At 35.2% G+C, this 144179-nt stretch overlaps 1 long non-coding RNA gene across 2 annotated transcripts; it reads right to left on the reverse strand.

The window, feature by feature from the left end:
• Positions 1 to 14344: 14344 nt before the first annotated feature.
• On the reverse strand, positions 14345 to 115904 carry LOC150056848 (uncharacterized). Of its 2 annotated transcripts, XR_016536997.1 has the most exons (5): positions 115775 to 115904; positions 107176 to 107305; positions 72967 to 73174; positions 17980 to 18076; positions 14345 to 14429 (listed from the first exon to the last, which is right to left on the reverse strand). It is a non-coding gene; the product is annotated as an uncharacterized LOC150056848 (long non-coding RNA). The 2 variants fall into 2 exon arrangements; XR_016536998.1 differs by lacking the exons at positions 14345 to 14429; positions 17980 to 18076 and adding an exon at positions 49975 to 50059.
• Positions 115905 to 144179: the final 28275 nt, after the last annotated feature.

Consider the following 144179-nt stretch of genomic DNA (forward strand, 5'->3'; position numbering starts at 1 on the left):
CCTAAATGAAGTACACACACTTGCTTTCACCTCCTGCTTCTTTTAGCAAGTGGGAAACCTAATAACAGTCCGTGTATTTACATTTACCCTTTGGGCATGCCCCACAGTGAACTGGGAAAAGAAACGTGCTTTGCTGATAACTCAGATAAAACATAAAGAAAAACAGAAGGTGAAGAATGACTGCAAACACTTTTCCCCCCAAGAAATGCCAGTTGGCTGCTATAAGTACAGGTTAACTCCTCAGTCTCGTGGAAAGATAAACACACAGGCTTCGAATGAATCTATTTGTTTGGGGTAGCAATGATTTTTGACATTCAGAAAACTTGCAATGCATACAGAAACATAAAGAGCTTCTCCTTGTACTTCTCACTGGTGATAAAATGTTCCATAAATAAACATTTCACTTTGATTCCTCCTCAGTAATATTATCTTCACTGCTGTGATAGCTTTTCTGGTACTTAGGGCAACCTGTCCTAACCTCTGTTGGAAGAAAATGAAAAATAATCCCTATATGCAAGATAAGGCAAATCTTACAGTGGTGTTTGCAAACATCAAATAGCAGTGGGCTAAAGAAGTGAGATATAAAGGTATCAATTAATTTTGTTGTAACTGTATGCAACTGTGAACGACTGCTTAATTAAAGAGGCAAACAGAAATCTCTCACAATAATACCTCACATTACTTGCACTTATGTGGCTGTCAATTAGCTGGAGTGGATAAACACAATTGGAAGCCTGCCATGTGGACTTCTGGTTAAAAGAGAGAGAGAGAGAGAGAGAGAGAGAGAGAGAGAGAGAGAGAGAGAGAGAGAGAGAGAGAGAGAGAGAGAGAGAGAGAGGAAGGAAAAAAAAGAACATGGAAAGATATAACCAGCAGGTAGGTGAATAGAGAGAGGAGAAGCCAGAAATAAATACGGGCCATTCTCTATGGGATAAATATCCATTTCAATAACAAAATGAAAGTAGATGTTTTACACGGGAAAAGACTGAACTCCCTCCATCATGGGAACAAAGAAAATGAAGCTTTTATACACAAATACACATCAAAAGGGGAAGGAGCTGAAGCATCTGTGCTGCTTGTGAAGACAAGCTTAGCACTGGTGTTTTATTTCTATATAAAAGCCAAGTGAATCCCTAAGCTACTTGTCTCCCAAGATAATAATATTCTACTTCAAGGTCTGTCCCTACAGTTTCATTCTGTCCACAATTCTTTAGTCTTTCAAAAAAAAGAGAGAAAAAATCGTTGGCAAGGTGGTGAGAAAGAGAAGCTTAAAACTTTTGAGAAGAGAAATGTCAAGGTTCCTTCTAGAAAGAAAAAAAAGAGAGAGAGAGAAAGAGATGGATGGTACAAGTTGGAAATTTCCAGTTGTCAGCTCTGCTTGCCAGTGATTTATTTTGCTAATTGAAGGAAAAGGACTATGGAGTTATGAGATTGAAAATTGAACAGGCAACATTTGAATTATGATGAAATTATTGCCCGCCACTAAAAGCCTCCTTCAACTTTTGTCATCAGAGAGGGCAGTGAAACCCCAGCTGCTTTTATCTGGGTGCTCTTGAAGAAAGTTTAAATGATTTCTTGAGAAGCAGACAACACATTTTCTACATTGCCAGAGAACAATCACCACAACATTGTGAACACACAAAGGCCTGCCGTTCCTTGAAGGCTGAGATTCCTTCTTAATCTTCATTTCCCTGGCATCTAATATAGTGCTTGATACTCCTTAACAATAAACTTTACTGAAAAATATGATTTTTAAAAATCTCTTGTCCCGTGCTACGAGTTCTTAAGACTATAAAATTTAAGTTTTGGAATGGAAACTTAAAATTTTCAACTGGAAGAGAGCCAGCATCTCTTAACATTTTTGGTCGCTGCTACATCACTGCTTTTCCTGAAGCATTAATCTACAGGAGAGAACAGTTGAAAAGTCAAGGGTACTCAATGTAGTACGTGTGTCTATATCCCAATTACCCACATGACTATACACTTTTCTCAACTGATAGCTAATATATATATATATTGCCAGTTCTGAGGCTTGAACTCAGGGCATGAGCACTGTCCCTGGGCTTTCTTAAGGCTAGAGCTCTACCACTGGAGCCACAATACCATTTCTGGCTTTTTCTATGTATGTGGTACCAAGAAATTGAACCCGGGTCTTCATGCATACTAGGTAAATACTCTACCACTAGGCCAAACTCCCAGCTCAGCTAACATATATTTTAAGACAAATATGAAGGAATCTCTCAGCCGAGCACCAGTGGCTCATGCCTATAATCCTAGCTACTCAGGAGGCTAAGCTCTGAGGATTATGGTCCAAAGCCAGACAGAAAACCAGAAGTGGTGCTGTGGCTCTAGTGATGGAGTGTAAGCCTTGAGCTAAAAAGCACAGGAACAGAGCCCAGGCGCAGAGTTCAAGCCTCACTACTGACAAAAAATAAAAACAGAAATCTCTCCAAGTAATATCTAAAATTAATGTCATTATGTATCTGTGTCAATATTCTATCAATATTGTTTTTTGTGTGTTTTTGCCAGTCCTGGTGCTTGAACTCAGGGCCTGGACATAGTCCTTGAACTTTCTCAAGGGTAGTACTATACTACTTGGGCTACAGTTCCACTTGTCTGTATATGTAGAACCCAGGAATCTAACCCTGGGCTCATGCATGGTAGGCAAGGACTATACCACTAGGCCTCATTCTTGAGCCCTATTACCTGTCTTTTTAAGTAAAGTTTTGTTGGAACATAGCTGACTAATTCATGCATGTGTTATGTATGGGTGATCTTGTACTACAAGGGAAGAGTTTTGTGTAGGCATATCAAAACCTGTAAAACCTGATGGAATTAACTATCAGACCTTTTGCAGAAAAAACATCTATGAGCTATGAAAATGTGGTTTCATTGGTAATTTCTTGCATAAAAAGTAACACAAGTTAGTTTGGTTTTATTCGCATTTCCATAATTGAAGTAGCAACTACCCTCCTGTTGGGAGGTTACTTGGTAAAGCTCTGAGTGAGGCCCTGGTGGCTCATGTCTGCAATTCTAGCCACTCAGGAGGATGAGATATAAGGATTGTGGTTTGAAGCCCTCCTGGGAAGGAAAGTCCATGAGACTCCTCTCTCCTACTAAAATCACACACACACACACACACACACACACACACACACACACACACACACTCACACAGCTGGAAGTGAGCTGTGTGTGGCTCAAGTAGTTGAGTATCAATCTTGAGCAGAAAAACTAAAGGACAATGCCTAGGCCCTGAGTTCAAATCCTGATACCAGCCCCCACCATCCCTCTCAAAAAAAATTGTTGATTGAGATGACTGCTAAAGTTTCTTCCAGCTATAAAGTTATATGATGTTGTTGAGGTTATTTTGTGCAAAGTTAGTAATAAACCAGGATGTTATCAAATGATATACTAATACTTAAATAAAAATACTATAGCAGTCTGGCTTATTTCTTCGGAGAGTGGGAGGCATCTTGTTTAAGCTAGCAAGAACTTACGCAGAGTGCCAAAATATGTCCCCTCTCAGGCTTATAGAGGCTGCTTCTCTCTCACTTATGTCCCTGTGACTCCAATTGATCCTTAAATATACTGTTAAGCACATATTTTAAGCATGACAAGATGATCAATAAATCTCATAAATATTGATGTCTTGGGAAGGAAATGCATCTTCTGCTTGAGATCAGTCAGCATGTGGAGTGTAGCTCTCACCCAGTCATTCTTCATAAGTCCTATAGAAAGTCATTGTCACATTATTTTTGCTTTCTTGCTATGTCATTATAGAGTGTGTCAAGGATGCCTGTCAGGCACTTGTACCAACAATGTTTTGAAACCATGATATCATTTTGACACTAATTTCCATTTTTCCATTATTCCATAAGAAGCCCCTCACATATCCTGTTTTATGGCAAGCATTTTATGAAAAGCTCAGACATCAACTGTGAACATTGCCTCTATGAAAAAAAATACAGATAAAAAGACAGGTAGATTGTTAATTGATGTGATAAAGACTAATTTTTGTCTACCATGGTAATGTGATCTACAGAGTTTAAACTGATAACTCTGTCCCTAATGATACCCCCATTTTTCAATTCCTTAATAGCCACACGCCTTGTGGAAGGAAATCCTTGGCCTTACCAAGCACTTTCATTTGCAGGGATAACTTCAGTGTGAGTGAGATAAAACAGTGAGAGCCAGCTATTTTTCTGAGTACTTTATACTGTCACCATCCCATGCAAGTCTGTCACACTTATAGTAAGTGGTTTTAGTAAAACCCCCTTCAGTTTATTGATGCCTCTTCCATTCTTCATTGTACGTTTGAACCTGGCTCCAATGAAATACACCATATATATATATATATATATATATAATATAAAATGTCCTATACTCTGTAGGAAACTCAAGAGAAAGACAGCCATGCATGTCCTTGGAAATTGGAAAGGTTACAGGCTTTCCTGCTTTTTGAGAAAGTATTTTCCACCTTAACTCACTGTAACTAGACAGGTGACAAAATACAATAAATCATAGTTTGGGGAAAAATAAGCCAAACAGCAAAGATGTAGCATAACGATGAATTTCTGTCCTAACAGAATATCCTATTGTATAATAAATAAGCTGAATAAGCATTTCAGTCTTGAGAATTAGTGCTGAGTTAGAACATATATATTTTTGGAGATATTAACTTTAAAATTTAGGCTTTTTTTGAAGCTTAAACAGGATATCATAATAATGTTCATGGTTTCTAGAGCAAGCTATTTTTTCAGTTGGAAATTATCTCCGTTACCAGTTTTGTGATGTATGAGTTACTTTACCTATCCACGTCTTCTTATCACTTTCAAAAACTAAAATTAATTTCTTATCTTAGGATGCCATGAAAATAGTGTTACACTATGACTATTTGTTTAAAACCATACTTGGCACTAAATGCTTATTCAATAAATATTTATTACAATGAAGAAAAAAATTCCAACAGAAGCTATCTGTGTAAAAGGATCTCATAGGGGCTCTACAAGACAAAAAATTTAAAGCAATCATATTAAACGTAATTAAAGATCTAAAGGAAGATGTGGAGAAAGTAAAAAGGTCAATATATGTACACACTGGAAATATCAATAAAGTTAGGAAGACACAAACCATTATGGTTGAGTATAAAATAACTTTCATAGGCTTATGTGCTTAATGCTTGTTGGTGCTATTTTGGAAGGTGCTGGAAACTTTCAAAAGGGAAACCTTAGATGGAAAAAGCAGGTCACTGTCCTATACCTAGGCCGTAGTCTTTTCTTTGCTCCTAACTTCCTGTCTACAATGAGATGAATGGGACTTCTCCTCTTTCATATACTTCTGCTAAGATGATGTCTGTCCACCACATGTTGCCAAGAAACAATTAGCTAAACCCTCAAATGTCATGAACCTGGATATCTGTTTCTACATTAGGGTTTTTACATTATAGTTATGCAAAATAACTACCCAAACCTTCCTAGAATCAAAGATCTGTGATTTAGAGGAAGTACAGACATCTTTTATGGTCTTCTTCGAGGTCATGTGGTAGAAGATGATCAGAGAGTCTTTCATGTCATTGTTCTTGCAAATGTTAAGGTACCATCTTTGAGGTAGTATGCATGTCCTAAATCTTGTCATTATATGTCCAGTAGAATTGAAAAGAAAGTCTCTGACAGATATTTGTATATTGTTGTTCATAACAGCATTCTTCACAACAATGAAAACACAGACACAACCCAAGCATCTGTAAATGATAATGGATAAACAAAACGAGGTATGTGCATATGATGAAATACTGCTCAGCCTTAAGAAGGAAGGAATTTTTGAGATGTCATCTCTATATGACCTTAGAGGATATCATACTTAATGAAATAAGCTATCCACAAGGAGACACTGTATGATTTCATTTATACAAAGCACTCAGAATGATATTTTCCAAAAAGCTATGATCCAGTAAGTAGATAAAGTGTTGCTCTTTTACAAAATGAAGAGTTTTGGAACTAGATGGTTGTACAAGATGAATGAATTGGAGGACTTTGAACTCTACACTTAGAAATGGTTATGGTATTAAATTCTATGTTAAGTACATTTTGCCAAAGTCTTACAGATGAAAAAAAAAACCCTTCAGGTTTTGCAGTATTTCTTTCTAATGTTTCTTCAAATATTTAGCCTAAACACCTAGCCTAAAGACCTGGGTTGTTGGAAATACGGGAAATAGCATGATTTGTATAATGAAAGAGGGTGAGGGAAGTAGAAATGTGTTTGTATATAGAAGACTGCTAGGCAAATAGCAGATGGAAATGTGTGACTAAAGAAAAGTGAGTGAGAAACTCAGTGTACAGAACATCATTGTCAGAGACATGAGAAAAATCCCTTTAGACATCAAGAAAATAATCAAATGAAACAAAAAGAAAACACTTTCCCACACACACACACACATATATATATATATATATATATATATATAATCAGAAAAGCTCATTTTACCACTTGAGTGCAGAGAATTTGCCATGTAAATATACATACTTGATTTCCTTTCCAAATAGTAAATATCAAACACCACGTAGAGCAAATACAGGTATTTTTTTCCCTTGGATATTCTTTGACTTAGTTAATGATGAAGTTAAGAAAGATAATGAACCTCCATCTTCTATTTCTTCAGGCAAGTGAGTGTGATAATATTTGGGCCATTACAAATATTGAACAGAATTCAGTACTTATTATTCCCAAAGCATGCAAAGATAAAGTTCTATTTTAAATATTGATTGATTCAGCCCAATTCATCTGCTGGCTCTGAATTATCACTGCCTCCTCAGTCAGGAAATCAAGTTTCCTGAACCAGAACTGTGCAAAGGAGGAAAATCTCCATCTTGCAAGGACACAGGCAGCTTCTGCCAATGCAGGTCAATCAAGGTATAATGGGCTCTAATTAGCACTCCACAAGCTGTAAAATCCTTTACCTGCAGCTGAATGGCAGTTAAAAAGGTGTGAAATGTTTTCTTCCCTTTGAAAACTTCAGAGTTAAGTATTTTCTTCCTAATCTCTGTTTTATATTTTTAGGTCCATGAGATCAGCAGAAGAAGAGAATAGATGGTTAAGATTTTTAAAAGTTTATTATTTTTTCATAATCTTAAGCTACTTGTTTGGATACTGTCACTCGGTGTTTAGATCTGTTAAATGGGATAGAAACACAAAAGACCTATCTTGCAGAAGCAATTTAGAGAATAATTATGTAATAATTATTTAATGTCTTTGAACTTGAAGAAAATGATTTAAATGTTGTGTTTTAATCATGAGCCTAAACCCAGGAAGAAATATCAGAAAAAGTAAAGGTAGAGTGGAATAAAGAATTATATATATATATGAGAGAGAATGATATATATATTCTTGATATATGTATTTTTGCATTTCTGACAGCCCAAATTTCTGAAAATTGAGGTTTAAGACAAAACTTGTCCAGCCTCCTTCTCTGTTCTCTGATTGGAACTAGAAAGCAGAAAGTTTACCAGACTTGAAAAGGAAGATTATCACTCAGATCACATTCATTGTTCCTTACTCATTAACATTATGAAATGAACATATAAGCAGGTATAAGTGTAATTGTGCATGAAAAATTACTTACCAAAAAACCCCAAACTATTTACTAATCATATTTTCTTTTTGTGTCTCTTTTCACTTCCTTTTTATGTTATATAATTATAATTACAATCCTAGGAAATTTGAGTCATTTTGTGTTTCTTTGGTGTCTATTTCAACAGGAAAACATTATCTATTTAAAATTATCATCAATAAACATGTGAATGAGATGGGTGCAGTGGCTCACACCTGTAATCCTAGCTACTCAGGAGGCTGAGATCTGAGGGTTGGGGTTCAAACCCAGACCTGGCACTAAAGACCATGAGATTCTTATCTCCAGTCAATCACTTGAAAAGCAAAAGTTGTGTTGAGACTCAAGGGGTAGGGATGTAGCCTTACACTGAAGAGCTCAGGGACAATGCCCAGGTCCAGAGTTCAAGCCCAACAACTGACAAAAAAAAGAATAAAAAACATCTGAATGCAATGTCCACCAAATGCTTTCTTTACTAGATCCTTTCTGGAGCTGAATAACAGAAGCAGTGTATTGACTTTTTTATTACATAAGTAAAATTAAGAAAATAAGGGAATACAGGAAAAGAAGTTCAGATGTGCTGTATTGAAAATAATAGATATACTCACAGAGGAAATTTATACTGTCCAGATGAAGGGAATAGAAGAGAAATTTATACAATTGTGCTTATGTTACTTATCCCCTGGAAATGATTTTACCTGAGTGCTGACTTCTAAAGCATTTATGAAACTCAAAGGACTGAAGAAAAATAAGAGACTGAAAACCCAATAGCTAAGAGGTACTAAAACATGAATGAAACAGGTCACTGGATAGATTTTAATTTGTGGGGATGATGACACTGGCAACCTTGTCTTCAAGTATCAGTTTCTTTGTGCTAATATGTCATACACATATTTTCTAATACCTGGACCTAACTTTAGGCCAAGAATCAAATATTTTATTGACCATGTTAAATTGGATATGCTGCAGACAGCTCAGATTCATTATGTGAAACTGAATGAATTAAATTACTTATCTTTGTCTTTTTTTTTCCAGGAAAGTATATCCATTTTTGTTTTTACTTTTAAAACTATGCTGTGTCCACAGTCTTCTTTTCCTTTGCTCATTTTGTGTGTCCCATACCATTTTCCTAGTTCAATTCTATATTAAAATTACTGGGATACTTTAAAAATTTCTACTTTGATACAGTGGGTTAAAAAATCCATTCAAAATTTATCACCATTTGTATCTTTAGAATGGGACTCCTTTGGAAACAAGGTATTTGTAGTCATAATTAGTTAAGAATCTTAAGGTGAACTCATCCTGGATTTACTATCCAATAAGTAGTGTCTTTATAAGGCAAAGTTAAGTTCTTGGAAAGATACAGGCAGAGACTTTTTTTTCCTGCAGCAATGCCGGGAGTGTAAGAGGGTTAGAATCTTCCCCTTGGATCATTTAATTGGGTCACAGGTACATGAACACAGCCTTTTGGACTTCATATTTGTGAGGGAACAAATGAATAATTTTGTTGTTTTAGGACATAAAGTCTGTGGTAACTTGTTAGAGCAGCTTTAAAAACGAATACATCCTGAGAATTTCGGGGGAGGGGAGATGTTGTATTTATGTTTTTGTATCTCCAATAGGTAAAAACATCTACTGTATAACACACTATAAGTAAACGTGTGCAGGATATATGAATTAAGTCTGATCAACAGGTCTTCACTTCTGGTACCAAAAATCTTATCTCTCCAACTGCTCTGCATCTCCATATTGGATGTTATAGTGTCTAGAATCTAGGAATCTACAGAGATAGATGAATGCTGATTAAAACCTGCTGCTATAATTATTACTTAAGCTTTATGGAATATTATAGAAAATAACATATTTCCTAAAAGGGATTTGCCTGAAGCCATAAAAAGAATAAAATTCAAATGTCAGTACAAAATACTGGCTAAATTTGTCTGAGGCAAAAGAGATACCCTTAAATGTTTGAAATTAAGTTGCCTTTGAAAAATTCTATGGATTCATAACTATGTCTTACCACAGTCTTTTGTAGATAGATTTCTTGGTTAGTAATTTTGGGATTTTTGTCAAGCAGATGGCAGATGTATTCCAGAATATCATTTTTTTCTGACTTGGTTAAAAAAATTTAAAAACAGAGCAGTGCCATTCTGGTCTTAGGTACACAGGTATGTAAATGAAAATAGGTCCCTTTTTTGGAACAAAATAGTTCTTTGATCTTAAATGCTACTTTACAGGACATGGTTCAATCAGTTGGTCTTTATGATCCATCTACTAATTAATACCAACTCATTTTGAAGCAATAATATCACAAAGCAAAATAATAAAAGAGTCTTCTTTCCCTTCACAAAGTCTGACTTGTGCTGGCACAGACACATGCTAAATATTATAATAAGGTACTTCACTCTATGCACATCAGTTAGAATTAGGAAAGAAGCTGAACTCCCAGGGTTATTAAGAGCTCTTTATCACTAGCTCCATCAGTCATTGTCCAATCTCACAAATGGAATAACAAAACCTTTGATGGCATTAGCACTCACTCTGAAGAGCTATATGTTATCTGTCTTAATATTCCAACTTTGAAGATTTCTTAGATGACACACTTGAAGATTGTCTTCCAGGTAGAGTTTATGCAAAAGCCCTCTAGCATTTTCTAACAAAAGATTGCATTGTCTATACAATATTATTGTATATGAAAAGGCTGAAAATCACGAAGTAGACATTTTAAAAATGTTTTCTATAAGATGCAGACAATGAACCAGCTATCTTCAGATGCTTAGTAAGTTCCATAAAATGATCTATTTACCTATAAGATTACAAAATGCAACCTTGCCCTATGCCAAAGACAAGTTTTCTGGAGCCAGGACTATGTATGATTTAAAAAATAAAATGAAATACAGTTTTGGATACAAAGAAACCTTTAGAACTGCTGATCTTCTTTTGAAAATAGTATCTATCAGCTATCAATAATTTGTAAAAAGATATTTACTTTAATATACTCAAACTGTTTTGCTCCTAAAAGATATAAACCTAAAAAGTTGTTTTAAGGCTTGGAGGTATTATGAAACAATAACATTTTTCATATATTTTTATTGTAATCAATAGAGGGGTTACAGTTATATTTGCTAGATAGAAGGTGCATTACTTCACAGACATTAATGTTTTTTGTCCCTATTTTCCTCCCCCCACCCCTTCCCCTCATCTGGTTTTCCCCAAAGTGAGATATTATAACAATATGAGAATAACCAAGGGGCAGGAAAAGACATGAGAAAAAATGTAGTACATTAAGAACAACAATCACACATTATATAGCTCTTCACTTTATGTGTACCTGGCTAATGAAATAAGCCAGTCTTATTGTATGGTATGATGATATTTTACATATGCCCACATTCATTGGTGGAACCAGTGAATGCTTCTTTCCCTTGAACATCTGTATTTGGCATGTCAGAGAAATGTTTCTATGCTCGCAAAATAAATAATCTAAAAAAAATAGGGTAAAGATAAAAGAGAATGTGAACTCTGAATTTATTCCATTTTGAAGAACCTGCTAAAGACTGTTCTTCTAATTAATTGGGTTTATGTGAAAACTGCAATCCGGACCATCTCTTTCAGTGGTTGGTTCACGTCCTTGAGTGAGTCTTACTTCTTCCATATCTGATGACTTCTTACACCCTCATAATGGGCTTTACAATTTCACAGGAATGATCACTTTTCTTGGTATATTGCCTCAGAATCAAAATGCATTTACAATTTCATCTGCTATCTTTGCTGTCCTTATGGTAAGGGGTATATCAAAGGGCAAATTATGGATGATTTAGATGACTTCCATCATTTCTCACACAGTAATGCATACATATGAGCCAATATTGTCAGGTAAATTCTGGTTTTGTGCCATCATAGAACAAGGGACAGAAGACAGTTGCAATTAGACAAAGGACAACATTTCTGGATCCCTTGGTGCAAATGATCAAAGGAAGTTCTAAAAAGCTTAGAGCACACTTTAGGTAGAGATTCATGAGCCAGGATTTTATTCCTGATCAAGTAAACCATAATAGGGGAAGGCTCATACAGGATCATTAGACTAAATACAGGCTAGTTTGAAGTGCAATTTCTTAGTAGGTTAAATAGACAAGATAATCAAACATTAAAATGCATAACTCTGTGGTCCCAAATTTCATATTCCCTCTGTTATATCATATAGATTCTTGACTATTTATTTCATGCATATTTTGGTGATTTCAGCAGCTTTTATGGTTTTAACGGTCATGTATACCCAGTCATATGTCTATGACCCTGACCCTTTTTTTTGAGTCTCAAATTGCACATTCCAGAAGTAAAAGCCAAGTAAACATAACTTTGAGAATTAAAACTAATCCATTTATATTTAAAATCTTTGCCTAGAATGATATATATAAACCAGAATAATTTCTGCATGGCAAAGGGCATAGCTAGCAAGATAAATAGAAAGCTCATGAAATCAGAGAACAGCCTTACTAGCAACACATCACACAATGGACACATATCTAAAGTATAGTTAGAGTTTAAAAATTAACCTCCCCAAAGACACACAACCCAATTAATTACTTGGCTACAAACCTAAAGAGAACAGGTATCAATGTGTGAGAAGTAATGTACCTACTATACGTCAAATGTAACTGTAACTACTCTATACATTACAATAAAAAATAAATAAGAGATTTCTCAGAGAAAGAAATAAGAATGGCCAATAGACACATAAAGAGACATTCAACATCTCTGGCACTAAGAGAGATGTGCATCAAGAAAACATTGACATCCTATCTCACCCCAGTTAGAATGGCCATTATAAAGAAAACTAACAGTAACAGATGCTGGCAGGGATGTGGCCAAAAGAGAATGCTACTATACTGTTGGTGGTAATTTAAATTTATTCAACCACTCTCAAAACAGTATGGAGGTTCCTCAAAAGACTAAATATAGAGTTATTTTTATGACCGAGCAATACCACTCCTGGGCATTCAATCAAATGACCAAAAACCAGGCCTTATCAAAGTCACCAGCACAACCATGTTCATTGAAGTATTATTTACCGTACACAAGATTTTGCAATCAACCAAGATGACCCACAGTAGAAGAATGGATTCTAAAACTGTGGTATATATACACAATGTAATTCTATGTTTCCATCAGAAAGAATAACATTGCCCCATTTGTAAGAAAATGGATAGACTTGTACATTTTATACTAAGTGAAATAAGTCAGAACCAAAGAAATATAGGTTGCCAGGGTTTCTCTCTTATTTGATGATTAGATGTGCCTATAAATCTACAAGTAAACCTAATAGACAGTAAAAGAAATAACATTACATTTGGACATGATTAATTAAACCAGGTTCTAAACACTCACACCTGCCTACGTAACTGTAATTCCTCTGTACATGGTCTTTATAATACTTTTAAAAGTTTTTAGCATTTAGAAAACTAAACTCTTCACTCCATCACTATGAAATATATGCTTTCTTTTAATGCCACTCATTTGGTTGCCTGGTTCAGAAACATGGGAATCATTATGAATTCTTTCTTCTGTGGCACCCCAAATATCTTATCATTTCATCTATTAAATACATCTTGAACTTGTATGTTTCTAGTGTTAACATCATCATTGCTATGACAAAAATGGAATAAAAATGTTTCTGAGAAGAAACAGTGACAACCATTGAGAGTCATTGGCTTAGTATATGATAATGAGTTGAGAGAGGGAATAATGGACAGTGTATGTATTTAAATATTGGATGTATCTATCTATCCATCTATCCCTCTACCTTCCTGCCTACCTACATACCAACCTATGTAATTACCTATCTGTGTCTATGTATCTATATATGTATCTATGTATCTATATCTATCTATCTTCATCATCATCATCATCATCATCATCATCATCATCATCATCATTGTAATCATCAATCTTCTACCTAAACATCCATCCATTCAATCATCTGTCATCAATTTATATATTGAGACAGGGTCTCATTTTGCAGTCCAGCTTGGCTAGAAGTCATAATTCATAGCCTTAGTCTCCCAAGTGCAGGGATTAACAGGTGTGCCACCAGACCTTATAAGTTGATATTTTTAAAAGAACATCCTAATTTGGGGACCCTGAATTTCATTTTCTTGTTATAATTTTCATAAACACCATTATAATTCAGCCCTACAATTATGCTCTCTCTTTAATTACTGACCTAGTAAAAGGAAAACAAATAAAATCTCCCTTGATTCCCTTTTACACTACTGAGATAGATACTCTGTGATTTCATAAGGAATTCAGTTTATGCTAAATAGAAACAAAAGGACAATGATTAGAGGAAATGCAAACATCATTATCACCATTACTTTTCCAAATTATAGGGTTTTATCCCACAATTATTAAATTTAGGACTCAAAATACCGGTATAGCTTGCTCTCTTTCCCAGCAGTAACCCATCTGCCCTTGGGAAACACAGCCTCATTTTTCACCAAACTAAGATCAGTCTGCTAGGCTAGTTGTATGACTTAATTCCTTCCCTTCCCTTCTCTTCCTTTCCCTTCCCATTCCTTTCCTTCCTTCCCTTCCCTTCCCTTCTGTTTCCAATTTAAGACAAAACTTAAAAAAATCAGGGAGAGTATTTGAGAGTTTATTCAGCCTTTTCCAATTCCTGATTCATAATGCCTGAGTCTTTTGTAGGTAATTAGCAGGAAGATTTCCATAACTGTTGCCAAAATGATACTGCTGTTCACATTCCAAAAGAAATTCTGTTATTTGCACACATTGCGTTGTGTGGAGCTTCATCAATGCCTACCTGCTATGAAATGGGAATATAAAACATCTTTAATGTTGTGATAGCCTTAATTAAACAAAAAAGAAAATACACTGATAAGATATCTGCACCTAGAACCTGATGATTGGTAGTTGGATTAATTCCCACTCTGCAGTCCTATGTATGTTTTGGTAGAAGGCAAACTGAATCACTAAATTGTTCTCATAGATTTATAAAAATATGAGTTCTCAAATCTAAAATATTGGGGTAGCTCATACCATTTTTGGATTATCCTCTCCTCTGAAATCTGAGATTGTACATAATGTCTTCAGCAGCTGAAAGCACCAATTACAACCTACATCTGTTGTTACATCCCAGACGCTTTCCATGGACTTCCTTTCATCTTCTTATTTGAGTAGCTCTCCGTTTGAACATATTCTTGTTTCTAATTCTTTTATGTCAGGACACTCATTTATTTATCGGATCTATTTCTCTAACAGGACTTCTTTAGTTTCAGTTAGGTGTGGTTTTTGCCTTGGCCCTGGGCCACTCCCCTGTTTCCATATGCAATCCTCCTGTCAACCTACACTAACCTCATTAAATGTTCTTAAGGCAAATTCCTTTGAAATCTCCAGTACACTCAAATGTAGTTTCAGGTAAGAGTTTATTTTTGTATATACAAACTGTGATGGTAAAGGAAGATCTCTAGAGGAATTAATGTTAGGTTTGATGTCTAAACCCCGTTGGCTGAACTACTAATAGTACATTAAAGAAAATCAGCATTGCAGAACAGTTATAAGTACAACATTCATCAGGTATATAAAGTTGGAGTTCAAATCCATATTCTACTGAATATTAGTGATAGGGCGAAGGACAATCTCCTCAACTGTAACTCTTCTGTAATGTAGAGCTAGCAAAAATACAGCCTAGCTCAGAGGGAAGTTGTTTAAAATGTCCTGGCAGTTAATAAATCTAAAGTATTTTAAAATAATTAAATATTACTGAATACTTGAGGCATGTAATTTGTAAAACCATTGTGTTTATATTTACTTCTTTTGAAAACCAATTTTTTGGTGCCATTGCTTTGCAAACTTCAGAACCTCCATCTGAGATTTCTTTTTTCCAAAACAGAATTTTTTTTGACTTGTCTTTAGTGAATCTTTAATTGAAGCATATACTTAATTCTTTTAGTTGATGTGAAAATATTTTCAGCCTTTTCTCAAACTTAAAGAAATTTTCACCTGGAATAGGTTTCATTTTGGAACTATGCTTTTAATCTTATTAAAATAACTTCTCAGTCTTCTGATGATACTGATATTGAGATGTTTCTGCTATAAAAGTCCATACATACTTGTTTTGTTTTCTTTTAAAGGTGCCTTTGTTTTCAGTGTTATATAGTACCAATGTGATGTACCTGGATGCATATTTCTTTAAATTCACCATGGGTTTTGTTCAGCTTATTGGGAGGATTCTTTGAAGTCTAGAATAAGTAATTTGAAGTCTAGAACATAGACTTACTCTGTGTAAGTCCAGAAGCCCTCTCAGACTCTACCAATCAGATTCACTTAAGCCAAATTTATATTTTGTATTTTTCTACCTCCCTAAAATTATGATAGCTTCAGACTCCCATCCCCACGAAGCTTAAAAGTTTGGAGACTTCAGTCTCAATGTCCTCATTAGCACTTTCCTACTAGTGATATCTTCCCTTTATCTTTTAGGGGAGAAAACTCTTTTTGGCTTTGCTTCCCCACCTAAACACCCCAGGCTAAAGTCTGCTGTGGTCAGGTTAAAGTCTCTTATCAGAGCACCACCCTGGGAAATCATTGGATTTGAGGTTTTTACCCCTATGTAAGAGATGGTGAAACATCACAATTCCTGCTTCTGTCTAGGTACATGGCCTACAAGAGGAGAGGGAGGTGAGTGAGAATGATGATGGAGGTGGTAGCAGTGGAGGCTGTGAGGGAGAGACAGGGAGGAAGCTATGTCCATTGCATTTCTGCTGTCACATATTTAGGACCTGGTGAAGGCATTATAATTTCATTATTCCTTCAACAATCAAAGGAAGTTATAACAATCAGTTATCTAATTCTCTGTTTCTGTGTGTGTGTGTGTGTGTGTGTATGTGTCTGCTTGTCTGTCTGTCTTTCTTTCTCTGCCTAAGAAGGAGAATATGGATTACCCAAGATGTAGAATTGCTAAATTATCAAAATATATAACTCATTAATCATACCAAGTACTACTGGCAACAATCTAACATCACCAGATGCTTCATTCTATTTTTATTTTTTTTAATTTGGATTTCTTCAGAATCTAGCTCATTATAAGCATTTAACGAATCCCTGTTTACTAATGTTCTTTCACTGATTTATACACTTAGTAGAAATTAAATTATGTAACTTTCTTTTTTTTTTTTTTTTTTTGCCAGTCCTGGGCTTGAGCTCAGGGCCTGAGCACTGTCCTTGGACTTTCTCAAGGCTAGAGCTCTACCACTTGAGCTTCAGCACCACTTCCGGCTTTTTTCTATGTATGTGGTACCGAGGAATCGAACCCCGGTCTTCGTGCATGCTAGGCAAGCACTTTAACCACTAGGCCAAACTCCCGGCCCAAAAATTATGTAACTTTCAAGGAAGTATAACACCTGTTTTCAAAAGGTGACTGAACGATATCTTATCAAGACATCTAAAGGCTTAAACTGACAAAATATAGGCACCTCCTTCTAGTAAAATTTCAAATAACAACAATTGGAATCCACTAAGATAATCCTACAGACCATCCCAATGCAATTAAGGAAAATAAAATGCTAATTATTTCTATACTATCTCTTCTTTGAGATTTTTCCCTTGGATAGTACTATTAGCATATACTTTCTTTGCATATTTGATAGAACTTTTTCAGTAGCCCTCATTTAGGGCCAATTTAGTCACATAAACATTTCTTCTTCTTTTACTGTGTGTCCTTATCCCTCACTAGCTTGGATCTTGGCTTACTGTCTTTGTGGTCTGACTCTTTCCTGTAGCTTATAGAGGAATGATGTTTCTAATTCTACATCCTAGCATTTTGATCCACAACAAATCTTATATTTTCAAAACCTCACATTTAACTTGATACTGTGTTTTCTGTATCCATTTGAGGACTAAGACCTTGTCACAAAGACATTTTGTGTTTAGCTAAATTTGAAAATCTGCAAATCAAAGAAATGTCTTTGCAAACTTAATACACTGCAACCACATACTGATTAAGACATTTCATGCCATGGACTTGCCAATATGAAGACTGCATTCTGGATATTTAAGAAGTTATTGACTTCTGAGCTTATGTTACCACATTAAGATGAAAATAGAACTTGGCATCTGTTACTCTTTCTTGCTCAGCTTTCTTTAAATCCTGTGGTAGCTGCGGGACTGTTAAATTCAGACTTTTCTTCTCCCAGGCTATTACAGGATAAGTCAATCAAATTTTCTTTCCCAGGAATCTGAATCTCTAATGAAGTTACAGATGATAAAATTTATTCCATTATCAGTTTGTAAAAGATGCTCTCCTTAAGTGCTTCCGTGGAATTCCCAAAACTGCTTGCCTAATTCCTTTTAATACTCACTTTTATTTGTTCAACTTTTCTTTTGAGTATACAAACTACCCAGTAGCTTTTCAATAAAATCCTCTTCTTGCTGTTTCTGATAGCCAAAGGATTCCAACTAAAACGAAAAGAAAAGGTTTTCATTAATTTTTATCATGGTCAGATTTTCTTCAAATGCCAGAGCTGTGTTTCATTTCCCAATGCCACTAAGGATCGTGAATAACGTCACGTTCAGAACCAGTCAATACAGATATTGACAAGAGAGGTTTTGTAGTTATCTCAGGAGTCAAGAAGTTTCAGGATCATTTCTCCTCATTGTCTATATAATTTATACATAGGCCATGATCACATAGTCTCTTTGGGAATCTTTCCTATGGATAATGTTGCATACCTAATCATAAAATCATGCATGCAATGAAGGATTTATCAATATGGGTCTTAAGGCTTGCTTAAGAAAAAACTATACTTCTACAATATGCTAAATTATACTGTGTAAGATCTGCAAGCATTAACACAATAAAAGTAATCATAATGGAATAGAGCAGCAAAAGTAATTACTTCTAAATTTTAGAATTTTGAATTTCCGAAGAACTGTTTAAACCTTTTGATTTAGCAGTTCATCTTTTTGGAAATATAACCTTAGTTTCTAATTCCAAGTATGAATGGTCACTAGTCTGAGTTTGTAAGCAATCCATCTCCTTAGTAATATAGAGGGTATTGTCATTCAATAGAATGTTATACAGGCTACTCAAATGTCCATATTCTGGCAAAGAAGCCAATACAATAGCTTTAATTTACCAAGTTAATGTATTTCTCTCTCTCCTTCCTCCCTTCCTTCTTTCTTTCGTTTTTGGTACTGATACTGGTACTTTAACTCAAAGACTGGACTATCCATTTTATGTTTTCTTCAAGACTTGCCCTATACAGCATGACTTTCAGTGATTTATGGGAGATAAGATTCTCATAGAGTTTCTTTTTTATTTTTACATGGGCTGAATAGGTAGGATTTATGGCATTAGCCACTAGTGCCTGGCTTTCAGTTTATCTCAACCCTATCACTTTCAGTAAGAGTCTCAGGTCCTTTAGTGCCTGGGCTGGCTTTGAACCTTAATCCTCAGACCTCAGCCTCCTGAGTAGCTAGAATTATAGGCTTTGAGCCATCACTCCCTACTTGTAACTGATCTTTTTCATAAACTTTCTTTAAAAAAAATTGTACATAAGCGGCCAGGAAGTTGGCCTAGTAGTAGAGTGCTTGCCTAGCATGCAGGAAGACCCGGATTCGATTCTTCGGTACCACATACATAGAAAAAGGCAAAATTGGTGCTATAGCTCAAGTAGTAGAGCTCTATTCTTGAGAAAGGCCAAGGACAGTACTCAGGACTTGAGTTCAAGCCCTAGGCCTGGCCAAAAAAGGCATGGTGGCAAAGACTTGTAAGTCCAGAACTAAGGAGCCTGAGGCAGGAAGGTAAGTTAAGAAACCAGTCTGGGCTACACAGGGGCTCTGTCATGAAAAAAAAAAACAACTACAACAAAAACTTCAATGAATCTGCGAGCTGTGGCTCACAACTGTAATCCTAGCTACTCAGGAGGCTGTGATCTGAGGATCAAGGTTCAAAGCCAGCACAGGCACAAAAGGACCTGAGACTTATCTCCAATTAACCTCTAGAAAATAGGAAGTGGGGCTTGGCTCAAGGGGTAGAGTGGTAGCCTTGTGCTGAATAGCTCAGGGACAGCACAAAGGCAGAGTTCAAGCCTTATGACCCACAAAACAAAAACAAACACAAAACCCCCAAAAAACTTCAATGAGACATTTAATAGTGACAGTAATTGTTCAAGTTTTTTTTTTTTTTTAACCAGTCCTAGGCTTGAGCTCAGGGCCTGAGCACTGTCCTTGGACTTTCTCATGGCTAGAGCTCTACCACTTGAGCCTCAGCACTACTTTTGGGTTTTTTCTATGTATATGGTACCGAGGAATTGAACTCAGGTCTTTGTGCATGCTAGGTAAGCACTCTGCCACTAGTCCAAACTCCTGGCCCCTTCAAATTTTATTCTAAACAAACCATCTGAATCAATGTGAAAATTTCTGTGAAGTGTCACATGTTTACAATGGAATTCATTAGAAAATCTTAGAATTCATTTCTTTTCCCCCAAAGAGTTTACTTTGGAAACATCACATTTTTATCATTTCCAAAGAGTGTCTTTTGTTGCCATTGAACTCATATCCATATGTAGGCATTGGTTAATATCAGTTCAATGACTTTAATTTTAATAAGTAAAATGTGTCAGAGTGTACATGCCAGGACACTCAGCATAAGACTTTCTAGAGAATAATCATCCTTGGTCAAGAGCCATGTTAATTTTCTGAAAGGCTTTTAGGAGTAAGATTTTCTGATTTAGAAATTACTTCAAAAGGACTTAACGTGCTCCCAGGTTTGTTTGAAACTTCATTTGCAGTGATCAGAGCTGTTTGCCAGCTATCCCATGATTTCTGATAATGGTTCCTGCATTAATTTCTGCTGTTGCTGAATCTATGGAGATAAAGTTCATCAAAGCTTGTCAGTCTTATCACTCTAAGATGGTAAGAATGTTAGATGCAGAATACATAGGATGCTGTAACCATGGAAGCTGAATAACCTTTCCCGGCTTACCTGGTATCCATAACTATTATATGTACTTAGAAAGTATGTGGCACCTCCTGGAAGGTAATTAGGTTTTAGTTAAATCCCCACTCAGTAAAGTTTGGGTTTGTTTGTGTTAATCATCTTGCTTGTTTCAGTTTTGTCCTGAAAAGATCAAGAATAACAGGTGAAAAGGGAGTGTTTCAAAGTTTCTTGGCTCATTTTCTACTCTTTTTTTTTTCCCCACACAGAGACACCAATAAAAAAAGGATGCCCTTACATTTTGTAACCTTTGCCCTCCCTCTCTCCCCCCCTTCTTTCCTTCCTTCCTTTGTTCCTTCCTTCCTCCCCACCTCTTTCATTCTGTCAGTCATGGGGCTTGAACTTGGCCTGGGCGCTGTCCTTGAGCTCTTCAGCTTAATGCTAGTGCTTGGTAGAGCCACAGCGCCACTTCTCGTTTTCCGGTGGTTAATTAGAGATTTGTCTCACCACATGAGAGGCACCAGTGCCTGGCTTTGTAACCTTCTTTTCTCCATGGGCCTTATATTTTTTGCCTAGTAGCCTGAGAGTTTCTGGGGGAGGGACATGGAGAAAAGAGTTAAAGTTTATCATATTCCTAATAGTTTCATACTATGGTGAAGATGTCTATGGTATATCATATTCCTAAAATTATGGTCTGATTCTTTTCTTTCTGGTCTTCATTAGAATTTAATTCCCATATGTTAATTGAAGATTTCTAAATGTAAGCAAAAGCTATACAGACTGCTTCTTTGGGCTCCCAATAGTGAAATTTGCTTACCAAATTCCTTCTTGGATCATCTTTCATCATTTCAATTGTTTGTAGAACAATACTTGGACAATAACATTTGCACTCAGCACCTTGCTTTGCTACCAAACAACACCTCATTTTATAGCCCCTTATGTTAGTTAGGTCATCGACACCCTTATGTCTCTCTGGCTTATCAAGTTGACATACAATGAAATAAACTTTAAATCTTGAAGTTTAAATGTAAAATAGAAGTTTGCAATAAATTTAAAGAAATAGAACTTAATGTATCTTAATAGCTCCTATTGAATCTATACCTTCAATTGTTAATAAGCCACATCACTGAAGAAATTATTTCAATGATTGATTATATATCACCTAACTCAATTTTAATTTAAGATCCATAAATAATAATCTCTTTAAAATATATGCATAACAGCCTCTCAAGTAGTCATGTATTTCTTTTAAATCAGAAGAAATGAATTATCAAAAAACGTTCCTATAATTTTAATCACATATATCTTATTAAGTTAAATATACCAATTATAGGAAATACTGAGGTATTTTATATCCTTCAGTAGAAATTTTGTTAATTGATCTCCACTTAACTAATTCCCAAGTAACAATTTTAATTCTGGCTAATTTAAAGGAAAAGGCAATTTTTGGAAGAATATCAAATGGGAACCTGAATAGCCAGGCTCTGAAAATGCACAGAGAAAAGGAAGCATGGAAAGTTGAGAATGAATCGACCAAGTATAGTTCATGTATGCTCGACATTTATGGGCCTTTGTTGCACAGCACTATGGGTATCTTATATACTCAAACTTTAACTATGGCATTTTTTAATGTGAGTGACTTCTCCATTTTCTTCAATCCTATTGTCATTCTTTAAAAAACAAATCAATATCCTGAGAATGACAGAATTCTCTGCTACTGTATCCCTTTTACTCTGGCTCCCAATAGACTAAGAGGTAATAGAGCTTTCCTTTAGGCTTTCACAGGGAAAGGTGAAAGTAGAGACTTTGCCTTGCGTAGATTGCAGAGCAATGTTGATCAATTGTCTTTATAAAGATTTGATATCAGCCTATAAAGTAAGAGTAGATGACCATGCATAATTGCACTTAGATCATTCTTGCTCTCCTCAAACTATGCATTTCCATTTAATTTAGTTTTTAAAATAACAAATAGAGTTTTTTTTTAGCGTTTCCTATTTGTTCTCTATAAAGAAAATAAAGAACATTACTACATGTTTAGCAAAGAGGATATCTAGGGTAGTTAAGTGTTTGTAAATCCATTTTAAGGATACTTTAAAGATGATATGAGGGATTTTTCTTTTTTCTTTTTTTTTTTTTTTTTTTTGCCAGTCCTGGGCTTGAGCTCCGGGCCTGAGCACTGCCCTTGGACTTTCTCAAAGCTAGAGCTCTACCACTTGAGCCTCAGCACTACTTCCGGATTTTTTCTATGTATGTGGTACTGAGGAATTGAACCCGGGTCTTCGTGCATGCTACACAAGTACTCTACCACTAGGCCAAACTCCCCGTCCCTTTTTTTTTTTTAATGAGGGATTTTTCTTTGTTCACTGTTATTAAGAAACTCACACAGCAGTTCACTAAATTCATCTAGAAAAATGGAATTTTAAAAACTTTGAGCCAGGCATGACTGGCTCATTTATAATCCTACCCATTCTTCAGAGTAGAGATCTGAGGATGTCAGTTTGCAGCCAGTCTGGGTAGAAATGTCAGTGAGACTTCTATTTCCAGTAAACTACTCAGAAGAAAGCAGTAGTGCTATGGATGAAGTGGTAGTGTACTAGGTTTGAACAAAGAGCCTCAGGGCCATGCCAAATCCCTGAATTCAAGCCCCAGGAACTGAAACAAAGCCAAAACTTACTTGAGCAATGTGCCAGTGGCTCATGCCTGTCTGTAATCCTTGATACTCAGGAGGCTGAGGTCTGAGGATGTAAGTTTGAAGCCAGCCTGGGCAGGAAAGTTCACAAGACCATTTTACTGGCAAAAAAATAAATAAATAAAAGATCAGCCCAAAGTGGAGCTGTGGCTCAAGTGGTAGAGCACTAGCCTTGAGCATAACAGTGAAGGCACAACACTGAGTCTCCTAGCTCAAGTCCCTAGGATAGGCATTAAAAAAAATAAGCGAACAAAAACAACTTACATGAGAGCACTAGAGAAGGCACCAAATAATAAGTGTACAGCACTTAGAAATAATCCTACAGAGCGACAACCTAAAGCCATGTGCTTTATGGTTTTTTTGGGGGGTCATGGTGTTTGAACTCTGGGTCTGGGCACTAACCATATGCTTTTTTTAAAGAAGTTTTTTATTAAGACCGACTTTTTTACATAATATTTCAAATGTCAATTTGAAATATTCAAGAATGGAATCTCTATATGTAATCACTGGCACATAAATTTAAGAACAAAGTAAGAGAATAACCAAGGAACAACAAAAGAGATGAGATCTGGTATATTGTATATATGTTTATTTGAAATAGGAAAGGGAAGTGGGGAAGAAGATGAGGGGAGGGGGTAGGAGGCGGGAAAAGGGGACAAAAACATGAGAAGGTACCAATGTGTGTGAAGTGAAGCACCCTCTATTTGGCGAATATAACTGTAACCCTTCTATTAATTACAATAAAAATTTAAAAAAAAAGAACCTCACACACTTTCCTACTCTGGATTGGGTTCAAATAGTGATCCTCAAATCTCAGCCTCTTGAGTAGTCTGGGGTATAGGCAGGCATGAGCCACTAGCACCTAACTTTTTCTTCACTGCTTAATATTGAAGCATTTATAAACTATTTTTGAGGGGTATTGCGTGTTACTATATTTTGAAATAATATTTGGGATATGTAATACCATATTAAGATGGAATGTGTTAGGATATAAAATAAGGGGTTGGGAGTTTGGCCTAGTGGTAGTGATTGCCTAGCATGCAGGAAGCCCTGCATTTGATTCCTTGGTTACCATATATACAGCAAAACTGGAAGTGGTTCTATGGTTCAAGTGGTAGAGTGCTAGCCTTGAGAAAGCTTAAGGACAGTGCCCAGGCCCTGGTTAAAAAAAAGATATAAGATAAATATTTGCTTTTTCAAAAAAAATTAAGAACAGTGTTAAAATTAAGCTGAGACTTTGTATGTCATAGATACATACAGATCTATATATCAATATGTCAATAGAATATATGTCCCATAATAGATTTATATGTCTATGTAGTTATATAGACAAGTTCATGTCAATAACCTCGAGTACCCGAGTATTGAGTTATCACTCTTTTATTGTTTAGATCTAATACCCACATATTAAGGAGACCAGCAGCCTTTTGTTCCTTGGATCTTGGCTTCTCTCATTCAACAAGGTTGATTCTAGTTTCATCTACTTCCCAGCAAATGCCATTATTTTATCTTGTCTGGTGGCTAAGTAGAACTCCATTGTGTGTGTGTGTGTGTGTGTATGTGTGTGTAAGTATCTATGTATGTATATATCACATTTTTTAATCCATTCACCTGTAGTGGGGCATTCCATCACTTCCCTACTGTGAATAGTGCAGCAATGAACATGGCTGTAAAGGTGTCCTTATCATATCCTGGGTTATGATGTTCAGGGTAAATGCCTAGGAATGGTATGACTGGTTCATGTAGAAGGTTTATTTTTAGTTTTTTTCCGGAACCTCCAATCTGCCTTTCAGAGTGGTACTAGTTTACATTCCCACCAGCAGTGCAGTAGGGTTCCTATTTCTCCACATCCCTGCCAGCATTTGTTGTTGTGTGAATTCAGAATATCGGCCATTCCGGCCAGGGTAAGGTGGTATCTTAGGGTTGTTTTTATTTACATTTCATTTATGACTATTGATAATAAACAGTTTCTCATATGTTTCTTTACCATTTTTACCTCTACCTCTGATAAGTCTCTGTTTAGTTCCCTTGCCCATTTAGCAATTCGTTTGTTGGGTTTGGGGAGGATTAGTATCTTGAGTTCCCTGTAGATATTGGATATTATGCATTTGTCTGATGTATTATTAGTAAATATCTTTTCCCCAATTTGTTGGCTGTCTTTATACTTTAGTAGCTATATCTTTGTCTGTACAAAACCTTTTTATTTTTAGGTAGTACTGTTTGTTGAGTTTCTCTTGAATCTGTTGTGACCCTGGGACTCTGCTCAAGAAGTTTTTGCCTGTGCCTATGAGTTCTAGTGTTTCTCCTACTCTGTCGTGTAGCAGTTTCAGAGTTTCAGGTCTGATATTAAGGTATCTGATCCATTTTGAGTTAGTGTTTGTGCAGGGCAACAGACTGGGATCAATTTTTATTTTTCTGCATGTGCCTGACTAGTTTTTCCTGCACCATTAATTAAAAAGGGTGTGTCTATTCCACTGTATATCTCTGGCCCCTTTGTCAAATATAAGTTGGCTATACGTATGTGGTTTTATTTCTGGATCTTCTATTCTGTTCCATTGATCTTCTGGTCTATTTTTGTGCAATACTATGCTAGTTTTGTTATTATGGTTCTATAATAGAGTTTGAATTCTCGTGTTGTAATACCACCTGCATTGCTCTTTTTGCCAAGAATTGCTTTGGCTATTCTAGGTCTTTTGTTGTTCCATATAAAACTTTGGATTATACCCTCTATTTCAGTAAAGAATGTCCTTGGGATTTTAATGGGGATTACATTGAAATTGTATATGAATATTGGCAGTATGGCCATTTTCACTATGTTGATTCTCCCTATCCATGAGCATGGGATGTCTTTCCATTTCCTGGTATCCTCTTTGATTTTTTTCTTTAGGATTTTATAGTTTTTATTAAATATTTTCTTTGCATCCTTGGTTAGATTAATTAATAAATATTTTATTCTTTTGGGGGCTATTGCAAATGATATCATTTTCCTCATTTTGCCTTCTGTTTGTGTATCATTGGCCTACAGAAAGGCTATTGACTTTTGAAGGTTGACTTTGTATCCTTCTACTTTTCCAAAGTGGTTTATTATTTCTAAGAGTTTGGGAGTGGAATTTATTGGATCAGTCAGGTATAGGATCATGTCATCTAGGAATAGGGATAGTTTAATTTCTTCTTTCCCTATGTGGATCCCTTTGATGTCCTTCTCTTGTCTTATTGCTCTGGCTAAATATTCCAGCACTATATTGAAGAGAAGAAGAAAGGGTGGGCATCCCTGCCTTGTTCCTGATTTTGAGGTAAATATTTCTAGTCTTTCTCCATTAAGTTTGATACTAGCTGTAGGTCTGTCATATATGGCTTTAATTGTTTTAAAGAATGTACCTCCTATCCTGTTTACTCTAGTGATTTCAACATGAATGGATGCTGTATTTTGTCAAATGCCTTCTCAGCATCCAGAGAAATTATCCTATGATTCTTAACTTTAGATCTATTAATATGATATATTATATTAATTGATTTGCGAACATGAAAACATCCTTGTGTCTGTGGGAGGAAGCCTTCTTGACCCTTGATCACAGTGTATAATTTTTTTGTCACTGAATTCTGTTGACTAGTATTTTACTGAGGAGATTTGCATCTGTGATCACCATTGAGATTGATCTGTATTTCTTTTTGGTTGAGTCCTTCCCTGGTTTGGGAATGAGTGTGATATTGGCTTCCTAGAATGAGTTTGGGATGGCTCCCTCTACTTCTATTTCTTGGAAGAGTTTCAGGAGTGTAGATATTTTAGAAGTCTTATAGAATTCTGCAGTGAAACCATCTGAGCCTGGGCTCTTCTTCGTTGGCTTGAATGAGTTGCTTCCACTATCTCATATGAAATTGTTTCTTCAGTTGACTTATCTCTTCTAGGTTCAATGTGATCAACTTATGTTTATTTAAAAAAATCATCCATTTCTACTAAATTTTCCTGTTTCTTTGAATATAAGCCCTAGAAGTGCTTATTCATGATGGTCTGAATTTTTTGATTGTCGGTTGTGATTGTTCCCGTGAGATCTCTAATCTTGTTTATTTAAGTCTCTCCTCTCCTCAGAGGTTTCTTTGCTTATCTTTTATATGGCTGATCTGTCTTTTAGTGGGAGTGGTGTATTGAATTCTTCCATTATGACTGTGTTTGAGTGTATCTTGTCCTGTAGCTCTATGAGAGTTTGCTTGACATACTTAGGTATAAATGTTTATAACTAATATTCTTGTTATGAATTGTCCCCTTTACTAATATGTAGTGGACATCTTTATCTTTATGTATTGATTTTACCGAGATTTGTCATAGATTATTACTACTCCTGGTTTTTTGAACAGTCTGTTGGAATGAAAAATTGTTCTCCATCCCTTCACTTGGAGTTTATTTCTGTCTTTGGCAGTGAGGTGGGTTTTTTGGAGACAGAAAATTGAGGGATCTTGTTTTCAAATCCAATCTGCTGTTCTTTTGATTGAATTGTTAAGTCCATTCACATTTAGGGTAATTATGGAGAAGTGGTTAATGTCCTTTGCCATTATTCATTTTTCCTTCTGTGTTAGCCATATGCATGTTTAACTAAGATGTTAATAATCTATATTAGAATCTTTTTTTTTCCAGAGGCGGGGACCAAACTCAGGGCCTTGCACTTGCCAGGCAAGGGCTCTTCCACTGAGCTAAATCCCCAATCCCTATATTAGAATCTTTTTAACATGTTGTACTGTAAAAAAAAAATGGATACACACATCTAGACTGTAACTCCTACCTGTTAGCAAAAATCAACACAGGCAAGACAGTGTATTAGAGATGTGAACTGTTCTTATTCTATGAATGAGATGTTTTCTTGAAATACAGAGGAAAATGGATGTTAAAGATAGAAAAGGGAGATGATCTCGGAGGCACAGGAAGCATAAAACCGTAGAGAAACCAAGGAAAGGAAGCAAGGAATTTCATGCATCTCTCTGGCACTCTTTAAGATGGAGAAGAAAGATGAATATGTAATTATAAGATAAAAGATACTATTTTAAAAGACTGCACATACAAACAATAGATGTAGAAAAACAAGAAGAATTAAAAACTAAACAACATATTTAATAAAATAACTTCCCCAAGCCTTGAGAAATGTCATCATTCAAATGACAGAGACTTACAGACAATCAAACAGGTAAAAGTGGGGGAAGAAACAGCCCTAAACATACTACAATTAAAACATACATTTCTATACAGAACAAAAAAAGAATATTGAAAGATGTAGAGAAGGGGGAGGTCAATCCTAAGTAATAAGCCCATTGGAATAACAAAGGTCCTAATCTGAGTTCTGAAAGATAGTACTTGTCAGCATACATGGTGTACTTACAAGGCTACTTTCCATAATAATAAAACTGTGGAATGTATAGAAAATAGATTTAAGTGAACTATCTTCCTGTTAAGTCACAAAGAAAGAAATCACATGTATTCTTTTATAAGTGGGATCCAAAATAAAAGTGTAGGGGATTAGAACAGGGACTACTAGGAAAAAAGAAGAGAAAAACAGAACTAAGGAGGATGGGTAAGTGTGACATGGGTAACTGTGATGTGAATAAATACGATAAAATTATCTTCTATACATGCCTGATATATAATGAAAACCATTATTTTACACAATTCATATACATGAAGAACAGCTATCTCCTACTCATGCAATAATTATACCTGGAATACATAATTAATAATTGTTAGGCATACTTGTCCTACTTTGCTAATAGCATTAGAAGTTGTCTTTTTTAATCACTACAACTCTGTATTCATTAACGATTTGTGTCTGTTTTCCTCTCCTACACATATTCCTAGGTACTAAGGACCTCCAATCTTTATGAAGCCAGACTGTCCTTAAAAGAAAAAGACATGAGAAAGGGTATCAATGTATGTGAATTAATGCACCTCCTATCTGGCAAATATAATGTAACCCTTCTATTAATTACAATAATAATATATGAAAAAAGTGAAAAGAATGGAAGAAAGACAGCCTCTTCAACAAGTGGTGCTGGAAGAACTGGTTAAGCACTCTCAGAAAACTAAAGTTGGATCCTTCTTTGTCACATTGCCCCAGGATTAACTTCAAATGGATCAAAGACCTCAAGGTAAAAGCAGACACTCTGAAAAGTTTACAAGAAGGAATAGGAGATACACTAGACCTCCTGGGCACAGGTCAAAACTTTATTAATAAGGACCAAGAATCACAACAAATCAGAGAAAGGCTGGATAAGTGGGACTGCATTAAACTGCAGAGCTTCTATAAGGCAAAGGACATAGCTAGTAAATTAATTAGGAAGCCTACAGAGTGGGAGAAGATCTTCACCAACCATACAACGGACAAAGGCCTCATATCTAAAATATATCAACAGCTCAAAAAATTAAATCAATCCAAAACTAATCTCCAAAGTAACAACCATCCCATTAAAAGATGGGCCAAAGACTTAAAGAGAGTCTTCTCTGAAGAAGAAACAAAAATGGCCTATAGACACATGAAGAAACACTCAACATCTCTGGTCATAAAAGAAATGCAAATCAAAACAACTCTAAGATTCCACCTCTAGTTAGAATGGCCAGGATCAAGAAAACGAATAACAACAGATGCTGGAGGGGATGTGGCCAGGAGGGATCACTACTACACTGTTGATGGGAGTGCAAACTCGTTCAACCACTATGGAAAGCAGTATGGCAGTTCCTCAAAAGACTAAACATAGAGCTCCCCTATGACCCAGCAATTCCACTACTTGGCATTTTCCCAATCGTCCAGAAACAAGGGTATACTAAATTCACTTGCACAGTGATGTTCATTGCATCACTATTTACCATAGCAAAGATATGGAACCAACCCAGATGCCCCTCAGTTGATGAGTGGATCAAAAATATGTGGTATTTATACACAATGAAATTGTGTGCTGCCAACAGAAAGAACATCTTCCGATTTGTAAGGAAAAAGAAAGGCTTAGAAAAAATCATATTAAGTGAAGTAAGCCAGACTCAAAGGAACTTAGGCTGAATGGTTTCCCTCATTTGTCATAATCAGTAGAAACCTTGGACTCTCCTAGCAAAGATTTACAATAGAACAAAACCTAGTAAATAAGGCCATATAGTATGACGCTAAATGTAAGGACCTCCAGGATATAGAAACAAAAGCCATATAATGAGTGATTGTTCTCCTTAATGTACTATGTTAGCTCTCATCTCATCTGTCCCTTGACTATCCCATATTTTTACAGTATTTCACCTTGTTGTCTGATATATTGCATATATGCTTATTTGAAACTGCATAGGAAATGGGGGAAAATAAGATGAAGGATGTGGTTGGGGGGAGGGAAATTGGGACCAAGACATGAGAAAGGGTATCAATGTTTGTAAAGTAATGCACCTTCTATAATGAATATAGTGAATATAATGTAACCCTTCTGTTAATTACAATAAAAAATATTTGGAAAAAAAGTCAAAAGAAACGTGACATTTATCTTTCTGTTTCTGATTTATTTCACTTAACAAAATAGGTTGTAGTTGTACCCATGTTTTTCAAATGACAGGGTTGCACTTAAACATATATTTAAAAATGGACAAAAGAAATAGAGAGTTGTAACTTGAGTGATGGTTTAGATAGTATTTTCATAGCACTAAATAGTATGTAATAATCATTGTGTGAATTAGAGGACAGAATTATACATTTGTATGGTCTAAATTCATCCATGATTTTTGAAAAGGTAAAGATCAAAAATAATTTCATATTTTGCACAATCCACAATTGTGTGCTCCAATTTCTAAGAATAATCATAAAAATACATAATGTCCAATCAAATTATAAAATACAGTTATTTGAAAATTTAACCAGAACAAAGGAGAAAAACAGTTTGGATGGAAAAATAAAGCATACCTATTTATGTGGAGTACATATAATATAAGCTTTCCAATGGAATATAAGAATAATATGGAATCTCCATTTTAAGCCAGATGGTTTGGTACACGCAAATAATCTCTGCCAAGTGGGAGGCAGTAATATGATTGTAGTCTGTGTCAGGACTGGGAAAAATAAAGCACAAAAGATATGGAGGTACAGCTCAAGTGAGAGAGTACTTATCTAATAACTATCAAGTCCTAATATCAAATCTCAGCAACACACACACACACACACACACACACACACACACACACACACACACACACACTGCATATGGCTTTTAAAAAATTAGAGCTCAAATTTTTTTGAAGGGACATGGTATCCTTAATTTGTGGCTATTTGATCAAAACAGTACAAGAGCGAGGACTCAATATTTGCGTACCCAATGCTACGGACATGGTATTGGAAATATAAACACAACTACATAGACATAAAATTCTATGACTCTATAGATATAATGTTTTAGTACATAAATTAATATGTATCTATGACATACAAACCCTCAGCCTAATTTGAATTGTGTTCTAAAATCTAAATGCCAGTGATAGTATATAGAGATTCCCTTCTTGAATACTTGCTTGTTAAATGTCATTTGAAATAATACGTAAAAATCAATGTTAATAAATTCTTTAATAAAAAATTTTGCCAGTCCTGGGGCTTGAACTCATGGTCTGGGCACTATCCTTGGACTTTCTCGAGACTAGAGCTCTACCACTTGAGCCACAAGACCACTTCCAGCTTTTACTGTGTATATGGTACCGAAGAATTGAACCTAAGGCTTTGTGCATGCTAGGCATGCATTCTACCATTATGCCACACTCTCGACCCCAATGTAATTTTTTTCTTTTTTTTTTTTAGGATTTTTATTAACATTGATTTTTACACCATATTTCAAATGTCATGTTTAACAAACAAGTATTCTAGAAGGGAATCTATATACAATAATTGGCACGTATTTTAAAATATAATTAAAATTAAGCTGAGGGTTCTTCGATGTAATTTTTAAAAGATTTTTAAGCAAAACAGTTTAAAAATAAAATATTCAAATAATGTGATGTAGATTTCAAATAAAATTTAAAGTAGCTAACATCAGACAGAGCAATTGTGTGTGTGTGTGTGTGTGTGTGTGTGTGTGTGTTTGTGTATGCTAGTCTAGTAGTTTGAACTCAGGGCCTCAACAGTGCTTTTGCTTGAGCTGTGTTTGCTCAAGACCAGCCCTCTACCACTCTAACCACAGCTCTTCTCCACCACTCTACCACTTTTGGTGGTTAATAACAGATAGAGGCTTACAGAATTTACTGTCCCAGTTGACTCTGAGCAGCAACCCTCACATCTCAGCCTCCAGAGTGCTTAAGATTACCAACCATCTCCTTTTTGTAGATAGGACCTTGACATTCTCTTCTCAAAAGTTAAAAACAAATAAAGAAAAGTATGCCACAAGGGAGACAGTCATCACCTTTAATGATACAGCAAATTCTAAAAATACAAGGAAAGGATATTCTGTGATGATCATGTGAATTCCCGGAAGTCTATTTAAAAAGTCAACACGAAAAAGTAGAGCAGGGTGTGAGTGTAGAATAAGTGATAGATGATGAGAATATAGAATAAGTAATGGATGACTTGCTGAGCACATTTATAGTTCAGAGTTCTAACTCAAAACACCCAAACTACAAACTAAACCAAAGCAAGAAACAATAAACCACAACCAAAAAAAAAAAGAAAAAAAAGAGGGAAGGAAGGAAGGAAAGAAGAAAAGAAGGAAGAAAGGATGGAAGGAAGGAAGGAAGGAAGGAAGGAAGGAAGGAAGGAAGGAAGGAAGGAAGGAAACCCTCTAGAGCAATAGCACTAATCAAATGCAGTAATGTTTATGCTTAAAATATTATTTGACATTTGAGCTTCAACTTTTTAAATAAAAATAACCGTTTCACCACTAGTCAACATTATCTTAGAGACTTTTGTGAGGGAGGTCAAGCTAGAAATAGAAATAAAATGTAAAAATTAGAATGATATAAATTTGTGATAAATTTTATGTGATGATTGTATTTGTAGGAAATCCAAAAGAATATAGGGATAACTTACTAGTACTGATAAGTGAATTTTAGCAAGATAAAGGCATGTTAAAATTAATTGAGTTGCTATAAATCAATAATATATGTAATATAAAAATTTTAATACTGTTATAATTTATTAACTTTCAAACATCTTGAGACAAAGCTGTACAGGACCTCTATGCAGGAAACTATAAATATTACTAGAGAAATTAGAGAGGCAGTCTGTGTCTGGACCCTTGGCAAAGTGTTCTCAGACAGAAACATCAGCATAATTGGAGAAATTCAGAATCTTGGGCAAAATCCCAGACTTATAGAATCAGAAACTAACAAGATTCTTCTGGAAACTGTATGATATGTTCAAAATCCAAAAACAGTATGCTAAAAAACCCAACCAGGAAAGATCTCAGTCCTCTTTCTATAGATGTGTTTGTGTGATAATAATTTAAAGATACCCAACAATTGTGTGCACAAGTGTGTGTAGAGTGTGATAAACTGATAACACTGATGCTACAATGTACCTAATAGTTTTATGGCCAAGAAGAGCTGGGACTTTCTTGAAGAACAAAAATGATGGAGAACTTACTAAACCGAATGAAGAATGCATTATTTGAGGAAGAAGCATTGAGATATTGAGATATGTGGATCTACGCAGTCAGGTGTGGTTTGGTGGTGGTGGTATGTATTTGGCACACACACATCACAATACACGAATGTGGGATCTGAGTGGGCAGGAATCTGTGGAAGGCTGCTGCTGTTGCACCTGTTCATGGAGCTTGAGGTCTGCAAGTATCAAGACCTCAAGAAAAGACGGAGAAGAGGTAGGCAAGCATGAAACCTTCCTCACACAGTTATAAGAGAGGAACAGAAAGAGGTAGAACAAAGGCAATGGAGAAATCATGAGTACAAGCTGAAACTCCAGGAAGGTCTAGACTCTATTAGTTTGAACTGCTTCTAACCTGTGTAAAATGCTAGCCTGGTAGGAGACTCTGAACTCATTTATCATGGTCCTGAATCCATGGTCCAGTGAAGAATTTCAGCACCAATTTGTGGGTGCTGTCCTACATTGCATTGAGTCCGAACTATAAAGAAATATGATCCTGCTTCAACCTTTCAAATACACTAAATGACTGCCATCAACACCCTTCCATCATTCTCCCCCACCTCTCCCAAATCTCCAGCCCCCAAATTACCTAGTTCCCTACATGCAAATGTAAATTGAGAACAATACAGTATTATCTTACCCTCCCTCTGGTCATTTGTCTGGGCCACCCGCTTAACCTCACCCTCCCATGGCTAAATCATCATGCTAAATACATACGGTATCTTTGATTTATATGGAAATTTGGCTGAATATTGCCTTTCTTCAGAACATGGTTAAGTATAAACCTCTTTTCAATGGGATTTTTGTAGAGCTTAAGGAAAATCCTTTGTTATGGATTCTGTTATAAGGGGCTCCTATTAGAAATTCCCAAACTTGTCTGCAAGAAGACATCTGAGATGCTTCACAGATTAATAAATTCATGAGACATTCTCATTCAGGAGTGTAGGCCAGTGTGTACTGAAATTTATTTTTTTTAAGATCTACATGTTACTATAATGTGTAAAAATGTTTGGGAACCACTGCTTTACCATATTTAATACGTGTGTTGTGAAGTTCCGTGATCCCAATCTATGTTCTGGAACAAAATATTCTGATGTGTACATATACATTTAGGGTCTATAATATAATACTAAAGATCCCCTTGTCAACCAGGCAAAATATTTTGTGAAGTTCACTGTGATGGTTTATTTTATAGGTCAACCATTACCCAAACATATGGCCAAACAATTCTAGATGTTTCCGTGAAGGCATCTTTTGAGAAAAGATGAACATTTGAATCTCGGAATAATCAGATGATTTAAATCAGATTACTTTCCATAACATAGAAAAGACTCAATTTATCAGACATTAAGAAGACTATCCTGGAGGGAGAAAGAATTCTGCTTCTATAACATATGAGTACTCTCTCTCCCTCTTTCCCTCCTTCCTCCCTCCCTCCCCCCTTTCTCATTCTTTTTCTCTCTTTCATTTTCACTCTCACTTTTTCTGTCATAAGATCTGTGTTCATCATCTTCTCTTGGTCTGGTCTCTGGAGACCTCTAATACACTTCCCAGTGGTATTGGTTTTGCTTAAAGCCAGGGGTAATTTTCAGCCCTCATCTTTTATGGCCTGTCAGCAGCATTTCAATTCATGGAAGGCTATCTCTCTTCCATTACTCTTTGTCTTTTTTTTTTTTGCCAGTCCTGGGCTTGAGCTCAGGGCCTGAGCACTGTCCTTGGACTTTCTCAAGGCTAGAGCTCTACCACTTGAGCCTCAACACCACTTCTGGCTTTTTTCTATGTATGTGGTACCGAGGAATCGAACCCGGGTCTTTATGCATGCTAGGCAAGCACTTTAACTACTAGGCCAAACTCCCGGCCCCACTCTTTGTCTTTTGACTTGTCTTTTTATTCACTTGCTGGTCAGCATTACCAGATCCAAAAAATCCCGAAACCTGAGTCTTATACCCTCAGCATCTGAACCAAACCAGACAAACGTAATCATAAGCTTCATTAGAAACAGAGAATGATGTTTCTAAGGCATTAGGTTTTTTATTTTACAAATTCAAATGAAAGAAATATAATATGCTCTCCCTCCTCTTCCTTGTCTGGGCTGCAGTCTGAGAGCTGAGATGTACAAATCTTCCCTGGATGATTAATATTTAGAGATGCAGCTCAGAATCACTCATCTCAGCAACCCCACAAGCTTGAACCTAGGCTGGGATCATCTACCTCCCTTTATGATAGGTAATCTTCATCAGTGCCTCTTCTTTTGAGGCCACATCTTTCTCTAGAATACAGAACTAACACTTATCCCCAATCCAAAGGTCATTATACTTCACAAATATAATATGGAAATCTGTTGCTTCTTCATCAAGAAAGGGAGCAACATCCAGAAGGTTCCTAATTGTCACCTATTTGCTCTTATTAGGTCTTGTACAAGAACAAGAAATTGCCTCTGTCTCCTCTCTGTAGCAAGAAGGCTACCACTTCAGCCCCAAGGGTCCCATCAGGCTTATATGCTGGAGGCCTGCGTTCAATTTTCCTAATGCAAAAGGAGGTCAGAGCTCAAAATCTTTACTCTTAACAAAACAGGGTCAAAAAGGCAATTGATGCTATTTTTATATCATTGTCTTTCAAAAGAGCATGATAAATGAATTACAGTGTAGCTTTTTAATATGTGAACTTACAAATTTACATATGTGGAAGGTCAAATGATGTGTTCTATAACTGATGAAGCCCCAGAAAGATGAATGTGAATACCTTAGGTCACCAAATAATCATTTATTCTGAGTGGTTTTTACATTATTCGTATTGTATAGTTTGCTTGATTACTGTCTTTGGTTTTTCATTGCTATTATTTTAATCAAGTCAACTTATAAAATGCACGAAATTAAAAAGCCTAGTGTTCAAACTAATATTTTTTTCTTCTGAACCCACACACTAGCCAGATGTAGTCTGTCACACCATGCTACCCTATGCTGTTTGATGTTGTGTATCATAGTATTTTTTTAAATTATTCACATATTGGATTTAAATTTATGCAATAAAATGAGGTAGAAGATATGCACGCAGTTTTCTTTTGGGGGGAAGGGGGACAGCTATTTAGCCCTATCACTTTTTTTATTTAAATGGCAAATCTCCAATTTTGAAGTTTTATGCTAGTGCCTAAAATCCAAGGAGGATGAGTGTTGTTATTTTCATTGTTTGGGAAACAAAAATGTACCTCTGATAATTTTTGTCTTTGATTATTGCGTCTTCAAAGGATTTAAACCAGAATGAAAGCCTTTGAAATCTTCAGAGATGAGGAGACATGAGAGTTATTCTGTATGCACTGGGTAAACAGATGTCTTAGCTTTTCAAACCAAACCAGGAAAATATAAGCGCAAGCTTCATCAGAGAATAATTTTTGCAGGTGTATTACGTTTTATATTTTGCTAGTACGAAATGGAAGAAATAATGTCATTTCCTTTTGTGTTTTTATCTAAGAATTTAGTTTCAATTAACATTTCAGAAAACATATTTTAATATCTCAAAATGGGAGAGGAAGAAATCTCTTCTTGTCATCCTGAATACAAAAAAAACACCATTAGAAACATATCTATAAATTGCTTGGGTAGTTGTAATACTAATTGAGAAATTCCAAATTAATAAAAGCCAAATTTCTTTCATTTACTCAATGGACCAAATCTTGTAATCAAATTTATGCTGAGACACCCATTGACTTCAATGTTGAGTTTCTCATATGGAATAATTGTAGAATTAAGCAGAATGCTACTAATTGAGAAAAAAATAAAGACACTAATAGACTTTACATTGAGGCAACTGATGGCCTACACTGGGTAACATATTATTTGGATGTAGAAAGCATAGTTGTTCACTGATTCACAGCAGTACAGAAATGGACCTAATGATGCAAAGAAGCAAGTAATCTCTATCCATTATCTTTTCAGCTTTCCCAAGATAAAAGTACTTTTTACATACAAGGATAAAGGAGAAACTAGAAAACCATGTTGTCCATTGATAGAATAGACCCTTGTGACTAACAGCAGTAATGTTGAAGTCAAAACCTCAAGTGAAGACACTCAGTAAAATCATATCTTGCAATTCAGCACTTCATTAAATACCTGCTCCATTCAAATCATGCATTAAGGTCACTGCAAACAGCTGCAGGATGGGTCACATTCTAATTCTTTCAGCAAATGTTAGAAGCAAAATGGAGCCAACTGCTTACATGCAACCTCCACAAAGCAGTGTTTTCCTTAACAGTGTTCTCAGGATTTAATGCTTAGTACTTATTTGACCAGAACCTTAAAATAAACTCAACGATATGAATTTTGAAATTGAAACATGGCAAATGACATCAATTCTTCATTGACAAAAACATATTGTACCTAACCAATTGGTCTTTTTAAAAAATGTGAAGCAAACTGATAAAATGGAGAGGGACTTTAAAGATAATGTATCACACTCCCTTTATTTTAATCAGCAAGGAAGAATGCTTATTAAGGGGATAAATGATTGTAGAAGACACAGGCTTGGAGGGAGAACTGGTCCCCCTTATTGCATATGTAATAGGCTACAAGAGCTACTATTCCCTTGCCATGCTGTTCATAAGAACAGTGGCTTCTAATCTGGCTGGCTCTTGAGTTACAGTCCTCACTGGGCCCTGAAGTGTGTGTCTCCTCTGCTCTTTCAGGTAACTAACAGTGTGATTTCAGGGGCAACAATAAAAGCCTGGCTGCTTCTCCTTCCCTAAGTTTGTCCTCATCCAAGTAGCAACCCTGTTAAAGTGCACTGTGATGCTTTACTTGGGAAGAACAACAACAACAACAACAAAAATGCTTCTATGCATAAGTTGTGCTGACGAGTGTAAATTATTATACAAATGTAAGCTAGATTTGAAAGTCAAATTTTAATTCTAAATACACTCATTATGATTTCAATTTCTCTTCTGCCATAGGTGAAATAGTCCTGGCCAGTACCTAGGAACAGGCTGATTCCTTTTTTTCCCCCTGATCAACAGTAGTGAAGTAGCCCAAAATGTAAATGTTGACATCCCATATACAGAGAAAAAATTGAGAAGTGTGTGTGTGTGTGTGTGTGTGCGCATGTGTGTGTGTGTGTGTGTGTGTGTGTGTGTGTGTGTTTTAATGGGTTATGGGGCTTGAACTCTGGGCCTACGCTCTGTCCCTGAGCTCTTCTGCTCAGCTAGGATGGCAGGTGTGAGTCACCTCACCCATCTGAGAAGTATTTTATACAATATTATTCCTGCTTCATTTACTAAGCAGTGCTAATAATAACTAGTAGCTTACCATAATTTCCTGATGAGTAATTGCACCAAAGTCTTTTACACATCTTTTTGCCAGTCCTGGGACTAGAACTCAGGGTCTGGGCACTGTCCTAAGGCTTTCTCAAGGCCACTTTCTACCACTTGAGCCACAACACAACTTTCAGCTTTTTTTGTGTATGTGGTACTGAGGAATCAAACTCAGGGCTTTGTGCATGCTAGGCAAGCACTTTACCAAGAGACCACAGTCCTGGCCTTCATACATTCTTTTTAATCCTCAAATCAACCCTATACTATGACTATCAGCATTCAGAATAATATGAAGTAGTCCTCTATCTTTTGCTATGAGAGGAGTCTATTTCATTATTTTTTCTGAACAAAATTCATTTTCTAGTTCAATATCCCTGCTGCCCTATATCAATTCCATTACATTTTAATGCAATCAAATTAATGTAAAATTCAGTAAATTTGGAATTTGGTTTCCTGCTATGTCACTATTACATGTCCACTATGTCACTTTATGTCACTTATTAAGTCTGAGGGATTTTCTTTCTTTCTTTTTTTTTTTTTTGCCAGTCCTGGGCGTGAGCTCAGGGCCTGAGCACTGTCCTTGGCCTTTCCTCAAGGCTAGTGTTCTATGCTGAGCCACTGCACCACTTCTGGCTTTTTCTATATATGTGGTACCGAGGAATTGAACCCAGGTCTTCATGCATGCTAGGCAGGCACTCTTTCCACTAGGCCAAACTCCCGGCCCAAGAGTGGGATTTTCTTGATCTGTACTTTCCTTCACATTTTAAAGTTAGCTTACCTTAGTTATATAGGGAGGAATTTCATTGTAACTTTTCCATACCTTTCTTTCACATTTTTTTTTCAAAGACTGGATCAATTGTCATCTTTCTACACATGCATCTGCTAATTCTGGTTTGGTTGTCTATTTCTGCATCACAATATTAAAAGCCACATTCTTTTATTATCTCACAGCTGTGTACATGAGAAGTCCACTTGAGGTCCACAAAATGCTCTCTTAGGTCATCACAAATCCCAAATTCCAGTTCCACTGGACTTCTTCTAGCTGGGGTCTCAGGGGGGAAAAAAAGTAAATTTCCAAGTTCAACTATGTTATGCAAGAATCTAGTACCTTGTGATTGGAGAAGCTAGCTTTCCTGGCGGCTTTAGGCTGGGGATCACTCCGCTCTTACAATGACTCTCCTGTTCTTGCATAAAGATAAGCATCTTTATCCATCTTCAGTCCAGAGCAGGTCTACTACCATTTGAAGAAAACTCTGCTTAAAAATAAAAATCTCGCTGGGCGCGGTGGCTCATGCCTGTATCCTAGCTATTCAAGAGGCTGAGACCTGAGGACCAAGGTTCAAAGCTAGCCTGGGCACAAAAGTACCTGAGAATCTCATATCCAATTAACCTCTAGAAAATGTGAAAGTGGGACTTGGCTCAAGGGTAAGGTGGTAGCCTTGAGCTAAAGAGTTCAGGGACAGTGCCCAGGCCAAGTTCAAGCCCCATGACCCACCAAAAAAGAAGAAGAAGAAGAAGAAGAAGAAGAAGAAGAAGAAGAAGAAGAAGAAGAAGAAGAAGAAGAAGAAGAAGAGGAAGAGGAAGAGGAAGAGGAAGAGGAAGAGGAAGAGGAAGAGGAAGAGGAAGAAGAAGAGAGAAAGAAAGAAAGAAAGAAAGAAAAGAAAGAAAAAGAAAAAGAAAAAAAGAAAAACCTCACAATTGCAATAGGTTTACATTAGTAAGAATATCTTTTATGACCCAAATAAATGGATTAGTTACTTGAGTTACATCTGTCACATTCCTTTGCTATGCAAGATAACATGATTATGGCATGGTATGGCCATCTATCCACAGACCTAAGGAAATCTTGGTGGAAATAAATAACATTAAATCAAAATAAATTATCCTTCAAATTGTTTCTTTCTTGCAATGTATAATTTTATCCAGGCAATGATGACTAGGGCCTATAATTCTAGCAACTCAGAAGCTAAGATCTGAGGATTGTAGAGGCCAGCCCTAATAATTTTGAAGCCAGCTCTCACAAACTAATCTGGGATTCCAGTTAACAAGCAAAAGCCAGAAGTAGAGATATGGCTTAAGTTGTATAGCATACTGGCATAAAGAAATACATAAATAAAAAAGAAATGAAGACTAAAAAATTATACATATTAAAGAACAATAGTTTATATAAAATAGTAGTTTATATAAATAGTAGTCTTATATAAAAAGGATCATTAGTTGTAATTTGTTGGCACAGTCATAAAATATATAATATAAAAGTGCTCAGGCAAATATTTCAAATAAAAATAGGAATAAAAACATGTAAAAATGTATAATCGTCATTAGTATAGCAATCATTAGAAAATTAACTATGTTCGTATAAGTAAGAGAAGACCCAAAATACTTATATTGTTGATTATTGCAATGTGTTTCTTGCTAAAAGAAAAATTCTGCTCTATCCTTATCATACCAGTGATGGCAAGATTTCTAATGTAATGTTTGTACAGTACCTCCAGTGCTCATCATTCTTTTCTCTACATCTTCATTTGTATATTCCTCCATTGTTCAACCTTTTCTTACAGTGCAGGGTTATAATCTATAATTTTTTGAGCATATATTTTTATGACAATGTTGCATTTCCCTATTTTTGCCTATAAAATATATACATGCAAATTGACTTTATAGAACTCTAGATTGATATAGTTTTGTTATTTTCCCTCTGCGTGTAAAGATATACTTTTTGAGTTTATAGTTTTCCATTGTTATTCATGAAAAGCAAGCAAATGTTCTTACCTATTTTCCAGTAGTTGCTACTTTCCACATTTTGTGTTTGCCTGTGGGTTTCAGGCATTTAACTATGGTCTACCTGCTTGCAGTTTTATTTATTTATTTATTTATTTATTTATTTATTTATTTATTTCCAGTCCTGGGGCTTCAACTCAGGGCACGGTCCTTGAACATTCTCAAGTCTAGCACAATGCTACTTGAGCCACAACACCACTTCCAGCCTTTTCTGTATATGTGATACCAAGAAATCAAGCCCAAAGCTTCGGGCATGCTAGACAAGCAAACACTCTTACCACTAGGCCACACTCTTGGCCCCTGTAGTTCTTTTCAGTATATACTAAGATTTAGTAATGGGATCTGTAAGTCAGGGTTTTTATATTTAGGAAGTTATTAACCATTATTTTTTCAGTATATCTTACATTTTCCTTCCTTTCAGAATTTAATTATTTAGATGTTACTATTTGTCCTATAGATCACTAAGACTGTCGGCAGTTTTTTAAAACTTTAACTTATTTTACCATTCTTCAGATTGGATCATCTCGATTACTTTCTAGAAACTTTATCTGACTATTTGCATTACAGTTATATTTATCTGGTGAGGTTTGAGTCCATCATTATGACATATAAAATGAAATGGCTTATCACTAAGTAATCTTCTTGTTTTAAATAATTCCTTGAAATGTGAGAGTGACTTCATAGTCTATTCCAATATAAAGATGTTAATCACCATCATATGTACTGTGAATTTCTTATATTACTCTATTATGCATTTTTAACCTTTACTCATAATTGTTTCAATATTCAAGAAAACTGTATTGCCCACCAATTCTGAAAATATTTATTAGCTATAACCAAGTTTCAAGAACCATGGTAGTTGGTATTAGTGTAGTTTTTCTAATAATTTTTACTATTCTCTGTGTCTTTAAAAGTCTGTTGCAGGGCTGGGAGATTGGCCTAGTGGTAGGGTGCTTGCCTAGTATGCACGCAGACCAGGGTTCAATTCCTTGGCACCACATACTTAGAAAAAAGCCAGAAGTGGTGCTGAGGCTCTAGTGGTAGAGCTCTAGCCTTGAGAAAGTCCAAACCCAAGGACAGTGCTCAAACCCTGAGCTGAAGCCTAGGACTGGCAAAAAAAAAGTCTGTTGCAAATACTATGTGATTTTGTTTATATGAAATTCTTGAAAGCAAACATTATATAGTTATAAAAATATTTGCTTGTTGGTAGATTTGTAGGAAGAGTAACTACAATAGTGCAATAGGATCATTTGAGAATGATGGAAATGGTTCACATTATTATGTAGCCTTTCAGACAAATGCCAGGTTTTGTTTGAGGGATGGGGGTTCTGGAAAATTTTTCAGCACAAATCCGTGTACCTTTAAGACTGTTCAAAGAAGATAGAGTTATATCATTGTTTCCTGACATTCTGCAAAATGCCTGTGTGCCTTCAAAGTGAACAAAGATTATTCAGTGTGAACATTATGGTCTATCCTGAAAAAATATGGCACAAATCACACTAGACACTAACAAAGTATTGTCAACTAAGTAAAAGTAGCATATACCAATAGGAAAATAGTATTATGTACTACAGCATGATGATGAATAAATAGCACGTGGATATACAGGTAACCTTAACTTCCAATCTTCACAACAAAACAGCAAGCCCAGTGTTACCATACTCAGTTTAGAAAGGAAAAACATTAAAAGTGAGAAAAATGGAGATTTTGAAAAGTGTATGTTATTTGGTAATAGTCTTCCGGTTATTAAGTACTGGAATCAGGATGCAAATTCTCAGCTTTTTTTTTTTTTTTTTTGCCAGTCCTGGGCTTGAGCTCAGGGCCTGAGCACTGTCCTTGGACTTTCTCAAGGCTAGAGCTCTACCACTTGAGCCTCAGCACCACTTCCAGCTTTTTTCTATGTATGTGGTACCGAGGAATTGAACCCGGGTCTTCATGCATGCTAGGCAAGCACTTTAACCACTAGGCCAAACTCCCGGTCCCAAATTCTCAGCTTTGATTGCTTTTTCTCACAGAATATGGGATTAAAATTGACCTTTCTCCAGGAAAGTTTATCAGAAGTTTCTGGCAGAGTTAATCACTCTCCTCTGTTTCCCCAAAACAGTTTGGGCACAGTTTTATTAACTCTTTCTATTTATATGACTACATCTTCTTAATAGACCTAGCTCCTTAAAGGTAGGTATTAGTTCTCAGTCATTCATTATATTCCCAGCAGGCAATAGTGTCTGGCACATAGTTAGTGAACAATAAATAGCATTCTAAGTAATGAATTACTGAAAGATATAAAACTGAACATTGAGTAATAAGAGATTCAGATGTATCATATCATATAAAATGACAGGCTTTTTAGGATCCTGTGACACTGTTAGAAAATTTCCTTTCCCCAGTTTACAGTAGAAAATTCATGGGTTGCTGTATCTCTTTTCTATCTGTTCCCAATTCACTCCTGAGTGAATGTGATCCAAAATGATAAAATTCCACAGGGCTGTGAGATTCTGCCTATTACCCAAAGGATTTGAGCAATTTTTTTTAGCAAAAATGACTGATTAGAAATGATATCTGATTAGAAATCATTATTCATGCTGATAAGAACAGAAAATATGTATTATAATGTTTACATGTGTGTAGATTTATTATCCAACATTGTACCATTATGAACTCAGACTTATTTTGCTATCTCATCCTGACATTGAAAAAGTTGTGGTCGAGAGAATTATAGATTCAAATACACTCAGTGCCTGGATGAGAATAAAAGATAGTTTACAAATGACTACATACACTTCTTCAGAAATAACTTTTTGGATACTATCGAAGGGATCTGCCCAAGATTTGGGTATTTGAACCTTGTACATCATTATATTCTGATTTAAATGTGAGAGAGGGTCATCTGTGATTTCAGTACTTTCTGTAACAAGTCATGACAGAAATACCACATGGAGAAGAGTTTCTTGTTCTCTTGTTTTTAGTAGTTGGAATGGAGAAGGTAGAAGGAAAGGAAACAAAAAGAGCATGCTGCAATCACATAGGAGCAAGCTCACACTAGATTTACACTTACAGAAGGATTCAGTTAGATTTCCATGGGCATTACAAGAAGACTGAAGTGCAATCTTAATCTTTGGACCTCCAGATTCTTCACAGATCATGTTCACATGGCCACGGAACTGTGTGTGCTAACAGAATTCTTCCCCAAATAAATGCCTTCTCTGTGCATCACTCTGGCTTCTGAAACAGTAATAAAATCTGAAACAAGAGTCTAACTAGAATTTGGAGGTTCAAGAATAACACAAACTCTCAAAAGTAGTATTTTTTCTATTCTGAGTATTATTTCTGTGCGCTGTGTACCAATTTGTGCAGGCACCCATGTGTGTGCGTGTGCTTATGCACATGCGTGAATTAAAAAATCTAATCACTAGCTTTGATGTAGAGAGGAATTCTGCCAAGTAAGCATGCATATAAATCCCAATTTATTGAAAATATAACTATTATAGCAACATAAAAATCAATGTTTGTCCAATTATTTTCTGCAGACAGTATCATGCTTTGCTGCATAGTTTCTCATTAGATTAAATCAAACTCTTTTTAAATACCATTTTACCAGCTGTTCCTGGATAAAGGGTGAACAGAACAGTTTGTAGCAGCAAATATGTTGTTCTCTGGCACAAGTCCTTGCCAACATCGCTACAGCTGTGAATATTGTTTATAAAAAACAAATGCCCTTGAGTGGTTTTTTCCTTTAATTTCATTGAGGTAGTTTGTTTTATTTGTTTTTAACTTTTTTCTCTCCACAATCATTTCACATGTTTCTTAGGGAGAAAAATGTGGCTGAATTACATAAAGTAATTCAAGTTTAGTACAAATGAAGATGTTTGAGGCTTTAGTTTAGAATAAAAGGTAAGAATTAGATTACTAGGAGGTAAATGGTCAAAATGGGTACTCAGTCACCCATTTTTTCCAAACTAGAGTTTTATACATAGCTTTAAAAAAAAAGTAGTCTGTATTCCCATTGATTTAAATTGGGGTCCCATCAGATAGTTAATAGGACGTCTCAAAACACTGTCTCAACATGACAGTAAAAGGACATACTGTCAAATTTCAAATTTTTTTTGATCCTAAATTGAACTTTGTTTCCAACAGATGTGAAACTGAGGCTCCATTGTTTAAGGTTGTAAAGCTATTGGTTGACTTGACCATTATTGGCAACAAATGAATGCTTCAAGATTTTCCCCACTACAACAAAGGTCATAAAAAAGAAAAAAAATCTTGCTCACAGATTCACGACTGAACAATCTATATAAAACAATTAAAGTTTCTAACCAATGTCGCTGTAATTCAATATTCAGTTGTGATTGAGCAACATCTCTGGATATACCTGCTTTCTGTTGCCACAATCATCATTCCTTAATGTCTCCTTTTACCTACTCTATGTGCTTACATAACTGTTAGAACAAATAGGAGATTACATATGAAATATGTGCAATACTGGGAGTGGATGAAATATTACTTCAACAGTCAGAGCATGAATATAAAACAACAGACCCTGTGTGGCTATTTAGGAATTTGTATTTAATATATGTCAGTTACATATTTTCTTAAGATATTTTTAATGTGATTATTGTCATTGTTTGAAATACCTGATGGGAGCTGGGCACGGTGACTCACGATTATAATCCTACCTACTCAGGAGGCTGAGATCTGAGGATCGTAGTTCAAAGCCGGCCAGGGCATTAAAATCCATGCGATTCTTATCACCAATTAACCACTGGGAAACCGGAAGTGGCACTGTGGCTCAGGTGTAGGCTAATAGCCTTGAGCTGACGAGCTTAAGGACAGTGCCCAGGCCCAGAGTTCAAGGCCCAGGACAGACAAAAAAAAAACTTGATTGGGACCTATGAGCATATTAATATTTATATTCTCGTGTGTTAGTTTAAACATACATTCAACTTGAATTTGAAAGCTACAGTAAGATGCTACTCACAAGTATTGGAATGACTGTTTTGGGGAACAGAATGACAGCTCCTCAAAAAACTAAACCTAGATAACTATGATATATGGCAAAGATTCATCTATTTGTACTCTTGTGTTCAGAATGAATTTATTCACAATAGCCCAAAGATGATAGCAACCCAGTGAAGTATGAATGCATAACAAAAATATCTTACATAGATATAATACAATAAATCTTAGTCTTAAAAGGAAATGCGATTCTTTACAAAACTTGATGTCATTGCACAAGTGAATTAAACCAGCCCCCTGAAAGAGCAAATATCATATGATTTTATTTCTATGAGGTTCCTAGTATTGGAAAATTCATAGAAATAAAATCTGGAATATTAGCTGGCGGGGGTGATGGTATAGGAACAATGAGTAATGATTTGTTTAACGTGGAAAGTCTTTCCACTGGAGAAGATGAAAATGTTTTGAGGAAGGATAGTGGATATAATTTTAATATATCTTTCATTAGCTCTTATAAATTCATTTTGATTCATTAACAGTCTTGGAAATGTGATGGTAACAAGCTACATTGCTTATAATTTCCTTTTGTCGATGGACTTTCTACTGTAAGAGTACACAGAGTTTGACAAAAATCTCCAGGTATGTCAGGGTTATAGACTTGTCGATTAAACATCATTAAAAACTAATAGAGCTCCTCTTCAGAAAATTCAGCTCCTAGGGTACAAGAATTGGATAATGGTTATTATTTGTATTTTCTGAAATAATAGTAAGTAGACTTAAATACATCTTCCTTTGAGTTGTCTTCTTCCTAATCATATCCAAAAGCATTTTCACCTTTCTATTGAAAAAAGTTCATCAGGAAAAGTTTTCTTTTTTCAAGAATGTTTTAAAAATTACTTGTAATGCTAAGTTATGGTTTTCTCAAGGAAAAACCAAAATTTATCCACTCTTCTTTAAAGATTATTTTCAAGAAAGAAACTTGAGGAAAGTCCACCAAATCTTTTTATTAATGCTATAATTTATTTACCCACTTTTTTTGCTCAGCAAAATTTTGTCTTTGGACAGGTCTTTCAATCACATTTGGTTTTTAATTTTTTTTATTTCCAAATTATTATTGGTACAAGGTTTTTCCTAGTGAAATTTCCATACATATATTGTCATTTGATCTAATTCATCTCATTTATTACTCTTTTTAGTCCTCCCACCCTTTTTAAAAACAATTTTAAGGAATTTCACTAATTTCCTTTTTTTCTAATAATTAAAGTAACATTTTAATATAGTTTTAAAAACATTTCTAAATGTAACTACAAATTTCCGGGGAAAAATGCTTGCAAGTCTCTTAATTGATCATTACTACACTGCTGTTTTTAAATGTATATAGAGTACTCAAATTTGATTTTATAAATCTAGCAACCACAGGTCAAATAAACCAAAACTCCATTTCTGTCCTGTCCGTCAAACAAGCCCTAAACTGAAACTGTCACTCCGACTTCCCTTTCCTTTATAAGAGATAGCCACAAAGAATGCCTCTGAGCTACCTTCTTCTATTGTAGATCATTGGATTCTCAGGAAAGAACGAATCCTGGACTGGGTGATCAGGAAGAATCTAGGTCTACTACCACTAGATAATGCAGTTTTTCTTCAATAATTTTACATTGCATCAAATCTAAAGATGAAAGTAGTTTACTTTGAATCTTTGGGTTTTCTGTAGAAAGACCCCCAATCCACATAAAACAATGGTAAATAAATTTGTCTTGATTTTTTTCTTGTTAACCTGTTATTTATCAGACATGATTTTGGGGCAGAGGTGAGATTATCCCCTTACAATTCAACCTTCTGGTTTGAAATCATCACCAATTATAAGGAATAATTTTTAAATGCAATTTTGGGCAAGTTGCTTCTCACAGTCATCAGGAAAAAATAGTTAATTACTTTTTTTAAGGTTTTAAGTAGAATGTGAGCAGTGGATCAAGCTAGAATCTGCTAAATAATAATATTCCTAAATAGGTTAGATGCTTTATTCCTTAGATACTTATAAGATGGTTAGATATCATAAATATTTAATAAGCTTCAGATATTATTAGTCTGAATTTAGTATATAATTACTTTAGTGCTGGTGTGATTGGTAACAGAGGACTTGAGTGACTGAAGCAAGACTAAAGCTTAGTGTAGTCCTGGCTTACCTGGAACTTCTTCCTTCATGACCAGTTGCAGGATAGGTGTTTTAGTAATAGTTGAAGAAAGATCAAGCTTGGCTGTCTGAGAATGTGAGAATGACCAGTATCCTTTGAAGAATGTCTTTCTTCTTCTTTTTCACATCCCTTAACTACCTTCCCTTTTGTCAATATATTCTCTCCATAGTGAGACTTCCTTGGTTCCAAACACTATGGAGAAGAAATGCTGTTGCAAATTGTCGGACATCATTGGTATCTTTTCCTAATAACCTTGGGGGAGACCATGCATAGTTTGAGAGATATTAAGCTCCGTTTTCCCTGCTTGTATCAACAACAGTCCAATATAACTGTGTCATATGGACAAAATTAAAAGCTATCCCAAGGTTGAGATGTGTTGGGTTTATTGTTTTTCTGCTATCTCACATGTTCTCTGCTCTTAGCAAAAGGTACTAAGTTGGTCTTTAATAATTTTCTCCTCCTTGTCATATTGGTTATTGTCCAATAATCTTTGTGTTTGTGAATTGATTTTTCTGATATACTTCAATTTTTCAATATATATTTAACACAAATTGGCTTATAATTCCATATATATATGTGTGTGTGTGTGTTTACATGCACATATATAAACACACAGATCTTCCAAGAGTCGTTCTCCTATCTTTTGAATATCTCAAGTTCTCAAGATAGAACAGCAATTCATTCCACTGAAGGATGAGTGTCAGCAGTGCTGATAAGATAAACAGGCACAAGTACTTTGTGTGGTTAGACATCTCTTTGTGTGTATGTGTTGTCTTGTTTCTCAAGCTCTCCCTTTCTCTCATTCCCATTTTTTCTTTTTAAGTACAAGTAAAGGGTATATCAAAAATTTGCAACTTGTTTTCTTTATTTTCTATCATTTTCCCTAATGAAATATTGCTAAGCTTCTCCCATTCTAAATTCTCTAAGCAAGATTTCTTCCTTTGACACTACTTCAAAAAAAGACAAATGCAAAATCAGCCAAGGCTCCTTTCATTCTGAACCTGTAACAATGAAAACCAAAATTATATCACAACTCAACACATACATGTGTGCACATATTCTCATGTGCAAACTCTCACACATAATAACAGAAATTTTTTCCAAAGTTTGAATTTATTATGTATATCTTATACTATCTTTTTTTTCAATTTTACTTTTTATTGTTTGGGTAATGTATAGAGGGGTTACAGTTACATCCCCAGTTAGTAGGTGCATTATTTCTCACACACTGATACCCCTTTTCATGTTTTTGTTCCCGTTTCCCTTCCCCATTCCCTCCCAATCATCTTGTTTTCCCTGTTCCATGTCTTATGCTATCTTAAGTTTTATTTTATTCTATTTCAAAATAAAATATTAATCATGACCTATCAAATGCCTTGAACTTTCTACCAACCAATAAAGGAAAATCTGCCCTAGATTTTCTGAACAAAAGGTTTGAGAATAAGCAGCTTGTCTGGAACAATGAAATGGATGCAAAAGAGAAAAAGGGAGTTCTCTTTTAGAAACCTATGTTCATGTATAAGTATTCATCATGTATCTCATAGCATAGCATGCTGTATTGACTTTAGGAAGCAAGATATATATATATTTTTTTCTTTTGTCAGGCATGGGACTTGAACTCTGGGCCTGGACATTGTTCTTGAGCTCTTCAGCTCAAGGCTACTGCACTACCATTGAACCACAGTGCCACTTCCAGTTTTCTGGTGATTAATTGGAGATAAGAGTCTTACGGACTTTAACTTTAGTGGCCCAGGCTGGCTTTGAACTGCAATCCTCAGATCTCAGCCTCCTGAGTAGATAGGATTGTAGGCATGAGCCACCACTCCTAGCAGCAAGATATATTTTTAAGTGTACTATAAACATAGCAGGATATTCTCCTTCACCAACGAGAAAATTCATAGTAGAAAAATGCCATTTTGCCTATGTCTATAACCACTGCTAATATTGTCCTCTTGCTTAAAGAACACACAAAAAATTGAACTATTCCCTATTTAGGAAGCTTAGGCAGGAAGAGGAGTTCAAAAACAGCTTGGACACACAGAGAAAATATCTCAAAAAAGTCTACTTGGTATATTAATTTTGTTGGTGTTAAAAGCCTTGGGGGGAAATAAAGAACTGGATAAGGTGTTTATTCTCTTAACAAAATTGATTTTAATGTCTACTTTCAATTCTGCCACTGACTAGATAAACTCAAATTAGTTCTATTTTTCAAAATGAACTAATATGAATTAAATTATATTTATATTTGTACCACTTGAATATTATATTTGTATACACATTTAAATGTATGCCTGTGCAGTTCATTGATGCTTTTATGGTCTACTCTTATAAAGAACCTGGAGAAATACAGCAGAGATTTGCCATAATTAAAACAGTAAAAGGAATCAGAAACAAGCAAAATCACAGCAAGTGAGTTCAGAAGTAAAATGGTGAAAGAAAGAGATTGTGGTCAACAAGACAGATAAAAATCTGGGATTCGTCACTACTATACTGTTGGTGGGAGTGCAAACTCATTCAACCACTATGGAAAGCAGTATGGCAGTTCCTCAAAAGACTAAACATAGAGCTCCCCTATGACCCAGCAATTCCACTACTTGGCATTTACCCAATCGTCCAGAAACAAAGACATATTAAATCCACCAGCACAACAACATTCATTGCAGCACTATTTACCATAGCAAAGATATGGAACCAACCTAGATGTCCCTCAGTTGATGAGTGGGTCAACAAGATGTGGTACTTATACACAATGGAATTCTATGCTGCTGTCAGAAAGAATGACATTGCCCCATTTGTTAGGAAATGGAAAGACTTAGAAAAGATCATATTAAGTGAAGTAAGCCAGACTCAAAGGAACTTAGGCTGAATGGTTTCCCTCATTTGTCATAATCAGTAGAAACCTTGGGCTCTACTAGCAGAGATTTGCAATAGAGCAAAACCTTAATACAAAAGGCCATACAGTATGATGCTAAATGAAAGGACCTCAGGATATAGAAACATAAGCCATATAATGAATGATTGTTGTTCTTAAGGTACTATGTTATCTCTCATCTCTTTTGCTGTCCCTTGGTTATCTCATATTGTTACAGTATCTCACTTTGTTACCTGATATATCGGATATATTTGTATTTGGTTATCTGAAATTGGATAGGGAAGGGGGAAAACAAGATGAGGGGTGGGGGTGGGGTGGAGGGAAATGGGGACCAAGACATGTGAAAGGGTATCAATGTATGGGAATTAATGCACCATCTATCTCTATCTGTAGTGGGCACAAATAGAATGTGGAAAAGTTCCAAGGATTCTGACTTTTGACTGCATAACTTATAGGTGAATATGTACAGTAAGAAAAGCAGAGATCTACCAATCTAAAGCAACAGAGGAACATTTTTTGTATCCAACAAATAGTATATGATCTTGTCGGAAAATTTGATTTTTCTGATCTTAGATGATGGTAAGAAATTAATATTAACTTCTGAAGTGTGATAATGGTGTTGCTTGTAAGAAATCTTTATCTTTCACTGGCATATGCCAAAAATTTGAGACAATGTGATTTTCGAGATTCTCTTCAAATAAAGCTGAGATAGCAGCAGGTCTAGATATAGAATAAATATTTCAGGGTCCAGGAAAAAATGTGAATGCTTTGGGGTCAGGAGTTTAGCCTAGTGGTAGGAGTGTTTGCCTAGCATGCACAAAGACCAGAATTGGATTCCTTGGTACCACATACATAAAAAAAAATGTGATTGCTGATCACTTGGCCTCAAATATATGGTAGGTGAAAGTCTGTTTGCAACTGGAAGTGTTCCATGTGCTGTATTATGAATATTATGATAACATTTCATAGTAAAATAATTTCATTCACATTCTGTTTCAAGTATATTTACTATAGTTTACTTAGATGTGCTTAGAAAAATATCCAGTGGCAGGATACCATCATTCCTGTATCCTTTCTTGCATCATCCCTCCCCATTCATATTTCCTCCACTACCCACTTCACTATTATTTCTGACATCACTCGCAAGGTTTCCTCCAGAATTACAAATGCCACTTGTATGAGAAGTCTGGTAATTTTATCTGGATGAGACTCCATCTTGGCTTCTTGTGTCACTTTAATGGCCTGCAGCATACTATAAACATGTATTTGTCTACGCACACCCTTCTTCACGCTCTCTACTTAGCAAAACTTCTTGGGGTCCTGGGGTCTGTATATAGTCAGGTTCAACAAGGCCGTGACCTCACTACTGAGTGTAGACCATTCAAGTGAAAAGAAAAAAAAGAAGAAATAAATAAACAAAGGGTGAGTGAAAAGTTTCCAGATGAAGAAAGACAAGATTGAGTCACCACTTATTACTTTGGATTTCTGTGAAGTACTCTCGTAGATGAACACATTCCTTTAGATTTAATTAACAATAAAAACTTCATCAACTTGCAGCAGTAACAGTTTTCATGGCAGCTTTTCCATAGACCATCCCTCCTACTTTCAATAACAGATCGATGGCTACATCTGGTAGAATGGTTTGCTCATAAGCTGTCAAAATCCAAACAGCTCTTCTATACATAAAGCAAGATAAACTGAAGTTGGAATTAGCTATGCTGGAAGCTAAATGACTTCGCTAAATATAGAATGTGTTATTGCTTCATGAGATTGTTGGCATTTTCCCTAAAATGACCAACATTAAAGCCATGTAAACATTCTGAAGATTACACCACAGCCATTCTTGTCTTCTTTCTTTGGTTATGATTGCTATAATGTGGTTATTATGGAAAAGCATGCCCTGAGAATGCCTCACTGAATTTTAAGGGAGCAGTGGTTGTGAAGAATTTCTCTGTATCCAATAATCATTAAGAAATCAAGACATACAAAGGAAAACTTATTTTCAAAGAAGTTGCAGAAAGTCACTGAGAGTCTTCACTCAGAGATATATTCCCATATATCTGAAAAATATTTAGTTAAAAATTCCACTTAAAATAATTCAGAATGACAAATTTGGCACACTTCAGAAGACAGGGTACTTGATAAGGATTGTTTTTCTTTGTGGGTTTTTTTTTTTCGGTAGTAGGGGTCAGCTCTGAGGCTGGGGTCAGTCCCTTTAGCTCTCCAGACAAGACTAGCACCCTACCCCTTGAGCCACAGAACCACTTCTGGTTTTCTAATGGTTAATTGGAAATAAGAGACTCATGGACTATAGTGCCTGGTCTGGCTTTGAACAACGAGTCTCAGATCTCAGCCTCTCGAATAACTAAGATTATAGGTGTAAGCCACTGTTCCTGGCCTAAGGTTTTTTTTTTTTAATACAACATGTAACTTTCTGGGAGGGCAAACTTTTTGTTATACCTGTGACGATGAAATAGGTAAGCATTAAGCACCAGAGCCTTCTATGCAGATGCGCAATAGTTCTCTGAGGTATATGAGTGCAGGAAGGATTGGCTCGTCGCTCAAACTGTTTTCTTCCATTGAAGACTAGTATTGGGGAAAGGAAGGTACTTAGGTCTACAGAGTGTAAGAAGATGTTTAGGTCCTGTAAACGCAATCCTGTTCCTTGCATGAGCTATCCAGTGAGTTGTATCCAAGGAAACATGCATAGAAGGATTGGTTTCCTCTCCTTGTTATGACATACAAATGTTCAAAGGTTGTACTGGTTAATTTTAGGTCAAGTTGACTGAAGTAGATAATACTCAGTTTGTTCCTATTTCTACTTGTGTCTACAAGGACAAGGGTATTTCTGAAAATGATTTGCATGTGAATCAGTCGAATAATGCAGATCAGCATTCACCAAGGGAAAGGCATTAGACAGACAATGGGGACAGCCTAGAAGGAGAAGTTGGAGATAAGGTAAGTTCTCTTTCTTTTTGAGTCAGGGCACCCATCTTGTCCTGTCCTAAAGCATCAGAACTCTGGTAAAGAGTTTTAGAATTTTAGGATGTATCCAAGTCATGCCTTAAGCCTTGAGCTGGAAATTCACACCAGTGGCCCTCTAGTGCTTAGCTCCTCAAATGGGGACTGCCTTTCCTAGTTCTTCAATTTTTCAATGCATATAATGGAGCTTCTGGACCTCCAGAATCACATGAACCCACTGTCTCTCTCTGCCTCTCTCTGTGTTTCTCTCTCTGTCTCTCTCTCTGTCTCTCTCTCTGTCTCTCTCTCTGTCTCTCTCTCTGTCTCTCTCTCTCTCTCTCTCTCTCTCTCTCTCTCTCTCTCTCTCTCTCTCTCTCTCTCTCTCTCTCTCTCTCTCTCTCTCTCTCTCTCTCTCTCTCTCTCTCTGTCATCTGATTTTCTAGGCAAACAAGGACAATACAAGTTCCATCCTCTCTTTTTTGCCCCACAGGGATCTAAATATGTAGGAATAGTGGAGATACAATTTGAAAAAATCTGAGTCATTGAGTTACCACTTAGAATGTAGCAGGAGTGTTGCATGTTAGATCCTATGTAAATATAAAGAATAGCTTTTATTATTTTAAGCAACTGTATTTGATGATTCTTTGTTAACCAATTTGTTATTCAAGTTTATGGTAGGTAATTCTGATATTTTTAGAGGAAACTGAGGCTCAAAGAAACTAATTTAGCTTCCCAATGTCATCCAGATACTGATGATGTATTCTTGGTTTGCGTTCTTGTCAGTCTGGCTCCTGCTACTCATCCTGCTCAACTCCTTGTATTCTAGAAATTATTGAATATGAATGCAGAAGATATTCTTGATGGCATTGACAATTCTTTTCAACTATTTATCCAGTATAGTATATAATAGTTTTTATTTGTATTTCTTGAAGAATTGGGGACTGAAATCAGGAGACCTTGGCTTTGCTATGAAAATGTTCTATGACTTGAACCACATCCCCAGTTCTTTTCCTTTTAGGTTATTTTTCAGATAGTGTCTCACATGTTTATTTGACAGGTCTTGTTCCATGATCCTTTACCTCTCCCTGCTGGTCTCCCTCTCCTCTACCCTCCACCTCCTATTCTATATGGGGCTTGAACTGAAGGCCTGGGCATTATCTCAGAGTTTTTGCTCAAGACTGGCACTCTACCACTTGAGACATACTTCTGGCTTTTTACTGGTTCATTGGAATAAGAATCTCATGAACTTTCTTCTCAGGCTGGTTTCAAACATATATCCTCATATCTCAGCCTCCTGAGAGATAGGTTTATAACCAGGAATCACCCAGGCCCAGCTCCCACTCCTTTGCACACTGGGTGGTATACACTAGAAAAAATAATTTATTCACCATCCTTCACATCCCTTTGACAGTTAGGGGCTTCAGCTGCATGTGTTAATACTTGTTGATTGACTATAGTTAAATCCACTCAATATCATCTTGATATAAAAAAGGCTCTTTATTTTGGGCAGCTACTTCAAAAGGTAACTTTTTAAATGTCCCATAAACCAGATGTAGTGGTACATGTCTGTAATACTAGCACTCAGTTGGCTGGATCAGGAGGACTTTGAAAGTTCAAAGCTAACCTGGACTACATAGGAAACTTAAACAGAGTGAGAGAGAAAGAGAGACAGAGACAGAGACAGAGAAAATATAACAAAAATCGTAATGTCATAGATTATAATTCACCAGTTGCTTAGCTATTTCCAATCCTAGAATATCACATACACATCAAATAGCCCCTACCACAAGAAAATCAAGGCATCTGAATATTTGTTCAGTATGATTGTATAATTACAAAACTGAAACTGAATGCCACCATTCTTTGTTTAATCACTGTTATTGCTCTAGCATGACAATGAGGTAGATTCACTTCCACAGAGCTACAGAATCATTGTCCTATGGCAAACGATTTCCTAAGAGGGTCTGAACCCCACTCAGGGAGTTTATCAAAGTTCCGTAATGCCAGACCATTAAGTAAGTTTGCTTCCTCCCTCAGTATCTGCCCTCCAAAAGGCATACTCTGCAGGTTAATCCACAGGACATAGTGAAAATGCCCAAATGTTCTCTAGAGTAATTCAACACTGCATACTGATCAATCAGAGAACACATTGTCTTGCATACTGATCAATCTTGAAAAATAAGGTTCACTAGCAACGAAATGGAGAAGGAAAGCAAGAGTCCACTTGATTTTGGACATAAATAAGATTTATTTGAAGTACTTTGTAAAGTACAAGTAGGAGATGTAGTTTGGAGTTGCTATTATTTTAATTCTCTAGTTAATTGCTTTTGAATTCTTTCTTTTGGTTAGCCTAGACCTTGGCAAGGTCACATTAGTGCTATAAACTTGCAAAGGAGTAATTTGAAATGCCATAAATAATGAAATATGTGGGCATATATTTATCTAATTCCTTAAAATAAAATATAAATTAGTCACATATTTTTATGGCTTGGGTTGCTATAGGTGATTATCACAGAGGAAAGTAGTGTACCATATATTCAATTTCTATGTCACTTATTTGAGCATACTATGATTTATGATAGTAGGCAGGCTCATCTATTGGAAAAACCTTTGGAGAAGTATGCATTGAAAGACAAATGGAAAAAAAATGCTTTTTAAGAAATATATCAATGCATCCTAAGTGCAAGCTATTTGATTCATATACTTCATCTTTAAAATGCAGAATACAGTTCACAAGTTGTTGGTAGGCATACCTATCTGAAAGTAGAGATGAATATATGATGGACTATTGGAACTTTGATAAAGGATATTTAATATCTAAAGTCAGAAATAATAAAAAAAATACTTGTTGCTTGCTTAACCAGGTTTCTTTAAGTCTACCTCTGCTATCATTCAATCTAATACTCAATTTCTCTTTCTTTTTGTTTTTTTTAATATGTCTAACTTGTATTCTAATGAGGACTCCCATGCATCAAGAAACACCAGCTTTCTTGAGCAGTTGGAGTCCCAGCTGGATGGGTTGTGGGGGAGTAACAGCTTCAGTAATTTCCTTGCTTTTCATGTGTGTTTTCTCTAGGTTAACTGTATTGTTCAGAAGGAAATTTTCCTTTGCATGGACTCTTCTTTGTTTTGGATCTCTAACTTGATTTATAAGCTATTTTATTCTCATTATTATAATCGTTGCTAAAAAAGTTTCTGATCAAACATTATTTTACAAAAACACTTTATTCTTGCCAGGTATAAGTGTATTATTATATATGAATCCACACACATTTCAAGTAACCATTAATATTTTATTTAGTATGATACTTATTTAACAATGAGGAGGCAATTATAAACACATTGAACTTTGAGATGCATATTGCTTGTCAAAATTTGACATCGATTTTATTATTCATCTTCATACCAGAATACAGAAGACATGTTAAAAGTTATGGTAATTAAGGAGTATTCACTTTAGATTTTAGAGAACTTCATATTTAAAGAAAATTATGCGTGATTGAAGTTTTAAAATATAATCTAAGTTTTGAAGGAATTGGAAATTTTATATTTGAGCAAAGGTATATATAGTTCAATTTCATAACTTTCTGAAAATAAATCAAGCCACCCAAAGTAATCATTCAGCATTTCAGTCTTCAGATAAGAAACCCCAGGTTTCATTTCTCTGCTTTTATGATCCTTTGTGAATTTATTTTATCCTTTCTTTATATCATTTTAACCAAACCATGTAAATAAAGTTACATTATCACTAAAGGAACACAGCAAATACAATGAATACAGAAATGATCATGTCCCATATGTTTATGAAACAATATTAAAAATCCCCAAATTTGAATAATAAATGTCAGAGAGCAGACTTACACTTTGTCAAATATCTTTGAATTGTAGAAAAGAAGACCTAAACTCAAAGGAATTTTTTCTTCCCTAGAATAACACCTATTGTTCAAAGTCTCATAATCCATTAAAAAATCTTAGTCACTTAAGAAAAATTTCCCTAATTCATTTTCCAAGTCAAAATGATTGAGAATCTAGGCAAATGAGAAAGGGGTTGACGTTTTATAAGACATGAGCTGATTTCACATCTGGCATTATGGAGTTACTAGGAGACAGCTAGGAAATCATTAGACTCAGGACATTCTTTTCACTTGCTTATTCACTAGGCTTGGGTAACTTGAAGATGTGCTTTACTGGCAATCCCTATTTTTAAAACAAGAAAACAATATTACCTTAAAATACACTCAAATATAAAAATAACAAAAGCCATAATGGTTTTAAGAGTATTTAGAATTTTTGGAAGGCATAATTATTTTGTAGACGCTAATAACTTTAGCACAATAAAGGAAGAGCAGAATCAAAGAAATACATAGATAAGGTGAAAGGAAATGGCAGTCACATTCTCTTCAGCAAAACAAAGTCATAAATAAAATTGTAGAGAAGACATGGTAAGAGAAGAAAATGTGTTTCCTCGTTCTCGTTTTTCTCATTCTGTAAGATATTATTAAAGGTTAAGCATTGGGCCTTAGAAAAATTATTGACAGAACACTGGCTTAGTAACCACGAGATTCATTTCTTTTCTATTTTTCTTCCCATGTCTAGGGCCTATGGTTGCAAGCAATATCAACCGATTCTAGTTAGTGAAAGCAAAGACAGATGCCCTTTGGTTAATCTCATATTGACTTTGTTATCTGGTATATTGTATATATATTTATTTGTTTATTTGAAATAGGAAAGAGAAGGGGGGAAACAAGATGATTGGGAGGGGGTAGGAAGAGGGAAATGGGGACAAAAACATTAGAGAGGGTGTCAATGTGTGAGAAGTGATGTACCCTGTGTCTGGTGAATGTAACTGTGATCCCTCTATACATTACAATAAAAAATACTTATAGACAGATACATAGAAGAAATCATAGAAGGAAAAGTAAAGTGTAAAAGTCCAAACAAAACAAATGAACAAACAAAAACCCAGATTCTTCCATAGCAGAAATTCTGGATAATATCCTATCACAAATGCCTGAATGAGCTTCCAGTATTGGAATCATTACATTCCTCTGATAGAACCCTACCCTAAGGTCCAGCTCATATTGGTCTAGTCATCTGTTTCAATTAACACTGATAAGAATGTTAATTCTTACCAAAACTCAACCAAAGCACTTACTCTATCCCAGATATTATTCTAAAGGTGTTTCATACTTTAACTCATTAATTTCTTTTAACCACCACTAGGACAGATGAAAAGTTGAGACATTTAAGGGCTTGTGGAAAACATAGACATGGTACGAAACAAAGCCATGTAGGCAAACAGCAGTTTTGATGAGGTCTCAGTTTTCTCATTTAGGATAATCTCACTCCTAATATTCTTATAAGATCTTATAATGCATCTTACATGATGTGTTAATAGAGCACATTTAAAGTCACAGATGAATAGAGGATATAGAATTCTTTCCTTATACAGGAGCAAATGACCTAAGATGGTGCATTACATGGGCTCCCACAATTCTCTCCTAAAACTTAATCATGAGCAAAACCATTGAGGCCATTTATGCTGCAAAATGCAAAGATCTTCTCTTTACTTCTACCATACCTTATTTTTGTTAAGTTTTCATTTCTTTTTTTATTTTTATTTTTGCCTATCCTGGGGCTCCAACTCTGGGCCTAGGTTCTGTCTATGAGTTCCTTTTTACTCAAGGGTAGCACTCTAACATTTAAGCCACAGTGCTACTTCTAACTCTTTATGGTAGTTAATTGAAGATAGGAGCCTCACAGACTTACAAGCTCAGGCTGACCTCATACTGCAGTCCTCATATCTCAGCCTGAGTAGCTGGGATTGCAGGCTTAAGACACGGATGCCCGGTGTATTTTCAGTTCTTTACGTAAAAAATAGAAAACTGACAATACGTTTCTAGAACACAAAAATTATTCCCATGTAAAAAATCTAGGATATACACTATGATCAAACAGGATTCATCACAGGGAGGCAAAGCTGGTTCAACATACACAAATCAATAAATATAATTCAACACATCAACAGGAGCAAGGACAAAAATCACATGATTGTCTCAATAGACCCATAGCAAAGATATGGAACCAACCTAGATGTCCCTCAGTTGATGAGTGGATCAACAAGTTGTGGTATTTGTACACAATGGAATTCTATGCTGCTGTCCCATTTGTTAGGAAATGGAAAGACTTAGAAAAAATCATATTAAGTGAAGTAAGCCAGACTCAAAGGAACTTAGGCTCAATGGTTTCCCTCATTTGTATAATCAGTAGAAACCTTGGGCTCTACTAGCAGAGATCTGCAATAGAACAAAATCTTGATACATAAGGACATATAGTATGAAGCTAATTGAAAGGACCTCCAGGATATCGAAACAAAAGCCATATAACGAATGATTGTTGTCCTTAATGTACTATGTTGTCTCTCATCTCCTATGCTGTCCCTTGGTTATCTCATATTGTTATAGTATCTCACTTTGTTATCTGATACATTGAATTTATTTGTATTTGGTTATTTGAAATTTGATAGGGAAGGGGGGAAAACCAAGACGGGTGGGGGTGTGGGGGGTGAGGGAAATGGGTACCAAGACATGTGAAAGGGTATCAATGTATGTGAATTAATGCACCTTCTATCTGGAAAATATCATGTAACCCTTTTACTAATTACAATAAAAAATACAAAAAAATAATTTTGGCAGGATTAATGACATAAAATGTATTTGAAGATTTCATTAAAGTTATGAGAGCAATAGAAACAAAATTCTGATCAAATCGTAGAGACTGAGTGAAAGTATTTTGGAACACAAGGTATAAATGTTAATGTTAAGTAAATCGTATTACTCCTTTTAACTATTTTATTTTTAATTAGATTATATCAAACAACTGCCGAAAAAGAGTATGACACATCGGTAAACAAATAATGAAATTCTCGGGCCAGGAGTTTGGCCTAGTGGTTAAAGTGCTTGCCTAGCATGCATGAAGACCCGGGTTCGATTCCTCGGTACCACATACATAGAAAAAAGCTGGAAGTGGTGCTGAGGCTCAAGTGGTAGAGCTCTAGCCTTGAGAAAGTCCAAGGACAGTGCTCAGGCCCTGAGCTCAAGCCCAGGACTGCCAAAAAAAATAAAAATAAAAAATAAAAATAAAAAAAAAACAAATAATGAAATTCTCTTCTAATTACAGTACTTCAGTAGAACTGAAAATGGATGTTAAAGATAATAGAAGAGGGATACCAGGCATTCAAGGAACTTGGATTTGAAGAAAGAGGCAGGGATAAGATAAAATTCACTCACAATGAAAAACTCACACAATGGCTCACAAACAAACAAGCACACACAAAACTTCACACAAAAATCCTATTTGCTACTACATCTTCCAGAACTCCCAACTGCGAAAAGGATGGAAGAAAATGAAAAATAAATCCCAAAGTAAAAAGGAGTTTGCCAAATTCATGATATTCATCATATCATTTTGTAACCTGTTCTTTATCACTTTATTTCTCAATGTCAGGAAAAAACAAAATGGAAACAAAAACAAACAAAAACATTAACTGATGAGCAAGTAAAGGAAGCACTAAAAAGTCTCTCAATACTCTTGACAGTTTCAAGAGGAGAAATGTAAATAAGTTTCAAGGAAAAAGCAAAAATATGATAGAGGGAAGAATCATTATGAAATAATCCATGAAAAAACACCTGCACCTAATCATAACAGCCATCATGAAGAAAAGAAACAAATGCTGGTGGGAAAGTAAGGTAAAAGGAACTGTTATACATTGTGGGTTTATAAGTATATTTATTTACTAAAAGCAGAGCAGAATGAGTGAATGGAGAAGGTGAATATGATCAAACACTTTAAATGCATGTATGAAATACAGAGAGGAGACATCACAAATTGTAAAAAAAATGGAGAAAGGGGATATGAAAGAGTAATTAAAGGGTGAATTGGATCAAAGTATATTATATTCATGACTAGAACTATCACAATGTAACCCTTTTGTACAATTAATACATGCTAATACAAAAAGGGGTAGAAATACCAAGTTATTAAGGGAAATGCTACTGGAATATTCAAGAAACTCCAGGTTTCTGGGACTTTTATATCAATGTTATCAATATTATCTCCCCTCATTTCTCTAAATATTAATAATAAATATTGCATGTGCACACATAAAGTTGTAAACATGGACCATACATACCAGGCACAAAGGCTCACTCCTCTAATTCTAGCTACTCAAGATTGAATTTGAAGCCAATCTGGGGAGGAAAAATTGTCAAGACTCTTGGGGAGGATTCCAATGGTGTTAACTCCTCAGAATAACTAGCAAACAAGTTCAACATAAACAGTTAAAATGAATACCAGGTAGCTAAAATGGGGATTGTCAGAGATGGGGATGGAGGTTTGATGAGTGAGATAAATGAGTGATGAGAAGAAAGATGGCCAAACATAGTCATTATATTCAGTGTCCATATGTGAAAATGGAACTGTACAACTTACATATATGGGTGAGGTTGCAGGATAAAGATGGAAGAGGTGACATTGATCAAGATATATTATACTTGTAAACTGATTGGTTTAATTTAAAGCCCTTTTGTACAACTACTTAAATATAATACTAATAAATAAACCTGGGCAACACCATCTCTAAAGCAAGAGGCAAAACTGAAGGTATGGCTCCAGTGGTAGAACTGAGGCCAAGTAAACAAACTGAGAATGTGTGAGGCCCTGAGTTCAAATATCAGCAACGACAAAACATTAGTACAGAACATACAAATGAAGTCATACACTTATCTGTTTGACTAATTAAATATATCCAGTATATATTTAATAGATTTAATTTCATAGATTTAATTTTTAATTTAATATTAATATATTTTAATTTAATTAATATGTGTTAATATTATATAATTAATTCATCATATATAAATATATAGTCAAGTAAATATACATACATATAGGCAATTGTAAGAAAATACACACAGTGCAACCTGATAAATTAAGGGAAATAAGTAAGATGTGTTGAAAAAGGTTGGAAACACAAATTAGGGGGTTGTTTGCTTGGCAACTCTGACGAATGAACACAAGGCTTTGTGTAAGCTGGACTAGTGCTCTGCCATGAAGATATATTCCAGCCTTAATCTTTTTCTTCTCTCACTTTCAATAGTGATTCTTGATTACCTTTGTAAAAATTAATTACCTTACCTTCATCTTATAAGCTACCTTTGAGCTTTTGTTAATAAAAGCATCTTTTATTTCAGTTATAACTAAAATATAATTTCAGTAAATTAGAATTATTAACTCAGTACATTAAATAATATTTACATCAATAAAACTTTGCCTAAGGTCTCTAGAAACTTTTTCTTAATCCAGTATTCTACGAGTGATTATTTCTAAGATAGTTTCCAGAATATACACTCATATGGACAACCTCTGTAAAATTCACATAGTGTGATATACTTTTACCCGACAATTTTAGAAAGCTACTAATGTGTGCATATTTTTGTCAAATCATTCTCAGATTGTTCCAAGAAAGCCTATCTTTTAAAAACATTTTATTTATTGTTACTGTAAAGATGATGTAAAGACAGGTTAAGGTTATGTGAGTCAGATAAAGAGTACATTTCTTTTTGAACAGTATTATTCCTTTCTTCACATGTGCTCTCTCCCAGTTTTTCCACCTAGTCCCACACAAAATGTATAACTCATTTTCAACACAGTGTCTATTGAGCTCCCTGTTTGTCCCTCCATTTCTGTGCCTTTCCCCCTTGCCCTCCCAAAGACAGATAAATGAAAAACATGACAAAAGGAAATGAAAACAAAAGAAGCAATAAAGTAAAAAACTTGCTTCCATTTTCTGGAGTTCATTTCAGTAAATATTATTTGAGGCAGTCAGCTGTGAACAGCTACTACACCTACGTGATCCTCTCCTAAGAATATCCTCCTCACTGTGTGGATGTCAAGGTTCTGTATAATTTATCAAGTCACACTGTATTTTCTTTTAAAGTAAGCATGCCTTCATTTGTATATCTGATCTTAAGGTTTCCACACATATTGGTGTGTATCTTTATTGTTATAATTCTTCATGGAATAGTTTTCTTGCATTCAAAAGATATTTGACCAATCATATGTGTTATCGTTGTATGTTATTCTATATTATATTTTTCTTCATTCTTTTAAACAAGCTTGTTATCTTAAAGCTACTAACTGGATAGATGTTTTTCTAAACAAAGCTAGTTTCCTGGTGGGTTTTTTTTTGAGGGGGGTCATTATCAAATCAGGTAATCATGACTTGGTTCCTTCAAAAACTGAAAGAAAACTGTATCATTTGTTATTTCACAAAGGTCTGATGATTTCATGACAACGGCACCTTTATTATTGGCATAATACAGACAAAGGCTCTTGTGGTGAAAAATGAGAAGAAATTAAGCTGCAGTGTAGAAGGGGATGACACTTAAAGTGAGCTCTGTGAATCATGCAGAATAATCCATCCGTCTAACATATTCAGCAGCTAATTATAATGCTCCTCTAAATCAATCTGTTTCATAACCATATTTTTAAAAGACTACTCTTCAAAAAGCTAAATATAACTCTAGACATCTCAAAATTAGAGTGTTTCCAGGAAAATGGTGACTTTAAAGAAATGTTCTAGATGTCAAATTTGGACTACCTAACCAGGGAAGTGATAGGTTTCATTGAGTTAAGAATTTATTCTACAATAAATTACATTTAAAGTTTTGTAGAAACTATTAATACTTTTACTAATTTTAAGAACTTCATTATCTTTAACTTGGGTGCTGGTTTATTGGTTGTGCTAAAAGTTGTGCATTTCGTTCTGTTGTGAAGTCAACAAGCGTAAAGCCAGAATTTTCTATTTTTCTTCTAGAAAACTAGATCTATAAAAGCAATTTGCTTCATTGACCCTTTATCAGTTATGACTTCTGTTACTCTAATATTTTCATCAGGAGAGGTAAGAATTTCAAACAAATTAATCTGTGTTACCTTTAAAGTCTCTAACATTTTCTGGATATAGACAGGGTATAATTGGATATGGAGAGAATAATCTTAGCTTAATGTATCTTTGAGCTCGCTACTTGACTTAGTATTTCCCAAGTCTTCAAATATTCCTTTTATCTTGAAAATACAGTCATTGTTCTTTTACTTTAAATTACCAAAAGAGGAGCCATGGATAGAACCCACAGAAACTACATCCATTCAAGACCCTACCAAATTAACATAACACTTGACTAACCACTGTAAATTGACAGTAATAAACATAGTCTTAAAATACCTCTAAACTCCAACTTCATGTTTGGATGCATAGGATACAACATCATTCACCATTCTGTGCTAAACCATGCATTCAGTTGTTTCCATTTATATTGCATCAAAGCAGTTGAAATCCAATTGAAAAGTTTCTTTAGACAGCCATTGTGTGGGAACATGATGTCAATATTAATAAAGGCTGAATTTCCCCTTGGCTCACTTCTTACAGATAAGCTTTTCAATAATACACTGCTTGCACCAAAGGTCTGATGGGACTGGGAATAGTAAAAAACACTAATAAAAGAATGTTGAATGTTTTTATATTAAATTTCCCCACAGGCAAACTGAAAAGCCTACTTAGAGAACGCCAATCAACATGGCACTTATTAAATGTAACAAGGGTCCTGTTACAACAGATCTTTAAAGCCCTAAAAATGAATTAGGAAATAGAAATGAAAGACAGTTGCAAATTCATTTCTTAATGCAAACTCTGGACATTTCACCTGATATGTACTAAATGAAAGCTGACTTATTTGATCTTCAAAAAATATTTATTTACGGGAGCATATAACATAATCTTTTTCCTTCTGCTTAAAGGAAGTATTCTTTCACTGAAGTAATTCTTGATATTTGTCTTACAAGGTTACTCAGAAATAAAAGACTTTTATAGGAAGTGAGTCATAGTCTATTTATTCCTAAAAATTAATAGAAGTAGTAACACTCCAGGTCACCAACTAAAATAATAACAGGATAAACTGCAGAAAAAAGGACTTTTAAAATTAATTAGTATGAGACTAGCAAGATGTATTGTAATTTAGAACAAAAATAAACACTTGGGGTTCTGAAATAACATAACAACATTAACAACTTGGGGTTTGTCCTCAATTCACAGACATACCAAGCATCCTTTTCTTCTGAAGCTTAGCAATATCAAGGTGGTGACAACTATATTAAATCTGCCCATCTTTGAGAACTTGAACCTCAGGCTGAGACTTGGGCTTGGGTTCAGTAATAAAAATAAACTCAATTGCTTGAACATCGCTTATTTCTCTCAGACATAGGAGAGAAAAGAGATGGTCACTGGGAGTTCAGGATAAAATTTAATGGCCTAGAAACAAATTTTTATTATGTAGTTTATTATTCTGCTTAAAATTATGATGATTTGAAATTTTTTTGATAAAACAAAGAATTTCCTGCAAACTCAAGTCAAATGTTCCATGTCCAGGGATATAATATTTAGAATATCTTGAGAAGTTGATATTATATATATGTATATATATATACATATATATAAAACAAGATATCTATAATAATGTCAGTGAAATTGATTTTTTTTGCCAGTCTTGGGGCTTAAACTCAGGGCTTGGGCACTGATCTTGGGCTTTCTTCAAGGCTAGCGCTCTACCACTTGAGTCACAGCACCACTTCTGTTTTTTCTGTGTATGGTACTGAGAAATCGAACCTCTGCCTTCATGCATGCTAGACAAGCACTCTTCTACTAGGCCAAACTCCCAGCCCTTAAATAGATCTTTTTAATTCAGAAAAAAATTGTGCTGATTATAATCCATGTATTTAATAATGTATTTTATTTGCATATACATGTCGATAAATCTTAGGCATACACTTAATTATCTGACTTACTTAGTTTTTATGAAAATTAAAGTTTGCTGAAATTCACAAAAATGACAGAATTTTTTAAAAGCAGTGCATCAGATAAGAATTAAGTATCTTCCTTTTATTGCATGAGTAAATAACTTCTCAACACAATTTTATAGTTTTAAACTAACATTTACCAAGACACAAAAATTGATCAGTGTAGCAAATAACTTTATTATATTCTTACATATTTCTATATCTTCAAGTTCCACTTGAATCAGTGAAACCTAAATTTTTGGATGCTTTTATAGCTACGGTAAATGCTCAGACATTTTTCTTGTCTCTTCTTCTCCAACCTTGACCCCCTTGGTAGAACTAAGGATAAAATGTGATCTATATTCCAAACCCCTTCTAAAATCTTAATGAAGGTAAAAGATACCCATTTTGAAATATAGAAGGCTATTTAAATTGGTGTCAATTAGCCTTCATGCTCATTTTAAATAATAACTTAAATCACTTCAGGCACAAATCATTCTGTCTCCTAGAAAAACAATGATAATGAAATAGTACATCAGTTTTATTCCCTATTATTTTGGGGGAATTTTTGTGCCATATGTTTCGGAAGCTTTTGTTGTGAGGTAGATTGTGTATACCAAAGAAAGTGGAAAAGAGATGTATAGGGATAACTAAAACTAAAGATCAAGTGAACATGAAAAATGAAATTTTTGTTGGAATTTTTTCTCCCTTTTTGAGCTTAAGGAAAGAGAACAAGGGTTATCCCATGTTCTTGAGAATTTTGTTATACAAGCTCAGAGTTTATGCATTGGCTGCTTTCTTAAGCAGTTCTTGTCTTTCGTGCATTGGTGCAGTTATAAAATTAGCATAGAAGATAAAATCCATAAGAAGATAAAATTCTTTTACAAACTAAATAGTTAATAATACTCCCATGTTAAACTGAAACCTTTCCTCATTCAGACAATTTTAATTATTTAGATTTTATGTTACTTTAGCTATGAAAAAACTGCCACTTTTAGTCTTTAAGGGTCATGTGTAAACATCTTTAATTTCATACTGAATCTTTCCATTTTCGATTAGTTTATATGTTTTCTTAAATGCGAAACTGAATATTTAAGAAAACTGTTAGCTTTTATTTTATTTTATTTTTTCTTTTGGCTTATTGTGCCTTGATTTAATTATTTTTTAATTTTCTTACAGATTCTCACCACTCATATTTTTATTAACAGCCAAATTTGAACTTGTGCAGTCACATTACTGCTTTGTACATGTTTTATAGTACACAATTTGCACTACTGATATATATGTTATATAATATATTCCAGGAGATATATATGTATATATATATCAGGTTTTATATATCAGGCATATACTTTTCTTATTCTTCCACTGATAATTTAGAAGTAATGTCACACCATATTTGGATTGTGTGTCAAAATAGAAACATTAATTTTATTGGTATTCAAAATAAAGAAATATAGAATTCAGGTGATATTTAAATTTTGCATCCTTTTATTTCAACTCAGTTTTATATGTATATATAACTAGATATATACAAATAAAAATCTGGATAAGCACTTAATATTAAAAATAAAGATATTAAAAAGCTATCTGTCATGGATTTGTGAATGTGTCATATGACATTCTAATAAGATAAACAAATTTAAAATCATTATCAGCACGTTAAAAATTACCACACTATATATACATATATATGATGAAATAGAAATCAATTTGAAGACAAGATCTTCTAAAGTGCCTCTCAGTTTCACCCACTCACATCTCTAACTTTTTTTTTCTGTTACTAAGTTTAACAAAGAGCAAAGATCCGGGAAGAGGAAAGAATGAAGGGATTTTTTTTTTATTTTTTACATTAAATGTCTGAACCTCAGTTTCTTTTGTATATACTATGAGAATGATTATACATCTAAATCTGGTAATCATAAAAATTAGATGATTAAAAACTAAGTAAGAAATATGGAAAATAATACTAAGTACAATTTTGAACCAAATAAAGGAAAAATTCACTTGCTTTCATATAAAACAATTATTAGTGAAAGCATATAGGTAAGACTAGAAAACAATGCTTAGTACATTTACCTAGCCCAATGAGAAATAAGTGATGTATTCTTCACAGATATTTAAATTATCATTTGTAATACAGTTTTTTCTAGTGATTTAGATACTGGTTTGAAGTAGAAAAATTAGGTCTATCTTTAAAACTGATATTCACAACTTATATCCCTTTGGAAATTTTAAAATATAATATCCATATTCATCTAACTTTAAAATGCATGTGAGCAAATTAAAGGACATATGATAGTGAATAATTCTTGCTTTTACCTCCATAGAACTCCATGCCCTGGAAATATAACCAAGAGTTACAACCAGTAATACAATATTGAAGTTAAAAGTTTCCCAAAGTAAAGAGACAAAGGTGACATCTACTTCAGCTTTTCTCTTTCCTTGAATTTTTGATTTATATGACTCAAAAGGTTAATCTTGGTAAAGTACAGAAAAAAAATAGTTATCCAAGTGACATTTTTAGACATTCTACAGGTTTGATATATTAAAGGTACATTTAGGAGTCCAAGAAATGTTGGAAAATACCACACATAGACAGTTTTAACTTACTGACTTTTTGGCAAAATTACAAAATGATCATCTTGGAAAGTCCTCATTACAGTCAGAATTTGACTGGAAGGGACTTTTAAAAAACAGTAATTTGGGTCTGGCTTATTTCACTTAATATAATTTTTCTATATCTTTTCCTTATGAATGAGGCAATGCCATTTTTTTTCTGCTAGAAGCATAGAATTCCATTGTGTATGTACATTTTCTCGATCCATTCATCAGCTGAGGGTTGATTCGATATGGTTACCTATAGTAAATAATGCTGCAAGAAATGTAATTATTCTGATAGCTTGGTGTGGCTTTGTTTGTGGTCATTTGGGTGAATGCCCAGGAGTAGGACTGCTGGATCATAGGGGAGCTCTGTTTAGTCTTCTGAGGAACCTCCATACTGCTTTCCAAAGTGATTAAACAAATTTACATGGTTTCCCTCGTCTGTAAAATCTAGATTATGGCTAGTATATCTTAGCAGAGGATCACAATGGCTCAATAGCAAAGTGGATATGACCACATAAAATGATGCTTATCAAAATGAACTCCAAAAAATGGAAGCAAGAGTTTTTTTGTTTGTTTTTGTATTTTGTTTTTTGTTGTTATTTGTGGGGCTTGGACTCTGGACCTGGGCATTGTCCCTGAGCTCTTCAGCTCAAGACTACAGCCCTACCCGTTAAGCCACAGAGTCATTTCCAGTTTCCTAGTGGTTAATTGAAGATGAGAGTCTTAGGACTTAAGGACTTAAGTTCTAGGGCTTGCTTTGAACCAGAGTCCTCAGATCTCAGTCTCCTGAGTAGATAGGATTACAGGGGTAAGCCACTGTGCCTGGAAGGTTTTTGTTATTTTTTTTTTTGTACTGTTTGCCTTTACTTCTTTTTTCTTTGTTTTTCTCCTTTTTGTTTATCCCCTGTTGTCTCTGTTGTTAATTTCTGTGCCCTTTGTCTTGCATATAAGTTTATTTTATTTGGGGAAGGGCAAGGTAATCCCAGAATCTGTGCAACAAAGGGTGAGCCAATGCTACAGTGATATACACTAGACACTGTAGGAAATGAACTTTACAATTTGGGGGGGAAGGGGAGGAGGCAAGTGGAAGAAAAATGGGAAATGTACTTATTACATTCCTTATGTAACTGTAACTCCTCTTTACATCACTTTTACAATAATTCTTTTAAATTACAAAAGACAGCTAATCATTAAAAACAAAAGATGGTCATTTCTATACTTTTTTTTTTCAACTCCAAGTCATTGAGCACCTTATGGCATAACTGGTAACCATTTCTCAAATTGTAAGTGAGTATACATGTTTGGCAAAGATCCAGTGAGGTGAGGCTAAAGTTGATTAAGACATTGTCTTTGAGGAAGCTGAAGTCTTATGAGGCAGACATATTTAAACATGTAAATAGTGCAAGGCAGAGTAAAGTAATTGCCATTTAGAGGTTCAAAGTGCTTTGAGAGCCCATAGGAAGAAGTAATTAATTCTGACTGGTATATTGAGAAAAAGCTCCATGGAAAAGAGCTTTTGAAAAGGCCTTGAATGATACAGTAATGTGGTGATTAGAAAGAGGAGACAACTCCATGCATAGGCAAGAGTATCATCACTGAAGGTTGAGGTCTATTGAAGACATGTAAGAACTGCATAGGAAAGTCATAGGTCATACTTCTCAGTCGGAAATGTCTACTGCATTAGAACAATAATGTCAAAACTAATCTTCACATTTTTTCTAATATATTTTTATCTAAGGCCTTGGGAGAATTAATTTAGAATATTTAATTGTAAAATCTTGTGTAGATTTTCCCTACATGTATGCTTTAGATTTAAAGGATGTTCACTGGTATGTTCATTTTTAATCAGTTATCAAAGGCCATACATGGCTTTGCTCCTTATATAAACATTTTCTCATTTATTTGATTGCATGAACTACGTGTGTTCAAAGCAGGCTTTGTTTTCCTATGAAATACAAGATTCATTTCACCCAATTGCAGGCGTTGAAACAACGTGGTAGGGAAGCCATCAAATCAACCTCAACATCAATGTATGCTGTATATTTAAGAGAGACAAAGTTAAAATTGAGATCCTTTTTCAGAACCTTATAATGTGGCTCTAAACCTCAAAGTCCAACTTTTGCTATCTTTTAGCTATCAAATAGTGGGAAAAGGTTAAAAATACCATTTTTTTGTAATCTTTAAAATCATATAAAGAATGTTTATCCCCAAAACATTTTAGATATGAGATATTACATATCATATGAATGTCTAAGAAACAAAAACCTAATGTGTCATTTATTTACTTTATTAATAGGTAGCTACTTTAAATGGAAACTATTGTACTAAGATATAGTTTGTATCTGAATAATATATTTGTCCCAGGGAATAAAGAATCTCATTATTTTAAGTGTTTTTTCTTATAGCTACTACTAAAGCTACTTCTACCTACATTTTATTGGTCATTATTTTTAAAGAGGAATCATAAAGTAAATTCATTTGTTTTTATTTTTCTGGTTTTACCTACAAATTTTCAATGCATATTCCTTATACCATAATAAAGAAGTTCAATGCAATTACTAAGAATCATGAAAATTTTACCTATTATCCTTTATGGCTATACAAATCCATAGCCCATCTCTGGTACCAGGTTGTAGCATAAATGGCTTGTCTGCTGGCAGTATGATAAAGTCCCATGGTTGGCATGCTGAGGTCAAAGTGAGAAAGGCAGTTTCCTGAGCCAGGCAGAAAAGCAGATAAATGACAATTCTTCCTCATCAGATCCAGAGTTCCAGGATAAAAACAAGGCCTGTAGAAGACAAAACAAGGCCTGTAGAAGACAATCGTCAAGGACAGAGCCTGTAGATAGATATTTTTCTAATAATGGATCCAATAGAATCTCTCTCTCTCTCTCTCTCTCTCTTTCTCTCTCTCTCTCTCTCTCTCTCTTTCTCTCTCTCTCTCTCTCTCTCTCTCTCTCTCTCTCTCTCTCTCTCTCTCTCTCTCTCTCTCTCTCTCTCTCCTGTCTCTGTCTCTCTCTCTCTGTCTCTCTGTCTCTGTCTCTGTCTCTGTCTCTCTCTCTCTCTGTCTCTCTCTCTCTGTCTCTGGTTCTATATCCATATATATGTAACCATGATCTTGATGGATTCCTATGATTGCCTAGGGAAGAAAAAAATTGTAAAGGAAACTATGCTTTATAGAAAGTGAAAAGGCAATTTAAAAATCTAATGCTATATGATATTTTAGTTTCTGATTAATTTTATTATCTGAATATGCCTATGAATCATCTCACCTATCTCTATGGCTTTCTCAGAGATGGTTCTACCATCTTTCTAAGTCAAACACAGATTATTCAGTGTTATTGATCTTCATTAAAGTACTCAACTTGTGTTTTTGGAGCAGACATGAAAAAGTTACTCATTGGTTTTTACTAGTAATAGAAACAAAGTCCATGAGAAAAATTTACATTTACATCTATCATAGAATCATTATGCAACAGATCATTCAGAAACTGAAGTCACTGGGGCTTAGATTCTCTCCTGAATTTTTATAGTGTTAAGTTCAAACTATAAAATAATAAAATTGAACCAAATTTGTTCATTAATTCAATCTCAATGTGTGTTCAAGTTTATTAAAGCGTAATGAGTAGAGAGACAGAAAAATAAGTCCTCAAAAAGCTGGGCATAGTGGCTCACACCTTTAATCCTAGCTACTCAGGAGGCTGAGATCTGAGGATCGAGGTTCAAAGCCAGCTAGAGCACAAAAGAACCTGAGACTCTTATCTCCAATTAACCTCTAGAAAACGGGAAGTGGGGCTTGGCTCAAGGTTCAAGGCTTGTGAGGTAGTCTTGATCTGAAGAGCTCAGGGACAGCGTCCAGGCCAAGTTCAAACCCCGAGACTCACCAAAAAAATAAATAAATAAATAAGTCCTTAAGGAGTTTAATACTTTCAATGTAGACATATTTTCCAGAAATTTAATGTTGTATGTGTGTGTGTATGTGTGTGTGTGTGTGTGTAGGTGTGTGCATGTGTGTTTCTTATAACTACAGGATATTTTATCCTTATCTTTAAATTTAATTTAGTTAAATTTTAGTTTTTAATTAAATACAGGATTCTTCAGATGGATATTTTGACATTCATAAAACTTCAAAATAAAATTTTATTCTTTTCTTATGTGATGTCTGTGGTTTATTATTTATATTATCTCAATAATATTCTTACTGAGAATTTGTACTTATTGATTCTCTAGGACACAACCTCAAACTCTAACATAAGAAACATATGTATTCAATTCAAATAACATATGTGTGTTCAGGGCCAGGAGTTTGGCCTAGTGGTAGAGTGCTTGCCTAGCATGCACGAGCACTCGGGTTCGATTCCTCAATACCATATACATAGAAAAAAGCCAAAAATGGTGCTGAGGCTCAAGTGGTAGAGCTCTAGCCTTGAGAAAGTCCAAGGACAGTGCTCAGGCTCTGAACTTAAGCCCAGAACTGGCAAAAAAAAAATATGTGTGGTAAATTCAGCATAAAATGACCTTCTCCAGAAAAATTACAGAGTATTATCATAGAAAATATCTAAAGAAACAGTTCAGAGCCATTACCTGTGCCTGGCATCCTAGAAAAATGGGGAAATTTTTAGACAGATCACAGTCAAGGTACATATCCAGACATGAAGTAAGACTCTCCCTCAAAGACAGCCAATACATATAAACACAAAGAATGTTTGGAGGTATGGATTGTCAAAAAATTAAAAAATGAAAGGAAATTAGTTGATTTCCTTTAACTTGCAATTTATTTTTCTTCTAAAATTCTGCAGTTCACACCACCAATGTTGCTTGGTAGTTTTCAATTTGCACATTACTGTGATTTTGAAAATAAGATCCAAAGTCTCCTATGGCAACAATATATTATTTCAGACAACTTTGTTTTGGTTTACTTTTTATTTTTTTAATCTTTCCCGTATAGTTTTTGTGTTATTAGTAGTTCTTTTTTGTCCCTCCAATGTGTTTTTCTGCCCGGTTTCCTCTTACAGGAAAAGCATTAGTTCAATGGGGGTAATATATACTATTACGTTATGTGGTAAAATTAATTTTATTACATTTCCTCTAGAAATCACAATTTCTCAATAAAATTATAAATACTTTTCCTATAACTGTACATAATATTTGGGTATCATAATATAACAGAGAATCTAAATTTGTATCTTTCATAAACAATGTAGTTGGAGGAATAAAATTTACCATAAATAAAAATATTTGAAATTGCTAAATCTCCTGGCTTATTTAAAAATGGCCATTTTATATTATGCACTGCAATACGATTATTCATAGTTATTCAGAAATGTCATTGTTTCAACTTCCAATTCCTTATTTGCTTTCTTAATTATATATTATGAAATTAAAACTATTACTACAATTCTTACCTAAGAAATTATATCTGCATATACTTTAGAAATAATAATCTTGAGAATACACTGGTATGTTTTACTGCTACTCAGTGTCACAGCATAGCCAGAAAAGGTGGCTCAGCATCTCCTGCTTTTTCTCTGCAGATGGACTATTTATCCTGAGAAATTATTGAAGTGACTAAAATTATCTATAAATAAACATTGCATAAATTTTCAATATAATAATGAATGTTCATCCAGTGGGTGTTTGCCTTACTTTATTTCTTTTGAGAATTATATTGAGATTTGAACTGCATTTAAAGCTCAGTTGCTGAAATGCAGCGTTTCCACCATTTCTTTCTGTTGAATCCTAGAACTCTGATTTCTGTAGGTACGTTTGCTTGCTGCTAAGGTCAAAGGGTAGACACAGCTATGTAATGGTTATTATAGTTTCTGTAGACTTCTTATTTAATTGCCCTGTTATAAAAGTAAACACACACACACACACACACACACACACACACACACACACACGGACATTTTATGTTCCAAAAGTGGATATTGGAGGAGCTTGCTTTTTTCCCCCCTGAAGTGACATGGTTCTTTCAAAAGTACAAGAGATCTGTATCTCACAGTGTTTATCTTTTTTGCTTGAGCTACTTGCAGTTCCAGAGTTAATTTTACCTGCACATGAAATATGCTTAGTATAACATTTTCCTTTTTCTTTCTTCCTTCGTTTTGTCCATTTCCTTTAACTCAGTATATATTTAATTAGTTTCAATAAAAAAATAAATACCAAAAAATAGACCTAGTAAAACTAACAGGCAAAATCATCTATTTAGAGATAAAATGAGTAATCACCGCTATTACCATTGGGAGCCTCATAGGACTGGCTGAGTTAGGGACAGAAGTTGCATCTCTGGTAACTCAACACACCTCCTATGAGTCCCTAAGAGCGGCAATTGACAAGGATATTCAAGGTTTGGAAAAATCAATCTCTTTCCTACAGAAATCCCATGAGTCATTAGCCAAGATGGTGTTACAGAACCGAAGGGGGTTAGACTTAGTTTTCCTTCAACAAGGAGGGCTAGGTGCAGCCCTAGGAGAAGAGTGCTGTTTCTATGCAAATCACTCACTCTGGGGTAGTCAGAGAATCCTTGGTCAAAATCTGAGAAAGCTTGGCAAAGAGGATTAATGTCAGCATCCTTGAACATATCCAAATGTGCGTTGTCTGACATCCCCTGTGTGGAGCTCTCACCATTCAAACATAACAGATTTGGTAAAATATTATTAGGTTGAGTCCTGCTTGCCTTCATTCAGTCATCTTTGTATGGATCCAGTGGTTGTGGGTATGGTTTGTTTTGTTGTTTGGGTTTGTTTTTTTTTTTCTTCTTGCTCCTACGCCTTCATTTTCAAATGGTTTATAGCTGATAGAGTGAGTTATTAGAACTGTGCCACTAATGGAAGGAAATCCTAAGAAAGTGCATTTCTTTACAGAGCTGTGTCATACCATCCTTTGGACCTTCTGCTGGAAAAATAGAATCAAGTCTCAATAATGCCTTTTTAATTGTATCCTCTAGTATTATAGACGTAGGACAGTGCTGTATCATCCCTCTGTGAATATAAAATACCTTGTACCTGCTTTATGATACGTAGTAGTGACTGTGCTTTGTCAGAGCTGTTTTTAATGATGTTACTCAAGAATATTTTCTTTCCAGATGATGATTGAGAAGCTAATAAAAAAAAATGGTGCCAGGTACCACAACAGTAACAGAACTTCGCATTTTTCTGGGGTTTTGTTTTTTATCTTTTTCTTTTTATTAATGGAGTGTGCTGGATGTCTAATTTTGTTCAGATGACTGCAGAACCTGGAAAAGCTGTTGCTGCTATCGATGCATAACATACTGCTATTATTGATCTTTTTATATAAATATAAATATATATATACATATATAATTTGAATTTTTGGAAACTTTAGCTGTGCTGTCAATTTTGGAAAAAAGTATCCCAGTTTACTGTGTTGAGTTGGCATTGTACAGAAATTAATAGCCATATTGGTCTAGAAATGTTAAACTTTTTTTTCATTTGTACAGGGGTAAACACACTGTATTAAATATGTAAGGTCTTATTTACGTGGGTTTGATTTCAGAAACTAATAAAGTATTCTCTAAATAATAAAAGAAAAAGAGATAAAATGAGGGAAGTAAGCTTTACAATAGAAATAGCTGTTTATTTGGTAGGAAAAAAATAAATGTTGGAAATGAAAAATTCTAAAATCTTTTCAATGTAAAGTCTCATAATATCTCATTATTTTGGAATCCAGTGAGAATTTGCACGTTTGCTACTATCCAAACCAGTGAAGACTCAAAATCAACGACACCACCAACAAAACACAACAGTTAGAAATTTCACTTTTCAAGTGTGTTATCAAAAGGTGCATTTGTTGGAGTTCAGCAAATAATCCATCACTACAGGGGATTGACAGATTCTACCATCTATTAACCCTGATAGCATCATGTCTTTCAGGGATCAGTGCTGACCGTCACTTCAGTTTCTGTAAAGCGTTCAAATGCCAAGACAGGTAATGCCCATTTTCACTGATAACCAACCACTGCAAGCAGCCCAGCCTGTGTCAGCACGGCGGCTCCAGAGCCATCCATCAGCACTGTACCTTCTGTCATGTGCATTTAAGTGCAGCATCAGATGGCATCACAAAAGTCTTTGTTACCAAACATTGTCATTGCCCCCATCAGAAAGGGATTAAGGCAAGGGCAAGGCTCAAAGTTTTTTGCTATTTCTTTTCATGATCTATTTGAATAGTTAGAGGTGCGTGCGTGCGTGCATGTGTGCGTGTGTGCGTGTGTGTGTGTGTGTGTGTGTGTGTGTGTTTGAAATCACTGACTCTGATGTGGAATGCAGAAAATATTTAGAATATGTAATCTACTATACTACTTCCTGAGAGTTTATAAAGTCTTTTGATTTGGAAGAGAGTCTGGATTAGTTAATACCAATTTCTGTGTTCCTTGTTTTAAATTCCAAAGTGGAACAATGTGCCTTCACCAACACAATATTCATACCATATGCTTCCTAATGTTTTTATTCTCCAGGGTACAGTTGAGCAATCTGAACATCAGATAATGTGTTCTATCCTCCCCAGAACCTAGGTCATATTCAGAGAATAAATTAAGCTTAAAGAAGTTCATTGACTCTTTGAGGCCACTGGAGTACCATTTAAGGAATCACATGTTGAGGACAAGGGGGTGTTTCTGTCTTTCCAATATCTGAAATCGGGATTTATTTCAAACCTTGGCAAAGAAGTGGGCTAGCTAATTGTCTGCAGTGTAGGCTTTGGATAAAACAATCAGGCGTGCTTTTGAAGAATACAGACGCATACAGTGTGGATTAAGATATGGTAGAAGGTGGTGCAATTACTGAGCATTTATGAGTTAATAACAAAATGCATTTGTATAGTATGGTGTAGCATTGATTTTGATGGTAGGAAAAGCTTGTTTTTCTTCTTTTTTTGGAAGAGATAAAGTTTTAGCAAAAGGTTTATTACTCAGATGGGCCCTAGCAAGTTCAAGATGAAGTAAATGTAAGTGAAAACACATTTGATGGTTGAAGTCTATTTGAAAGGGAATATCTTTTATGAGAGAGAAAACTGCAAAGACACAAAGAATGCCTTGAACATATATCTAATAAAAATATCTTCTCTTCAAAGGACTCAGAGCATTTTAATAAGTTAACTTGCCCTTGTAACTTCTCTTTCAAAATTTTAAAACCATAAAGCAAACAGAAAGTACACCGTCTTTGTTACTAATGTCTAATGAGACAGGAAGACGCTTTAGATGGAAGGATTATCTTGGAAAGATTTACTGCTGTGAAATTTCTCTAATTCTTCTATTAATGTATAAGAAAATAAATAAATGGATTCCTTCCTACCCTACCTAAGCACAGAGCTTGAGACATTTTTACCCTCTATACTTCTAGCATGAGTTTTGAAGATCTGTTTAGTTCCTGTGGAGACTACTGGGTCATTGAATAAGCCTGGTTATGGAGAATTAGGAAATAATTTATAATTTTAGTTTCCCTTAAAATTGATCATTAGGATAGCATCTTAATTTTATGAGAGGATGTAAAGGATCATTGAATGTAGAAATACTTTTACTGTTTGTTTTGTGTGGAGATATGAGCTGGAAAGCCAATACAGCATCTTATAAGAACGGCAAAATAACATGGTCAAAATAACACAGCCCAAGTTGAATGTGTTCCTGCAACAGGAATGATGTCAGCAAGATGATGGCATAGAGAAGAAAAGTTAAAGTAAAGAAAATTATACTGGTAGGTTAAAATTGGTATTGACTTAGCATTCAAAATTTACTGTTGTAGGTAATGGTTTTCTATGTATTAAGAATGCACACACTAATCTCTGAAGATTTAAATGCATTCATATAAATAGGATATAATTTAATAAGTTGATCAGAAATCCATTAAGCACAAATCACAGTGTTTACCCAGAAAGCTGATTTTAAGAGCCAACAGGCCAAAAAAGATGTTGGAGAATCTATTAGTAGAAACAGATCCTACCCTGTTAAAGCACCAATATTTTTTGGTAATATTTTTCTAACTGGTCTTTCTCTTTTTACTGTTGTGTTCTTAGGATAGCACCTAAAGTGATACTATTAAAATATAAAACCAATGTCATACCATATCTCTAAAATGTTTCAGTGACTCATTAATCTATTCAGAGTAAAAGCCAAATTCCTACCAGACCTCAGGGAACAGCCTTCCTCATTCTTATTACCTCTCTGATGATTATTTACCATTCTCCCCTTGCTCAGCTATCTCTAGTCTTCTGCTTCTCATCAAACATATTGACATGTTTCCCTGCATGGGATCTTTGCTGTGGCTTCACTTTGATTCTTAGCAATATTCCCCCAAGAATTGAAGCCCACCTCTTTCCCTTGTTAGCCTGAATTGCAACTGCTTGATGGAGCCAACCAACCTTCACCAAACTATTTACATTTGCAATCCACTCCTCCCACCCACCCTTAACTGTGTAAAGACAAGCTTGTTGTTTGTGATTCACAGATTCTGTTTGGTGGAAACCTTTCATCAAGCAAGAAGTCTATTTTGCTTGGAAGCTACTTGCTCCACAGCGTGTACTGAGCTCATGACTCTTTTTTAAGTTTTTGTTAATTCTCCAAAATATATCAAACTTTACAGTGCTATATCCAGTGCTGTAATCTGAACTTTTATGCTACTATTTATATGCTCTGGTTGCTCCACTGACAGTCTATTGCTCACTCTCTCGTCCTGTGTTCCTGCTTGCTTACACCTAAAGATATAATACTCTTTCGATTAGGAGAGATAACTAACTTTGAAAGTGTTCTTATGAAAGGAAGGATCATATATCTCTTTTCAATAGAAAAAATCTAGAAAATTATTATGCAGTGAGGAAGACATGTTGAAAGCTTACATAGGCCACAGGCAAAGCTTTCTACACCAAAAACCTGTCCAAGTGACAGTATGAACAAAAAGTTTTTGAAGGAAATTAAAAGTGCTACTTCAGTGAACACACACATGATAAGAAAGTATACTAGCCTTACGGCTTGTGGATACGGACTGTGTTTTAGAACATTCCTTAAGCTGAAACTTAATCCAGAGTAAGACCCCAACTCTTTTCAATTCAACAAAGCTCAGAGAGGTGAGAAAGCTTCATTGAAAATGTTTAAAACCAGCAAAGGTTGATCCATGAGGTTGGAGGAAAGAAGTGATGCTATTACATCAAAGCCAAGGGGAAGAGATATGCTGGAATAGAAGCTGCAGCAAGCTATCCATAAAAGAAATCTAGCTAAGATAATTGATGAAGGTGCCTGCACTAAATAACAGATTTTCAATGTAGATGAAGCAGCTTTTTATTGGAAGTAGATGCTATCTATGACTTTCATAGCTAGAAAGAAGTCAGTGCTTGGCTTCAAAGCATCAAAGAACAGGCTGACTCTCTCTTATTAAGGGCTAACATAGCTAGTGACTTTCATTTGAAGCCAATGTTCATTTAGTATTCTGAAAATCCTCAGGACCTTATGACCCACACTAAAGCTATTCTGCTTTTGTCTATAAATGGAACAACAAAGTCTAGAGGACAGCACATCTATTTACAACATGTTTTACTGAACATTTATAAGCTTGCTGTTGAGACCTACTTCTTAGAATAAAAGATTTCATTCAAAATATTACTGCTCATTGACAATTCACATGGTCACCCAAAGATGTGTGATTGAGATGAGCAGTAAGAACGATGGTACTTTCATGCCTGCAAGTACAATATCCATTCTGGAGCCCACAAATTCAGGAGTCATTTTGATTCTGAATTCTGTTTACTCATTAAAAAAAATGTGTTTTGTAGCTTAGTGTTAGTGGCTCGTGCCTGCAATTCTAGCTTCTCAGAGGTCTGAATGCTGAAGGATAGTACTCCAGTCCAGGAATCAAAGTGCATGAGACTCTATTTCCAACAAACCAGTAAACAAGGGAACTGGAAACATGTCTTAAGTGATAGAGCACAATCTATGATCAGGCAAGCCAAGAGCATGAGTTCAAGCCCTGGTACCTGCTCCTCCCCACACCCCGCAATTTAATACATCTGGCAAAGATATAGCTGTCTATGATAGTGATTTCTCTGATCAATATAAATGAGTAAGCTGAAAAACATTCTAAAACTTTACCATATATATGTTATTAGCAACATTCATGTTGGACATAATGGTACACACTTATAATCCCAGTATTTAGAAAGAATTATGCCCAGCCTAATGATATCCTGTATTAATATTGTAAGTCTATGAGGCCAAAGGTGTTCCTAGTGTTGAGTTCTTTGCATGCATGAAGCCCTGGGTTCGCTTCCTTGATACCACATGCACAGAAAAGGCCAGAAGTGGTGCTGTGGCTCAAAGGTAGATCACTAGTTTTGAGAAAACTCAAGGACAATGGCCATGTCCTGAGTTAAAGCCCTAGGACTGGCCAAAAATGTATATGTACATATATATATGCATACAAATACAATGTACAAACATATGTACATGTATACCCACATATATGGATATACAACCATATCTCAAATGGAAGGGATATATGTCTGTATGATATGTGTATGAGATATCTATTATCTATCTATCTATCTATCTATCTATCTATCTATCTATAGACACAGAAATGGATGAAACTGATTCCAATCTGACTCTCATGGGTGACTTTAATGGGTTCAAGAATTCAATCTAGAAACAAATGAAAATAGCAATTACTTCAATCCTGTGATACAAGTTTAACCAATGAAGAGTTACCTTTTAGAAGATTAACAAGTGAAGTGACTTCTTTTTTAAATTATTTTTGTTGGTCAATAATGGGGCTGTAAGAATAGCAATTTAAAATATTACACAAACATATTTGAGAAAGTACAGTGAAGTCTCCTATCACATAGCAAATAGTCATAATATTCTACAAAAACCTCTTGTGAAGGAAGAGTCAGTGGTGACAAATGTCATTCTTACTTTATTTTAAGGAATTTACTTAACCACTCAATTTTTAGCAATTATCACCCTAACCAGTTAATCATGATCAATACTGCAGAAAGAGATCCTTTACCAGAAAAAAAAACTATGTCATGTTGAAGGCAATATCATAAGCATGCAGCAATATAATTTTTTAATATTAGCATTTTGGCGGTAAAGCATTCTAAAATAAGGAGTGTCTACTTTAATTAAGTATATACATTATAATGCTATTTCACATTTAGTATAGTGAAATACTAACTTCCACATGTAATGGAAAACAAAGAAAAATTGTGAAATGCACTTTGTTGAAATATTACTGCAGGATTCTTGAACAAAACTTATTGCGTCTCAGAGCTCTTACTGTAGATGTGATTTTTTTTCCCCACTAGGCTGCTTATTTCCATGTCCGGTACTAGAATGCTGACATACTGTACAATTTCTCTCTTTTGAGAATTCTGACATATCATACAATTTATTTACTTATGTTTACTTTATCCTCCCCTCTGCTACCTCAACTGTTCAAATCTGAACCCCAGAGGGCTAACTGTGAATGCTAGCATATTTCAATTATCTTGAAGAATTCCAGACTCTTAGTGAGCTAAGTAATGTGAAAGAAAAAAGTGCTGCAAGAAAGAAGGCAAGAATTATACTCTTGTTGATTTTGTAATCCTTCACTTAGCTCAGTCTGGCATATCATAGTCATTCAAAATATGATTGCTGAACTGAACTAAATCTCTAAGGCTTTTATTATTATTATTTTCTTTACAAGCAGGGGTAAATTACAAGAAAAAATTAAATAGTATTCCAGGGATAAATGGCATTTGAAATATTTTCCATAGACTATAGGAAGTCTTCGTGGCCTGTAGCTATTTAAAAAATTCTTAGCTAAGATACTGTGTTTGTTTTTTCCCCCTCTGAGGAAACTAATAATCAAACTGATAACTAAATTAGAGAGCAATAATGTAATGCAAAATTTCAGAGGAATGTGGGTTTGATTTGATCATTATTTTCCTTCCATTGAAATGCACATCTCATAGTTTCAGCTGTGATTTTATTTGTCATTTTAAAAATCAGATTTTCATAAATGACTTATTTTCTACTCATTTTATTAATAGCAATATTTATGTAAAAATACTTTTCCACTTTATATTAACAATTAGACTAGACTCCTAATACTACAGAAAATATGCTCTTGGCTTCTCTAAAACTGAGAAGATGAATTGTAGCTTATTTGCATTTTATGATATAGAAATTATCAGTTGGTAATAATAAAATACATTGCAAGCGTTCTGGATTGCATTTTGAGTGCTTTATGACAGTGCACTGTGTATAACTAGTTGTTATTCTTTTGGGTTTTTTGTCAGAAAGAAAAACTGAACACTGTATTATTTTGGTAAAATAAAGTAAGAAGTATGTAATAATAAATTGGACTGCAAACAAATACTTCAGAAGTGCTAGAAATTGAAAAGAAAGATTGAAATAGGAAAAGTTATAGAAGGTGCCTTTAAATAGACTTTTTTATAAATCATATTAAATAGTAATTTTAGGTCTGCTTTTCTAGTTTGTGTTTGAATTCTCATTGCTGTACTCTTTTAGAAAGAAAGCAAAACACATTTTTATGAATACATCAATAAGCTGTCCAACTTTCTATGGTTTATATGTGGAAAACTTCACTGTCTCTGGCTGTTTTGAGACACTTTTCTGAGTTTTTCTATTAATTTCACTGGATTTGTTTTGAAAAAAAATCTCATTCTACTAGGTATTATTTTTGACCCTTTTAGGTAAGGAGTCATTCTCACAAATATTGTTGGAAATCAAGCAGCATTGTTAACTATCTTGCAAGATGCAAGAGGGTTTGAATGTCTAAAAGAATTGTGAACCTGCAGCTCTCTATATAAGGAAATAAATGTAAAACCCAGAACAAGTATAAACTATTAAGTGAAATAAATTATATAACAAAAAGTAATGTATTTCCTCTGTTCTGATTCTAATATTTGGAAATTTGCTTCAACAACTTATTTCAGATTTCCAGTTAGATAAGAAAGCAAGCACTATGCATCTGTTATGTGTTTTATGTTACCTATCACCCACTTAATACTTAACATTTTACTCTTCCAAAAAGAATGTTTATTGGTATGTGATACTACTAGATTATTATATTAAATATATATTCATTAATACTTAACCAGTGTCATGTAACCAATGTCATGTGAATTAAAATTTAAAAATAATTACTTTTGTCAGGATTGTAATATTGTTATATTTAGCCCATCGCTCTCTTTTACCAATAAAAACTAGAATCAATCTTTGTCAACAACAGAAACAACCTAATTTCTCTGGGTTGTAGTTCAGTTTTAAAGGAAGTTAGTTTTTTTTATTTGTGTTTAATTTATTGGTGTGATTTTTTTTACTATAAAATCTATTTTTCTTAACTTCCAAGTGCTTTACTTGGATTATTCTTCTCGTTGTACTGATCTTTAAAATTTTTGCTTATAAAGATTTGTTCTAAAAATTGAGAGAGTGTAGCGATTCTCTGGTGGGGTTCATAGATGCCTTAGCTTGATATATGAATTATGCTGTAACTCTAAAAAAAACCATTACATTTACAATTCTGAAATAGTTACCAAGTCTATGATTTATTCCCAAGTATAATGCTAGTTTAAAGTCTTGCTTTCATGATCTTCGGATGCTGATGGTTTGATGTGATAATCTTGTGATTCATGAGGATGGCTCATTCATTATTTTTGAGTGGGACGAAGATCGTCTTCGAACTTATTTATAACTCCCCTAATTGTTTGAAGCTAGAGATGCAGATATAAAATTCTACAACTTACTTTGCCCTGTTCTTGCTCGTGTTGTATCACAAGGACAAAGATTCATTAAAGAGACCTTTAAAATGTGTTAATCTAGGTACTTTAATGAAATTTGTTTGCAGGCCAACCTGTCCCACTTATTTATGCTTAGTAGTATTCATACATAATGGTAATGTGTCTGCTCATCTCTAACCCATTAAGGAAAGAAATATGAGAATAAGAGGCACAATGATTAATTTAGGGTAGACTGCTAAGAAGTTTTTTGCCTTTTAAAGCAAACTGTGCTCATCTTATTTAGCCTTTAAAAAAAACATTAAAAATTTGAATTAAAATATGCAGCAGACCAGGAGCATAGTAAAATTGAAAAGGTAAGTAATATTCATCATCATGAATAAAGTAGGTAAAAGAGATTTAAAACCATTTCTAGAATGTTAAAGGTTTCCAGTGTTCTATAAGCCAAGTTTTACAAAGCAAATTAGCCTTCTAAAGATATTTTCCTGTTGTTCAACTATCTTTATATTGTCAGCCCCTTTTTCTTTTTTTTTCTGAGAAGAAACCGTCCCATATTTCTTCTGGTGAATCACCCCACTGTGCTTTTGATCTCACATCATCCTTTGAATTATCGTCTTTCCTATTCTTTTTATCTTGGCTCACTCCTCTACTTGAACTATCTCCGCAAGTGCTTAATACATGTTAACACAACATTCCCTCTGTGAAATCAATCATTCCACAACAACTGTGAAGCAAACTAACCAAACCCAGTGGCATAAATCTATGCTTTTTAATTTGCTCCTAGTCTAAAATGGGGGCAAGGATTCCTCACGAAACCCTCACTTGTGTCTCTTCCCACATCAGTGGTGATGGTTTGACAGTGAGAGTTTGGAGTATTCTGGATTTTTTTTTTTTTTTTTTTTTACTAATCGTGTGGAAGTGCATGTAGGCTGGAAGAATATTTAACTGAACTTTTCTGCCAGAATACCTCTCTAAGTGATCATGGTTCCTCCATAATCTCACAATAGGGTTTCTGCTGAAAGCATCCTTACAGAGGAGAGAGTGATCCACACAGGAAACGAACAACTTGAATCGCCTGTTCACAGAAGTCACACTGTCACCACTTCTGCATTCTTCAAAGAGAGGAGATCATGATTTTATTGGGAAAGAAAACCGAATTACTTCTTGATAGAGCACTAGAAATATTCTAGAAAAAAGCCAATAGGACCGGCAATACTGCTATGACTTTTAGGGGAAAGTGAAATCTTGTCTAGTTTGCCTATATTACCTGGATGCAATGTGGACTTTCCCTCTCTTCATCTCCATCCCATAAAGCAAGGCTCCTCAGGGGACAGTTCTTTCAGTGCCAGACCTTTAAGTACAGTTCTCAACCTGACTGTCCCACAAACTTGACTGAAAATGCAACTCTTGCCTCAAAGGAAATAAGGTTGCTTACTGTGATCCAAACATACGTGACCAAGGCCCAGGAACATGGATTCAAATGCCACTGAAAAAGTGGTTATAAGAACTTCTATAGGTCACAGAAGTTAAGGAAGTCAAAACTCATTACCTACTACGTGGCTGGGCTGGTAGTCAGGCTGCAGTACAGAGGGGACTCTCCTGACTTCTACTAGGGAAATAATCTTCCACTAGAGAATTTTCTTCCACTGCTTCTGAAGTTTACTCCATCAGATAACATGTGCATCCATAATCTCACAAGATTCTTAGATACTCCTTAAGTAGTTAATGGAATAGAATCTGTGAGACATATCTTTATGAAAATTTTAGATATTTTTGTCTGGCTAAAAACTTTGTGGCACTGTTAAGTATCTTTCTGAATGATGAAACTAAACTTGGAAGTCGTGTAACTATGAGATATACTCTAACATTTTTAACTCTCCAAGGTTAGGAGATTTTATATTTTTTCTCCAAATTTTGCTTGAAACTAGAAGCCCTTTATCCATTTGTTTTTCTTTTCTTTTCTTTTTGTCATTTTACCATAGACAGCAAGAAGACATAGTCTGATAGAATTTGCTTAGTCAGAACAGCCGATATAGCATATATGGCTTCAGTTTTCTCTGTGACTTTAGGATTACTGTGTTGGTATCTTGAGATTTCTCTCAAGAATTTCCTTACCTCCAGGTTGCAATAATATACTTTTTGTTGTTGTTGTTGTTGTGTTGTTGTTGTTAACGTTGTTGTTGTGGGCTTGAACTCTGGGCCTGGAAGTTATCCCTGAGCTCTTCAGCTCAAGGCTATGGCCCTACCCCTGAGCCACAATGCCACTTCTGGTTTTCTGGTGGTTAATTGGAGATAAGAGTCTCAGGGACTTCAGTGCCTGGGCTGGCTTTGAACCGCCATGTTCAGATCTCAGCCTCCTGAGTAGCTAGGTTTATAGGTATGAGCCACTACACCCAGCTTTATGTATCATTTTTGTTTATACCCTTACAGAAAGCCTACTCAGACTTTTGTTTAATAAAATGCCTTTTGCCTTTTACTGAGTGAAGATTTATTCCAACTTTTACCTATTGCCTAATTATAAAGCTACTTCAGATTTTAGAGTCACATACAACTTCTGATACCAAATGCTTCTCTAATTATGATGGCTGCACAATACTGCTGCAAAATAAATTTTCTTTAAAAGTGTGTTTGTGTGTGTATGTGCGTGTGTGTGTGTTACTAATGAATTTCCAAGTGCAAGTTGAACAGGAGAAATAGTTCATCATTGTTCCCTGTAGTGTTTAAAACCTAGGAGCCATACCTATCTAATGCTGGCTCCTTTATATATTGATTAAAAAGTAGTTGTCAACTGAGATTTTGATGGCTTGAGTAATCTCCACAATATATCCAATGAATGAAATGGCAAACATGCCAAGAAAGGTGGCCAAACAGAAACCAATCCTACTTCATGATCCAGTTTTCAGAAAGAGTCATGAGTACCTGACACTGTATTCATCATGGAAGCAACAAATACCATTTCAGTTTATTGAGAAAAGAAATCAATCTACTTCATCTCAAGAAGTAGCTAGCACAGCTCTGGAAGAGGATGGAAGCAGATGTTGGATAGTTTAATCATAATCTTGCTTCTTCATTGAGTCTGCTGGTTATTTGATTTGAGCCTAGGCTCCCCTAATCATTGCTGATCAGTATAGCCTCTTGTATGCACATGCACATATATATTATATATAGGATTATGATTTGTAATCAGCAGAAAGAGAAAGATTGACAGGGAAACAGGCTCTATACAGTCATAGAGCTTGGTACTAAATATTAAATCCTTTATGCATTACTTTTTAAACTATTACCTTTCAAGTTTCTAACTTTATCTACCTTATGTCCTTTGTTTCTGATGAGCAGGACTATGTGAACCACACTTCCTTTTTACTATCTAGCTTTCTGTTAGACTGCTAACTGTAGATACTAGAAGGAACTGGAAGGAGAAAAGAGAAAGAAAAGGGATCATTCTTTTCTGTTCCTTGTCTATTTCTTTTATATTCCTCCCAGTGTGACTCCTTGTAGATAATAACAGGATGAATAATAACAGCAACAATTAATTCCAATTTCAGTAGTTGTGACATCACCAGAAGTAACTTTTCCACACCCTGAGAAATCAAATGATCACTTAGTTGATGTCCTTTCTTCACGGGATAGACTTGCAGCTTCATGGAATCTCTCCCAGTTCAGAGGCAGCCACATTGCCTGACTAAGCACATCTTCCTCAAAAGGCTGACTAAGGGCTTTGCGGGACCACTTCTACAACTTTAAAGCTTCAATAAGCAAACATACTTTCTTTATTCCTCTAGTCCTCAGGATAGACACTGTTTCTCATGATTACTATTTCTATGATAACTTACTATACAGCCCTTTAGTCTTTCCAGTTTTTTATTATGTGGCCCACAATGTTATACATTAGTTTTTCTTCTCTTGAAGTATTTGAAATACTTTCTGTAATCCAAAATTAACACTAATTGATGTGCTTGATATATTATATGCCCCCTATATAAAATATCATATAGTAATTAGTTTTCTCTTATGGTTAATCATTTTACTTCAAACTGCCTCTTGTTCCTTTTCTTAGGAGATAGGTAAGAATCAACTTACTAAAAACAGTGAAACGGACAAAGTATGTATTGTGTATATCATCAAAATGTACAAGTAATAAGATATTAGGACTAAGAATTAAATCAGACAGATATATTTTTCCTTGGTTTCATTAATTTTACATTGTTTTTATGAGGTACAGTGGCAGAAATGATGTATGAGGTCACTGTAGAATCAGTGTCTGGTTGCATTATTTTTTAAAGTACTTAGCACAGCACAATTTGGCATATAAACTACCTATTTTGTCAAAAATCACATGCATAAAATATACTTAAGTATTATTTAGTGTTTGCTAGCCTATGTTATTTTGAAGATGATACAAACAAAATCATATCTATAACATTATTATTTATAATTACAAAAATAGCCCCAAACATGATTTGTTCATTATATGTTTAACATAACAACTTTTTAGAAAGCCAGAAAAGAAATATTACTTGGTTTTCATCTACTTTATCATAAGAATCTGTGATGATAGTTAGAATAAAAGGAAATACTATATTGTTTTGCTGTCATTCCAATTATCCTCCAATTTCTCAGTTATAGTTTTATGTAACCTATTCTTTTTAGTGTTGGAAATGTTTTTTTTTTAATTTGTATTCTACTCTATAAAATTAACTCAGGATCTCAAAGAATCCCTTAATCTACTTTACTTCTTGCTTCATTGACTTTGGCCTGAGTCCAGGAAGAAAACTCACCCTAGAGCAGTAGGGCAATGGACCATTTGTATGTAGAATAGCCTATAACTCCAAAAATCTTAGACTTGAAAAGAAAATTGTGACTTTTTGGTATCTAGAAATATTGTCCATTTACCTCCATCTGTTTTATCAGAGGTAATTCAAGGTACCACTCCTCACTCCTTTTTTGCAAAAAAAAAAAGATATATTAACTCAACCTTCGAGGAAAGGATAATAATAATATTATTATTAATATTAATAATATTGAGAAATTATGGGTTATATAAATGGTTAAGTATCTGATTCTTAGCATTTACTCAAACAATAAATGCTTTTTAAACTGTTTCTTGTAGAATGAACTCTCAGTGTTGGCTGGAGCCTAACTTATCTCTGGAGTTCCTGAAGGAAATGTTCTGGCTGCATTTTTGTTTGCTTGAATGCAGAAAAGAATAGAAATATTCCTAGTATGGGTTTTTTTTAATGAAGAGAAACAATACAAATGAATTCATTTCTATAGATGAATTTAAGACTAAAGAAAGAAAGATATGTAAGAATACAGGAAATAGAACTTTTCTGAAAATAAAGTTGTCACAGACAAAGGCAGGTGTACATAAAAGAAAGGTGTGGCTTAACTTGGATATTATCAAATTTAACTAATAAACTCAATTTTCAGTAGTATCTATTGCAGAAGAGCCTCACAGTGTCTTGGTGGCAATCAACTACAATTATTATGTACAGTGCTTGGGAAACAGTAGAAGCAAGGTTTCTGGCATTTTATTACTTGACCCTCTGAAGTCTATCTTTAGAAAGCAACTGTACTGAAAAAGTCATGAAATGAAGATACTTCAGTTAGCTACAGTGAGCTTCCATCAGAAATTTAAAAGACTGCCTCTTTCCTTTAGGTCTTCTAGAATTAGGGAACTTGGAGCAGGAAATACAAAAATGTATAAATGAAAAATGTAGAAAAATGTAGAAATAGGGGCCAGGAGTTTGGCCTAGTGGTAGATTGCTTGCCTTAGCGTGCCTGAATACCCAGATTAGATTCCTTAGTGTTACATATATAGGAAAAGCTGGAAGTGATGCTGTGACTCAAGTGGTAGAGCTCTAGCCTTGTGAATGCATAAGGATAGTGCTTAGGTCCAGAGTTCAAGCCCTAGCACTGGCAAAAATAAACAAACAAAAAAGAAAAATGTAGAAATCAAAGGTCTATGCCTTAAAAGAAATAGTATCCCTAAAGAAATAGAAGTTTCTCTTGACTTATTTTGTTTTGGATTTAGTATGACATCATGGATTTCAATTACATAAAACATTTACAGTAATAAATTTCAGTGTGAGAGGAAAAGGTATGAGGTCATTTCCCCAGCACTCTCCCTAGTCAGCTAAAGTATTATTTACCCATTTTAGAGAATAAACAACATAGCTCTAATATAAAGCAATAAAATTGCCTCAGGCCACATCTGAAAATAGAGTACAGAGTTAAAAACTCAAGTCTCATATTGTTCATTCCTGCAATTTTTCCACTCTGAATGGGTCTGATATCTTAAGATACAAATTATTTTTTAAAATCTGGTCATATGTATCTACACACACACACACACACATGCACACATGCACATATGTAAGCACACACATACTCAAAGTTCACTTTGAGTACCTCTAAGGTCACCTAAAGATGTCTACCCCTTGACATGCAATTTTAAGGTAATGAAAAGTATGAGGTCAAAAAGGTTTATCCATTAGTGCTGCAAATGACCTCATTTGATTATGATTGACAATTCTTGACAATGATTGATGTACTCTGATGAGTAGTGATAAAAAAAAAAAGACAGCCTTAAGTGTTTTGAGCCAGTTTCATTTCAGAGGAATTAAGTTGCTAATGCATTGACAGTGGTCAATGAAGAAAAAGGAACAATCCACTGCATATTATATCACAGGAATCCCCTTCTTCATGCAAGGCTGAGATCCTTGTCACAAGTTCAATCTGCTATGTCAGTGAAACAGGATTCCCTTCCACTCCAGCTTTTATTTTATTACAAGATTCAAGTTCACATATTAGGTCAGTAAGTGGGACCAAGCTTGTAGACAGTTCATGGTACAGCGGTAAGGTACTTTTCTCATTACCAGCATCAGCTTTTTAGTTGTACAGGGTACTTCTCAAAATCATGAAAAGTGACAGAGCAATTAGCTTCAATTCTTTTCCAAATATCACATTTCTTCTCAGCTCAGACTCATGTTATTATTGTAACTAGTTCTTATAATTCTGACTGATTCTATTAATGAATTAGCAGACCATTTGAACTCATCCCACAAATGTAATTATATCCATTTTCAATTCCTAAAGAAAATAAGGCTTCATCAAAAAAAACTATAGAAAGAATCAACAAAACAAGGAGTTGGTTCATTGAAAAAATTAACAAAATTGACAGACCCTTAGCAAATCTTACCAAAAAAAGAAGGGAGCATACCAAAATAAACAAAATCACAGATGAAAATGGTAATATCATGACAGAAATTACTAAGATCCAGAGCATCATGAGAGAATACTTTTCAAAACTTTATGCCAACAAATTTGAGAATCTAGAAGAAATGGATGGATTTCTAGCCAATATTAACATACACACAAGAAGAACTAACCCAACTAAACAGGCCTATTTCAAGCACTGAAATAGAAATGGCAATAAGAGACCTTCCAACCAAGCAAAGCCCAGAGCCAAATGGATTCACAGCTGAATTCTATAAGGTCTTCAAAGCAGAGCTCATATCAATACTCCTCAAGCTCTTCAATGAAATTGAAAATGAAGGCTCTTTGTCAAACTCATCCTACTAAGCCGCTATAACCCTCATCCCCAAACCAGACAGAGATTCATCAAAGAAAGAGAACTATATACCCATTTCTTTGATGAATATTGTTGCAAAACTTCTCAACAAAATACTGGCCAACCATCTTAAGCAACTCATCAAAAAAATTACACACAGGATCAACATATGCAAGTCAATTACTATAATTCAACACATCAATTGGAGCGATGACAAGAATCACATGATTGTCTCAGTAGTTCCAGAAAAGTCATTTGACAAGAGCCAAAACCCCTTTATGCTAAAAGCTCTAGAGAAACTAGGAATCCATGCAACATTCCTCAGTATAATAAAGGCTGTGTATAACAAATCCACAGCTAGCATTATACCTAATGGCGAAAAGCTAAAGCCATTTCCTCTAAAATAAGGAACGAGACAAGGATACCCACTCTCTCCACTCCTCTTTAACATAGAGTTAGAACTCCTAGCCAGAGCAATAAGGCAAAAAGCAAGCTGGGGATCCAAATGGGGAAAGAGGAAGTGAAACTTTGTCTCTTTAAGGAACCGTATAGACTCCATTCCCAAGCTGCTTGAGCTGATTCAAAACTTTGAAAGGTAGCAGGGTATAAAATTAACCCTCAAAAATCGACTGCCTTCCTATATGCCAACAGTGAGAGGAACGAGGCAACACTCAGGAAAGCAACTCCATTTGCAATAGCCTCAAAAAACTAAAGTACCTAGGAATTAACTTAACTAAGAATGCAAAGGACCTTTCTGATGAAAACTTTAAAACCCTGAAAAAGCAAATCAAAGCAGAACTGAGGAAATGGAAAAAAAACCTCCCATGCTCCTGGATTGGAAGAATCAACATCATGAAAATGGCAATCTTGCCAAGGGCTATCTATAAATTCAACGCAATACCCATCAAATCCCAATGTCATTCTTTAAAGAAATAGAAGAGGCAATCCAAAACTTCATATTGAACAATAAAAGACCCCGTATAGCAAAAACACTTCTTAGCAGAAAGAACAGTGCAGGAGGACTTTCAATACCAAGCTTTAGACTCTATTACAGAGCTATAGTGACCAAAACAACTTGGTACTGGCACAAGAACAGGCCTAAAGACCAATGGAATAGAACTGAGGACCCAGATATTAAACCACAGACCTATGGCCACCTAATCTTTGATAAGGGAACAAAAAAAAGTAGAATGGAAGAAGACAGCCTCTTCAACAAGTGGTGCTGGCAGAACTGGTTAAGCAGCTGCAGAAAACTAAAGTTAGACCCTTCTTTGTCACCCTACACCAGGATTAACTCCAAATGGATCAAAGACCTCGAGGTAAAAGCCGATACACTGAAAATTTTACAAGAAAGAATAGGAGATACACTAGGTCTCCTTGGCACAGGTTGAAACCTTCTTAATAAGGACCAAGAAACACAACAAATCAGAGAAAGGCTGGATAAGTGGGACTGCATTAAACTGCAGAGCTTCTGTATGGCAAAGGACATAGCTAGCAAATTAACTAGAAAGCCTACAGAGTAGGAGAAGATCTTCACTAACCATACAATAGACAAAGGCCTCATATCCAAAATATATCAACAGCTCAAAAAATTGAATCACTCCAAAACTAATCTCCAAAGAAACAACCATCCCATTAAAAGATGGGCCAAAGATTTAAAGAGAGTCTTCTCTGAAAGAAGAAACAAAAATGGCCTATAGACACATGAAGAAATGCTCAACATCTCTGGTCATAAAAGAAATGCAAATCAAAACAACTCTAAGATTCCACCTCACTCTAGTTAGAATGGCCAGGATCAAGAAAACGAATAACAACAGATGCTGGAGGGGATGTGGCCAGGAGGGATCACTACTACACTGTTGGTGGGAGTACAAACTCATTCAACCACTATGGAAAGCAGTATGGCAGTTCCTCAAAAGACTAAACATAGAGCTCCCCTATGACCCAGCAATTCCACTACTTGGCATTTACCCAATTGTCCAGAAACGAGGACATACTAAATCCACTAGCACAACGATGTTCATTGCAGCACTATTTACCATAGCAAAGACATGGAACCAACCCAGATGCCCCTCAGTTGATGAGTGGATCAACAACATGTGGTATTTATATACAATGGAATTCTATGCTGCTGTCAGAAAGAATGGCATCACCCCATTTGTAAGGAAATGGAAAGACTTAGAAAAAATCATATTAAGTGAATTAAGCCAGACTCAAAGGAACATAGGCTCAATGGTTTCCTTCATTTGTCATAATCAGTAGCAACCTTGGGCTCTCCTAGTAGAGAGTTACAATAGAACAAATACTAGTTACATAGGACCATATAGTATGATGCTAAATGTAAGGACCTCCAGGATATAGAAACAAAAGCCATATAATGAGTGATTGTTGTCCTTATCTCTCATCTCTTTTACTGTCCCTTGTTTATCTCATATTGTTACAGTATTCCACCTTGTTATCTGATATATTTTATATATGGTTAATTGGGTATTTGAAATAGGATAGGCAAGGGGAGAAAACAAGATGAGGGGTAGAGGTGTAAGGAGGGAAATGGGCACCATGACATGAGAAAAGGTATCTGAAGTAATATACCTTCTATCTGGTGAATATAATGTATCCCTTCCATTAATTACAATAAAATATATGAAAAAACTCTCTCTCTCTCTCACTCTCTCTCTCCCTCCCCCCTCTCTCTCTCTGCCTCCGTCACCCACCCTTCATCTATCAATGAGTTAAAGCTTTCTCACCATTGCTGAAAGCAGCGAATGTCATAGTGTACAGATGGGGTTACCTTAACTCCTCCTGTCCTTTTGTCTCATTCTATGTTTATTCTCTTGTACTGCTGTATTCTTGAAGAACAGTTAGTGGGCTTTGCTTTCATAGTCTACTTCCTCCAATGTTTTCCTGCCTGCTAAGCTTCTTCAAATCATATTTGATTGAAAGCACATACAATGGATTGCCTCTATGAATTTAAGATCAATCTTCTACATTGTAATAGTAACTTCCCTTACCTTCTGTCATCTCTGTTAAAACTCACCTCTTATGGTATTTTATAACAGTTTTTTAAATGGTTTTTAAGCCTGTTCTTAAAGAACCCCAGTGACTCAGATTATACCACATTGTCTTTGCATTTTCGAATTAAGAACTGCGTATTATAGTCTCATTAAATGTTTATTGGATTGCCCTGAGTCTGGACCAGAATTCTGGTTCTACCACTAAGAAAGTAGGAATGATTATTTGACATCAAGAATAAAGTGAAACATTACCTCACGTCTCTCTGCTCATGAGTTCAGGGCCCCACTTTGCATATAACATACCTCATTCTCCACATATCTTCGGGCTTTACCAAACAAATTTCTGATTTTTCTAGAGAAAGAAGACTATGAGTAATAGGAGTCTGCCTAGAGTGTTAATATATGTTTTGCTGGCCAGTCTAGGATGTAGAATTAAAAAAAATAATTATTATTGAAAAATTGGCAAAGTATAATTTTGAACACTCACGAAGTAGACAGCAATGATTTGTAAATATGATATTATCTCAGATGTTAAGTGTATTTATTTTTTGCCATTCCTGGGCCATGAACTCAGTGCCTGAGCACTGTCCTTGGACTTTTCTCAAGGCTAGAGCCACAGCATTACCACTTAAGCCCCAGCACTACTTCTGGCTTCTTCAATGTATGTGATACTGAGGAGTGGAACCCAGGTCTTTGTGCATGCTAGGCAAGCACTCTACCACTAGGCCAAACTTCCAGCCCATAATGTTAAGTGTTTTTGTAATTAAAAGATTTAAAATTTACTCAGTTATTTTGAACTGTGTTTTTTATAGTCAGTATGGTTTGTAATCTATGACAGTTGTGACAAGAATAACATTCTATTCTTCCTAATTAAAAATGTGTGCTTTTTAACCATCTTCTTTTCTTCTTCCTTGCAGCCTGTGATAACTATGATTTTACTCTGTGCCTCTTTGAGTTTGATGGTATTCTGATTTTATATATAAGTTAAAACTTTTGTTGTAAGTTTTTCTATGCTTGTCACAATGTACCTAGTATGCTATATTCAGGCTTACAGTGCTATTGCAAACAGCAATTTTTTCCTTTTTTTGAATATTGAATAGTATATAAGTATAGGTACTGACTTTTCTTCATTGATGTGTAGATGGATAATTACATTGATTTTTATAACCTAGCTACTATGAATCACATCTCAATGAATACAGACGGCTTATAAACATCCAACTATCTAAAGTATTAAAAATGGATAGGTTTTGTAGCACAAATACAAAGAACCTCAGAGTTTGAAGGAATATTGAAGATAAATGAGATTAACATGATAACTCTTGCCAAAACAGTGTGCAATTATGCAGTAATTGTTTGGTGTGTGTTGGAGCAATTTAGACTTGTTAAATTCTTACCATCACTACATCTTAAAAATCTTACAGGCATTATTAGTTTATGTAATCTTCTAACAATTGAGTACAAGAGAATAACTCTGTATTATAGAAATGGGTCCCCACAAGCATATATAAAGAACACAAAAGTTCATAGGTGTGAAATCTATGATTTATGTAAATTGTTTAGCTCTAGAAACAGAAATTCTAAGGGAAGTACGTATGACCACTTACTAGATTCCAGTTACACGGTGCACTTCTTTAACCAATCCTTGCAATAAGAAGTCAGGATATTTATTGCATAGCATCTGTATTTCAGACCCATTGGGGACTATAAAAGTCTCTGGCATATTAACTTAAAATGGAAAAACATCTTTCCTTGCTAGGAAACTATAGAGGGGTTAAAAAAGTGGTAAATTAAAGTATGATATATAATGTCCCATAAATGAATGAATCACTGATGTAATAAAGGTTATATAGTAGGTGTGAGAGCAAATTGGGAATATCTCAATAACACATAAGCAGTGGGTTATCAGCAAAGCTTTTTTAGATATTATCTTAATAAGCATAAGAAAGCAAGGGTTTTTTTTAAAATCAGGAGTTAATTGGGAAAATCTAGAAGGACAAGATACTTTGTACCCATCGGGAAAAGGACACCCTAGGAGGATGTTGTGAACTAAATGCTCTGTGGTCTGTGATGAGGGTAAAAGTAAGTGTGGGCCTCAGGTGAAGGGCCTTGAAGGATGTTAAGCTGTGAACTGTGAACTATATGTAGCATGACAGTCTAGGGAACCACTTAAGGTTTGAAAGTCATCTGGTGACATGATCAAATGGCATTTCAGAAAGGTCAGTCTGACAACGATGAGAAAGGTAGATTAAAAGGTCCAGACTTCATAGGACAAGAGGCTCCTGCACAAAGCAGAATAGAAAAAGAGGAAAGGGAAGGAGATAGAGCAGAAGCATTAGTCAATTCTACTCAACTTTGTACTCCCAGAATACAACACAAATTTTCACAACATCATCATTATTCTATAATCTCCTTCTATGTATCTTTCTCCTACAATACCTAACAGGCTTGATAGATGATTTTGGATAGCTGAAAGAATACTTTGATAACTGAGTAGATGTAATGAAATGAGATAGAAGGAAATACAAACTATTTCTCAAAGGTTTTGTCAAGAATCTATGGTACCATGTATTTAGACTTGTAGTGCAAAATGAGAAGGAGATGCCAGCAGAAGGGTAGAGAGTTTGGAGTAGGAAGTGGCAAGGGTTTCTGTCATATAGAGATATCTACATGACAGCTTGATATGGAAGAATTGTTTTCAGAATATTTGTAGCTTGGAAATTGAGAGTAAACAGTATGGGTGGGATGATTTAAGTTTTGAGCTTGGGTAAAACTCTTTAGAGAGATTATATACAATTAATATCCATATATAATGCTAAATATGATGCAAAATAATGCTTAAGGTGCAGATAATATAATACATTGGAGACCTAAGAACATAAGAAAGAAACAGGATAGAAAATACAAACAGAAATAAATGATTGTAGGAAAGAAGCAATATAGAAACCCAGTAGGAGGATTTCAGAAAGGAATGAGTATGAGTACTCAGCAGAAAATGTCCACAGAGAGATGAAGGGTGCTAGGCAAAGCAAATATGGCATTTGCCTGATGATACTGAGGGGCAGGATGGTATCAGAGATGGTATATGCAGTGAGATATTAAAATCAGAAGATGCATTAAAGTACCATGAGGAATAAAAAAGCATAAACACATGGAAAAACTAATGTTTTCAAAAAGCTTCTAGACATTTGCCTAAAAATGAAGCATAAGAAGTAATACATGGTAGTCAGAAAAGGATGTAACAAGAGTGACATTATTATTATTATTACTATTATTGTTATTATTATTGTTGTTGATGATGATGGTGGTGGTGGTAGGGGTGGTGATTGTGGGCTTGAACTCTGGGCCTGGGCACTGTCCCTAAGCTTCTAGCTCTCTACCACTTTGAGCCACAGTGCCACTTTCAGTTTTCTGGGCTTAATTGGAGAAAATGGTCTCACAGATTTTTCTGTCTGTGCCAGCTTTGAACAGCGATTCTCAGAGTAGCTAGGATTATAGCTGTGAGCCACCAGTGTCCTGCAAGAGTTACATTATTTTAAGTTAGGAAGTATGTTATTTCTTTATTGGCTAAACTGCTACAGCATAAGATGAAGAGAAGAGTTTAAACTACAGTGGAAAAGAGATAAAGATAAGACTGAGAGGAAACCTTGTTAAAATGGGAGGATAGATCATTAGAGACTCAAAGCAGACAATGAAATATTTATGTCTACATTCTGACAGTGAATCTGGATAAGGTACTGAAAAATGAGATATTAAGCAAACATGGTTGTCTGTATTTGTTGGATCAATGAGAGTTGTGGGAAATACACAGAGTGATCTTGGAAATACATCTCTGAAAGACAAATAGAGGAGACAGAAGCCAGAATGAGAAAAGCAACGTGCAGAAGCACAAGCTGGCAGTTCCAGAATTCCAATCACTCTGGTCAACCATGAAACCAGTAGAGGAATGCTCACTAAGGCAGAGGGGATTCCAAACTGTAGCAAGAAAGACCCACAGAGCCAGAACACAGCATCCTCAAAGAACTACTTTGTGAAGAGAGATTAAAGGTATTTGCTAATGACCTTGGAGACCAAGAAATTAGCACTGACCCTGATATGTAAGCATACGAGATAAACAGCCAGCCACACTAGGAAGTAAAGTAAGATAAAGCTTCAAGGGATTGCCAGGCTTTGAATAAGACAAGAAGGAGCCTGAGTAAGGAGGGTTCAGTATAAGTATAGGTAAAAGAGCAGCAGTTGGGGCTAGGAGTTTGGCTTAATGGTAGAGTGCTTGCCGAGCATGCACGAAGACCTGAGTTCAATTCCTCGGTACCACATGCATAGAAAAAAAAAGCCGGAAGTGGTGCTGAAGCTCAAGCGGTAGAACTCTAGCCTTGAGAGAGTCTAAGGACAGTGCTCAGACCTTGAGCTCAAGCTAGGACTAGCAAAAAAAAAAAAAGAGCATCAGGGGATGTGGAGCTATTTGAGAGTGCCAGAAACATAAAAAAAATGTGTGGAGATCAAGAGGATGGACAACGCTGTAACCCTAGCTTCCCAGGAGGCTGAGATCTGAGCATCTGCTTCAAAAGATGGCTGGGGAAGGAAAGTCCAAGAGACCCTTATCTCCAATTACTCACTAAAAATCCAGAGGTGATGCTGTGCCTCAAAGTCGTAGAGCCCTAGCTTTGAGTGTAAAAAGCTCAGGGATAGTGCACAAGTCTTGAGTTCAAGCCTCACAACCAACAACAGCAACAATAAAAAGAGGACAACCAAGTACATACAACAAAAGTGATTGAAAGGCTTACATCAGAGGCTCAGGTAAAACTCAATTGAAGATGGATGTTGCTGAACTCATTTAATGATGTTCCAACCAGTTACTCTGAATGTAAATTTTATTGGGGATTTGTTGAGTTAAAAACTGGATGTACTTATATTCAATATTAATATTATTAATATTAATTTTTATTTCTAAATAAGATCCTAGATGAAAGACTTCCATAAGTAAAGCCTTAGGCAGTTGATTTTTGAGGGTTAATTTTATGCCCTTCTTTCTACCTTGCCAAAATTTTTGGATCAGGTCAAGGATCTTGGGGATGGAGTCTATAGCGTTCTTTAAATACTGAATCATGTCATCTGCAAAGAGGGAAAATTTTACTTCCTCTTTCCCAGTTTGGATCCCCTTTACACTTGCTTCTTGCTTTATTGCTCTAGCTAGCAATTCTAATACTGCTTTAAAGAGGAGCGAAGAGAGTGCGTATCCTTGTGACAGAGAGATTCTTAGCAAAATAAAGTGAAGAATTAAACTGACAATTTTCAGAAGAATACAAACAATATTCACATGAGAGCTATACTTTAAGTAAAATATTTTAAATGAGATGGAGGATAAATACCTAAGGATTTCTTAGAACTTGTACTTTGCAGGTAATCTGATGCTACCACCTCCAATTCCCTCAAAGTCACCTTTCCATAAAAAGGATGCAAAATGTTCCTTGAACCAGAAGTTATAATAAGAGCAAAAGAGGAAGGAAGTTACAGCAATGTTCAAGAGCAAATGTGTTAACAAATTGTGAAATTCATGCAAGAAAACATTAGTCCATTTTAAAATATTTTTATTACATTTCTTGACATGATATGTTATCATATAAAGAAGTATGCAATAATATATATTCGGTATAATTCTATTGTAAGAATAATAAGAGTTTTAAAATTTTTCTTTTATCTATTTTTACTTTTTTCCACAGTGATCATAACTTTCTTTAATAATAACAGCAAGGTTGTTATATATTTATAATAGACAAGTCATATTTGTCCCTTAAAATCAAGACTCTGGAGCCAAGATTGGGTAATAATTCTACTACCTTATAGAGGATTTTGTCTTGTTAGGCTTTCTGACTGAGTGCGTTACATTTTTAACATGAATCAATTTAATATAAATATCTTATTTATATTTTAAAGGGCCTCAAAGAGAAGTACCTTTCTAAGCATACCTATATACTTCGCTTGCAAAAATTCTTAAAATAGCTTTCACCCATTAAAATCTTAAGAGGATTTCACAATCTAAATTAGTGCCTGAACTGCAAAAGCCATAATGAGCTTAATATTATTGCTTTCCAAAATATAAACCAATTCTTAATAGACTATTTTACAATAGGAAGTGCCTTTAGGGGTCAGTATAACAAAATTAAGATCCATTTATATAGTCTTACAAAAGGTCTGGTGACAATATTAAAAAGGGCACTATAATTATTTGTGTGTTCATTAGCTCACACATCATTTTCTTTTCCAAGTGTGGTTCCTAATGACATATTTCTGGTCATACATCTGTTGTGTGCTATTTTTCTATGAGAAATAGGCTAGATAAACCCCTCTTATTCAAAGTCAAATTTAAGTTTGTTGGAGCCAAGAAAGAGACTTACTTAAGTTTGCCTTAAGTTACTTAGTCAAAAATGAATAAGGTAAGCTTAAAAATAGCTGTGATGAGCAGATGTCCTACTCATCTTTTTCATCTTCAAGTACCTTGTTTCTTGTTGTCCTCTTTTCTGAGACCTACCATCCTCATTTCCACCCTTTAACAAAGTAGGCTGGCTTAAGCAGCTGCTTTGTCTATCAAATTTGTCAGCCTTTGTTACTTTCAATAAACTAGCTGGCTGACCAATTTTGAATATCTAAGATACACATTTGTATGATGTTAAGAGAGGTAGTTTTTGTTTATTTGTTTTTGAAACATAGTCTTCCTATGTTGTCTAGGCAGAACTTGAACTCTCTGTGTAGACCCAGTTGATCTTAAACTCTTGATCCTCCTTTCTAATCCTCAGTCTAGGATTATAAACTGTCACTAAAAAGGAATGTATGGTAACAATGTCCTTTAAAGATTTTATTTAGTAGTTTTTTTATGTATAAATTTTATGGTCTAAGCATGATGGATTCATTTCATATTCTTTGTCTAAAAGAACCACATCATAGCACAGCAGAGGATCTTGTATCAATGAATATAATGCTTCACAATTAAATAGAAAAGAATTTCACAAAAAACTTGTATTTTAGGTGCTCAGCTATTTTATATCTGTGGACAAAAAAAATTCTTATGACTCCAAAATTCATTTTGTGTTCACTATCTCAGAGATCAGTTTTAAGTTAACGCTTTCTGGGAGACAACCTAAAAAACTGTTCCTTTTTATGAGGCATATAAGCTTTTGGGGTGAATACTCTGTGTTCATATTCATTCATATAGAAATAATTGAAAAAGATGAATTATGTTAGGGCTGAGAAATTGTTAAGATTGCTGATTGGAGTATATTTTGATTTAACTATTTAAAAATATTTTCTGATAACTTCAAAATAAAAACTAGTCTTGATATGCTTTAGTAAAATAAAAAGCTACATTTATTTTTATTTGTTACTTATGTGAATTTCCAAAGTTATAAATATTGTGTGATAAAACTTTTCTTTAAAAATGGAATTTTCATAATTATCACCAAATACATATTTCTGCTGTGATGTGTGTGTGTGTGTGTGTGTGTGTGTGTGTGTGTGTGTGTGTATGTGTGTTCATGTCATGCTGTGGCTTGAAATCAAGGCTTTGGTTCTATACCTAAGCATATTTTACTTTAGACTATGGCTCTACCTCTTAAGTACTAACTACACATAGATTTTTTGTGTTTAGAGGAAGTAGTTTATTGGAGATAAGAATCTACTCGTGCTGGCTTTGAACTATAATCCTCAAATCTCAGCCTGTGGAGTAGCTAGGATTATAGGCGTCAACTCCTAGCACCTGGCCTCTTCTGTTTCTTCTTTTTATTTTTGTGGGTCATGGGGTTTGAACTAGGCCTGGGCTCTGTCCCTGAGCTCTTCAGCTCAAGGTTACTGTCCTACCCCTGGGCCTGGGAACTGTCCCTTAGCTCTTCATTCAGGGCTACTGCCCTACTCTTGAACCAAGCCCCACTCCCCATTTTCCAGTAGTTAATTTGTTATAAGAGTCTCAGGTCCTTTTGTACCCTGGCTGACTTCTGACTTTGATCCTCAGATCTCAGTAGCTAGTACTACAGGTGTGAGACACTTCGCCCGCCTTGTAACTTTTTATATTGAGCATTTTTCAACTATTGGAAAAGCTAAGATTACCAACAGTATTTATTTTCACTAGTGTGTTGCTAGCAGTTTAGGAAGAAAACTGGTCCCATTGTTAACATACATATTCAGAGGCAAGTTGGTTTTTTTTTTAATTTGGGGCTGTTTTTATTTTAAAAATCAATTCTAAGAAAAATTATATGGTGTAAAAATGTATATGCTTCACTTTCAACACTAAACTAAACATTCTTAGAAAAAAAGAGCACAGATTTTCAAGCTAGTCACAAGAACTTAGTAAATATTCATGGATGAAGGCTGTGTTATACATTGTACTTTGTACTGAATGAAGTAGCTAATTAACATACTGAGGATAACTCATGAAATGTGAATCAAGTGGAATAGCTTCCCAAAGGAAAAATTGTACTGTTCTCAAAACTATCGCTGAGTCATTGAAACTGACATTGGACAAGGCATCAGAGGACAGGTTATAGGGAATATAACCTCACTGACAGAAAGAAATGTTGTAAAGAAGGTAAAATAAAAATAAGATTTAAATTGTCAAGAGGATTTTGATATAGTTTTTACTTTTAAGATTCTATCAAAACAAATTTTAAATGGTAAAATAATCCTGCTTTTCAACTTTGATCAATACATAGTATTACCTAGTTTCTTTTTTTTTTTTTTTTTTGAGGTGGGGAGTAGTTCATGGAGTTTGACCTCTGAGCCTGGGCATTTTTCCTGAGCTCTTCAGCTCAAGGCTACTGTCCTGCCCCTTAATCCACAGCCCTATTTCCCCTTTTCTAGTGATTAATTGGAGATAAGAGTCTCACAGTTTTTAGTGCCCGGGCTGGCTTTGAACCATTATCCTCAGATCTCAGCCTCCTGAGTAGCTAGGACTACAGGTGTGAGCCACCGCACCTATTTAAAGGAAATACATGAGGCAGATAATCTGTGGGAGAAACTTATTGTCATCTGACAGCTTACTCAGTTTAATTGTTTGGAGATATTTTAAGTTGATATACAACCTTTAATACTGTACGTAAATAAAATAAATAATATTTAATTAATTTACTGTAATTAAAAACTCCCTTAAGATTTAAAGGTTTAATTACTTACTATTGTACTACTTGTCCACCCTTAGAATGTCCCCATGTGAATTACTTCATTCTAGGAATACAGTTCTATTCTTAGAGGCATTATTAAAACCCATAGGGGAAAAAAATCTATACTGGAATGTTAGTGGTAAACCTCACTTACATTAATAATGGTGATCTTGTGTAATGTATAATGTAGTCATGCTGACAAAAAAAAAACACAATTCACCAGGAGCAGCATGTTTTGAGTAAATAGGATAAATTGCTACATGGGAAGACTCCCTAGTTGTCACTCTGTGCAGGAGTTTGAATTTTATGTTATCACTTTATTAACTATGTTTTCTTGACCGCACAGGCTCCATCAGAGCTCAACAGCTGTAGAAAACTATAGGATCATCGCTATATTCAAGATTAAATATAGCTTTGCATTTGAATAAATATAGCTAAATCCATGGTCAGTTTCTACCAACTATATCTAGACATAGTGCCAAGGTTATCGATAATTCCAGCCTACAAGTTCAACAACATAGTCACGATGTAAGGTTAGCACTGTTTTTTTACTTTTTTTGTACTGTACTAGTTGCATGTCTACCTCATAGTTCTCAAAGAAGGTGATTACATGCTCTAGGTCACACCTAACAATGCCTGGAAATAATTTCAGTTGTCTCACTGAAAAAGAAAATGTGAATGTGGTGAATAGAGGCCAGGGATATTGTAATTCCCACAACCAATTGCTTGACCCAATGTGTTAGTCATCTATAGCAGGAGGATTTCTGTAACTAACTCTGGAGTTCTCATCTTTTGTCAAAGGGAGACAGCCATGGGTGGCTTTTGAGGAAGTTTTGACTATTTGAATTATGAAAGCATTTTTAAACGTAGCATAGTGATTGCAGACCAGAAATGCATAAGGAACAGAAGGAACCTGGCAGGAGAGAAAAATAAGTGAAGTAGGTAAAGTGTCACCAACTTCTGTCCATTTTAAGGTAGCAGTTGCAGGAATTTGTTGCCAGGTGAGAACAGAAGCCCACTATTATTGGAGCTGCTAATTTTCCAAGAAAATTATAAACTATCCTTATGTGAATCCCCCTGAATTTAAAATATTTTTTATTCTGTTTTTCAAAGACTAGCTAAGTCAAATAAAATACACCTGGAAATCAAATTAGTCTTTCTGACCATAGGATTTTTTATAAAAAAAAAATCTCTGTTCTCTGCTCTGACTACTATAGAAATATGTATTCTTTAACTCATTTAAATAGTAGTCAATGTTGTGGCACCTGTTACATTGATGGTGAGAAGAATGAGTAAGAATATGTACAGTTCACCTGCTCTTGAATTTCCTAGAGTAGTTTATCCTTCATGGTGTATCCTTCACTGAGAAAGAGGACTCTGTGATTCTTATTAAGTTGACTTGTCTGATAGATTGATCTCTTTTTATTCCTTTAGCAGCTTTGCCTATAAAAATAAAAACATATACTTGAGTACTGTTTCATTGACCTTTAGCAACTCAAACACAGGGTTGGAAAGTTATATGTACTAAATTTAATAACTTAGAAACTCAACAATCTATACCTCTTCTTTAAAAAAAAGTCTTTTCCTCAATTTATTTAGCCTTTCTGATTTATCACACTGAAGTCAAGATCAAAGATTATAAGACAATAAGCATTTAGAATGTAAGTTTCGGGGTACAAATATCCTACAAAGAATTGAAGGATGAAATTTTTTCTTGAAAATTACTGTCTTGCAAAAAGGCCTTGCTATTCAAACTTATATGTGTTAGGTTTTATTTATAAGCTCCTAACCAATAACTCATTAATTCTTTCAGCCATCTTGGAAGGTTATTTTCATGTTGTACATGAGGAGCCTTTTTCAGTGTTAAAGTCCTTGCTCTTAGCATTCTCTTTTAAAGTACAATACATCTGTGAGCTTAAGTTGGGGTGGGAGGGTAAAAACGGGAGAAGGAAAGAAAAAAAGATTTTCTGAACTTCACTCATCATGAGTCTCCATAGAATATGATTCTGGCACTTTCTTCAGACTCTGACACACTACATACACACAGAAAGAGAAACACATACATTCACACATTATTTGAGTTGCACAAAATCAGCCATCAGGAGTCTAAGTAACTACATTCTGCTTAACTATTTGTGCTAGCCCTAGGTCAGGCAATGATGGGATTCCAGCACTCTTTTCTGTCAGGGGATTTTGGCTCTTCACTGTGATAATGAGAATTAGATTAAGTAGTCCTTGCTTCCTCTCTCTCTTCTAAGTAATTGTCCCAACTTAGATCCAATTTTAACTTTTAAATCTTAAGTACTCAGCAATAGGAATTATTGTTTAGCTGAAATCAAGACAACCAAATCTTGCCAAGTTTTAGGCTCAAACTGTTCTATTCGTTTATCTCCAAATAAATTTAAACTTCAAAAAGGTTAAGAAAAAGACTTGTAAAAGATTTATTTTTGCCTAAGTTTGAACATCCTCCTTAATATACAGAACTCATCCTTTTAACATAATAAGATTTGTTTGTGAATCAGAACTTACTCTTAGAAAATTAAAAACTGATTTAGAAAGAGGTTTGGAAAAGGTTTTTTTTCACAGAGTAGACTTACTGTATTAGTCATCTGCAGTGTTAAGAGACTAATACTTGTTCTTTATGCCTTGCAAGACTCTTAATTTAGCATACCTATAATTGAAAAGCAAAATTTTACAATAAAACAATATAACTCAGTCCATGTTGCTATGGGAAATTAAAGAGTTTACTCCTGCTTCAGTTTATTAATTTTCAAGTAATGCTTAAGGGCTGGTTATGATAGTTCTTTACAAGGTAGTAAATATACACTTATCCAGACTGTCTGGGTTGAAAACTAATTACCATCAGAAACTGAAGCATTCAACCTTGTTATTTCTGCAAATCAAACAACTCCAAATATAATTTTCTTATAAAATCCAATGTGCAATGTTTTAGGAATATCTTCACAAAGAAAGCAGTAATCTATGACTCTTCTCTTGCTTATTCTTATATGTAAACAAGGCACCAGAGCTTTAAAATGTGGCTTCAAAAAGGGAAGTTGGGGAGACAGGTAATAAAAACAGCAATCTGAAAGAACAAAAGGCATTTAAAATGGAGCTATTCAAATAATTAGAAGTTTCTTTGAATATAAAATTGCCCAAGACAGAGAGGGAAAAAAATATGTGTAATCTTTAGGGAAATATCCAGTAGTATACAGACTTAAAAGTATATCCAAAATTAAGTAAGTCAGGTTTACTAGGATTTTCTTTTGTACTCTGACTTAAATTCTTTTTCAGTTATACTTTAGAGAGAGATACATTTTTAAATTAGTATTCACATATAGGAAAGAACACAGGAAAAAAACCACAAAACTTACTTGTGGTGGGCTTGCTAGGATATGGAGAAGTCAGGATAAAAATGACTCAGAAAATCTAAATTTTTAGTAACTGCAAAACGTGGTCAAGTTACTTGAGAGAAAGGAAAGTGACAATCAATGGATCCACATGCGTGTAGATGCAGAGACTCAGGAGTCAACAGCAATGTCATGAGTAAACATTTTTCCTATTATTATTCACAGCTTAATCTTTTGTAATGTGTAATTTCATTTACAATGAGACATACTTTTAAAAAATAAATTTCTACTTGTCAAAAAGCAAGTTCATGTATATTTAAGTGACATTGATTTTTTCAATTGATTTTCATTGCATTTTTAAAAACATTTTCTTAACTTTTAAATGCCCTAGCATGATAGCAATTAGTACTACACAGGAAGCAAAAGAGAAGTGCAAGAAATGCGGCTAGGTGGTATGGAAAGAAGTGGAATGAATTGTTCATTATTTGGGGGCAATTTCTCCATACGGTTGACATAAAAAGATAAAAGGTTATAATCTGTGTCCTTTTTTGAATGCCTAATTTCATCAAGTTTATTATGACACTTAGAAAAGTGGCATTGATTATTAACAGATGCAAAATAGGGATATTCTCAGTTTGTATGTCTGTACCAATATCAATAATACTAACATCTCTTGAGCGGCTTGAGTATCACTGTTTCAAATTCAATAGCTCGTCTCTCCTTTGCTCTAATTCTTGTGAATTCATAAAAATGCAACCACTTATTTTCCTCCTCGTTTTTCACTTCCCTTAGAATAGAGGCTCCAAGAAGACCTCTAAGAAAACACTAATGTTATCAGCCTGGGAACTGCTCCTTCACATTCTATTTCTTATTTCATGCAATAATTACTTTTCTTAATTATCAGTAGGATTTGTGGTTTCTTGCTTTATATGACCCACAAAAAGGCAGGCAGAGGGTGATGCCTAATGTGTAAATCATGAAATAAGAATTAGCATGGAATATATGAATAACACAACGGCAGTCTGTAAGGAAAGGGGAAATGGCCTGGACAAAGTCTCACTCACTTTGATAATGCAGTAGTATGAACCCCTCCCCCCAGACAAATGAGGGATTCTTCCAGGTTTAAAGCATGAAAGCAATATAACTGACACAGTTTCACACAGATCTCCCTTTATGCTAGGTTATGGTAATAACAAAATACAATCTTTAAGACGTTAGGGAAGCTTTTCAGTAAACAAGACAAGAAATGATGACAGTGGCAGAAATATGGAGAAAAGAATGTATTAAAAGTACATATTAGAATGGTAGAATAAACATAATTTCTAATAGATCTCACTAAAAGTAAGCACTATGAAGGCAAGAAAGCAATCACTTTTATCCACTACAGATTCTTGGTACCTACAGAAGTTTCCAACATATTATTTGTGTCCAGTTATACATTGTAAGTAAAATAAGCACAGAGGAGTGAGCAAGAGTAAGACTGGGAAAGGAATAAAAAGTATACGTCTTTATAATGGCGAAATAAATACTCTTTTGAAATCATGAACCCAGAAAACATGAAAACCTTTGTCTTTCCTTATAGTCAAGTAAGTTGTTTCTTAGGAAAGCTACAAAATATTCTTTTTTTATGTGTGCCTGTCCTGGGTCTTGAACTCAAGACCTGGCCACTTTCCTTGAACTTTCTCATGGCTAGCACTCTACCACTTGAGCCACACCACAACTTGTGACTTTTTCTGTGTATGTGGTACCAAAGAATTGAACCCCAGGCTTTGTGTTTGCTAGGCAAACACTCTACCACTAGGCCACACTCCCAGAAAATATCCTTATGTCCTTTTTACATTGATTGGTGGTGTCCTTGGTCTAACAATTGATAGTGATAGTATATTAGGGTATTTAATTCTTGGGAACCCACAATTAACACACATATGTGTCTGCGTGTATATTTATGTGAGAAATATTGCTTTATTGAGATGCAAATAAGTAGGATCTATTTGCTTAAAATATTCCCTTCTTTAAATCACCTCAACATATTAAAACTGAAATCAGTAGAAAGCCTTCAGGAAATTTGTGCACACACATGCATATGCATATGTGCATATACACATCCAACAGTGTGTACATGTGTGTGATAAATAGCTATTAATATTTAACTTACCTATATTCTCTTCTTCCCAAACAGATAGGGAGAAATATTCACATCTCCTTAAACACTGAAAGATTAATTAATCATAATCTAACTGTAGAACTTGCACTGAATAAAGACCATTTTCTTGTTTTGTAGTATTGCTTTCAGAAAGCCAGAAGTTTTGTGCCCTTTATCTGTGATTTTTCCTAATTTCAGCTAAGTTTAATTACTTTCCATACATAGTTGCTAATTGTGAGACTGGTTTTTAAGTTACTTCTATAAGTCAGAGCAATGACCTCAATAACCACGGGATCTCTCTTGTGGCTATTTCTAAATAAAGCTGATGCATTTTTTTCTAGTCTAATTTATATAAAAGGATCTGATCTAGGCCAAACAATATTTTTCTACATTTATCCTGGGAGAAAACATGGAAAGTGTCTTAGCATTCATTCGAAAATAGTTCTTAATCTATAGATAATGAAATGCCATTTTTATTTAATTGAAAATTTGTACCATATTTTCCTTAGCCATTTGGTTGCAAAAAGAGGTCATTTAATGTGAATTTAATGCATTTTTGTTTAATCAAGTAAGTGAGTGCCTGCTTCATTCTCTTACATATGTTTTGTAATCAATTGTATTCAAAAGTTGTAAAACATGATGTTTAAATCTTTATAGAAATGTGAAGCAATTATTAGTCAACAGCTAAAATGAACATCACTTGATTCATTCCAAAGCACTTGTCTTGTTAAGGATATATTTTGCAACTCCAATTTTTAAAAATATTTTATTGTAATTAATAAAAGAGTTACATGATATTTGCCAGATAGAAGGTGCATTAATTCACATACATTGATACCCTTTCACATGTCTTGGTACCCATCACCCTCCCCCTACCCCCACCCCTCATCTTGTTATCCCCCCTTCCCCATTCAATTTCAAATAATCAAATACAAATATATCCAATAAAACAGATAACAAAGTGAAATACTGTAACAATATGATATAACCAAGGGACAGCAAAAGAGATGAGAGATAACATAGTACTTTAAGGACAACAATCATTCATTATATGGCTTTTGTTTCAATATCCTGGAGGTCCTTTCAATTAGCTTCATACTAAATGGCCTTATGTCAAGGTTTTGCTCTATTGCAAATCTCTGCTAGTAGAGCCCAAGGTTTCTACAGATTATGACAAATGAGGGAAACCATTGAGCCTAAGTTCCTTTGAGTCTGGCTTATTTTAAACAGAAAAATACACCACTAAACTGAAAGAGAGCATGTCAATATTACTTGTCATGGGCAAATTTGTTTCTTTCAGCTAAGTATATTTATTACAGCAAAGGTTTTGAAATTCATTCATTCATATTTCTGATATGTGTTTCATTTGTATGTGTTGATGACTTGTAAGTCAAAAACTTACATCTACCTGGTAATATCAGTGTGAGAAAGATAATCTTTGAGTAGGACTGAGTTCTTTGCATTGTAACTAGTATAATTTTTCTAGCAAATTAATGCCCTTTGGTAGCATATACTTCTTAATTAAACCATGTTGCCTGTTATGTATAAACTATAATACTCATCAAAGTTTGAAACCAATATGCTAAAATTATTAAAAATCTAAATTATGCTATTAAAAAAGTTAAACAATGCTCCTTTGATGGTTGTTAATTATTAAAGTGACTAGGGGGCTGGGAGTTTGGCCTAGTGGTAGAGTGCTTACCTAGCATACACGAAGACCCGGGTTCAATTCCTCGGTACCACATACATAGAAAAAAAAAGCCAGAAGTGGTGCTGAGGCTCAAGTGGTAGAGCTCTAACCCTGAGAAAGTCCAAGGACAGGGTTCATGCCCTGAGCTCAAGCCCAAGACTGGCAAAAAATAATAGTAATTATTAAAGTGACTCTGTGTGTTTGTGTGTGTGTGTGTGTGTGTGTGTGTGTGTGTGTGTGTGTGTGCTGGCCCTGGTGCTTGAACTCAGCCCTGGGCACCATCTCCAAGATTTTCTGCTTAAGGCTAGCTCTCTACCACTTGATCCAAGCCTCCACTTCTAACTTCTTTTCTGATTAACTGAATAGAAGAATCATACGAACTTTCCTGCCTGGGTGCTGCAAACTGTCCTCAGATCCCAAGCTCATGAGTACTGAGGATTACAAGCATGAGCTCACTAAATTCTAAAAATATTAGTCTAATAAATATTCAATACCCTTGTATCAAGAAAAGCTGACTAACACCAGACTAGAACGTATTTCTTTTTTTCATATAGTAAAATATTTATATTAAAAAGAGAGATAAAAATAATACAGAACAAAAGCAGGATATGGGTTAAGTGCCTGTCTTTCTCTCACCACTAACAACAGCAGCAACGGGACTTTCCTGCAATGCTTTCATCATCATTAAGGACAGACACAGATAGAACCTGCACAATACTGGTATTCTGTGTTGTGATGAAAACCCTGGTTAGCCCTAAGGTATAACTGAAATATGTATTTACTGTTGCTATAAAATATTACTGACAGCCATCCAAAACTTAAGAACCCTTTTAATAATTATTTTACTTTGTCCTATTAAAAATGTTTTCAAAAAATAGCTTTTAAGTAGCAGGATAGCCTCTAATGTAACTGGAGTATAACCAAGAATGTATCTGGAGATCCATATAATATATGCTTTTGCTAGTTGAAAGATATGAAGCAACTTGAGAAACTATTAAGAAAGTTGTATCTTCCTACCTTAACAAATACATTTTAAAATAACCGGATAGCTAGATGCCTATATGATAGAAGTACCCAGCTCCCACTGGAGGCCCACTTCTGTCAATGTGTACACCTGCTACTATCTCTACTTTGTCTTCCCTTTCTCTACTGGGCCAGTTCTGTGAGTTATCTTGGTGTAGTTGGCAACTCCATCCTCAAATCTGAACTTGCCATCTCCATTTCTCTCCAAATTTTACCACTTGGTTCAGACCGAAAAGAGGCCCCTATCATCCAAAGGGAGACAGATATCAGGAATAAGCAATTGCTGGCTTCAGAGATGGTGACTTGAGTTCTGGGCCTGTATTTAGACAGCCAGTCCTAAGTTTCAGCGATTTCTACCTTACTTGGAAAGGAAGAACTGACTCTCTCCTATATGAGTATACTGGTGAACAAAACAAAAATCTAAGATTTTTTTTTTCAAAAACCACACAAGTAACTAATTTTGTTATAGTTCTCTTACGCAACAAGAGTCTCAAGAACATAATAAATATTTATTTTATTTTATTTTATTGTAATTAGTAAAAGGGTTACATGATATTTGCCAGATAGAAGGTGCATTAATTCACATACATTGATACCCTTTCACATGTCTTGGTACCCGTTTCCCTCCCCCCCCACACCCCCCACCCATCTTGGTTTTCCCCCCTTCCCTATCAAATTTCAAATATCCAAATACAAATAAGTTCAATATATCAGATAACAAAGTGAGATACTATACCAATATGAGATAACCAAGGGACAGCAAAGGAGATGAGAGACAACATAGTACATTAAGGACAACAATCATTCATTATATGGCTTTTGTTTCACTATCCTGGAGGTCCTTTCAATTATATGTCCCTTCACATTATATGTCCTTATGTATCAAGAGTTTGCTCTATTGCAAATCTCTGCTAGTAGAGCCCAAGGTTTCTACTGATTATGACGAATGAGGGAAACCATTGAGCCTAAGTTCCTTTGAGTCTGGCTTACTTCACTTAATATGATTTTTTCTAAGTCTTTCCATTTCCTAACAAATGGGGCGATGTCATTCTTTCTGACAGCAGCATAGAATTCCATTGTGTACAATGGAATTCTTAAAGAGAGTCTTCTCTGAAGAAGAAACAAAAATGGCCTATAGACACATGAAGAAATGCTCAACATCTCTGGTCATAAAAGAAATGCAAATCAAAACAACTCTAAGATTCCACCTCACTCCAGCTAGAATGGCCAAGATCAGGAAAATGAATGACAACAGATGCTGGAGGGGATGTGGCCAGGAGGGATCACTACTACACTGTTGGTGGGAGTGCAAACTTGTTCAACCACTATGGAAAGCAGTGTGGCAGAGCCTCAAAAGGCTAAACATAGAACTCCCCTATGACCCAGCAATTCCACTACTTGGCATTTACCCAACCACCCAGAAACAAGGACATACTAAACCCACTAGCACAACAATGTTCATTGCAGCACTATTCACCATAGCAAAGATATGGAACCAACCTAGATGTCCCTCAGTTGATGAGTGGATCAACAAGTTGTGGTATTTGTACATAATAAATATTTTTAAACTGGTATATACTGTTTCAACTACGTGTGATCCCATTACTCATGGAAATTTAGATAGTTTAAATAATCTGAGTCTAACCAATTTTTGTTGATCTTTCCTTATTTCTAATACTATTTCTAGATTTACCTCAAACACTGACCTCACTGACTTCTGTGAAATTCAGTGTGGTGACACAACAACTTAGTGTTAAGTCTTCCTGGGAGAAATGATTCCTTCCCTTGGCATCTGTGCACCCTGGAAATCCCCGCCCAGACTGTAACCCTGGCAACTGTCATGTCTCCCAGTGGGAGGTCCCCCAGTATTTCCTCATCCTCTGAGGTCACATCCGCTTAGGCTGTCCCCCCCTATATAATGTCTCACTTCCGGCCATAACTCTCTCTCTCTCTCTCTTCCGCCAGACTCCATCTTGTGCAGCTGTAGGTCTGTTTTCTCTCTCTCTCTCTCTTTTTCTTCCCTGACTCCACTCCATCTTGTGCGGCTGTAGGTCTGTTTTCTCTCTCTCTCTCTTTTTCTTCCCTGACTCCATCTTGTGCGGCTGTAGGTCTGTTCTCCACGCAGTTCAGGAGAAGAGGGTTTATTGAGAGAGAGAGAGAGAGAGAGAGAGAGAGAGAGAGAGAGAGAGAGAGAGAGAGAGAGAGAGAAAACAACAGACCTACAGCCACACAAGATGGAGTCTGGCAGAAGAGAGAGAGAGAGACTTATGGCCGGAAGTAAGACATTATATAGGGGGGACAGCGGAAGAGGATGTGACCTCAGAGGATGAGGAAATACTTCAGACTGGGGGACCTCCCACTGGGAGACATGACAGTTGCCAGGGTTACAGTCTGGGCGGGGATTTCCAGGGTGCACACAACGCCAAGGGAAGAAATCATTTCTCCCAGGCAGACCTAACACTTAGAAAACCCATTGAATAAATATATTCATGGCACTTATTATACTCAGGAAATGAACCAGCATTGACTCAAAGCATTTCAAAAGTATAGATCATTTCTTTAAATTTCAAATTAAAAAAAATATGATTATACATATGATAAGTGATCAATAGTGAGTTCTGAAAGAACTGGCTGACTTTTGTGTGTGTGTGTGTGTGTGTGTGTGTGTGTGTGTGTGTGCGCGCAACATGGGGCTTGAACTCAGGCTGGGTTTTGTCCCTGAGCTCTTCAGCTCAAGGTTACTGCCCTACCCCTGGGCCTGAACCTTATCCCTGAGGGGTTCAAATCCCTCCCCTTGAACCAGGTCCCATTTCCTGTTTTCTAGAGGTTAATTGATGTTAAGAGTCAGGTCCTCTTATGCCTGGGCTAGCTGTGAACCTTGATGCTCAAATCTCAGTCTCCTGCGTAGCTAGGATTACAGGTCTGAGCTACCACTCCCCTCTAAGGGAAAGTCCCAAGGACTTTCATGCCTAGGCTTACTTTGAACCATGATTCTCAGATCTCAGCTTCCTTATTAGCTATGTTACAGGTGTGAGCCACCAGAGCCTGGCTAATGATTTTAAATATGTGTGTGTGTGTGTGTGTGTGTGTGTGTGTGTGTGTGTGTGTGTGTGTACTCATAGAGTCGTACATATGATTTTGAAAAGAAAAATGCATGATATAGGGTGCAAATTTTGCATCATGCAGACCTTACAAATTATGTAAAGTCTAGACTTGATTTTCAAAGCAATAGTAACCATTAAATGGGTATCTGTAGAAGGGACATAATGCAGTTATTCTTTTATAAAACCAGTTATCAGCCTCAAACATTTATTAGGAGACCTTTGTCATGAAATACGCAGAAAATAAAGACAACTTATTTCTGGGACATGACAAGATTTGAGAGGAATCAAGAGACATGAAAACTATCTGGGTACAAGTTGCTCACACCTGTAATCCTCACTACTCAGGTGACTTAGATGAGAGGATCATGGTTCAAAGTCATCCACAGCTGGAAATAATGAGAACTTTATTTCCAACTTACCACCAGAAGTAAAGCTGTGGTTCAGGTGGTAGAGCAAAAAATTCTCTGGGATAGCACCCATACCTGAGTTCAAGCCTTAGGACCAGCATAAAAACAATTTTTATAAAAAGGGTATGAACACTTATAATGATTTTTTCCAAGTCTTTCCATTTCCTTATGAATGGGGTGAGGCCATTCTTTCCAATGCAGCATGGAATTTCATTGTGTATAAGTACCATACATTCTTAGAATCTTACTTTTCAAACAGGATTGACAGAGTGTAGAAGATGACAGAGGGAAGATTAAAAGTTAAGCTCTGAATTTCTGTAGTCAGCTTTTACTACTAATAAGAAGAAAGTGGTTTAGGCTACAGGAGAGTAGATTGAGTATTCTTGGTTGCGCTGAGTTTAAGATAGTGCTGGGACATATAAACAGAGGAATGTGTGCATCCAGTGGAGACATTTAGGAAAGAGACAAACTGTAGAAATAGATTTGGGTGAAATCAGCAGTTAGAGTCAATGAAATGAATGTGCTAAGGGGTGAAAAGCATGGAAGGAAGAATGGTAAGTAAGCATTAATGTTGGAGGGTAGAAACCTGAGTTGGGGAGAGAAAGAAGAAAGAGTGGAGAGTTGAAAAGCAACCACGAGAATGCATTAAAAAAAAAAAAACAGGGAAGAAGATGCCAGACATTTAAATGCAACTAAAAATATATTGTTTTCTTAAAAATAAACAGACCATGAGCAGACCATATTTTATTCAGACACATGCTCTTAGATCATTTTCCCATAGACTACATACACCTATAATCATACCCATGTAAACTCCAACAAACACCCACGTGTATTCACAGACACCACGCATAACTCCAGAACCTACAAGTGTGACAATACCACTTACAGAAATTCTCATTCATTAAATTCAACCCGAGGTCATTGCTCACACACTAATTACTAACTTAGAGAAGTCTACTTAGTTAAAAATGAGAAAGCTGTGGTTTATGATTTCAACAACAATATGGCTCAGTTTTCCATCTGTTAAGTGGGCACAGTAATGCTAGCATAGAGAAGACTGGAGATGTAACTGATGCTTATAAAGTGATTTGGTAGTCCAAGATGAAAGGTGTTATGTAATGCTTTACAAGTGGTGTTGTGACTGTAGGCAGTGACCCATGGTAGCAGCAAAGTATTGCAATAGTCGAAACCACAATGTAATCCAGGATAATAAAATACAAGATGTTAGTAGATGACTTAGAAGTAGTAAGACTGTGGCTAAGATGGCCTTTGAGACTTTGATACTTCATGATTTCATGATTATTGTTCTATTTCTATCTAATCATTTTATCCTTTATTGGCTATATCATTTCTTGTTTTGGGCTTTGTATTAAAATCATAAAAATTTGACTGAAAAAGCTCTTTAGGGATCTTTAATTCCTTTTTGAATTCCACAAGTGAAAAATCTGAATCAAAGCTTACAGTTTATTAGCCCAAATGACCCAGTTATAATAGAAAATCAAGTTTTAGAATACCTGGAGGTTTTTTTCTCCCCAGTAGAAAATATTTCTCAAGTAAGAAAATATGCCTGAAATTAGGTACCCTACTAGAAGCTAACTTTAAGAAATACTAATATAAAAACAAACACATTAGCAATAGAATTGAGGAGGATAAAAGGATACTTTAGATTATTTTAATAAATACATTCAGGTAAATACCGATAATAGACTATGCACTACTGAAGAAAACTCAGGCACAAGGGACACAAAAGAAGGATAAAAGTAGTTAAAATTCATGGATTACAATTGAATCATCTGATATTTACTGCTGCTAAATTCGATGAAAGAAAAATATACTGTCTGCTTGGGATGTCCAATATGATTTATTTTTTTTCAACAAATACATTTTAGCATATTCTCTATTTTAGGAACTCTAGCAGATCTAAAGAAAAAGAAAGCAGAAAAAAATCTAATAGTACTGTTTTATTTTGCTCATGGTGAAAAGAGAATTTACAAGTGAAAGTAAAAATCATATCAGATTTTAATTGATGCTACAAAGAAAACCAATAATTTCAGCTGCCCAACATACTGATTTAAGTACAATGACCTAGAACAAATATAGAAGTAACCACATGCCTGAATGAGTAAAAAGAAGAAGCTAAATGAGGAATGTGAAGAAGAGAGTTCTGAACAGAAAGGATGACATGACAAATAAACTTTGGTTCAAAAGAAACCCAGAGTGTGTGTGGTAAGTACAGAGTAAGAGTTGTGTGAGGGCAGATTGTCAATGGATACACTGTGCTGTGCATCAGAGATGAAGGTCAGGAGTTTGTGCTGGGAAGTAGAAGACCATAAGAAGTCTTTAATAACGGCAGTGTGTGGTTGAATATATGTTTTCAGAGTGGTCTGATTGTTTTGTTCAAGTTGCACTATGGAAGGACATACAATGAGATAAGAGAAAGTTGCCCAGAAGCATTATGTTAGTCTAGGTGAGTATAGAAGGAAAGCTGGACATAGCACAATGATGTTCATTGCAGCACTATTTACCATAGCAAAGATATGGAACCAACCCAGATGCCCCTTAGCTGATGAGTGGATCAACAAGATGTGGTGTTTATACACAATGGAATTCTATGCTACAGTCAGAAAAAAAACATCACCCCATTTGTAAGGAAATGGAAAGACTTAGAAAAAATCATATTAAGTGAAGTAAGCCAGACTCAAAGGAACATAGGCAAAATGCATCAATGTTCATCAAAGAAATGGGTCTATAGTTCTCTTTCTTTGATGAATCTCTGTCTGGTTTGGGGATGAGGGTTATAGTGGCTTAGAAGAATGAGTTTGGCAAAGAGCCTTCATTTTCAATTTCATTGAAGAGCTTGAGGAGTATTGGTGTGAGCTCTGCTTTGAAGACCTTATAGAATTCAGCTATGAATCCATTTGGCCCTGGGTTTTTCTTGGTTGGAAGGGCTCTTATTGCCATTTCTATTTCAGTGCTTGAAATAGGCCTGTTTAGTTGGGTTAGTTCTTCTTGGTTCAGTGTGTGTATGTTAATGTTGGCTAGTAATTCATCCATTTCTTCTAGATTCTCAAATTTGTTGGCATAAAGTTTTGAAAAATATTCCCTCATGATGCTCTGGATCGTAGTAATTTCTGTCGTCATATTACCATTTTCGTCTGCGATTTTATTTCAGTATGCTCTCTTCTTTTTTTGGTAAGAATTTCTAAGGGTCTGTCAATTTTGTTAATTTTTTCAAAGAACCAACTCCTTGTTTTGTTGATTCTTTCTATAGTTTTTTTGGACTCCAATTCATTTCATTCTGCTTTCATTTTAATAATTTGCTTCCTTCTACTGGGATTAGGGTTGGTTTGTTGCTCTTTTTCCAGGAGCTTAAGGTGACACATTAAATTGTTGGTTTGCTGTTTTTCCAATTTGTTATTGTAGGCACTCAGAGCTATAAATTTTTCTCTGAGTACTGTCTTTGCCATGTCCCAAAGGAGCTGGTATTTTTTGTGTTCCTTTTTGTTAAATTTCATAAACTGTTGTATTTCTGTTCTGATCTCCTCGATGACCCATTGGTGATTCAACAATGTGTTGTTCAGTCTCCATGAGTTACAGGGCTTTCGTTGGTGGAGATGGGTGTTCAGTTCCAATTTGATGCCCTTGTGGTCTGAGAGAGTACAGGGAATAATTTCAGTGTTTCTGAATTTGCCCAGGTTTGTTTTATGCCCTAAAATGTGGTCAGTTTTGGAAAATGTTCCATGTGCTGCTGAAAAAAGCATATATTGTGTTGTTGCTGGGTGGAATATTCTGCAGATGTCTGTTAGATCTAGTTGGTCTATATGGTTGTTCAAATCTAAGGTTTCTCTGTTGAGTTTTTGCCTGGTTGATCTATCCATAGATGAGAGTGGTGTATTTAAGTCACCAACAATCTGTGTGTTTTGATCTATGTATGGTTTCAGTGAAAGTAAAGTTTGCTTGATGAAGTTTGGGGTCCCGGGATTAGGTGTGTAGATATTTAGGATGGTTATATTCTCCTGGAGGAAAGATCCCGTTAGTAGTATGTAGTAACCTTCTTTGTCTTTTCTCACTAATTTTAGTTTGAAGTCTATTTTATCTGATATGAGGATGGTAACTCCAGCCTGTATATGGGGGCCATTAGCTTGATAAACTTTCTTCCAACCTCTCACTTTCAAAAAAATGTTTGGTTTTTTTGGGGTAAGATGTGTCTCTTGAAGACAGCAGAACCATGGATCTTACTTTTTGATCCAACTAGATAGTCTATGTCATTTAATTGGAGAGTTAAGTCCATTGATATTGAGAGTCAGGATTGAGAAATATTTATTAGTTCCTGCCATTTTTAAAAGCTTTCATTAGGGCCTGTGTCTTTACTGTTCTTGTGGTACTTAGATGGTATGAGTTTTAGGTGCCATTTCTTTCTCTATATTACATTTGTGTTGGTGTTCTACGTGTAGAACATCTTTGAGAATTTTCTGTAATGTTGGTTTGGTTGCTACATAATGTAGTTTTTCCCTGGAATGGAATGTTTTTATTGTTCCCTCAGTTATGAATGAGAGCTTATATGAGTACAGTATTCTTGGTTAGTAGTTATTTGAATTCAGGGCATGACATATATCCTTCAAATCTCTTCTTGCTTCCATGGTCTCTGCTGATAAATATGGGGTTATTCTGATTGGTTTGCCTTTATAGGTGATTATTCTCTTCGCCTTGGCTGCTTTTAGGATCCTTTCTTTGGTCTCTATTGATCCAGTTCGGATTATAATGTGGCGGTGGGACGTCCAGTGGGATGTCCTTTTCTGGTCAAGTCTGTTTGGGGTTCTAAAAGCTTCTTGTATCTGGATGGGCCTGCCCTTCTGGATATTTGGGAAGTTCTCTGAGATGATTCCCTGAAGTATATTTCCAGTACCATTGACCTCTTTCTCCAGACCCTCCTCAATACCAATTAGCCTTAAATTAGGCTTCCTAAATGTATCTTGGACCTCCTGAAGCATTTCCTCATATTTCCTAGATTTGAATTGACTCATTATTCTGTTCTTTCTCTATGACAACTAAATTATCTTCAACCCAGAAATTCTCTCTTCTGCATTGTCTAACCTCCTATCAAAGCTTTCTACTTTATTCTTCTTCTCCTTTGCTTCTAATTGCTCATTTTTGATGCTTTGCATCTCTTGTTTTAGATCATGTATGGATTTCTTTAGCTCCTTCATTTCCATTTCAGTGGTTAGCTCAGCAGCTTTATTCTCTTTGAACATTTATTGGAGTTTGGTCACCTTTTTGTTTGTGGATTCTATGAATTCATCCATGATTCTTTGAAAAACCTTTATTATAACTGCATTTATGGCTTCCCCTTTTTCACATATCACCTTGTTGATGATTTCCTCTTGTTTAGCTGTGGCTTCCCCCCTTATCTCTTTCTTTATGTTTTCATGCTTTTCATTAATGGTATTTATCAATTTCATTTGTGTAGCACTTGGAAGACTCTCCTCTAGATTTGCCACTGACTGCTCCATTGCCTGTTTATATTGGGTGGAAGATGCTATTCCTTGATTTGACATTTTTCTTGAGTTATTTGTTCTGCCCATTTGAAAATGGGAACAAAATTAATACTAAACAAGATTATAATATTTCAGATATAACCAACCTAGACCTTTTTAGTTGGCTGACAATAGATGTTCACACTTTTAGATTGGTAATATCACTCTCTCTTTCTTTTTGTGCACTTACATACAAATCTAATACAACCACTGATTACCGATTTATGACCAAAACAATAAGCCCCTCAATCCAATCCCTATTGTATTTAAGTCCCTCTGGACCTAGAGTATAATTGAACACCTAGATACACAGCAGTGCTCACCAACCATCAAATGTAGATCCATGCATTATAAGAGTTGAAGGATGAACAGAGTACCAGAGATAGAAAAATGATATGAAAGACAACAAGGGAGGTAGGAAAAGAATAATGCAGGAGTGTAAGATTATTATAGTAATGAAGAACAGGTATCATGTAAGGATAACTGACCTAAGGTTATAGACAGGTTAAATATTTGAGTAGAAAGTTTAGAAGAACTTAGATAAAACTTATGAAAATAAGAAGAGTAATAAGAAGAATGTATAGAGAAAAGAGGGAGGTAGATATAGGAGATTCCAATGCTACAAATTTTAAAAAGAAAAAGAAAACAACAACAAAATAAAACAAAACACACCCCAAAAAATGGGGGAGATTCCTCACCATTGTGAGTTCTTACCCAAGAGATACTAGGGTTGAGAACCAGGAGATTAAAAAGCAGGTGACTCTATCAACATAAATATCATTTTTATTCAGACTGTACCCAGAGCTGTCACTGTGTTTCTAGGAACGATCACAGTGACAGAAAAAATGCGGGAAAAGAGAGGAGAAAAAAAAGAGAAAAAAGGAATGAATCATAACATTAGAAAAAAGGTGTAGGTAAAATGACAAAGAGAAAATAAGAACACCTAAAAATGTAAATGAAAAGGGGTAGAAGAACAAAAAAAATGGTTTTCTTCAGTTTTTTTTTTTTGGGGGGGGCAGCATAGGAAACTCGTGTCTCCACTAAATTCGGGATCCAAACACTTCACAAAATCTTTTTCTCTTGTGATTTGGCTTTCCCTCCTTTCCTTTCCTATTTCATATAAGCCTATAATGTATATACAATATGCCAGGTAACAAAGTCAGACACAGTAGCAATATGAGATTACCCAAAGGGCAACAAAAGAGAAGAAAAATAACAGTATATTATGAACAATGATCATATAAGATAAAACTCTTGTTTCTGTATGGTAGAGTTCCTTTGATTTAGCCTTATGTATCTAGGTTTTGGGCTATTGTAATCCTCTGATATTAGAGTCCTAAGTATGTACTACTTATTACAAATGAAGGAAACCATTGAGCCTATGTTCCTTTGAGTCTGGCTTACTTCACTTAATATGAATTTTCCAAGTCTTTCTATTTCCTTACAAGTGGGTGATGTCGTTCTTTCTGATGGCAGCATAGAATTCCATTGTGTATAAATACCACATCTTCTTGATAGAACTAGCTAATCTTTAAATAGCAAAATCAATATTATATAACTGTGATATGTTTTATTTCTAGTTTTTCTTCAGCAAAGCATTTGAAAATCAGTTCAACATGATTCCTTTTCCTTAAAAAAATACTTGTCATGTTATATACTGTACTTAAAATATTTTTAATATATATTTATATAAACCCTTTGGATTTATTACATCTTAACAATAATTATCAACTATTGCCCAGACATCAGTTAAAATGTTTGGGGAAAAAGCAACCTGGGACCTATATCATAGGCAGAAGTTCTATCTTGGTTTGTCTGTGTGCTTTGTCTTTTATAACCTGGTTTGTCCTCATGTTAGAAATCAGTCTCATGTCTCAGCTTTTCTCAAATCTGCTGATTCTAACTTGTTATCCATAGAGCTACACTGTTGTGTCTGTACATGTGATGCCGGATCTACAGGACAAAGACTTAATTTAGTGCTAATTTTTATATTTTCCTATGTCTAAGTATCTAATGCATGATAAAAGAAAGTATATAATTGTTGAACAAATGAATGCATGGATGTACTGTTGTTGTTGCCACTGCTTTATGTTAGTGTAAATGTGTGTGTATGTGTGTGTGTGTTGCCCTTTTCATGCATGCCAAAAAAGCAAGTAAGTACTCTACTGCTAAGATAAACACCTACATCCCAGAATAGAGTTTCTAGGTAGATATTACTACTTCATTTCTTAAAGGGACAAATAACTGAATTTAATGGACAGATACTGGTTTTACAATTCAATGCTCTCAGCTATATATAAATTGTGAAATGGCAAAAACAAGTTGATTAATAGATGTATTACCTAATGTTATCATCACGTTTGTGGGGTGAATACTTAAAAGAGCTCTAGCTAGAAATCCTAATCCATAAATTAATAAATAAAATATACTATTTTATGTGTTAAGAGAGCAATTCTGGTTGAGAATTTTAATAGTTGTGTCAAATATAACTTCATCAATCAAAATTACCTGTCACAAGTTGTCTTAAAATCTTCTGCAAATGCGATTTTGTATGTTTCCTTCTTCACTCTCTCATTTGAATCATATACACAGACTTGAATAGATGAAGCCAAGTTCAGTGATCAAGAGTCCATCTGATGAATGAGAAATGAAGATGTTCCTGAGGCACATTGAAACAAATGGGGATAGATTGTAGGCCAGCCTGTTAGGTGGAGCAAGTGCTCACAAAGGCTGAGACTCTTAGGTGTTAGCAGAGGAGCTAACAAACTGCAAGTCTGGTAAATCAGCATTAGAAGAAAGATGAAAGATAATCATTGTTCCTTGAAGTGAATTTCTTCTGGTCTCTTTCCACACACTTATCTATTCCATTTATCTTCTATTCGCATGTCTGCTGTTCTTTATCCTTTTGCAATCAAATTTTTATGATACCTCAATTTAAGAATATTGAGTGGGTTGGGACTTTGGCCACTGGTACAGTGCTTGCCTAGCATGCACAAAGCACTGGGTTCAATTCCATACACAGAAAAAGTCAGAAGTGTCACTGTGACCAGCCTTAAACTGAAGAATTCAGGGACAGCACCCAGGCTCGGAGTTCAAGACTCATTACCAAAAGAAAAAAAACTGAAAATTGTTGGTATTAGTCATTCCTCTGTTATTTAACAAAGTCAAATACATCATGCGTATCTTTTTTTTTTTTTTTTTTTTGGTCAGTCGTGGAGCTTGAACTGTGGTCCTGGGCATTATCCCTGAGCTCTTCAGCTCAAAGCTAGTGCTCATCAACTTGCGCCACAGCTCCAATTCTGCTTTTCTGGTGGAATTGGAGATAAGAGTCTCACAGATGTTCATGCTCAGGCTGGCTTTGAACTGTGATCCTTAGTCAGATCTCAGCCTCCTGAGTAGCTAGTATTTCAGACGTGAGCCACCATTTGCCTGGCTCATTATGTGTATCTTTGACATTCTATGTAGCTCTTAAATGTTTTTCAATGATAACTTCTGATTAAAAACAGAATACCAATCTTAAATTATGTGATATTAAGTAAAATGCACCATTATTACTTTTTAAGTAAAAATGCCTTAGCTATTGAGATTTTTCTTCCTAAAGTATGCCATATTCTACAAAGGAAATATTATAAATGATCCTAGTTGGAGAAAATTCAACAGAACCCCATTATTCTCTGCCCACCATTGCTTGTTCCTCTTAACCTGCAACAACTTAATCCTTGCCCTGTGTGATTACTCAATAATTATTTTGTGGGAGGCTGGAAAGATTGCCCCAGGCCCCTCCATCTGCATGTCTGGCCCTGTCACTAACCTGGGTGTGGGGTGAGAAAGGGGTTGAGTTGAATTTGCTCTTGGTGACTCAGGCGGTTAGTTGAAGGTGTCAAATGTGTGAAACAGTATTTAAAGGTAAGTGTTGGAAAGAGACATTGTTGAATCAGTATGAAGCATGTAAAATACATTCAGTTCTTGGTAGGAGATCACAGAAGATGAAAGATGTTTTTAGCAGCATTAAAGAATGACTTAACTTCTGGAAGGACAGTTCAAAAATGTCTCTAACCATTTCTGTAGGCATTGAATAAGCCAATATTACTGAATTGCTATTCAGTATTCTTCTTACTTTCCAATTTTCATCTATCAGAAACTGAGATGTACATTGTTTTACATTGGTATACCATCTAAAGTGAAGAGCATGGAGTGTTCAGAAAGTGGAGATATCAGAATATAGATTACTGCTATCTCCTTAAATTGAGATAGTGTTTGGTTAGACCAAAAATGGCAATTGTGAATTCCAGATTTAGATTGCTTCTTAAATGAAGAATAATATTAATGATTTTGATGTTCAGTTTAAAGAAATAACAAAAATGAAATTAGAAATCTCAATAAAGAGGGCTAACTGGGTTTTCAGACTCTGAAATAATCTGAAGCAGGCCAATTGGGGTGAGATTTTAGGAAATGGGTTGCAAGAGTTAGGACAAACAATAAAAACAAAATGAAAAAAATCCAAAGACATGTCCAGAAAAACAGATCGATGAGATTCACTTTATATTAACACTGTGTATAATGTGATAAAAGTTTCATAACACACTATTTGCATGCTGTAAATAAGACTGAATTTATTTCAAGGATCATTAGTGAAAAAATAAAGAGTTCACTTTCATCAACTAGTTCTACTAGATTCCTAGACATGGGTAAGAAGACACTCAGCAACCAAACTGCATATTATATATTTATTAGACTCTACCTTAATATTAGCAGATTCCAGACTATATAATTAGCATTCATAAACCATTAACATAACTAGTTCTGAATTAGTTTATAGGATTTGAATATCTATGACACTGTCTATACCCTTTTGGTACTATAAATTTTTGTCTGGGACGTAATTATCTGACTCCCCAAAATTTTATCTCACATTTAATTACAAGTACATGGAAATTTTTACATTTACGTAATTGAGCATAGTGCATAATACCTTATTTAAGGTATGCCTTTATTCATAGTGAATACCCATAACTTAAGAGAAAATTACTCAATAAATGTAAAAACAAAAAAAAATCTTCAACAGGCATAAAATTGTTAATCAGAATGTCAAGGAAAACAGGCAAAAAATGTAAAGTGAAAGCTTCATCTCACAATCCCAAGGGTTGTTTTTTTTCTGTACAAATATGTCTGTGCTTAAACCCTTTTTCATCATCAATATCAGAAGGATAAATGTAGGCATTTTTCATTTGTATCTTCCATATCCTACTTTCAAAGAAATGGAATGAATCAGAGAGTTAAAGTTTTCCATGCGAAACACCATAGAGAGATTGAAGAAGAAAGTAAAAACAGTGATGTGGTATAATTATGGAAACTTAGCAAAGAGGCACGGCAAGTACAAATTGATTATAGACTTAGTCTTATTTGTTGTGACATTCAGGGAACAAAGCTTTAGAAATGAATGTCAGGAAAATGTTCACATGCTATCCTGTTCCTGTGGTCCTATTTTTATTAGTTTCATTGGGGAATTTCGCATATTCTTAAAATGACTTTACAGCTCATTGATAATTTTAAGACAATTGTCTGGGATCTCAGCAGGCTTTAAATGAACATAAAGCAATGAGAGAGCAATACACAGGATAGGGATTGCATATCCTAAGATCTCAACCTCAGAAGTGCCACAGTTCTACCTGAAAGCCTGGAGTACCTCAATGTTTGTTTCCTTACCAGAGGGATTCAGGAAATGGAACTTACCTATGTGGTAAAAGTGTATGGAGAATTAATTAATGCTTAGAAAGGAACTTTGAGATTCCTGGATGAAAGCTACTTAGTGCAGAGTGTTATTATGATGGTTTTAATAGTTATGATTACTGGTAAATTAAATGTATTAAATATATTCTATTGCCCTATAAATTCTGCACTAGGAAATGCATATCAAATGGTTAAAAAAATAACTTCAATGCTTGTTTTTTATTTCACAGTGATTTTTGAGTTAGGCAGAACAGGAACCTGTGTTTGTGCTTTTATTTCTTCCCATTTAAATTTAGCATTTAGAAGGCATCTCATAATAATTATCTATTTAATAGTCAATAGTAGGCTTTCCATCTTGAAGTTTCATGAAGAATCTGAAGCCCTAGAGCACTGTGAGTTCATCCTGAGACAGTCGCTCCTGAAAGAAGTTGTTCTTCATGTTTGGGGTAACAGCATTGCAAAAGGTGGTTTGAAGGACAAAATGGTGTGCTGTTTTTCAGTTACCCTAGCTATAACAGGAAGCCTGACATAGGTAGATGGTATCCAGGCAGTAATTGAGTTGCTATCTCAAAAACGTCATACAAAATAGGGCCAGAGTTTGGTTCAGTGGTAAAAGTATGAGAAACTTTGGCTCAAACCTCAGTGCCCTTCCCTTCCCCCACTAAGAAAAAAGCCATTCAATCAAGCAAACAAAAATCCTATTTATTCTAATATTATCAAAAATGTGGAGAAAGCTTGGGTCCAGTTGCTTAGATCTTCTCTGTTTCTGGAATTTTCATATAATCCACCAATTTGCTTACAGGAATTATTTTTTTTTTGTATGGAGTAAAAAAAAAAACTGTGGCTGGATGAGCTGGTACATATCTGTATTCCCAGCTATTTAATAGGGAAAAAACAAGAAGGTTATTATTTGAGGCCAGTCTAAAAGAAGTTAATGATGTCTTTTTTAATATAATTATTATCTGGGGTTTTTCTGAACTTTTGTTTTGGTCTTTTCTTTTACGGTACTGGGGATCGAACCCAGAACATTGCACTTGCTAGGCAAGTGCTTTGCCATTGAGCTACATCCCAGCCCTAATTTTTAATATCTTTAAATAGTTGTACAAAGAGGGTGACATTAACAAAGCAGTTATGAATGAAGTGTTATCTGCTTCATCATCCTCACCCCCATTCCACTTACCTTTCCCTTATTTTTCTTTGTTCTGTAGTGTATACCATGAGTTCTTACCTGCATTGCCTCAATCCTCATCCCCTGTCTTCATTACTCTCTACATCCCCTACCTGTGATCCCACTTCCCGCTACTTATTTTGTTGGACTGACTTTGTATTTCAACAAAATTACACTATCTGAATTTTTCATTGAATCTATTATATTTATGCTAATTAATTTGTAACCACTTACATTCCACTCAATGTGTTTATTTATCAGCTTAAAGCTTCATTCTAGCTACCACACTAAGGGAAATTACGCAACCTTTGCTTCACTGGATCTGATTTGCTTCACTTAACATAATTCTTATTTGTTTTTTTTGGTTGGTTGTGGGGCTTGGACTCTGGACCTGGGTACTGTCCGTGAGCTCCTCATCTCAAGGCTACCACTCTACCCCTAGGGCCTGGGTGTTGTCCCTGAACTCTTCAGCTCAGGGCTCTACCTTTTGAGCCACAGAACAACTTCTGGTTTTCTAGTAGTTAACTGAAGATAAAAGTCTCACGGTATTTAGTGCCCGGGTTTGCTTTGAACTTCAATCCTCAGCCTCCTGAGTAGCTAGGATTACAGGCATAAGCCACAGAGCCCAGCTACACTTAACATAATTTTTTCCAAGTCTTTCTGTTTCCTTACAAATGGTACAATATCATTATCTCTGATGGATGAAATTCCAACGTGTATACTACATTTTCTTAATCCATTTGTCCATTGAGGGCCATATAGATCAATTCCATATCTTGGCTATGGTGAATAGTGCTATAATGAACATGGTTGTGCTGGCAGCTTTAATTTATCCTTGCTTTTGGTTTATTAGATAAATACCCAGGAGTGGAACTTCTGGGTCATTTGATAAAAGACTTCCTTAAAGAATAAGTAAAAACCATCTAGCCATAGAGGAAATATAAATCAAAACAACATTGAAATTCTATCCCAATCCAGTTAGACTGGTCATTATCAAGAAAACAAACTAACGAATGCTGGCATGGACCTGGCTTACCTTGTTGGTGGTAATGTAACTTTGACCAACCACTCTGAAAAGTAGTATGGAAGTTCTTCAAAAAATGAAACTATGAGAGATCGCCTTTAAAAGCAAACTGGGCAGTGAGGTTGGCTTAGTGATAGAGTGCTTACCTAGTATGCACGAAGAACCAGGTTCAATTCCTTGGTACCGTATACGTAGAAAAGCAGGAAGTGGTATTGTGGCTCAACTGGTAAAGCACTATCCTTGAGGGGAAAGCACCAAGGACAGTGCACAGGCCCTGAGTTCAACCCCCAGGACTGGCAAAAAAATAAAAAATTAAATAAAAGGATAAAAGGATCTTGGTCAGTGGCTCACACCTGTAATCCTAGCTACTCAGGAGGCTGAGATTTGAGGATCAAGGTTTAAAGCCAGCCCTGGCACATAAGGACCTGAGACTCTTATCTCCAGTTAACCACTAGAAACCGGGAAGTGGGGCTTGGCTCAAGGGTAGGGCAGTAGCCTTGAGCTGTAGAGCTCAGGGACAGAGGCATGTCCTACCAAAAACAAAAGAAAAAAAGGCAAATTGGGTATGGTGGCTCACAACTATGGTCCCACCTACTCAGGATGTGGAGATAAAAGATTCTTAGTGTGAATCAGATGGGGAAAATTGGTGAGAAGTCCTACAGGGGAAAAAAAAAAAAACCAAAACCAAAAACAGAAGAAAAGGAAAAGGATTGGAAACTTGGAACAGGTTCAATGCCTAGTAAAAAAAAAAAAGGCGAATTGTAAATTAAAACAAAACCAAAAACTTATACTGTACAATGTGAGAGATCTGTGAGGCAGACTATTATACAAATGACTGCTACAGGCTCCTAATTTTTTGTAAGGATAAATTTGCCTAAAATGCTTTGAATCTACTATTGTGTTGTTCCATTATTTTTGATAAGCCAGTGAGCCACTTTTAATGATTATCATTTTACACCATAAAGACTACTTACAAAGGATCAACTCTGTGTGTGTGTGTGTGTGTGTATACAACTCTACTAGCAGCTTTTAGTGGTTAATTGGTGAAAAAAATGTCTTACAGACATTCCTGACTGGCTAGGCTTATAACTGGGATTCTCTGATTACATTCTCTAGCTAGGATGACAGGTATGAGTCACCTATGCCTACCAAGCAATCATCTTATGTAAAGTGTGGATAGAGTGGGAACCAGAGGATTAAAGGGAGGTGTCTTAGAGAAAATGAAGACTTACCACTGGGAAAAGTTTGCTTGCCCTGAAAGTACTGAGGCTAATATTCAGAGGTTAATTCTCAGAGGTAAGTGAAATGTGCAAGCACATAAGCATTCCTTATCTCATCAAATATATAAAATGCAAACATATTCAATTATAAATATACACAATTTATATTACAAAAATATTGCATTTTGTAAAAAATACAATTGTAAACAATTATATCATGGAGTCTATGATAACTCTGATGGAGTATTTTAACTCGATATCTGTTAGTACACATAAAGCTTTATCATAAAGCCTTTTAATTATGTAATTTAGCAATAATATAATGGCATTTAGCTAAATATCATTTACAAATTAAAAACAGCACAGAAGATAAATAATGGCATAGAGATCATATAAGCTGACTTGTCTCTTGTTGTAGGACAATGGTAAAAAAAAAGAGGGAAAGTTGGTTATTTCAATTTTAATATCTAGCATAGGAACACTTTCCCTTAAAATAAAGTAAAATAGGAAAAATAATATGTTTAATTCAGATAGAACACATTTGACTAGCTTTCTGCTCTTCCTATTAGTATCATAAGTGTTTGCATTTATTTATTTAGTTGTACACTGCTGGGGTGTGAACTCAGCTCTTATCACTAAATCATTTCTTTAGTCCTTTCCGTGTACTGCTGAGTTTTTTAAAGTAGCATCTTACTTTTTGCCTGTAGACCCAATTCTGCCTATTATAGACTTCCCATTGTAATCAGAACAGGCCACAGACAATGGTTCTAGCTCTCTGTTAAGAAATGACCTTAAAGACAGTTTTCCCAGGATGGAGTAGATTCTGATTTCAAACTTGTGAGTATGTGGCTTGGAAAAGTCATGTAAAGCAAGAAATAGGTGATATATATGTGAGTGTGGGTAACCATGAATATATATGTACATATGTATATATGTGTATCTTTTTTCTTACAAATAAATTTTCTTATGTATAACTAAATAAGATTGCATGATATATTATATGTATACATATATGTACATATGTACATATATACATATATGTACATATATACATATGTAAATATGTGTATATATGTATATATATACACCAACTTATCTATTGGTCCTATAATGAGCACTTAAGCTGATTCCATTACCTAGTTATTGCAAGTAGTACTACAAGAAACAAGAGTATGCAATATGCAAACATCTCTGCCATTCATTGCCTTTGATTATTTTGAGAACATACCCAAGAGTGGTAGAGATGAAAAATACAATAGTTCTACTTTCAGTGTTTCAAGAACTTAAATACTGATTTTGGTAGTGACTATGCTATATATAAGAGTTTCTTTCTTCTTCACCAATGGTTGCTTATATTCTTGGATATACATGATCTGTTTGGAGTCATATGGAATTTCAGTGTAGTTTTGATTTAGGTTTCCTTTTTTAGGTTAAAAATGCGAAATTTTGCTCCTGTATTTATTGGCTGTTTGTCCTTCTTTTGAGAACTACCATTACTTCTTTTAGAAGTATTTGTTCAGTCCATTTGCTGATTTATTGCTTGGATTGTTTGTTCTTTTGGTGTTAAATTATTATATTTATCATACATGCTAAATATTAATCCCTTTGTCAGATTAATAGTTGGCAAATCTTTTCTTCCTTTCTATAGGTTATCTCTGCACTTCGGTAATTGTTTCATTTCCTGTGCAGAAGAATTTTAACTTGCTGCAATCCCATTTGTCAATTTAAAAAATCTTGTTGGTCGTAGGGCTTAAACCATGGGTCTGGGCACTGTCTCTGAGCTCTTCACCTCAGGGCTACTGCCCTACCCCTTGAGCCATAGTGCCACTTCCAATTTTCTAGTGGTTAATTGGAGATAAGAGTCTCATGATTTTTAGGGCCCCCTGAGTAGCTAGGATTGCAGGCATGAGCCATTGTGACCCGCTCTCCCATTTGTCAACTTTACACAGTATTTCCTGAGCTATTGGAGTCCTATTCAGAATGAGGATGCCTATACCTACCTGTATTTTGAAATGTTTTTCCTGTGTTGTTCTCTAGGAGTTTCAAAGTTCAGGTCTTAATTAAGGTCTGTAAATCAATTGGAATTTAATTTTTATAGGATAAGAGATATGATCTAGTTTCAGACTTTTACATGTAGCTATCCAGTTTTCACAGCACTGTTTGTTGAAGAGATTGGCTTTCTTCCAATGTATGTTTTTGGTGCCTTTGTCAAAAATTTGATGGTTATAGCTGCATGAATTTATATCTGGGTCTTTGATATTAATCCATTGGCCTTTATGTCTGTGTTTGTGACTACCTCTCACCCTGTCAAATAATCTGTTATATTCTAATGCTTGCAACCTTATTGTCCAGTCAAACATGCTTTGACAACTGGGAGAAATATTTTCGCACACACATTTAGTATAATACTGGTTATACAAGTGTCATATGTATCTATTAGTATTGTGAGATATGTTCCTACCATTTCTATTTTCTTCAATACTTATGAACTTTGTTTTAGGCATTATTATATTTTTGGTTTTGTTGGTCATGGGGATTGAACTCAGGGCCTGGGCACTGTCCATGAGCTTCTTTTGTTCAAGGCTAGTACTCTACCACTTAAGCCACACCTCCGGTTCTGACTTTTCCATTTACATGGTACTAAGGAATCAAACCCAGGATTTCATGCATGCTAGGCAAGCACTCTACCACTAAGACACATTCCCAGCCTCTCAGATATTATTTCTAACCTCTTTAGATGGTTATGTGTTGTTTTCTGTGCTGTACTTTTTATTGATTTGCATGTGTCCAGTTGTCCTTGTATCCTTGGAATGACTTTTTGATGGTTTGTTGGATTTAGTTTGAAAAGGTTTTTTAAATCATTTATGATTATCCAGAAACAATCTATAATTATTGTTTGAAGTAGTAGGATGTTCTCTGGTTTTAATTCTTTAATGGTCTAGTAGAATTTAGTAATGAAATGATCTGATAATTCTAGACTTTTCTTTGTTTGGAGACTTTACTAGTACTCACTCTTATTGTTTGTTGTAGATATATTTAATTTGTTCATATCTTCTTGAGTCAATGTGTACAGCAATCTATCCATTTTTCCATTTTATTGAATTGCAGATTTTCTTAATGTAGATATTCTTAACTCTAAACTTCTCTTATACTGGCTTTTCTGTACCCTATCCAAATATTCTTGTAAACTGAGTTTGAATTTTCACTTGATTCTAGCACATGTTTTTATTCCCTTCCTGTTTTTTTTCAATGAACCAATGACTTTTTAAAAGAATAATGTATTGTATGTTTCTCTAGTTTTTCTTACTATTGATTTCTAATTTTACTTCACTATGATCTGATAAAATAAAAGACATCATTTCAATTTTGGATTTGTTAGGAGTTTCTTTCTGGCTTAAAACAAGTGTTGAATTTTTTCCTGCAAGTCCTGGGGCTTGAACTCAGGACCTGGGCACTGTTCTTGAGCTTTCTCTATCACTTGATCCACAGCACCACTCCTGGCCTTTTCTGTGTATATGGTAATCAAGGAATCAAACTCAGGACTTCGTGCATGCTGGGCAAGCACTCTACCACTAAGTCAAACTCCTGGCCCCTAAAACACTGTTTTACAGAAAGTTTCATAGGCTGCTGAAAAGAAGGTATAGTCTACATATCTATCAAACTGGATTTAAAACAAATGGTTCATTGATACTTACAGTGGTCATTTTAGAGCAAAAGGATATTGAAAAGATAAAATAAATGAACATTTAAGCCTATAACAGATGTATATTAAAACTCAAAAGGCAAATGTGTTTATAAGAATAGAATAGACAAAATAGATTTAATATTCAAGGTGTATCTAGAAAAAATGAGTATTTCTGAAAGAGGATAAGTATTTACATTCACCAGAAAGATGGAAGTTCTCTATGTTTGCATTACCTAAAATATGTAAAATATAGGAGCTGGCTATAGAATTAGAAGAAGCAGTAGAGAAATCCACTGCCAGGAGATTCCAGCACAAGTCTCTCAATAATAATAAACCATGTCACCAAAAAGAAAATCAGCACAAATTTGAAAGCTCTGAACCACAAAATAGCAAGGTTAACACAGAATACAGATTGTAATCTCATACCCATAACTACAGAGTATGCTTTGTTTTTAAGCACACTTAAAATAGTTTAAGCACCCTGAATATGGCTATATTCTACCAATCACCATTCCCAGGATTCCTCAACCTCGGCATTATGAACGCTCTAGCATCTTTATTTGGTGATTATTTTTGCTGAACATTGTCCTGTGTCTTATGACACAATTTCTGGTGCTACATTTATAGTTATTGACCATGATTACTACTCGGGACCCAAAATACATCCTAAGACAAATACCTCCAAACATCAGAGATGATAGGAAGTCTGGATTTCTAGCTACATTCACTCTGAGCATAATCGGAGTCCTAGCCCCTTGTTAATATGATGGTATGAACTTGTTGAGCTCCTTCCTGGAGAAGCTCGCTTCTCCAGGCAAGAGCACTGGAGGCCCCCAATCTACACAGCTGTGGAAGAGAATGCTATAGGCCTTAGCTGTGCGCAGACAACAGATAACAGAGGACTGAGGACTGAGTAGTGATTAGAGGTTCACAAGGCAGTTGTGTTATCAACAGGGATCACAACTAAGTTGCACTTGTGAGGAGGGTAAGTGGGAAAAATAAATCAAAAGAAAGAGATTCATAAAGGAGAAAAAAAAAGAAAAGCAGACCCACGGGTAGACTTAATAAGTGATGTAACCTCTCAAACCTCAGTTTCTCCATTTTTATACTGGGGCAGTAATAATGAACTTTAGTATGTGTGATGAGGATCTTAGATAATCACTAGAAAAAAACTCAGTGCCTGGCTATCTAAATAACTGTCTTATAAATTTGATAGAGGTAAATACCTTGTGCTATAGGAACACAAAATCACAGGGAAGCAGGTACTTGCACTGATAATGTAAGATGAATACAGTTAAACAGTTGAACTATGCTTCTATCTTATGATCCAAGTCTCCTGTTTATCTCCTAGCTTGCAATACAGGTGAGACACACAGTCTAAAAACTGTAAATAGATGACATCAAGAATAAAATTTAAATATTATACAAAATTTGAGTCAAAAGACATGCCGGGTGTGGTGGCTCATGCCTGTAATCCCAGCTACTCAGGAAGCTGAGATCTGAGGATCGAAGTTCAAAGCCAGCCTGGGCACTATAGTCTGTGAGACTCCAATTAACCACTAGAAGACAGGAAGTGGCTCTGTGGTTCAAGGGGTAAGGCGGGAGACTTGAGCTGAAGAGCTCTGGGACATTGCCCAGGCCCATGGTTAGGGTGGTAGCTTTGAGGTGAAGAGCTCAAGTACAGCAACCGGGCCCAAAGTTCAAGCCCCACAACCCATCCCACAAAAAAAGAAAAGAAATCAAATTCAAAACACCATGAAACATTCCTAAAATATGTTTTTCTTTGCAACCAAAATGCTTATTAAAACATGAATCTACACGCAGTTGTATTATCATTGGTGAAATCTTTCCTGTTAGTAACAAATATGATTTCCTTTTGCAATGAGTATGAAGAAACTACCAGATGGAGAGGTTTAATTTGTGAGATTTTCCCTAGTCTATTCACATTGGCTTTAACTTCCATTTTAAATTACAGAGAGAATTCCCAAAATTTCAAATAGCCCCCAGAGATCTGATGAAATAGCTAATCTCTTTCTATGAGCATGCTAACAAAAGCAATTTCTTACCTAGCTATATGCTACCCAGTGGGGCTGATAATGAATCTACATTATGGTAACCTTTAGAAAAAGGGGAGATAAGAAGACCTTTTGGGGAGGTGTATTTATTAGTGGTGATTGTGTCTCTCTGTATGTAGATTCTTCCATTTAAATCCAGCTTTCACTCCACTATGCTAAGACCTTCTGCTTCTATGTTTGCAGCAACCTCTCTGAATTCATAATAACCATCTCATCATGGCCCACAATGTAAATAACAAACATTAATGTGCTGAACAGCTTTCCAGTGTTCAATGTCTCTCACTTTGGAAAAGCACTAGATTTACATAGCTGATTATAGGCTTTCTACTGATTTTCTCCTAAGATTTATAGAGTTCAAACTTGTGTTCCCGCAGAGTTCCGTGATTATTTATTTATTTATAATCTGGAGAGGCTAGAGAGAGAGATGTGCCTGCTGTCACCTAAATGTGTAACGAAGCGGCATTTACAGGGAGTCTCCTACAGAGGGCACCTTCACCTTTTGGAAACCCATCTGAAAGAGAAACTCAGTGGGTTCCAGAGAAATCACAACCCTTAAAGTCAAAAGTTCTGCTTGCTTTTCCTACCCAGTTTTCTCCTCCACGATGTCTTTGTTACTTTATCTTTAATGGAAAAGAGCTGGCACCTTGCGTCTAATCATCCCTAGATACAGGCCAGTAACACTACCTTATTATTATGTTCAGCTTGCTTGTGGGTTAGCAGGAGACAGCTGTTCATATTGCCTAAGAGGCAACAGATCAATGAAAGGAAGGGAAGGACAAGTTTTGAGCTGCCTTTTTGCAACAATGTCCTTTATACAACAGAGGATATTTTTAAAGCATTGTATTGGAAAACAAAGGCTGATAATAAAGTACAGTGTTGACATAACAAACCTTTGCTGTGTTGTTATGATTAGTAAGTCCTTCTAGACTGACATTACTTAAATGGAAACAAAAACTGAGTATTTTGGGATACTGGAACTACAATAATAATAGAATATAAATGTAAAGAAAGTAAATATTGAATGAATTTTGAAAGAGATGCGTATAGTATGTAGTGCTATTCCTTGAAGCCATTTTTGTATAGCTAGATTAAGAAAATATGATTTTATATCTTAGATCATTTTATTAAAATAAGAGATTAACATACTGTAAGAATATAAGTTAATTGAACAGAGATCTTTTAAGAATAAAATACTTTCTACATATATTTCTATAGAGAGAAGACTTTAAATATAACAGTAGTTTGATATTGATTTGAGTATTTTATTATGGTTGATATTAACACATAAATTCAATATGTGCAAACAATTTTTGCACACTTAACAGTTCCTGATTATAAAGCTTCCTTTAGTTAGATTTATTAGAGAAACATTTTTGCTAATACAATCAATACATTAATAATGGTCAATGCTGAATATTAAGGTTATAAAAAGAAAAGACAGTTTGTCTTTCCAAATAAGGCCTTGTATTTAGTTGACAGAGGTGTCATCTAATGTCTATTATAATTACAATTTAGCTCACAATTGTAACAAAATTTTTCTTTTATATTCTATGCTTAGAAATGATTAAATTTCTATTTGCTACAACTGGCAATCAGGGCCTATATTTATTTTCTTTTAATTTCATCTTGAAATGTGCTAAAAATAAGTATAAATGCATACTAGCACTAAAACTAGTGGTAAAAATTAATTTCATGTATTTTAATGTTCTATATTGGGTAATAATTATTAGAAACTAAATATTTCAGAGGATGTTTTCATTCTTTTTTAATCATTACCATCGCCAATTTACCAGTCACTTACATTGAAATAGTAAGAACTAACTGTTCAGAACATACTTGAGTAATATTAATATTACAGTTATCAGTATATTTCAAAGTCAGTCATGTTGGTTTCTGTGGGAAAATGACTTATTTTCTTACTGGACTAAGTTGACAGCCTGGTGAAGAAAATGCTTAGAAAATACTGGTCCACCTGACCAAGCTTTTCTGTCTCATTGTTGACATTTCCTGGCAGTTTAGTGGTTTCTCCCACTTTTGTTGCATTCCAGAGCTCAGGGCACTTCTTTGAAGATGCAAGGCCATTCAAGTCTTCCCTCCTTCTCTGCTTCTCTCTAAAAGGAGAATAAATGAAAAAGCCAAGCAGTTCAGGCACTTTAAATGGGACAGCAGGGGGGCATGCTATTGCTGTGTTAGGAATAGCAGTGAGTGATCCCTGAATCACCTCCTGGGGAAAAGGTGGCAAGGTATTCTTTCTTTAATTGAGGGTGAAAAAGTAGAGAAAGAGCCTAGACAGTCCCTTATGGAAAAGTAGATTATGTCTGGCAAGAGAGCACAGAGAAGTAATGTGATTACACAGGCAACTGCTGGTTTAAAGTAGGATGTTGCCTTTCCAACAGGTGATGTTTATTTTTGTGTGATGCCATTTCATAATCAAATGAACCAGGGATGTATCTCACCCACATCAAGGTACCCCCAGGTTTCTTGAAGCTTAATTTTCATTTGACACACTGGTGAAAGATTTCTCCCAGAAGACAACAGCATTATTTTTACAATTTTTTTGAGAGGGGATTCTATGATGAATTGTATTACATTAGTTCATACTAATCTATGTTCCAGGCACATAGAACTCACCAGCGGCTCTATTCTAACATATTAGAGATGTACTCGATTGTGACTGAAACTGGCTGAGGATAGTGAATCTGGATCTGATAATTTTCTTGCATATAAAATAATATCAGACTATATTTTTTCATGTTTACCTACAAAAGTCTCCTTGCGAAGGGGCATCAATGTGTGAGAAGTAATATATCTACTACCTGGCGAATGTAACTGTAACTCTCTCCATACTTGGACAATAAAAAAAAATAAATTAAAAAAGTCTCCTTGGAAGATAACTGGTGGGGAAAAAACAATGACTACTTGTTTGTTTGTTTGTTTGTTTTAAATTAACATCTGGCCTGTACTTCCACTAGCTCTTAGTATTAGAAAACTTCTCATCGATGGCTAACTGCCAGTTTCTACTTTCCCAACTTTAGGGATAATATATGCGGATGGATCTAATGGAGCCATGGTGCTATTTTGAAACAAAAATGCTTCTGACATTGCCACTGTGAGTGAAGGGAAGAATCAGAGAACCAGGCGTGGAGTCTACCCAGTCACTGATTGTAACTGCAGGATCTACAGTGCTAGGGCAGAAAGATCTTCCAGGCTCGTCCACAGCAAAGGTTCATGACCTATAGTAATGAGACTCAACAAAGATAAGGTAGAATGAGGTCTGATCAGGATAAAGGCCTTTGTCTCCTTTGCAGCAAGGGGCATAGAATCAATGCACAAAACTAGGTGTACTTAATATATAAATGTTATGTACATTAAAATGGTGGTGATGTTAATGTAAAAACTTTGCCATAAGCATTATGTTCTCACGTAGAATTCTATCTCATCATGTCTTTATCATCTCTAGCAGTACTTCAACATGTAATCAATCATATTTTCAGTCTTGGTAAGTACTATATGACTCTTTTGATACCTAAGAAAACTCTTTCTATATGGATCACCCCCCCCAAAAAACTGTAATTATTGGCCAGTTAAACCAGATGTATTAGCATCTTTAAGTATATGACAAAAATAGTAAGAATGCCTCGAATTTTGTTATTCTTTAGCCAGGTATAAATCATAGCATAAATGAGATGAAGAATGGGCAGTTTATTCTCCTGTGGGGGCCAAAGGAAATGGCTTCCATCATGTACAAGTCATTTTAATTACCAGCAGACATTTAATAACTAAGTGCTAAGCATTATACTAATGCTAAGTATTATGTAAGACATTCAGAAGGAATAAAAATGACTTGAAGCCACCTAAAGAGAAACATATCAACAAGTGTAAAGGTCTAATATAATTGTCTGTTCCATCCAAAGGCAGAAAACACATGATTACTCATGTGGGATAAATCAAACTACAGGGTATATATTGACTCTTCAACCAATCAGCAAGTACACAGTAAATATTCATTTTCTTTAGTTCGTTTTCTAAATACACAAGAATAAATTATGAGAGTATGTCAAACGTATCACTGCATCAAACTTTGACTTAAATATTAAAGCAATTTTTAATCTTGTGAGAGAAAGACAATCTTTGCAATTTCCTCATCAATGGGTGTATTCTCAGAATCTGTACCTGTAGTGAACTAGAAAGCACCCACCAAAAAAGAATTCTATTAAGACTTTTTAGGAATATTTTTTGTAGCACAAGTTAACACTTCATAGTCCTTTTATGAAAACTGTTGGCGTGAGGAGCTGATCTGGGAAAATCTATACAAAATAAAATTGAACAATTTAGACACTGACATAGACATTATTAGTGTATGTGTGTGGTGAGGGGGGTGTTGTAACTGTTCTACTCATTAGAAAAAACAACAACAACAACAACTAGTTTATGTCTAGGCTTAAACTGGCTGAATGAATTTTCAGAGCCACTGTAGAAGTCTCTTGTTTTCTTTCCCATTTCATTGTTTAAAAATGCACCTTTGTTTCAAGATTTAACCTTTGCAAAAAGCGTAGAGCTGAGACAATCACCACAGAACACCTCCCCCTTAACACCAGTACTTCACAGCCCTGTTAAATCAAAAGAAAAATTCTTTCTCTCCTCCCCAGGCCCACAGCCCTCAGGGTTTTAAATGGTAATGATCAGTTCATTTGAGGAAAGGGCATCTGAGTGCTTTCCTTCCCAAGCTCTAAAGGCATCTAAGGGGTCTCTTTGCCTGTGATATGCACCTCCTTTTGTTTTCTACCATTACTGGAACTGACCTGGCATGGATCACTGGGTGAGCAGGCAATCTTAAACACTTCTCATATAAATTACTGGTTCCTTTCCAAGTGCAATTGCTCACTGGGTAATACACCATTTTACAACTCTGATAGGAAAGTCTCTTCATTCTGCTGGGTTCCACAACTCCCTCCCCCAACTCTGCCACCAGGAAATGGACAGACCAAAAAAAAAAAAAAAAAAGACTGATGAATATGTAATTCAACTTGTAGGTGCCCAGACTGGGCAACTTTTAATTCTCTCTTTTGGTTCTTGAAGTTCTTTCCAATCTTCCCTTCTTCTATAAAGGCATCATTGGCAACAGCACACCAATTTAAAAAATGAACCATTCTGCATATGTTGACACGATAAAAGTAAGTACAGATACATACAGTTACCTACTAAAGTATATTTTAGAATGTTTTTTAGAAATAAAAATAATGCTCTTTGGACCTATGTTTCCACAAAAGCCACAGCTTCCCATTAAAAATAAGCATTCCCATAGTCACTGGATAGTAATGACAGCCACATTTTCTAATCCAATGCTTTTTCCCATGAACTCAAACGACAAGGTGTGTTTTTACTGACAGTTGACTTGGATCAGAGCATGCAGTATTATATTTCAGGTTGTAGCTCTGTAAAACCCTGTAACTTTCTTTGAAGTTAAACAGTGTCAATCTGTTTCCATGTCTGAATGACTCTTACAGGAGCCTGCCTGACCCAAGTCAACTCATTGAAACATACTATTTCCCCATAATTGATGGTCCAAATGAATGTCCTTTCATAATAAAATGTGCTGGAAAACAAAACAGCTTTGCACCCAGCACAAGTTGCATCATAATTAAATTTTATTTTATCCCATCGAGGCATGCTAAATGTTGAGCAAAATATAATTTTAAGTAATTTGTTTGTATTCTTATCTGTAGGAGTTGGAATTAACAGCGTTGCTAGTTTGCGTTTACTGTTAAGCCTGGAGAGCAGAGAGATTGCTTTGCAAACATTACAGTTATTATGTCTGCAGTTGGTACTCTTTGTATAAATTATTGATCAGCCAGCTTATTTTTCTTTCTGCTTAATGGATATTATAGCATAGCCGTTTACAACGCTATAGTTAAGGTTGTGTCAGTCAGCACTTCCATTTATAATAAACCCTCTGTTACAGGGGTTTATAACTCGTTGTAAAAATTTGCTCTGGGCTGAAACTTGACATCCAAGATCTCAGGCTAGAAGGTAGCAATTGTTGTTCTTTTAAGTTTTTTTTTAATCTCTTTGTTCTGAAGGGCAATAAATAAATAGTTTATTCTTTCTCACAAACCTTGAAATTTTTGACTTCAGATAAAACAGCTTTATAAGCGATTTGT

Source organism: Megascapheus bottae, chromosome 11 (assembly GCF_031878675.1).
Source record: "Megascapheus bottae isolate mThoBot1 chromosome 11, mThoBot2.hap1, whole genome shotgun sequence".
In the NCBI taxonomy this organism is placed as follows: domain Eukaryota; kingdom Metazoa; phylum Chordata; class Mammalia; order Rodentia; family Geomyidae; genus Megascapheus; species Megascapheus bottae.